General features: G+C 41.4%; 1 protein-coding gene across 3 annotated transcripts; it reads left to right on the top strand.

Moving 5' to 3' along the window:
- Positions 1-41285: 41285 nt before the first annotated feature.
- Positions 41286-103546, top strand: NAF1 (nuclear assembly factor 1 ribonucleoprotein). Of its 3 annotated transcripts, XM_045019965.1 has the most exons (9): positions 41289-41506; positions 41558-41721; positions 46560-46698; positions 56655-56751; positions 75796-75878; positions 81573-81733; positions 92091-92142; positions 97861-97966; positions 102769-103546. In XM_045019965.1, the coding sequence occupies exons 1-9, from the start codon at positions 41420-41422 to the stop codon at positions 103221-103223; spliced, it is 1344 nt and encodes a 447-aa protein (XP_044875900.1). In that variant the 5' UTR covers positions 41289-41419; the 3' UTR covers positions 103224-103546. The 3 variants fall into 3 exon arrangements, with proteins under 3 accessions (XP_044875899.1, XP_044875898.1, XP_044875900.1); XM_045019964.1 differs by having other exon boundaries at positions 41286-41721; positions 56658-56751; XM_045019963.1 differs by having other exon boundaries at positions 41288-41721.
- The last annotated feature ends 40633 nt before the right edge of the window (positions 103547-144179 follow it).

The raw sequence follows: 144179 nt of genomic DNA, 5'->3' as shown, positions 1-144179 counted from the left end.
TGCAGTTCTTGCAGACTGCAGGATATGTGTAGTACATCAGTCAGCAGGGGAAATAATTTTAAAAAACCCCAATTGGCTTTTTTAAACAACGTCTAAATGTTATAACACACCCAGGACTCAAAGCCACAACATGACTTATCCTGAATTTCATCAACAATTCTGCCAGTAAACATGTATTAGCAGTGATCCCCCAGTGATCATAGAAGGCATAAACTAGAGTACTTAACAGTCAATGTGTTGAATTAAGCCCTGTTGGCCAATGTTCCTTGCCTGTACACTGTCCAGCACAAAGTCATGTCAACTCCAAGAATTTTATATTGCAAGGAGCACTACCTTAGAGATTTCCTTAGATTACATCAAGTCAGCCAATCATTCTCCTGGCTGTGCAGCATCACTGGTGAAATGAGGGGCCATCCAATTTTGTAGAATTCATGAGTAAAAACAACAAGATTCCTACCTGAATAGAATTTAAATATTTTAAAAATAAACCCTCCATGTCTTTGAAATTAGACTATGCATTAGTTCCACTTCAATAGATTTTTCTCTAAAAACTATTTATGGTCAGAGGCATTTTACCCTAACAGATAACAGGGGCAGCAGTTGCATTTACCACTGTGTTCAAATTGTCCAGTTAAGCCCTCTTTAATGAGACTCTATCTTTGTGTCACAAGCAGTGTGCTATGAGACCAATTAATTACAAAATAGAGATGGAAAAAAAACCCACCTCACTTTAGCTTTCTGCATTCAGAAAAATCAACACATGATAAAGAAAAGGGGATTGTGACAAGGTGTGATCCTGCCTCTGTCTTCTGCTGTGTCTACACAGACTGTCTGGAGACCTTCAGTTGTTAAATGCCACTGTGTAGTTTATTTACATTGTCTTTCAACCATCTTTACTGATCCATACACAACATTATTTACAGCATTAGTTTCTTCTCATCTCTCTGCCAAGGTGAGGAGAGGAAAGAGATCTCTCCACCCAGAGATCCTTCCTAGTTCTGGCTCTGCTAGGCTGCCGCCAGCCGCCCCCTTCCTTCCTGTGCTTCTACTCCCTGTGTTAATGGACTAATTAGCTCTTTAGTCTTCTCCCAGCCCATTCTAATCCACTAATTAGGCAAAGTCAGGTCCACTCTAGATCAGAGTTCTAGCTATGCTGTTGGTTCCCAACACTCTGTCACAGGGATTTTCAAGGATATCTCCTCAGTCTGGCAGGGCCGGTGCAAGGATGTTTCGCATCCTAGGCAAAATTCCACCTTGTGCCCTCCCCCACCGCACTCCCGCCCTGAGGTGCCCCGTCCCCCCGCGGCAGCTCCCCCCCTCTGCCCTGAGGCGCCCCCCTCGCGGCAGCTCTCCACCCTCCGCCCTGAGGAACCTGGAGCCTGCACCCCTGACTCTCTTCTATGCTCCAACCCTCTGCCCCATCCTTGATCCCCCTCCTGCCCTCTGAAGCGCTCAATCCTAGCCTGGGGCACCCCTGCACCTCAACCCCCTGCCCCAGTCTGAAGCCCCCTCCTACACCCTGAACTCTTCTTTTCTGTCCTCACCCCAGATCACCCCTGCTCCACGCACAAGCATGAGCAACCCAAGCACGCCGTCGCTGCTTCACATCTCTCTCTACCCAGGCTTGCGGCGCCAATCAGCTTAGGCACCGCAAGCCTGGGAGGCGAAAGAAGTGAAGCAGCCACGGTGTGCTCAGGGTGAAGGCGGGGCAGGGGTGAGCTGGGGTGGGGAGTTCCCCTGCATGCCGCCCCCCCCTGACTTGCTGCAGGTGGCCCTCCCCGAGATCCCCTGCCCCAGCTCCATCAGACTAAATGCCGGCAGCGACCGGGGTGGCCAAAGATCTGGCTGCCGCTGTCGCTGCCGAAGAAAATGGTGCCCCCCAAATCCTGGCGCCCTAGGCGACTGCCTAGGTTGCCTAAATGGTTTCACCGGCCCTGCAGTCTGGACAAACACAAATAGTTTGTGAGCTCATCTACAGCTGCACCATGCTTCAGTGAAGACACTACCTACACTGACAGGAGGGGGTCTCCTATTGGTGTAGGTAATCCACTTTCCCAAGATGTGGTAGTTAGGTCAATGGAAAAATTCCTCAGATCTAGCAGTGTCTTCACTGGGGGTTGGGTCAGCTTAACTACATCACTCAGGGATATGGATTTTTCACACCCCTAAGTGACATAGCTGGTTTGACCTAACTTTTTAGTGTAGACCAGATCTGGAATACAACAGTGGGCAGTTCCTTCTATTTTTTAAAGCTAAATGCTTGGCCTAGATATAATGGGTAAGAGAAAGGTAAAGGATATGCATTGATAAAGGGTCAGAGTTAAGGTTATTTGTGGAAACTTAAATCAAGAATTTCACTTTCAAGTGCTTTTTATAGCTACAGCACTCTGACAATATTGTTTTAAATAATATGTATTTAAAACCTTAGCTTTATCTTAGCTTTTTTGCTGAGGATTTTTTCTCTAATAAGTATTTAATAACAATGGTATGTGAAAATATAATATATATTATTGCTTTTTACTTTTCTTGAATCTAATCAGTTCAGTTGATGTCAACCTGTTTCTATAAAGTTGATAAACCTCTTGTTGAACTGGCCCAGCTGGAGGAATATATAAACTCGGCAATCTATGAATTAATGGGAAGAATCATGAACATTTTTGATTCCACCATGGTCAAAATATTGTCACATCTACAGTGATGATTGTCATAATTTGTCCCTTGGAGTAAGGAAAATTTGAGGACTTCTTGCATGGAGTTTGAAAAAGAAGAACCTTAGCCCTAATATAGCTTCTTGGAGCCGACTGCCCCCACCGTTAACTATTTGTTGAAAAGTGACCATTTATTCCTACACCTTCTTTCCCCTGTATATTATCCAGTTTCTACTTTGACACAGATCTTTATCTTATCACTAGTCGGTTTTCCTTAATAGCTTATTCTGAGAGACTGCATCAAAGACTGTTTGAAAATCCAAATACATTATATCAATTAGTTCCCCTTTAGCCATTTTTGTTGACCTTCTCAAACCTTTCTAGTAGATTAGAGAGGCATCGTTTTCCTTTGCAGAGGAGTTGTAGTTTACCCCATCATATCATGTCATCTAAGTGTTTTATAATTCTGTTTTAAATTATTGTTTCCACCAATTTTCATGGGGAAGTGATGGACAATAACAAAAACCTTCACAAAAACCACCACCACCAAAAACCAAAAAAATTCCCAAGATCATGCTTAGCACTTTTTTTTAAAGGAAGGTACAACATTTACAGCCTTCCACTTACTCCAGACTGCATTTGGCACTTAGAATGATTTCTCTACAAATGAAGATTTGTTTTCTCAACATCATATGCCCATTTCTCTAGAGTGTTTCAATAGTGTTACAACTTTACTTTTTACTTTCAATTGAAAATGTATGCTGAGACTGAGGTGACTTTATTGGCATGGACTAAGGTTGAAGAAGGAAATCATATTTAAGGCAAACAATGTGTGCGTGTACAGCCTGTTTTAAATACTAGATAGTCTCACAGGTGGGACGTGCAACAGCTAATTCATTTCCTTTTTCATAATGGCAACTTGATATCAAGTACAAACACAGTTAAGAGTATCTTTCATTGTTCCATGTTCACTACTTCACATGTTTTACTGCTGGATCCAATACATAAATGGCAAGAATATAAATACAGTCATTTTTCTCTTGTGGAATTTTGTTGAGTGTGATCATCTACAGGGCAGAATGCATCTAGATAATCAGGTTTTTCAATACATATTTGAATGGTAATGTGTGATGTACATGTAAGCAGGATGAGATCTACCCTGATATCTGGTGGTACATTATGAGGAGTGGGCAAAGGAATTTTAGGAATGTGCATTTGCATTGGTAAACCCACTCCACTTAGCATAACACACAGCAGCATGGGATGGTTATTTTCACACTGTGGAATCCCCAATTTCTTTTTTTATTGGGGCAGGAAGAAAAAAATGGGGCTGTTACCTTAATTATGTGAATGAGGAACTATGAGACTGCTTTATGACAGAAATGACTCAACCTACATTAAATAGTACTTGCTAGACAAGGGACATGGGTTCCAAAACCCAGTGAAGGGAGAGAGGCTGGGGACTGGTGTGTGTACCTGATGGCATGGGCCCCTTTTGAGGGCCTGGAACACCAATTGCACATCCTCCTCTCTCCACTGTTAAAGAGCAGAGCTAATTTTGAATCCTTTAGGAGTCCACCTGGAGGCTGCTGACCTGAATTCACATTGGGCCAAGGTGGCACTGGGGCTCCTTTACTACAAGAGCTGAAATCACTAAAAGAGCTAAGCTTACTGAGCTGAGATCACTGAGTGGGGAGCCTGAAGATCGATCGCTAAGCAGCTGGCAGAGCGGAGCAGTCTGCAGCACGTTGGCGCAGCCCGTGGAGCAGTGTGGAGTGGTTCGCGTGGACGGCTGATGTGGTTCACGGGTTGGCTGGAGGAGTGGCACAGCTGGTGGAGTGGAGCCATGTCGTGGTGAAGGCTACAGCAGAACTCCACGGAGAAGCGGGGCAGTCGGCCCTGGCCCACGTAAGTTGCCCCTTAACACCCTGTGTGTGCCCCCCCCCATTTCCACCCAGGCTGGGGGGGTAAAACTCTGCAGATAAACTTTTGAACTCTGGGGTGGCACTGACCAGAGACAGAGACTCTTGGGTTGTTGGACTTTGGGGTGATTGGACTTAAGACCCTAAGGGGGAAAGGACAGTGCCAAATGTACTTGGGGGTGGGTTTTTTTGCTTATGGTTTGTGTATAGTCCTGTTTGTGGTGTGTCTCCAACGTGATGCCGCATTGTTTCCCTCCCTTATTAAAAGGATTTTGCTACACTCGGACTCTGTGCTTGCGAGTGGGGAAGTATTGCCTCCTAGAGGCGCCCGGGGGGGTGGTAGGTAATTGTCCCAGGTCACTGGGTGGGGGCTCGAGCCGGTTTTGCATTGTGTTATTGAAACGGAACCCCTGGATACTGAACCCGGCCCTTGCTGCTGCCAACTCAGAGGGGCAGAAGGGTTACATACAAAACAGTGGACGGTACTAGTTAGATATTTTACACACTATGATGCTGCATATATAATAATAACTGATATTGTTTATTATAACTGTATATTTTAAAATAGCATCACAGCCCTAGATGCTATTGAAATGAGTGCCATACACAAATACTTCAAATACAAATTTCCAAGTTATGACTTATTTCAGTCTTTGATGCTTCCATGGTGATGCTTCTGGAGCAGACTTTAAGTGCACTTTCTGTGGGACATTCCCAACACTTCCTTTACACTGCTTTACAGCCTGCTTGGTTCAAGGCTCCTGGCATAATTGGAAACTGATGTTATTTATTGAAGCTGACATCTCTTTCTTAGTCACTTTTTCTCTGCCCTTGGGAAAAAGAGAACAGAGAATAATAATGTAGAAAATTGTTATAAAATCTTCATTACAACTGTGCCAGAAAATAATTTGTAGAGAGCTTGTTGTGGGAGGCAACATTAATGAATATTGCAGTAATCAGTTTAGTTTTGTCCTCTGCTCTTTACCCAACATATTGATTTAAAAAAAAGTTCTTTCTCTATGCAACTTGAGGAAGTACTTGCGAGTGTTAATGTCTCTCTCTGGCAGAATGATAGGCTTCTTGTTACTTTTTAACCTTTGTATTATGACTCTTCAAACTGGGTGAGCTGCCCTTTCCTTTCAGAGTCAACATTATGATGCTTCTACAGGGACTGATAGAGTTTCCTTGGGTTTGTGATTATATTAGTCAAGGATGTCAAACAATATGATGCTTCTGCATTAAACAAAAGAAATGTTGCATTCACTGTAGTTTTCCAAAAACACCCTGTGGGAAAACACTTCTAGTTTTTGAGAGCTTATGCAAGTACATCTGAGTAACATTGTAGCTTGTCAGAGAGACCTATTGGGAAATCTAGCATTTCAAATTGCAGACAAACTTTCATACTGGTACTTGCATACTACATTTAAGAGCTGTGACAATTAAAATTGTTTTTCATCTACCTCCAGAATCCCCCAAAATTATAAATAGTTGTTCAGGGATTTGTGACAGAGTGCTGAGAACCAACAGCTGAATCAGCACTCTGGTCACTGTAAATCCAGTTAGCGCCTGAGAGAGAGCCTGATTGAGGGTAGGAATGGCTAGTTACTATATCAGCCTGAGTTGGGGAGAGCTAAGCAGCTGATTAGTCCCTTAACTGCAAGAGTAGAAAAGGAGCACAGGAAAGGAAAGGAATCTCTTGGCATGGAGTGAGCTCCATTATGATTGTATAACACTATAAATAAGAATTGCTGCACGGGAATGTAAGAGCTTGGTGGCTTATAAAACACAAATCTAATACATGGTGGTGATTACAGACTGGATGTGTCAGAGTCATTTATATGAGAAGACAGGAGTAGAGGAACTGTGCCTTGTCACATGGTTAAATGATGTTCCCTCAAATTTAGAAGAAAAATATTCCAATCTTTTTTGTGAAATGCCTTGAGCTAAACTTATTTTGATCTTAGGTATATAACACTCTCAAAATTCAGTTTAGTAAGAGTTCATATACTATTTGGTAGGAGATAGAATAAAGAAAGACCTGTTCAGAAAAAAATGATGATGGTTAAGCCCTTAGTGGAAGGGAAGGATGGTGTTTTGGTTAGTCCACCAAACTTTCCTGTCTGACAAGCATCACTCTGGCCTTGCTTGGGTTTGGTTGAGACAGCTGCTTTTCATCTATGTATGATCTCCTCTTGGCATTGTAGTATCTGTGCCAGCACTGATTGCATCTGTGAAAATGAGATATACAGCTGAGAGTCATTAGTGTACTGATCACAAAATCTGAGACCAGAGAAACACCAGCACCCAAACTCCATCCCAGAGCCTGCACCCCCAGACCACCTCCCCCACCTAAACTTCCTCCCAGAACCCAACCTCTCACCCCTTCTGCACCCAAACTCCCTCCCAGAGCTTGCATCCTGCACCCCAATTCCCTACCCCAGCCCAGAGTGTGCACCCCAGACCTCCTCCCCCAACTCAAACTCCATCCCAGAGCCTTAGGCAGGTGAGGGGGTGGAGTTTGGGGGAGCAGGTTTCCCAGTCTTCTGGAACTTCCCCATTGCTCCAAGACTTATTGAGAATCCACATTAATGGTCCAATTAAGTTTTGAGTCAGCCTTTTAAAACTCTTGGATGCCAGTCATTTGTACCTGCTGATTTAAAAAATGTCCAACTTTAGTAGCTTCCTCCAGATATCCTCCAGAGATACTAGTGGAATGGAAAGAACATTATCATCAACATTTGATGAAACTATAATATCTATTTTTTCCCAAAATACAAAACAAAAATATTTATTGATACTACTGCTACCTTTTCTGAATGATTATTAGTATTGATAATTCTACCACTTCCCTTTAGTAATGGACCAATTGTCCTTAACTTTTCTTTTATTCCCAGTTCAGGTAGATATTCAGGGACTAACTTTGATCAATCTAGCATGCTAAAAATGGCAGCATGGACAGTGGCTTGGGCCCAGCATGTATCTAGGATCTCAAATCGGATTATCCTCAGGCAACTAGCTTAAGTTGCTGCCCGTGCCGCTGTGGCCACACAATTATTTTTAGCATACTAGCTCAATCTACCTGAACTTGAAATTACACCTGCCAGCTACAGTTTAGACATATCCTTAGAGACTAATCTAAAGTATGTGCTAGGGATGTGATTCCCTTGGTCATGTACACATACCTGGAGTGGTTCTCATTGAGCTGGTGTGAGAATAAATAGCAGTATAGTCATGGTAACACAGGTTGCAGCTGCAATAGTGTCATAGCTGAGCAGTGCTATAAACCCACTTGAAATGGGTGGGTATGTACTCGGCATGGCTCTGCTGTGCCTTCACTGCCACTACCTGTGCTACCAGGGCTACCCTGCTATTTATACTCATACTAGTTCTATGAGAGCTAGTATAAGTATGTGTACATGACCAAGGGAATCACACCCCAAGCTTGTACTGTCGACATAGCCTTAGTCTTTCTGTGCCTGTAAAATGAGGCTAATAGTACTTCTCTTCCTCATAGGGCTGTTTTGAAGATAACTATGCTAATGACTGTGAGGGGCTCTGCTGCTATTCCATAGGGGAATAAATAGATAAGCAAGTCCAAGAATATGGTAGCGCAGAAAAGTCCAATGACAGCAGGCAGGAGAAGTAATTTTTTTAAAAAGTTGGTGATTGCTGGTTTTTCCTGTTGTGTAATAGGAATAATGTACCTAGCAAGTTGAAGGTATAATTAACTCTTTTCCCCCACTCTGAAATGAACCCCGTGGCTTTACCCTCAGCATTTAATTGTTTGAAAAAAAATACTGCCTAATATAACCTGCTGCTATGAATATAATCCCTTAAAGACAACAATTGAAATACATTCTATCTGTTTTAGGCAATTAAAGAGTGTTTCTCTCTGTGGTAATTAGTGTCATTTTCCTCAACAGTAACAGTCTCATGGAGCTTTCTGGTCTTTCATCTCAGCTTAAGCAATGAAAGCTGATTATTTTGTAGATTTGAATGGGGAAATATAGCTGAATACCATCTACCTCTAACATTCCCAAAAATACAGAAGCAGGAAAGGATAAAGGTCTATTTCATCCATTGATTTGCTACCAAAATTTTAACAAAGGGATCAGAAATGTTCCACCTAAGTTGAGGCTACATGCAACATTGCCTAGATAAACTAATACCCCCACACCAAAATCATCAATCCACCCAGCTGTCTCAATCCACCACTGCAACTTCTTGCAGCTCATGGAGGCTTCTCTCTCTGACTCCATGACCTGGCAGCTGTTCCTCAAAGTGTTAGTGGGTGATCTGTAGCCTTTGCTAGTAACAGTGGAGGCAGACATTTCATTTGGAGGCCTCTTGCTATGGCTGGTTGATGAGGAATGGGTCCTCTCTTTTGGCTGGTTGGGAATAGATCCCCTTTGGCTCTTGCAGGGATGAGTCTCCCTTAAGAGCTGGAAGTCTCCCTTTGCTGGTATAGAAGGATGAAATGAGAGAGCAAGTCTCTCCTAGATGGTATGGTTGGTTTGTTGGGAAAATAGATTTATCCTGACTGGTGGAGTGTCTGGAGGGACCAGTTCTCCAGGCTATTTAGCAGTCTATGTTCTCCAAGCTTCATGTTTGATCAAATGTCTGGGGGAGAAGTCAGTTTCACGATTCCCACTCAGTGCAGAAGTAACTTGGCCATGTTTTCTTCCTATACATTGTTGGAGCAACCCGCAGGGGTGCATGTTTCAGAGACTGTGATGTATCCACCTATCATGCTCTTAGTAGTGCTGTTAGGGGACACAGAAGGGGAGTTCCCCTTGCAGTAATTGCATGACAAAGGCAGGCACACACACAGTACAGCAGCTACCTCAATGAATAGCCAGCTCAATGCCAGCTCAAAGAAGGGCTAGAAAATGTAACAAGTCAAACCAGCCTCAGCATTCTGAGGATGGTCTCTCAAACAAGATTCCCAGGCACTCTGATCAGGGTTGGCGTGAGAATTTTTTTGCGGGGGGAGAAGTGTTCTTTTTATTTTAAACATCTCAGATTTAACTTACTCATTTTACATGAGAAGTAGCAAAGAATCCTGTGGCACCTTATAGACTAACAGACGTTTTGCAGCATGAGCTTTCGTGGGTGAATACCCACTTCTTCGGATTGCAAGCAATACCCACGAAAGCTCATGCTGCAAAACGTCTGTTAGTCTATAAGGTGCCACAGGATTCTTTGCTGCTTCTACAGAACCAGACTAACACGGCTACCCCTCTGATACATGAGAAGTGTGTGTGCAGAGGTGGATGGGAGTGGTGTGGATATTTTAGTAACCCGCTTACCAGACATTTGCTGCTGAAATTGAGTCAGGATACTTGTTTCTTTAAATCATAGAGATCGGTTTATATAATTTTATATTTTCAAGGCTATCTTCTCAAGAAAAGGGACTAGACATTTTTTAATGAAAGCTGAGATTCTGCTTCTTGGGGCCAAAGGTCTGTTCTGTTAACTAGGGGTTTGCACAAGCCCCACTCCAACTCATCAGTAATTTCTGTGACTTGTGTAGTGCCATCGGTTTCTTCCTTTCATCTAACCTGACTACAAGATGCTGCACTCCCAGCCATCTGCCTGGACCACTCTCTGAAAGAGTGCCCTGAAATCACTGCCTTGTCTGCCTGGACATATTTATTGATACAGTCCTGTGAGCAGTGTTTACAGTGTTCCTCAAAGTATGACTAGACCTAGTCAAAAACATTGTGTGTTACAATACCTACTGCATTACATGATGGTAGGATATCTTAGTCACTAATTAACAATGTTTCAGTTTCAGTAGGTGAAGAAGACTTACCAAGACTTTCATACAAAATACCTACCACTTTGATATCAGAGAGGTAGCCGTGTTCAGGACCAGACTTCAAAGAGAAACTGCTGAGCTTCATGCATCCAACGAAGTGGGTATTCACCCACGAAAGCTCATGCTCCAATACGTCCATTAGTCTATAAGGTGTCACAGGACTCTTTTCTGCTTTTACCACTTTGATGTAACTCTCAGTAGAATGACATACAAAATAATTATATCACATTTAAATTAACTCTTCTAAAGAGTCCCCAGTAGCATGAAGTGTTAATAATTAAACAAAGGTTCTTTCTTCTTGTGAAGAGAAAGCTGAATCTCAAAGGACTATGCTTTAGATCAATTCAATGAACAAAACTTGGTTTAGACTGTAACTATTTACCCTCCATACTTTGGAGGTGTTTGTAGTTAATAGGTTGAAAACAAGAACTTTGCTTAAACACCTCAAACTGATTTTATTAAGTGTTTTGGAATGAGGACGTGCCTAAGAGAAACTGGGTTTTGTTTTCTTCTTTCAGACTGTACATTTAGGTCTAGTTTGGAAGCCTGAACTACATTTGCCCCCATTATGCATTCTCAAGAGCTTGATAGAGTATATCACTCATGTGAGAGTATCTGTTGGAGGGAGGGTCTCTGATGCAACTGCGTAGAATTAACCTCTATATCGTTAAGGTAGCTACCAGCTTCCATGATGAAGCTGAGTTTTCTCTATCTTTAATTTGGAAAACTGGTTTGGCCCAGATATCTCCAGATTTACTCTACAGACATAGCAAAGCGTCTTGGTGAAGCTGAAAAAAAAATTGTCAATATATAATTAAGCAAAATCATTAACAATTTCTGGGCACAATCATGTTCCCACAAAAAACTCTTATTGATATAAATGGGAAAAGGATCAGGATTATTATTTAAAATGTAGTTACAATCATATTTCAGTCCCCATAATGACTTTCCTTTGATTCCAAACAAAGTAGATCATTGAAATGTGACATCATGCCTAAATCAGAACAGTATTCAATAATTTGAAATGGCCAGGATCAGTTTCAAGTATCTCTTCAAAGTTTTCTACTTGTAACTTTCTTTCATATAGGCCATTAAAAAATTCAGGATCTCAGAGCTCTTCCATAAAGCCTGACAGGATTGCATACGCAAGAGTTTTCCCCACATGCACAGTTTAAGATTGGTTGGTTTTTTTAGTTATTGCAAGGGATGACTGTTTTGTCTTTGTGTAGGAGAAGCCATTTCACTGTGTATAGTCACTGGCTATATCTAGTTTCACAGTCTTGAAGCCTGCATCATAAAGATCTGCAGTTGAGCTCTGTTAGCACTGATTAAAGTGACTCAGTTTGTATACTTCCAGGCACTTGCTTTGTGATGTCTCTAAAGGCATTATCTTCATATATAAGTGCACTCGCTTTTCACTTATGGAGACTTGGGTCCCAATCTTGCAAAGACTTCAGCATGTGTGTTTAAGACTTCGCAGGATTGAGGCCTGGGATTCAGGCAGAAAGCTTTGATAACTTCAACCTCTTCTCTAGTAACTTTTTGTGCATCATAGAAAACCACTACCAAGAGGCCAGCCTCTTTTCATTCAAGTCCCTCCTTCAGATATACTCTCTGTGAAGCCTTATCAGAAATATCCACCAAAGAAAGAAAGAAAATAAACAAACCAGACAATTTCCGCTGCTCTGGGACTGAAACCTCATTTTGTCATCTGGTTTATTTTGTGTCTGACCCTTATGGTCTGTCTAATTTAGAATGTAAATTCCACTTGGTATGTACCATCTGTGTTCCATACCACACAATATGTATTGTGGTACTCAAAAATAGCACAGTTCAGTACAATTGCCAGAAAATGCCCAGGAAATAGCAATAGTGTGGTAGATCTAGAATGAAGTACCTTAGAAGAGCATATAATGCTACAAAGACCCTCATTCTGTAACTGATTACATGCAGACCCCCACTGGGGCTCTGTGTAGGTGCACTGACATACCCACATGCAACTGATTGCAGGATTAGGGCCTTACACAGCATCTGCTCACGCCTTACTATGCTATGTAGGAGTAAGGCATTGTGTTATCAGTCGTTTTTGTTTCATGATCAGTAAATATTTCTCAAGATATCCTCATATACTAGATGTACAACTAGAGCACAACCGACTGTGTTGTCATGGGTTACAATGAAATTATAGCAGTGTTCACTGTCTTACATATAAAATATGTTGTGTTTTATTTATTTTTATATATATATGTGTGTATGTATGAGTATATATCTAGATAGATAGATAGATAGATAGATAGATAGATAGACACACACACACTACTTGAAGGCTTTGTGGTGGCAATTTGCATATCATCCAATGTAAATAGCATACACCTTCCACATGTTCTCTCCATTCCAGTTAGTACAATGACGCTGATTTACACAAATCAGAATCAACAGTCCTTTTGCAAGAAAAATATTGATGCACCTAAGGAAAGCTTTTATATTTTTAAACAAAAGCCATTAAAATATTATTTAAAGAACTTGTTACATATGTATTTATTGGTGTACTGAATTTGTGTGCGTGTGTACAATTGTTACTGTATTAGTTCTATGGTTACTTCTGATCAAAGACATAGATTAGTGGATTCCAAGGCTAGAAGGGAAAAACTGGTGTGAGCTTTTGTATAACACAGGCCACAGAACTTACCCCAAATAATTCCTGTTTGAACTATCCTCCACCCTACAACTCATCTTTCACTGCCCTGAAAACGAAGCCATACCCACTTAACCTGAAGAGCCAGTGGAACAGTGGGAACTGATCCATCCTGTTGTGTATTTGGTTGTCATGGTTTTTGGTTCCTATGGTAACTGAGTTAGATTATTAGGGGATAGCTCAGCCAGCTTCAGCCGGCTGGGTGAGTTCTCTGAGTCTGTAAATAAAATGGTGGTTTTGTTAGCTGTCTGCTGTCTGGCCTCAAGTGATTTCTTCCTAAACCGGCTGCCCCCAAGGATATAACACATCCCACCTGTGCCTCATTAACAACCTCTGGCTGGAGCTTGTTAGAAGATGTGTGGACTGTATAAGAAGCTACAGGGCCACAGGAAACAAGGAGAGGAAATGGTGGTAGAGTGACGCTGTAAGGAGCTAGAAGTCTCCTGCAAGCTGTAGAGTAGAAGATTGCAAGAGAGTTTGAGACTTCAGGGGCCAAGAATCCAGTCAGGTAGGGGTCAGAGTGGCCTGCCAAAAACAGGGAATAACCACAATGAAGTGAGAAGGCTTGGATACTCTCCTGTGAAAAGGGGAGAAGCCCAAGACTGAGTTTGGGACATGAGGGGCAAAAGACTCCAGCTAGATGGGGGTGGCTGTGGCCCAGGAGACAGGAGGATTCTCATCTGGAAAAAGAGGAGAAGCCCTAGAACTGAGTGCTTTTAAATTCTATAAAGTAAATTAAACTTAGAAAGGGGATGTTTTATGGATTATGGACTGGTAGAGTTTATTTAAGGAGCCCACAAGAGGGGAAAGATGAAGTAGTGTGCTGCAGAACCACCGCAGACCATGAGCAGTGCATGGGTGGTGGCTACTTTTGATTCCACCCTAAATACGTGAAAGGGGTATCTGTGGTGATGGAAGTGCTACTAGATAGCTCAGTTCCTATTCCTCTGGCCATAATTTCCTTATTTCTGAGGAAATTCTGAAACGTTCCCATCCACACACAGGATTCTCTTGCAGGGGTCATTATTTAGTCCTAAGTCAAGAAACAATTTTCCTTATAAACCAGGGGTAGGCAACCTATGGCATATGTGCCGAAGGCGGCACGTGAGCTGATTTTCAGTGGCACTCGCACTGCCCGGGTCCTGGCCGCCAGTCCGGGGGGCTTTGCATTTTAATTTAATTTTAAATTAAGTTTCTTAAAAATTTTAAAAACCTTATTTACTTTACATACAACAATAGTTTAGTTATATATTATAGACTTATAGAAAGATCTAAAAACGTTAAACTGTATTACTGGCACGTGAAACCTTAAATCAGAGTGAATAAATGAAGACTCGGCACACCACTTCTGAAAGGTTGCCGACCTCTGTATAAACTAATAATTGAAAACATCTGAACAGAAAATGAAAGAGAGTTACCTACTCAAAATAAAAACAGTCAGTGTTGCTGAAACAAACAAGACCCTCTTCCTTTGTGTGTTCCTGCCCTAGGTGCCCCTGTTTGTGGAGTATGAAACTGGAGGGTGGAAGTAATTTCTCTCCCTACTTAACTTTTCTTTTTGCATAGCTAACACTTGTCTAAAATTCTAAGCCTTCTGAGTAATTTTTTTAATTGGATATTCTTCTTCTTCTGTAAACAGCGTTTGAATTAAGGGTGAGAATTTATTCTTCCATGGTACATTAACCTCATCCATTTTCCACTAATCCACTAGCAATAAAGCACCCTATCAGTATTTGAACTCAGTTATTTCTATACCCAAACTGGCTGTGTTACACAGCAGGGTAGGCAGTCTTTACTCAATTACTGTAAATACTCTTCTGATGTTAAATTTGCCACCAGTAACTAGCTGACCTCATCAGTAATGGTATTGCTCAAATATATTTCCACTGAGTAAGCAACTAGGTGAAGCTGTTAAACAAAAGCAATCACATTCATTTTATTTTAGGGCACTTTAAAATAAAGGTGGGGGGATCCATGTTTCGTATATGGGAAATGTCAAAATATTGTAAAAGCTCCTAAGCACACATTAAAACAATGAAGAGATAAAAAGAAGGGTGAAAATATTGCCTGACTCACTTAAAAAAAATAAACAAGCCGAAAATAGGTGTTAAGATTTGTGATTAACTTGTTTACAGCTAATTTAGAGATTAAATTGTTTCTGCCATTTTAATGTCATCTCATAATTTGGTTCAAAGCTTTTCTGTAAATTGATTTTGGACATCCAGGAAAAAAATATAACAAAAGTAATACTAGCTAATACATTTCTGAGAAACATGAACATCTAAACATTCATCCAGGGAAACAAGACTTCAATATCTTCAAATGCAACACAAGTGTTTTATACAAAATAAGCTGTGCTGTTGTGCCTTCTACACTGTGAAGGAAATGATGATGGTTCTGGCAACAGGCTACACCTTTTTTCATAAATGAAGGCTAGGATCCTTAGGTGGTGTGAATGGTTGATTTATACCAGCTGAAAATCAGGCCCTAAATAAATACCTAGACATTTTAGGGGCACTACCACTGGTGACACTTCACAAGTTCAAAGACACACTTGGAAATTCAAATCCCCACAGGAAATGGCTTCGAGCAACATTGTTGTGCACTATTATATTAAGAGTCTGGAATTCCAGAGACCTTCCAAATATCAAAGATAAATTTACATAATAGGCCAAAGGTGTAACTCAAAAGGGATAATATGTGGTTTATAGTTATAAAGAAATAATGGCATAAATAATGCATTTGGTCATACTGTTCTTATCATGTATCCTCTTTACCCAACTGTAGATATGTAAATATGGCCAATACATGTATTGTATCTGTTCGTGCTTTAAATTCACTGCTCCTGATTCCTGTATTCTTGTTTCTCTCTCCTTTCACTTGCTTTTTAAAAATCATTCTTTTCCCTTTTAGAAAATGACTATCAGTTCAGATGTGTTAACGTCTCTTCCTGTTATTGTAAACTTCAACAAGAAACAATTCTTCCATCAATATGATATTGTCGCTGAAATTGAATGCAATGAGAATTTCCTGGTATATAAATACAAAGGAAATTATATATGCTTCAATATTCTGGAATATACCAGAAAAATAGATTCAATAATTCAAAAATATTGGCTGCAGCAATTTCTTGTCAACACAAAAATAGTACATTATATTTTAACAATATTAAATAGAAAGGTGTTTTTTTTTTAAATTTGTGGAAGATTTGACACTTCTGTCCCATCTATTAAGAGATTAAAAAGATCCCAGTCTGCTTTTCTGGGTCCTTTAGAGAGGCCTATGCATAAATCATCAGCATAAACGTGGTAGTTAAAATCATAAAAGCACTCCAGCATAGTATGTACAAAGATAAGAGAAATAGACTGAATGCAACTCATGCTAGCACAAATGTGGCTCTTCATTGCCCTCTAGGGGTTAGACTGAATATAAAATGTTGTGAGGCCACAACTACCTCTATCTAGAGCAGGGGTTCTCAAACTTCAATGCACCGTGACCCCTTTCTGATAACAAAAATTACTACATGACTCTGGGGGGGAAAGGGGGCACCGAAGCCTGACCCCGCCTAAGCCATGCTGCCCTGGGAGGTGGGGCCAAAGCCCCAATGCCCTGGGCAGAGGGGCCAAAGCTGAAGCCCAAGGGCTTCAGCCCCAGGCAAGGGGCCTTTAACCTGAGCCCCTCCACCCAGGGCTGAAGCCCTCGGGCTTTGGCTTCGGCCCCGGGTGGTGGAATTTGGGCTTCGGCTTTGGCCCCGGGACCCAGCAAGTCTAAGCCAGCCCTGGTGACCCCATTAAAATGTGGTCATGACCCACTTTGGGAACATTTCTGTGGGTATCCAGTGATTCTGGGTTGGCTATCACAGGAGGACACTTTGAATGGACTTGGGGGTGCATCTACTCTTAACCGTCAGGGGTGGTATAGCACCACAAAGAGTGCTTGAGTGTCTGACAGGCTGGGCTGGCTGAATTAGGGAGCTAACACCCAGCTTGCCCAGGCAAGACTCCCTCATGCAGGAAGCAAGTGGCAACAAGGAGACTCTCAGCCATGGGTGCCCTGAGAATCAACACAGAACTGCCCCCCTTTTCCTCCCCACAAAAGACAAGAACAAATCATCCTACCAAAAGAAGACACTCTGCTGCACACACTTCTCCCCCTTGGTAGAGGATGAGAGAACAAACTCATCACTTCAGTTTTGCCAACCTCAATAGATCAAAAATCATGAGACCAGTCCAAACCTAGTGAGACTTTTCTTAAAGTCTCATTTATGTTTTTTGGAACTAAGTGGTTACTATTCCTTTTTTACTAAAAAAGTTCATTTCCCCCATCTCTAAATCATTGCCCTCTAGGCCTCATCCTCACCATTGATAAACATAGACCTGACTATTTTAACAGTATAATAATGAAGGGCCCTTGGGAGAGCAATCCCCGAATGAGAGTGACATCCTTCAGTGTGACTTCAAGCTGTGGTGTCATTATCTCAGGAAAGTGAGGAGATAGAAACTTCCCCTAAAAGAACAAAAGAGTCCCCAGTACAAAAGGTAGGAAAGTCATTTACACAACTGCACAGAATTCCATTTTCACCTATGTCACTTGCATATAGACTCCATCAGTGAAAGACATCACAGCTTTCCATGTCCAACAGGATGTTGAAGTAATGAAAGAAAAGGAAAAAATTCACCTCCTTCTGAGGTTTTTCACTCAGTGCTCAAATTGAGCAATACTTCCAGATAGTAAATATGTTCCTACTTGCAGATCCCCTAGCTGAAGAGGATAAACAATGCCACCTCATTTTTGGAGCATTTAAAGATGTGTTAAGTGTTGTAAGATTGAGGTTTAACCTCTGTACAGTATATACCATACAAATCCTGACAAAGACAAATGCCAGACGATTGCAGAATCCATTAGTAGGCTACAAAAAAATTCATAGCTGATTAACACCCTGAAAAGAAGGGTTTTCATTTACGTGGATAAGACAATCAGTCCGTGCTAGCCTGAATATCTTGGGTGAAGAAGTACTTGATTTCCTCAATTTCCACAAAAAAACCATGAAAATGCCACTGAGAAGATATATGCAGAAAACAAGTGAAATCTGTAGGCATGGTAGTGAGACCCAATGCCCTGCCCTCACAGAGAGAAGGAGTTGAGGTGATACAACTGAACATCCTTCACCAACCTTACAGGGCTAAGTGGTATAGTAAAGATATACACTTTTTTTCTGTTATTTCGGGACTGGATCCACAATGGGACTTTTCATTGTGACACTGACCATCAGAACACTCACCTTGCAGGTGCCTAGAAAAATCTCTGGAACGGTATTGGGATTAACAAAGCCTGAGTTAGGTACCTAGGCTCCTAAGATAATGAAGGGGGAAAGCAGGCATGTAAAAATGTGATCCCCAGAGCATGCACCTGAAAGATTTCTATTCAAATCCTCTCTCCTCATCAGACAGAGGGGGAAATTGAAGTGGGGTTCTTTCACCTCCTGAGTACCCTAATCACTAGGCTAAAGGTTATAAGGGAACTCATCCTCCTCTGGCTGTTTTGGGGGGGAGTTAAGTGGCCTCTGAGCACACCTAACAGATCAGGCCCCACATCTGAGATAGGTGGAGGAGTGCTTATTTTCCCCCAGTTCCTGAATCGTGCTGGGGCTTTAGGCTTCTGGATGCCTAGTCAGAGAATAGTGTACATGCCCAGAGGCAGAAACATAGGTGCCAAGGGAACTTTTCCAGTGAAATACATTGAGTGAGTTCAGGTGCCTACAGGGTTAAGTGGCAGCCAAGCAAGGGTTTTGTGGATTGTAGTGGTTCCTACATCTGGCGTTTAGGCATCTAAGTACCTAGGTGGATCCAGGTCAATGTCACAAGACCCTTGAATGAGTTATGAGACCAAAATCAGAAATGGAATTGGAGAACAAAACAAGAGGAGAGTCTCAGCAATGTCCCCTCATTTTGCACACCCATACAGCACACAAGTTTTTCCTTGAAACTGAGTAATCTAACTGAAGAATTAGTATGGGGCTATACCAAAGAATCATACAAATTTGTGATTGGTTGTTTTATCAAAAGCCTCAGTGATGTTGACAAGATGTACTCAGATTGTGATAAAGCGTTATACCATACTCTCCGGGTGCTTCAATTCTGCTGAACATTTATTGGAGACAGGAAACCATAATTGACTCCTTCCACAGCCCATATCTTATTTAATGAGCCAAGAAATCAAACATGACAGATGTCAAGTAACCAAATTACAGCATCGACCTTTGCAATACAAAGGCTTCCTGTCAAAGTTTAATAGGGCTATTAATCCAAGAAAATTCATCCTTCAGGAAGTGACTGCCTTGACCCCTGGTTCATAAAATATTGTGCAGAGCCCTTGTCCACAGAGACAGCAACTATGGATATCATACACATTGCAGAAGTTGTTAACAGACATCAGTTTGATGAAGAAAGCTTTCAGTCACTATCATAGTTATTGGCTGCTGATTCCAGTCATAAAATGGATTTTTTTCAGTTTCTGATTTTTCAAAATGGGGATGGGGAGAAAGAATGGAAATATCTCTTGGCCTTAGGGAGACAATGATACCTGAAATTTTCTTTGATGCTGAATGGTTATTAGAGCTATATATCCTCAATTAAGAGGAGTCATACTGCTTGAGATCATTATATATAGAGAGAGACATGAACGTTTCATTTTACCTTTTCTGAGATAGCTAGAGAATCATGTGTGGATATCACTTTTACTTATCTGCTGGGTAGTCATGACTGATCTGAAGAGGAACATATCTAGAGAACCATTACACCAGCTGGCAAGCATTTGAAGAAAAGTGTTTCAGCAAAGGAAATATATAATGACCAGAAATTTACTCTGCAAGAAAGTAAGACTGGAGATAGCTGTTCATTACAAAACCAGCAAACTTTCCAAAAGATACAAAAGCATGTGTTGGATTGAGCTATTACTTTCTGGGATACTATACCTGCATTTCTCTGATGGCCCAGATTAGTTTCTGCAAAATACAAACTTACTTACCTGCTTTGAGATCTAGAAATGAAAAAGTGCTATATAAGCTAAATATTATTAAATTGATACATTACGTTTCGAACTCTTATGATTTCAGACAAAGTACTCTGAATACAGACCACAATGGTGTTTTTACAGGCCAATCCAACACCCCCGGAGATCAATGATTGGGACTATACCAACTCTGCACAGCCAAACAGAAACAATGAGTGAAATCCCAATTCCATTGAAATCAATGGAAAAACTCCCATTCACTTCAATAGGGCTAGCATTTCACTTAATAGCTGTATATGTGGAAAGTCCCATTACTGACAGTAAACCTAAGAACACAGGCTTTATGGAAGGGACTGAATCAGTGTTTTGGGAACACTGACTCCTCCCACACCAACCTAGAGCCACTTGCAGGCACCTGAAGCACCTTCTCAGGCAGTCCACAACTATAGGCTAGATATTACAGAGCAGCTCCATACTGGTCTACCAGCATGAAGGTGGCTGCCATGTCCTCTTGCCTAGCCTCTCCATAAATTGGCCCTTTTGTGCAGCAGAACTACAGTGATATCAATAAAGTATAGGCCTGGATGGAACAAACACTTGCATACACCAAGAAACAGTACAAATTTCAATAAGTAGCATTGCCTATTTTCTGTCTTCCTTGAACAGAAATGTCCAAGAAGCACAGTATTTGAAAACATTAAAATACTATATATACATACTGCCGTTCTCCAAAATTGAGATTCAGTGGTGTAAATTCATATAGCTTCTAAATTAATTAATGTGAGTTCAGGAAAACTCAGCATTTTATCTGTGAAGATAAGAAACATTGGTAGTAATTGGTGAAATTATGTTCTCACCATGCTTCACATATGACTTCACCACCTGGATTATTAGTCTGAAGAAATGCCAAATGTTCACTGTTGAATCTACTGACATTTCTGGAATGGAAAACTGAATCTATCCTCTATATTCATTCTTTCCACATTTCTGAGTACTGTGTTAGTGTATTTTAATGCAAAAAAGAAAAGGGTGTCTGAAAAAAAAATCCAGTTCTTACTAACTGTGAGATGTAAATAAAAGATATAGTAGCATAAAATTAAAAATCAGCTAGGAGTACCTCGGTAAGGAATTGTTGCGTTGGCTAAGCAACTGTTTGCAAAACAGCAAAAGGCTTTGGTAATACTGCCAAATTATTTGATCCTAGTCAGCGTCATCAAAGAAATAAAACACACACACACAACTTTGTATTGATTTATTAAAAGTACAAATTGAAAAGTACATTTATTATACCACGTAATACCAGATGATAAAAATAAATTTAATACAGCAGTGATTAAATGAAAGTGGCAATAAAGAGATAAATCAAACAAATTATTTGCCTTTTGTTATTGGTTACCGTGATTATCCTTCAGCAGTCTTTTTGGCATTTGATTTCTATGCTCTGTGCATGAAAGCTACAAAGATTAAGCAGAACATAAATTAAGAAAAAGATAGGTATGCAAATAATATGGTTGCAGATAGAGGTAACAGCGTGAGAAAATATCTGCTTTGTAGTCATATTCCAAATTTTCTCAACCATTTTATCTCCTTTGTTAAACCACCTTTTTTGTTTTATATTTCAGTGGCTATCATACACTGTAAAGACAATTCTATTGCTTGATTATATTTCTATTTTGTATAACATCTGTAGGGACCTGTCCTGCTTCCTTTGATTTTAGTGGCACGGGATCAAGGCATAGAATAATTGAATAATAGTAACACTCAATCTACTACAGTAATAAGGGATATTGGACTAATTTTTCTCTCTCGCAAGAGTAAGTAGAATTTCCAGGATGCTAAATTTTTATTTGAGTCACTTTTCAGACAGAACCACATTTTAATGAAAAAGTATTTAATTTAAATATAACTGTATTAGAAATACAATTTCATCTGAACTATTTTAAAAGACTCTTCTGATAGGCCCATATGTAATTCTTTGGCCTAAGTATCTGGGGCTTTCTTTCTTTTTCTTTTTTGCATGTGATACTAGATGGAATTAAGGTGCTGCATTTTGATCATCTGTTAGTGATCTGAATCAATTTTCCCTCTAACTTTTCATGTAGCTGATCAAGCCTTCATGCCCTCAGGGACATAATTTTACTGAACAACCATGAAAACAAATCACAAAAAATGAATGGGCAAAATTTGTAAATATTACTATTACTTTTCCGAACTAGATTTTTTTTATTAATCAGTTAGGATTTGGCTTTTACTGTGACCACAGGGAATGGTTTCATATGTCAGCGTCCCTATTAAACTAACATTTAAATCACCTACATTGCCTGCTGCTCCAATGTCACTGCTTCTCCCTCATCACATCTCCTCTTAATAGCCACAATCCAGTAATTTACTATTTCTTCCTCCATATACTACCAGTCTCTGACTCATGTCATATTTTGCTGTCACTTCTCTTTGTCTCCCCCGACCCATTTCCCTTTCGCTGATGGTTCATTTTCTCTCCATCTGCTCCAATCAATGCCTCTCCCCTTCTTGTATGTCACTTATGCCTCATTGCCCTGTGGAAGTTCCCCCAGTTCCAACCTGTACTGACAGAATTGATTCTCTGTAAGAGAATGAGATTTCCAGTCTTTCATCCTTTATTCTTCCAGCCCTTGCTAAGAGCTCTTCTAAGCAGTGCTCCCTGTCTACTTGTTATAGAGAAAAGAAGTAACTAATACGTATGAAGGGCTAGAGGTGGTCTATATATACAGTTTGGTAGGACCGAAGGCCGGGAAGTCGGATCAAGGGTACTACTTGCCTACAAAACAAGGTCAGTGCAGGCTGAAGATACAAGGAAGGGGAGTTTCGGACAGTGGCTCTGCTTGTGTACTTGGAGCAGCAGATAGCATCCCAGGCTTCTTGTTCTTCAAGAATTCTTCCAGTGCTAAAGCTCTTCTTCTGCCCCGGAGCTGCAGAAATAATGCAGATATGCATGCTGCCTTCGTGTGTGTGTAAGTAACTATTGTGAGTATACCCTGTTTCCACCCCATAAACGTTTGTGGAAATGAGGCGCTGAAGCTCTCCCAATGAACAAAAATTCCCAAGTGGACTGAAAATGAATGAGCTACTCTGGATTATGTTTCCTTTTAATATATTGAATTACTTCAGTAAGTAAACCAAATTAAGAAAATTATAGGCATCGTTCAGTTTTTCCAGTGACATTAATGAGTTTTAAAGTTCAGGGTATCTTTGTCTTGCCATAAAATAAATGATGCCTTTTTCCTTGATGAAATTAAATTCAACTTGATTACCAAAGGGTTCAGCAGTGGTGGCAAAATCCATTGCCTACACTATATTTTTGTTTTCTATTTGCAGCTTCTGATTCTTTAAAGTGTCTTGCTTTTAAGACACTTCCCCCCTCTCTCCAAAAACAAAAGAAATTAAGTGTTCTGCTGCCACTGGGGATCAGAGGATTTATTATTGTTCTAACTAGAATCTAACCTGTTATGAAGAGCAAATGGCATGCTGTATCCTCAGCCAGTTGTAGATTCTGTAAGTTTGGCAGTTGCATTCTTAGGTACAGAAAACTCCAGTAATCAAACCTGAAGGTCAACTGGGCATGGATCTCTGAGCTTAAGTCTGAAAACAGAAGGGGCACAATCTTCTTGTCAGACATAGATTGGAAAAGGCAGGGTGTTCTTTTGTGACCACGGCTGTTTGGGTTTTCAGAAACATTGCAGAGGACAAGTGAATGTACGTAAAACTCATGAGACCAGGATGAAGTTATAATGGACCCAGATGACAATCAATTTAAAAAAATGTTGCAGTGTGGTCAATTGTCTGATCAATTACAGGTCCCAGCATGACACCTAATGATCATGTTCACATACTACCATACTCCAGTGCATTTAGTGTATGCTAACTATAGCATTTAATCTGATGTGAGAGTGAGATTAGGTGTCTCTTATGTTACAAAGCTAACTGTACTTCTGTCCCCCTCTAGCCTCTCTGTGTGACTCCCTCAGGTGTCAGGCCTCAGCTTTTTACCTATGTTGGGTGTAATTACACAATTATCCCACTCTGAGTGGCCCACTGGGCTAAAGTACCCTGTGTATCAACTGTGCTTACCCAGATGGTCCAACTGGATTTGATACCAACCATTCTTCCCTACGGGAGTATACAGTAGTTAAATAGCCTTCTTAAAACAAAGTATGTTTATTTTAAATGTTTAAGCATTTTAGAGAGAAAAGATCTTAAAACAACAGTTTATATGCATGACTATCTTACCTAATGGCTTATCATGCTCTAATGATAACCTAGGCAGGCCTTGCTTCTTTAGATACCATAATGGGTGCGTGCACCTTAGTCTCATTTCCATGAACAACCCTTCCCCTCTTTTGAGAAAGAGAGACCCTTGTTAAACTGCTGTAGTCCTTTTATTCTGTGTTCCCAGGCAGTGGCCTTTCTGGACAAAATTAGTTTATCAAGTAGGCTGAGGAGGAGGTAAAATTCTTACAGCCCACCAGCTACAGAGATCTGACTCTCTAGCCCAAACTGTGGCAATTAACACTTATAGCTCTAGAGATCACCATTTGATTCCTGATGTGTTGGCCAAGAGGGCAGCAGTCACACTAACAGTCTAGGCATTGTCCCTTAACAGCCCTCAAGTGTTTGTGGAGAAGTGGCTTTTCTCAAACCATTATGTTTTCTTACTGTTGTTTTTCCTTACATCTCCCTATTAAATTAAACCAATATGCTCATACAATAAACACCCAGTTATTAATTGGATCAACATAGTATTCAGAAATTAGTACAGAGCACCTCTGATTCTAGTACACCCTATGTTACTGAGCCAGATCCATCCCAGTGAGTGCAGTAGGATGCAAACTGCAACTCCCTATGCCAGCAAGACACAATAATCTCCAGTGGAAATTTGTTCATAGAGGGCAGAAGGTATTTCCAACCTCAGGGGTTAGATTGGAGAAGCAGTATTAATTTGGGACAAAGCTCCATAGGATCTCACCAGTAAAGGCTGCTGAAGAGGTTCACTAAATCACAGCATCTCCCCAACTGCCTTGTCCAGCTGTCCCAGCCTAACACAGCACAGTTTTGAGCTGTGCTTGAACCCCTTCATGGCCTGGCAGAGGGTAGATTATGGCTGCCTTATGTGGATGCAAAGTTCTTTGAACAACTTTCCAGTGATGAGGTCCTGCATCCTGATTTATATCAGCAGAAGTGAGCATAAACTGGGGAGAATCCAATCAGCTGTAGTGCAGAAAGCTGTGTGATATGGTGCTAAATCAGAAGCAGTCTCTTTTTCACATTGTGAAGAACCTCCTTCATTAGTATTAAAAGATCCTTGCCACTCTCTCAGTGGATCAGTTTTTACCAGTGACAGGTAATTTTGTCAATTTCATCAAAGGTCTCTGAAGCAGTTTTTAATTATTCATAATTTATGCAGAGACGATATGAGAGGTCTTGAGACCTGGAATACAATTTTATATTTTGTATTGCATGATGTAAGTGTGAACAAACAAGAAATGAGCTCAGTGCTATAGGCATTCTGCGATTGAAGAATGCTGTGTTTAGAACAGTGAACTGTGTTTAAAGTAAATGACCTTCCATATTAACAAATCTAATCTCCAAAACTATACTGACAGTTTCTTGTTCAATCTATGCATGTTTTTGTCAGTTGTATTCAATGTTGTCAATGGAAAAGGAATTTGGTTTCTTGTCCCCATTTGGAAGTACAAAAGCGATGCTTGCTTCAAAACTATAAGCAGAATATCACAGGAGAAATGTATTGGAAATCCTAGATCAAAAAAAATCAGTTCACTTTGACAACAGTCCTGCTTGTTTAAACATAACATACTGTTTCACACTCTTGTCCACCTCCACTATAATGATGGCATACATGGTAGGCAGGGTTGCCATGTTGAAGAATACCCAGAAATAATCTTTGTTACAGTCTTGTGCTGAGGATTCCAAAATTGAATCTACCGTAACTGGCAAGGAATGAGGGAGGTAATGCTTTTGTGGTTAAGGTACTGGCCAGGGAATTAGGAAACTTGATTTCTACTACCATTCTTCCAGGGATATCTTGTGTGACCTAGTGTGAGTCATTTAACTTTTCTGAGCCAAAGCTTCCTAATTTGTATGGGGATAATACTCAATTATCTCCTTGGATAAAAGAATTGTATATCCACATAAATGAACTCCTATCCATATCAATGAAATCTGTTTTGTTTCCAGAGTCAATCTCATCTTGGTTTGTCTCTTTTATTTGTCATGGCAGCTCTTTTCAGTGTAAGTTTGCCATTCTGCTCTTAACAATACTGACTTTTTCATATCAGCTAAAGAGGGAGGGTTAGATTTTTCAAATGGCAGCCTCCATTTGTGCATGCACAATTTTCAAAGAGGAAATCCAAGGTTAAATTTGACATTCTGGGTCTCATTTTCAATGGGACAGGACTGACATTTGTGGTTTCATGACTTTGAAGACTTTCACACCTACATGTGCACTTTCTGTGCACAGTCCCCTGTATACACACCCAATGAGATTTGTGTACATCCAGGTGTAAACCTCTATTACTTGTGTAGGCAAGTGATGGAATTTGTCATCTGAAAGTGCAAGGGAGTGTACAAAAACATGCATACTGGAATATGTATATGCAAACCCAGGGTAGAGAACAGGGTGAAACACAGCCCCCCTCCCTTTAAAAATTAGAGCTAGGGAATGTCAGATTTAACCTTCGATTTCCTATTTTGTTGTTTTTTTATGTTCCATATTCTTAATATTAAAAAAGAGGGTTTAAAATATATAAATGATGTACAAGTACAAGACGAGAGGAATGGGCTGGCAAGAATGTATCACATTTGTACAGGGAGGCAGAAAGTTAAGTAGGTAGTTAAGTCTGTAATCTGTGTTCAATTCCCAGCTCTGTCAGAGACTTTGGACCAGTCCAGCCTCTGTTCTGCCTACCTCCATTCTCCTATAACCCTTCTCCTGGCCGGGGCAAACCCACTAACCACAGCCACTTCCCTCTATCTCTCCTATGCTATCTTGTCTGTTGAATGGTCTTTCTGTCATTGTGTGATGGGGTCTGCAGGTGTGTGGCATGTATCTGAGCTAATGAGTGTCATTGGGGTAAATCTACTAATTTCTGTCTATTGAGTTAGACATGCCTGAGGCACGACTAAGGGTATTTCTTCGGTGCAGTTAGCTCAAGTTATCTACATTTGAGTTATCATCTCTTGAGTTAGCCTTGCCCCAGTGAGATCAGTCACATTGCAAACTAACACTTGAGCTGCACAGATTGTTGGGATTAGCAACACATAGCAGCTGCAGTCCCACTATATTATTAGCTCAAGAATCAGCAGCGCACATCAACCTGTGCCCCCAACAGGCTAGCTAGTGCAAGTTTAAAGCATCAATTAATATGAGCTAGAGACTCTTGTGTCTGGATAGGAGTCAGGTTAGGGGCAACACTGCAGTAAAGAAAGGTCTTAAGCAGCAGCACCTACTGAGGACATGGTACCTTCGTTAGGATGTTTGAAAGTGCCAGGTCAGCAGCTAAGCCCTTAAATATGCTCTTGTTCTGGCCCTTTCCTCCCTGCTGTGCACTCAGGACCTCCTGTGGCAACTCTCACCCTTTTTCGAAGACACCACGAGTGGCCAGAAAAAAAACTTCTAGTTACCCAAAATACCAATTTCACATGTGAAGACTCTTGAAATTTCTGGCCAAAATACATGTAGAATTAAGTAAGGAATTAAACCACTTTTGTAGACGCAGTTTACAAGCTTGGCAACTGATAAAACAGTACTTAAATTGGCATGAATAAAAAGACTAGATACAAATCAATAGTGATACAAATCATAACTGGGAAAAGTCTAATAGAACCTAGTAGAAGAGATGATAAATGAACTGTACGTTCTCTGAGAATAGCTGGAGAATTAGTATGCCAGTGAATGGATGTAAAATTGTCATAAAAGAAATTGTCTGTAGGGAGCTCAATCATCAAGAAATTACTGGTTGTGTTTGGAAGGATAAAGAAAACGATGAACATTTCAAAAATAAATGCTAGACGAACTTTTTTTGTTTCTTCCAAATTTGAAAGCAGATGTTTTGAAAAATGTCTTCTGTAGCTAGAAGGTCAAGCTCTCTGTTTATGTTTTCTTTTATCTAGTTATAAGAAAAGGATTTCATATATAGAAACAACAAACAAACGAAGTTTTAGAACAGGTGACAAAATGCTGTACAGTAACTTTTGAACTTGTTTCAGAACAAGACATTTTAACTTTGCAAGCCATAATATTGATATAGCGGGAAAGATGAAATGTTGGAACCAAAAACAATTTATACAAGTAAAAATTGACTTATTAATATCCTGGCAAAACATAAAGACTATGGATGACTGATACAAACATGACTGCAAGAGAAATATTAATTGGAATGCAAAACAATGATGAAATTAAAGTTATCAATAACAATACAGAATGTGTCTTTCATTTTCATTATTGCTTTTTTCTACTTTTTCTCTTCACACACATAATATAGCATATTAATCCCAAGGAAATTTGCAGTCTTGAGGTTTAAGGTGAGATTTTTAACTGGTTCCTAAAGTGTATAAAAAAAAATTAACCCAGCATCATAACAACAATACATTGCAATTTTTATGGTGTCATTTTTAACTTTAAAAGTATTATGGACTCAAGCAGGCAGAACTCCCTCATCAGCTTTTGGCAGGAACTGATAAAGTAAGTGTCAAAAACGGCTTCCTGGAGCTTCAACAGAAGGAATTGCACATGGCAGAGAACAGGCCTGAAATCATTTCTAGTCCTATCTTAACAGATGGTATTGGATCACAGTACCAGGAAGAACGTGCATCAAATGTTAAGACTGTGAAAACTAGTATTGTAATTAATGGCAATGTTTTACTGAATATATGTAACAATTTGAAAATGTTCTCGATGGACATGATGATCTACACTACTGACCTAGAAGACAGCTGTCTTCCCTGCCATCCGAGAAAGGAGATAGAAAGAAGTGAGAGCACCATGAGCAGGACCAGCCATAAGGATTCCTGTTCTCACTCTTGCTCCACCAAAGCAGATTCCACTCACTCTCCTCTGGGCTGGAGGGAAGTGGCAAGAGCTGACAGGGATTTCATGGACAGGAAGAGTCATGAAGGTGCCATGCCCAGAAGTTTCAGCTCCACCTTAGAACACGTTGACTAGACTAGGCAACTTCTGATTAAGAGATTTTTCTTATGGTGTCCCCCACACAGTGTAATTCTGATTGTGCTTACTTTATCTGGCAAGGGAGAGAATGGGTAAGATGAGGCACCCAAATACACTGGAAGAGAGAAGGAAATGGTTCATACTTGGGCTTTCAATTAAACGCAATTAATGCATATGATTAATGCAAAACAAATCAGATTTTAAAAAGTCAAGATTAATCTATTTTAATTGCACTGTTAAACAATAATAGAATACCAATTTTAATTTATTATAAATATTTTTGGATATTTTTCTACATTTTCAAATATATTGATTGCAATTACAACACAGAATACAAAGTGTACAGTGCTTACTTTATATTATTATTTTTATTACAAATATTTGTAATAAAAAATACAAGTCCACTCAGTTCTACTTCTTGTTCAGCCAATTGCTAAGACAAACAGTTTGTTTATATTTATGGGAGATAATACTGTCACTTCTTATTTACAATGTCACTTGAAAGTGAGAATAGGAGTTAGCATGGCACTGTTGTAACCAGTGTTGCAAGATGTTTATGTGCCAGATATGCTAAGAATTTGTGTGCCTCTCCATGCTTCGACTTGTAGGCTCTAAAGTTTTACATTGTTTTGTTTTTGAGTGCAGTTATGTAAAAAAAAATTCGACATTTGTAAGTTGCACTTGCATGATAAAGAGATTGCACTACATTAATTGTATGTGGTAAACTGAAAAATATTATTTCTTTTGTTTATCTTTTTTACAGTGCAAATATTTGTAATTAAAAATAATATAAAGTAAGCACTGTACACTTTGTATTCTGTGTTGTAATTGAAATCAATATATTTTAAAATGTAGAAAAACATCCAAAAACAGTTACAAAAAATTTCAATTGGTATTCTATTATTGTTTAACAGTGTGATTAAAACTGTGATTAATTGTGACTATTCTTTTTAATCTCACAATTAATTATGATTGGTTTTTTAAAAATCCTTTGACAGCCCATTTAAAATATCATGGCACTAGCAACACACATGCCTTCCTACTGTGTATACCTATCCCTTTCTCATACACATTGTTTCTCTTGCTATCCTCGGTTCTGACTTCTGACTCTGCACATATATACTTACATGCATAACTTTACTTACATGAGTAGACCATTAAATACTTACCTACCCATAGAGAGATTATCAGCATTTTCTTTTGATTCTATTCACTGTGAAGTATTTGTGGCTGAGGTCATTTATGTTTCAGGACTCAGCTAGGACTTTTTGGGGAGCCGTATTTAATAATAAATGCAGAAAGCTAAGCACTGCAGATACAAACTTCTGTTGCACTTAACTATAGATAGCACAGCATTCAAACATGACATTACAGACCAGATTTTGAAACCCTTATGCAAAATAGTACTTTACTCATCAAATAGTCCCACTGAATACTATGGAACTGCTTTCAGAGTAAGATGCTACTCACCTTGAGTAAGGCTGGAAGAATCCAGCCTAGCATGAATATGAAACTTGTCCTCCTTGGAGCTATGATAAAGTTAATTCAGCAGAAAATAGTCTAATCTGATTAGACTCTGGCTGCTATGACGAAAGTGTGCAAGCATAGAACTAAGTGTTGGGTCTGAAGAAAGGAAAAGGGACATTAGTGTCCTCATGCTGCCCTGTGCAATATCAGAATGGTAGATCACAATCCTGTCCTTAAAATATAAAAATGAATATCCAGTGTTTGAAATTAAACATGTTGAATAATAGATTGATATACAGCTGATTTTATAAACTCTGTATGGACATCAACAACTCCGATTGTTAATATTAAAATTTAAAACAATAATAAAATAAAATATTTGTTTCTGCCTGTTTCACAAGTTAATGAAAATATCATCTGATGTATTCTTATTGCAAATCAAGGTTCACTAATACTCCCCTAACATAAAAAAATCAGTATGCTCCAAGTAATTAAGGCTTTTGAAAACATATTTTTTCCAGTTGATAAAATGTCTGCTTTCATATTTTCTGCCATTCCCAAAACAAAAGCAAAAATGAACAGTAGAGGAAAAAACTCAGTAAAATAAAAGCAAAAAATTGTTTTTGTAAACATATTTATGCAAAATTTACCTACTCTATCTAAAAGAAACTGAAATTGCATTATCTTTCCATTGCAATAGAGGATGGAGAATAAAATAGGCATGTGAGCTATACTGTCTCAGCTGTTCATATTAAATATTTCTCTTTTTATCCCAGAACATGTTAGTGCTTGCATTGCTGCTTTGCAGATTGTTTCAATTTCTGCCTTTGTTGAATGGACGCTGATGTTTATTATGTATAATGCCTTTCATAACCATTATTCTAAGAGAAGCCCTATGTTCACACTAAATAGTCTTCTGATTTGAAAGATTTTCCAATTTGAGAGAGATTCCATTTACTCAAAATGAAGAATTCTGTGGGAAATGATAATTTTCTCAAAATGGAGGAAACTTGTATAGTACAACAAATGTGATTGCTATAGGATGATCTCAAAATACTAAAATACTTTTACAAAGCATATATAGGGAAGGTACGTGTGACAGGTTGGGACCCTTATGAAGCCACCTGATGTGCTGAGATACCACTGAGCGTACCTGTTTTGCCAGCATGGGCCCCCTTTAACCTGTCTTGCTGAGCCAGGCTATTAAAGCCTCCTCTAACACACACACAGGTAGGGCTACACCCAGCTGCAGATCAGCTCTGGGAAGACTCAGCTTAAAGGACTTGCTTCAGCACTCTGGTGTTCACCTCCCTTGGAATGCAGACCCAGAGGTATATTATGAAATCCACCTCCTCCCTCAATGTGGAGGAAGGTATGCACAACTTCTCGCCTGCTGGCACCACCCCGTTAGAAATTAAAGAAACTGGGTTATATTGTTAACAAAACAAATGTTATTAACTAAAAAAGGCAGATTTTAAGTGGTAAAAGGGGTAGCAAACAGAACAAAGCAGATTACTAAGCAAATGAAACCAAACACGCAAACTAAGCTAGTTTCACTAAAGAAATTGGTTACAAATAGTATTTCTCACCCTAGATATTGTTGCAGGCAGATTACAGAAAGTCTTGAAAGGCTGCTGCACTGGTCTCCCCCTTGAGACCTCAGGTATTTTTACTCACAAGCTAGACGCCCTTCCAGCTTGGGTTCAATCCTTCTCCCCCCAGTTCAGTTTTTGCTTCCAGGTCTTTTTCAGTATCTCTTTGGGTGGAAAGCAGAGGAGAAGCATGATGATGTCACTCCTCTGCCTTATATAGCTTTTGTGTAAGGCAGGAACACTTTGTCTTCAAGTGGAAAACCATTGGCATTCCAAAAGGGGAGGAGGGGTATCCAGCACCAGGTGACTTGGAACCATGTCTCTGCAAGGCTGTGGCAGCCATTGCTCATAGGTTGTCTCCAGTGACCACAGGAAAGCTAAGCTCTTTCACAGTTCATTGTTTCTGCTAATGGCCCATTAGCCCTGTCTGGCTTTTCCACTGTTGTACGTGAAGGGCTGGTTGAGGTTGACACCCAAGTAACACATTTGAAATACAGATACACAGTTAATATTCCTAACTTCAGATACAGAAATGATACAGGCATACAAATTGGATAATCACATTAAGTAAATCATAACCTTTCCAATTATATCTTACATGAGCCATCTTGCATAAAGTACATTTCAGTTATGTCATATTCATATCCTAAGTATATTTTCATAAGGAATATGAACATATACGCATATTTTCATAAGGAATATGGAATGGAATGTCACAGTATGATTCATAAGATGCTTAAAAATCATGTAGTGCTTTGCCCGAACAAGAACTGCATGACAAGAATCAGTGTTTTATTATTATTATGATATTTACATTTAGCAACTTGTTTGCACCTAATTAGCTCCTAGCTTGGAATACTTTCCTGCATTGTCTCTGAATTATGGCTGGGGAATTAAACTTGATGTTCCAGGCTGTTGTCTAGCATGGCTCCTCTTAGGGTAACAACTGGGTGTGGTGCTGCAGGGCTTTGGGGTCCCTTCCATGGATTTACCAAAAACCTGTCACAATGACATTTCAAATCAGTCATTTGACAAATCTGAAGCCACTGATATTATTTATTAAGTTTAATATTGTTTTTATGTCCAGATATTTATATGGCTCATTTAGTCTATTCCCTGCCCTTTGCATGTTGAGCTGCTGTCTTCAGTACTTGAAAGTTATAATGTCACAAAGTTAGCTTTCATACATGAGCCCTCTACTGATCTGAATGTCTTACTGATTTGACTTATGAGGAGAGGCTGAAGGAACTGGGATTGTTTAGTCTGCAGAAGAGAAGAATGAGGGGGGATTTGATAGCTGCTTTCAACTACCTGAAAGGGGGTTCCAAAGAGGATGGATCTAGACTTTTCTCAGTGGTAGAAGATGACAGAACAAGGAGTAATGGTCTCAAGTTGCAGAGGGGGAGGTTTAGGCTGGATATTAGGAAAAACTTTTTCACTAGTAGGGTGGTGAAGAACTGGAATGGGTTACCTAGGGAGGTAGTGGAATCTCCTTCCTTAGAGGTTTTTAAGGTCAGGCTTGACAAAGCCCTGGCTGGGATGATTTAGTTGGTTTTGGTCCTGCTTTGAGCAGGGGGTTGGACTAGATGACCTCCTGAGGTCCCTTCCAACCCTGAGATTCTATGATTCTATGATTATCTGAATCAATTCTATAGTGTTGAGTCAGAGCAGGTCCATCTTGTGCACTGAATAAGGCAGGGATCCTGTGGACAAAATAACATCTGATCATGTAATTAAATATTATATCACAAGCACATACATGAGGGGGTTGAATTAAGGTTGCACACAGAACCTTAATATATTGGCATTTCCAAACTTTTGAGTCCTTGACTTTGCAATCTTAATGTTCTTAACATTTTTTAGCATAAAATGTCCTACGGCTTTTTAAAAAAGCAAACTGAAATAACAGAAATTCCATCATGCGGCATAATACTGATACCTCGATGGGTCATCAGCAGGTATGTAACATTTAGATCCATCTCTGACCGTTGCCACTTGAACCAATGGATAGGACTGATGGGAGTAGTAGGTTGTCAATCTCTGTGGTCCAGCGGCAGTGGGGGATGGGACACTTTGCCAGCAGAGTTCACAGATAATTGCTATCAGCAGAGGAATAATGAAATTTGGAAATCTTAGGTTTCATTACAGGATCTAGAGGCAAGTGTGATCCAGGAGGCACTGTTTCTTCTGCCCCAAGCTTGTCCCCCATGCCCTGTCTCATCTAGCCTGACCTTTTCCCAGTCCTGTCTCTTCTCCACACAGGCTCTTTGCCCCAGTCACATTCTCTTCACCTCACCTAGTCTAAACTTCAGTTCTCCCCAAGTTTTTCATCCAAGTTCCAATCTTCCAGTCTCAGCCCCAAACTTCACCTCCTTGTCTCATTGCCAGGCAGTCTCAGTTCACACGCTCCCAGCTCTTCATTAGATCTCTCTCACCTAACCTAGACTCAAGTCACCTCTTCCACACCCACATTTCCTGTCGTCTCTGGCTCCCAATTCCAATCTCCCTCTCCAGGGTCCTTCCCCAATTTCACTGTCTCCCTTCTCCTTCCTTCCCCACCCCCAGCTCCTTGTCCCATTCTGTTTGCCTCCTCAGTCCCATTCTTCACACCATTTCCCAGTTCCAGTTTCTATCCCTTGCTCCCATTCCATTTCATTTAATCACCCACCCAGTCTCAGTATCCCCTCTCAAGTTCCTTCTCTCACTTCCAGGTTTCCCTGGGTCTTATTCTTGTATCCTCAGCATTAAATCAGGTAGTTATCTCCTCCAGACTGCCTGGGACAAGCAGGGAAGCACTAAGAGCACAGGACAGACAGTCTACCTGGTCTCAGTTCAGGTGCCTGCATAGGTGCTGGAACTAGGGATACTGGGGATGGCTTGAAGTGGTTTCTATCATATACAGGGTTTACAGTTTGGTTCAATGGCTCTCAGAACCCCCACCATAACATTTGTTCCAGCACTCACGGGTGCTTGGGTCCAGATCTGGACAAAGCACAGCCCATGGCAGCACAGAGAATTGTAGGAAAAAAGCCCGCTCAGTTTCAGGTTTGCATATGTCCAGTGCAGATGAAATCTTAGTGGAATTTAGCTGCTACAATGACAGAAGCCTCTACTGAGCATATGCAATTTTTCAAAGGCTTATAACCTGGCCAAATTTTGATGGGTTTTCACAGAGATGGTAAAAGGCACATCCCTGACACAAAGGCCATCTCCCCACCCATACCAAATTTCATTTTCCTATTTCAAAGCATGGGGTTGCTAGAGTTTTTCAAAGAAAAGGTACTAGAATTATTTCACATGGGCAAAGCAATGGATTTTCCCTAGTCTCTTCTCTGGAAACAGCTGACTGGCTGACATTTTCCAAAAAGATTCTGCTTGAGGCTGACATGACAGAAAATTTCAGCCCAAACAGTAAAGTCTAGCAAAGTTATACACAACTGAAAACAGGATTTCATAAAGGGAAGTGTCAGGCAAACATAATTGTCAGTACTACCAGTCCCACTGTAAGAAGGGGATTGTTCTCAGGAAACATAGTGACTACCTTGTATGCTTTATGCTTTCTGTTATATTTTTGAGTTTGGGGTGTATGAAATTGCATTGAAGGATTGCAGCTAGACACTTCTATCAAGCTGATGTCAGTTTGGGTTGAAGCAGAATCCCTGCAATAACTCTTACCTAGAGGCCAGAGATGCTGCTGACTTGTGTTCCAACCTGAACCTCTGAACATTCTCTCTTGCTGGTTTGCCGTAGCCCTGCTATAGTCACTGTTTGCTCTTAGGCGCCAATCCTGCAAAGGCTTGCTTAACTCTTAAATTAAGTATGTGCATAAGTCTTTGCAGGGCTGAGGCCTTAGCAGGATCCTGCCTTTCATCAATCTTCTGTGCTTGTACCTCCCTATTTCTGTCATTCTTTCTTAGTTTCATGTAATCAAAATGAGATGAAACCATATCACTAGTGAGATTTAAAATATATTCTTTTTGGTGACAGTTGACCATTTATTTTTGAGACATTGATTGTGCAACTATGAAGAGCTGTTAACATTTAATATTGTTGTTAATGTGTAATAATTATATTTCACAAGTGCCCAGGGACTCTGATGAGGGTTGAAATGAAGCCTTATTATGATTGATGCAATACAAACAGAGAGGCAGATACAGTTCCTGTTCCAAAGAATTTACAAAATAATATTAAATCTGCAGTAATATTTAACAGTGGCCCTATTCTAGTTAAATTGTACATACAAATTTCAGGTAAATCTACCACAGTAAAATAATGGTGCATTATCCTACAAACATTTACTCAGGGGCTTAACTTTACATGGTGAATTAGCCCTATTGTTTCCCATGGGACTACTCACTTGAGTAAAATTAAGTGCATAAGTGTTTGATAGCTCAGGGCCAAAATTCTGACTTCATCTACAAGAGAATAAACATATACATATAATGGCAAACCCTCCTGCATACGGTGGTAATAGGTCACAGTTTGGCATTGTTAAAGATGGTGCAGTATTGATTAGACTTCAGAGAGTAATCCTTAACGGGGAGTAGCTATACATTTGAAATTAATTTTAATCACAGGAAATGTTTATAGTGCTGTTCTGTCAGCCCCTTACCTGAGCCACAAGAAATACTAACATGAATGGTGAATTCCTCATATCTCCAGCATCACTCAAGATTTGATTTAAAAAGAAATAATCTCCATAATGGCGGGTTTATGCCTACCCAAAACATTAGGAATGGTCCCTATGTTTGTCCTGTCATGTAAGTAAATACATGGCTAATGAAAATAAAACTTACCATTTACTACTTTAAATAAATTATGAAATACAGTAAACACTGAAATTAGGAATCAATTAAGCAAACATCATTTTTAAAATGATAAACTGAAAACTATTATTCATGTTGGTAGAGGAAATTAGAAATGGTAATAACTAATTGAATATAAACATTGACTGTACCTTTGCCCAATAGATTAACAATAGTTGCAGTGTTTTTCTTAATTTCATGTGGCGATAATGACCTATTTTAATATAGGGCCCAATCCTGTAAAGTACTAAACCAGGCCAATAACAAATTACAATCTTTAATAAAATAGCACAAGAGTTTCTTAATTTTCTACCTACATTGTCATCTTGTCCAATACTTCTCCTTTTCAGAGGCTATACCTGGCTCTGTAACCTACTCAAGCTGTTGGGCCTCATAGTTGTGAAAGATGCTCTGTGCTCTGTAAGACTGGGCCCTACCCTTTGGGATAGAAACTGTTTGTTCTGTGTCTATATAGCACCTAGCACAATGGAGTCCAGATCCATGACTGGGGCGCCTAGGTGTATGACAGTAATACAAATTAATAATAAATCCAAAGCATATTCCTACTAATTATAGTGGGCACAGTTTGATGGGATGGTGGAACAGGGGTGGGATGGATGGTGAGGGCTAGCACCTCTGCAATGGAAATATTGCGGGGGCTGATCTATGTTTCTACTCCTGTACATCATTCCCTGTAAACTGCACATACATGTTGGGGGTGAAAGTGAGAGCGGAAGCTGGAGGGGCTGGAGTGGCCACCAGGGCACCTGAGATCAGACTGGGGCACAGGTAGAAACTCTCCTTGCTGAGTCTCAGTAGCTTACCGCACTCCTCCAAAGAGCACCCACCCCACTTCCACTCCTGTCCCTGACTCCACTGCTTCCCATGCAGAGGCCTCTGCCCTCCATTCACAGGCAGCTTCTGCTGCCTCTATGGCTTCAGCCCATAGTTAGGTCCCTGTCTGCAAACTAACTCTACTTCCATGTAAACACTTAGGACAACAAAAATTATTAGGCGTATGGAACGGCTTCCGTATGAGGAGCGATTAATAAAACTGGGACTTTTCAGCTTGGAAAAGAGATGACTAAGTGGAGATATGATAGAGGTCTATAAAATCATGACTGGTGTGGAGAAAGTAAATAAGGAAGTGTTATTTACTCCTTCTCATAACACAAGAACTAGGGGTCACCAAATGAAATTAATAGGCAGCAGGTTTAAAACAAACAAAAGGAAGTATTTTTTTACACTACGCACAGTCAACCTGTGGAACTCCTTGCCAGATGATGTTGTGAAGGTCAAGACTATAACAGGGCTCAAAGAAGAACTAGATAAGTTCAGGGAGGATAGATCCATCAATGGTTATTAGCCAGGATGGGCAGGGATGGTGTCACTAGCCTCTGTTTGCCAGAAGCTGGAAATGGGCGGCAGGGGGATGGATCACTTGATGATTACCTGTTCTGTTCATTCCCTCTGGGGCACCTGGCATTGGTCACTGTCGGAAGATAGGATACTGGGCTAGATGGACCTTTGGTCTGAGCCAGTATGGCCATTCTTATGTTCTAGTCTATAAGGTGCCACAGGATTCTTTGCTGCTCTTATGTTCTTAAATCACAAGTCACATGGCTTCTAAGAGTACATCTACACTTGCAAGTGGACACAGGTACATGTGCGTGCCCTGCTAGAGGGGCACTTCATACTTATTCAATGTGTCCATATATGCCTTTCCAGGCATGGGTATATGCTGTGCATGTACACATACCTGCATCCTTTGCAGCCGGCAACAGTAGAATCATGAATTCTGGGGTGGTATCCCAGAATCCTTTGCATCATAGGAGACACTCTGGGAACAGCCTTGCTGCATGTTGCAGGTACCCTAAGATGTTTTCACACATTTTGGTGACAGCAGCTTCTGCTTATCTCACCCTTCTTCCAAACTACTATGGAGACATGGAGTTGAGGATTTGTTTCTACTACTGCTTGTGAGACAAATGTTCCAGAGGTCCAGTACCGGACGCTGGAAGCATTTCCTCTAGAGAATTTTGAGTCGCTGAAGACAGCTGGCCCAGTAGAAAAATAAAAGTCCAATGGCATCCTATGGAAAAGCTAGCTTGAATGCTGGAATTGGAATCCACGAGTGGACTGTCTCTTTGGGTCCCGGAGACCCAGAATGGTGTGGTGGGACTACATTGTCTAGGAACCTGGGATGCCAACCAGTGGCTGTAGAACATCAGGATGAAGAAGCATACCTTTCTAGAGTTGGGCAAGGAGCTTGCATCAAACCTCCAGTGCCAGAAGTGCGTGGTCATCACTGTTTGGAAGCTTGCAGCACCTAACAGCTACCAGTCAGTTGCAAAACAGTTCAGTGTTGGGAAAGTCAACTGTAGGGACAGTGGCTGTAGAGTTGTACAAGGCTATCATAGAATCATAGGACTGGAATGGACCTCAAGAGGCCATCTAGTCCAGTCCCCTGTACTCATGGCAGCACTAAGTATTATCTAAACCATCCATGCTAGGTGTTTGTCTAATCTGTTCTTAAAAATCTCCAATGATGGAGATTCCACAACCCGCCCAGGCAATTTATTCCAGTGCTTAACCACGCTGACAGCTACGAAATTTTTCCTAATGTCCAACCTAAACCTCCTTTGCTGCAATTTAAGCCCATTGCTTCTTGTCCTATCCTCAGAGGTTAAGAAGAACAATTTTTCTCCCTCCTCCTTGTAATAACCTTTTATGTACTTGAAAACTATTATGTACCCTCTCAAACTACTCTTTTCCAGACTAAACAAACCCAATTTTGTCAATCTTCCCTCATAGGTCATGTTTTCTAGACCTTTAATCATTTTTGTTGCTCTTCTCTGGACTTTCTCCAATTTGTCCCTATCTTTCCTGCCCAGAACTGGACACAATACTCCAGTTGAGGCCTGTTCAGCAGAGTAGAGCAAAAGAATTACTTCTCATATCTTGCTTACAACACTCCTGCTAATTTATCGCAGAACGATGTTTGCTTTTTTTGCAAATACCTTTAGGCATCTGAAACTCATTGGCGATGCCTCCAGGACCAGCTGGATGCCAATTTGACCACGATGTTTGGATTATACCAATGTGCTTATGTTTTGCACGTCTGAAAAGGCAAAGGACAAGACTTGCACAGCAAGTGGTCACAGGACAGAACTAGACAAATTGGAGGATTGGGCCAAAATAAATCTGATAAGGTTCAACAAAGACAAGTGTAGAGTCCTGCACTTAGGACGGAAGAATCCCATGTACTGCTACAGGCTGGGGACTGACTGGCTAAGCAGCAGTTCTGCAGAACAGGACCTGGGGATTACAGTGGATAAGAAGCTAGATATGAGTCAGCAGTGTGCCCTTGTTGCCAAGAAGGCTAATGGCATTTTGGGCTGTACTTGTATGTGTACTTGCAGCTTTGGCTATGGGCTCAAGGACCTTTATACCTTCTTTGGGCAAGGGTCAGGCAGCAAAGGAGAGCAATGCAGCGTGCCCATGGCCCTGGAGGCCTATCACTGCCTGTGAGCTGATCCACACTCCTCAACCCTGTCAACACTGCACTGACTGTGGGGTGGGTACAGGGCCATGGCACAGCGTGGGCACGTACGCACCCACTCCCCTCATGCTGGGTGGGTTGCCCAGACAGCAAGTGTAAAAAATCGGGACAGGGGTGGGGGGTAATAGGAGCCTATATAAGAAAAAGACCCCAATATCGGGACTGTCCCTATAAAATTGGGACATCTGGTTACCCGAGCTGCTGTGCCATGGCTCTGCACCCAGCTGACTGCAGTTTGAGGGGGTCCAGGGTGCGCCTTTCACGCACGTCTCTCTCCGCTCCCAAAGCAAGGGGGAGACTACGTGGGCCCACTTCAAATCCCTCCCTCCACTTGGGCCCGCCTCCTGACTGACAGGCGCCGCTGCCTGCGGCTGCCACAAGCGCCCAGGGGAGTGGGAGGAGGGAGAGGAAGCGCTGGGGCTCCTCGGGGAGCAGCGTCTCACGGACTCGCGGGCTCTATTTTTATTATTATTTTTTGCACATGCGCACACAGAAATCAATAAGGCCGGGCGAATTGGAACGCGAGCCCGCCCGCGGACGGGATGCGCATGCGCGCTGGCGCCGCTGACGCTGCCAGGAGAGTCGTTCCAGCCCCCGGCGCACGTGTAGAGGAAGCCGGAAGGAGTGTGGGGAGGGGGCGGGGCTGAGACGCGTGGCCGTTCGCCGCGCGGTGGAGATGGAGGTGGTCGAGCAGCTGGAGACGCTGAAGTTTGATAACGGGCTGGGGAGTCCCAGCACGGCGGGGCCGCAGCCGGGCCAGGAGGAGCCCGCGGGCGGCGAGGAGCCGGGCCAGGAGGAGCCCGCGGGCGGCGAGGAGCCGGGGCAGGAGGAGCCCGCGGGCGGCGAGGAGCCGGGGCAGGAGGAGCCCGCGGGCGGCGAGGAGCCGGGCCAGGCCTCGGCGCCCGCGGCAGGAGGAGCCCCCGGCGCCCGGGGCCCGCAGGAGGAGCAGCCCGGGGAGGGCAGTGCCGACTCGGACAGGTGCGTAGCCCAGTTTCGCCCCCTCCGCCCCCTGCTCCTCGTCCCTGTGCCGGCCGCCGGTGGCGTTCACAGCGCCGGTCAGTTTCGGGGTTGGCAGGAACAGTCGCGAAACTGAGCGGAGGCTTTGTCAGTTTCACCCTTGTGCGGCTTGGGGAAGCGCTGACCAGCAGAGCCCTGGGCCTGCCGGTCGCCGCCATCAGGAAAATACCATTGCCCCATTCATGTGTATTTCAGTGAGGATGGTTATACTGGCTTTCTCCCCCAGCAGCCCTCTGGATGTGTTCTTGTGCCTTGTCCTCCTCACAGGTGTTGCCTTCCCTATGGAAAGGGAGGAGAACTAAGCATTACTTGCTGAAAATGTGAAAATTCAATCAACGTACAATTCAAAGCAGGTTGTTAACTGTCAAGGTTATTGGTGTCAACTGTCGTTTTAAGCCTAACCCTAATCTCTACTTTTTGTGGGGTGGGTGTGTGGATGGGGAGTCATAATTTTAACAATGGTCCCTCAACCACTGTACTAGTTTCTTTTGCACTAGTATTGGTGGATCATGGTGAACAGATTTGAAAGAGTTGATTTAGGGGACTTCTAACTTACATAGCTATGCTGAAGCTATAGTGAAGGGTAAAAATGTATCTAGTCCAGGCTTGCAGAACTGTTCTTTAGGGTATGAAAAGTAAGTGAGAACAGACTCGCTTTGTAAGTACAGAGGTGAGCAGAAGTGTAGTACAATTGGTGAGAGGAATCTTCCATCTACTTTGTGGCTAAGTCAGATCAGATTCACTTGAATCCTTGTATAGCTTCACTATGAGGAGATAAACATGCTGTCCTGTTGGTTTTGTATGCTAGGGTCCTGAGCATGCTTGAGGAGCTGCAACTTACTAACTACAAGATTCACACTTGGATACAGTCATGAGTAATGTTTCTATCTCTCCATCCCATCCTGGTGTACAAAGACTTGGCCTCAGTTGCTCATGCCTTTGTCACCTCTTGGCTGGACTGCAGCAATGCAATATACCTGGGCATGAAGCCTTTGGTACTCTAGGAAACACTATGTAGAACAAAACACTGCAGTGCATATCCTCAGCATCATAGCAGACCTCATCATAGCTCTCTGCAGTTACTTCCCATGTAATTTTGAGTCAAGGTCTCAGTCCTTATCTTTAGAGCACTGTCCAAGATCTCTAAAACACCACCTAAAAGCCGGAGAAAAAGACTGTGGTCAACAGTTACCTTCTCCTCTTGCATAATGGAACTATCAACAACAAGAGTAAAAGTTCTGTGTCCCTCACAGAAGTGATTCTCAAGGGATGGTCCAAGACACTGGAATGAGCTTCCCCCCAAATGAAGGGCCATCACAGCCCTCATCACTTTCTATTTGAAGTGCAAGGCCCATTTCTTTGACTTGCCTTTTCTAATATAAACACATAAGAACAGGTATAGTCTTAAAAAAGGTATAATTTAAAAAAAAGAAAAATTACCAAAACAAGACATTCCTCAACACATTCTTTTCCCTCTGGGGAGAGGATGAGAGACCAGTGACAGATGTGTAATCATGTTTCTTAATGCAATACTGGAAGATGCTCAGATACAATGGTGTTGAGTGTGATATAAAAACTTACATAGGATTATGTCTGCTAAAGGTTAATGCAGAAGTTGAGGGTCCGTTATTAAAAGAAAAATATCTTAAGTAAGTGGTGGGTCAGGTTTGGCTCAAGAAGTCATCTCTTGACACCAAAAAACTTGACAGCACGTGTGTGTCTTGAATCTATCCTTAGGGGTGAGGTGGGGCAAGGGAGACAGAGAAGGCCCTTGCATTGCAGGTATGGCTTCATCTGGATTCTTCTGACTTCCAAGCTTGTGTCTCTGGTGTCAAGTATTGGGTATGGCATAAAGAGCTTTAGTATCGTTTGGTTATGTTTACATTAATGTGTAGGGTGACCATAGTTCCCTATGCTGAATACAGGACACCTGGTTAAAATTACTCTTATTCAAGCGAGTTCAACGGCAATCAATCATAACTATGCAGTACAAACATTCAAATTAATGTCAAGTTGACTGAGCCCCCTATTAAAAAGAAATACTACATAGCTGAATTATTTTTATTTACCTTCTTATCTTTAAGGCTTTAGGGTTCACCCAGGGAGTGGTCACACTCTCTCTCTCTCTCTCTCTCTCTCTCTCTCCCCCCTTCCCCCTGCCCCCATACAGCTCTCTTAAACAGATGCGGGGGTGGGGGGTGGGCTTGACCGACCTGACCTGACCCTCCCTGCCCAACGCTCTCCACCCTCCATGCCTGGCTGGGCCCCTGGGACAGACCCTCCTCACCTGGTACCTGGCACCACATCTTCCTGAGGCAATCAATATATGTGTGTGTGTGGGTTACATGCTTCTCTCCCCCCCCCCCCCCAATTTCTGCCAGGGTTCCCACCAGAATGTGGCCAGCAGCAGCCTTTTGCACTGGGAGGGAAGGGATGGGAGCTGCTTGCAGCCGCAGGGCAGGTGGAGGCGGGGAAGGGATGATCTGGCCCCTGTCTTTGCAGAGCTCATCTCTTCCGTTCCCACCCATGTGGCTGGAAGCAGCTCCTGTCCCTTCCTGCCTGCACAGTGTTGAAAGGCAGCTAACACCTCCAGGCTGCTGCTGGCCACCGACATAACCCATCCGCCTCCTGTCCCCTGGCTACAGCACAGGCAGGAAGGGGTTAAGCCCTAGGGATGCATTGTGCACCAGGGCCCAAGGAACCTGACTGCAGGGGCTTCAGGAAACCCAGCCAGAGATATGGCTCAGCATGGGAGGGTGCCTATGGGTTGGAGCAGCTCCATGCTATCTGGGGCAGGACCTGGGGAGGGGGACAGGTGAAGAGGGTGCTGTGGAGCCTGCAGGGTCGGGGTGCAAACAGGATGGAAATTGTTTCCCCCCCCCCCCCCCCCCCCCCCCGCACCACTCTAGAGCTTAGCTGAGGTGCAGAGAGTCTACCCTATGCCAGTACTGTGCGGGGCTTGGCTCCTCCTGGCCAGTGCCCCGGCCTAGAGGGTCTTGGGTTTTCCTGGGGTGGCAGCCCAGCCAGACGCAGAGGGGAAGGAAGAAGCCTGCTGGCAAGGCTGTTGGTGAGCTGAGCACTCCGACCAGGGGCTGGTTCTCCGCACACCTCTGGGAGCAGGACGCCGGGGAGGATATGGAGAAGCAGCGGGGCTGGGAGGGGTGTGTGAAGGGGTAAAGAAGGGAGAGGACAGCAAGAGGGGCAGCATGTAAAGGGCCTATGGATGAGCAGCAGAGGTGACATGTAACTGTCAGCCACCTGGAGCCTGCTTCCACTCACCAGCCACCGCAGCTCACAGCACGTAGCCAGTGGGACGAGGCTCTGCTGGCATGCAGCAGGGGCTGTGCTGACGGACCAGCAAGGGGAGCATCTGCCCCTGTGTGCTGCAGCTTTGCCTTGCCACCAGCCTTGCACACCCACACCCATCCTCTGCCACTGGAACCCCTTCTCCCCCACCCCCACATCGCTGGTCAGCGGGCTGCTGGCTGGCGAGCAGGGATCCGGCCAGTTGGAAAAGTTTTGGGGGGAGAAGTATTTTGGACAATTGCTGATTACAGTTGATTGCTCTCCCTAGTAGCAGACCTTGCCATGTTCAGAAATACCTTTCCAACCTGCAGGACAGAGTGCTGTAGTGAATTCAGGGCTATCTTGAAGATGGGTCAGAAACTTTACTACAGAACCTGGGAGCCTGTCTGCTCAGTGGAACAAGAACACAAGAACTTCCATACTAGGTCAGAACAATGGTCCATCTAGCCCAGTATTCTGTTTTCTGACAGTGGCCAATGCCAGGTTCTTCAGGGGAAATGAACAGAAAAGGCAATCATCAGGTGTTCTATCCCCTGTCGTCCACTCCCAGCTTCTGGCAAACAGGCTAGGGACACTCAGAGCATGGTGCTGCATCCCTGGCCAGTAGCCATTGATGGACTTATTCTCCATGAACTTATTTAGTTCTTTTACTGTTATAGTTTTGGCCTTCACAACATCCCCTGGCAACAAGTTCCACAGGTTGACTGTGTTGTGTGAAGTACTTCCTTTTGACTGCTTCTGTGTGCAAGTCAAGGTGTTGCTTCTTACCTATAAAGCCTAATGGTTTAGGACTTGGCTATCTTAAAGACCTCTCGTGCCTTGTGACAGATGAAATTGTTAAATCTCTAAATGCATAATTGCAGGGCAGAAAGAGACCATTTTCAAGGGGTTGTCATTGACTGTGAAACTTGTTCCTTATCTGTAAAGGCTAGGAATTATTTACCTTCAGAGCTTAGTGCAAAATGTATCTTTTAGAGCAAGTATTTGCTTGTCTGGGCTAGACTCCATGTTAATGTTTTTGTTGGTTGTACAGTAATGATGGCTGTGTACTCTGTAGCAGACAGTTTAAACTAATAAGTTTAATTTTGTCATATGCTCAGGTGACATGGCGATGGGGACACAAAACACCTCCACATAAATTTAATTTTTTGTAAGCACAATATCGTTGCATAAAATGAAAGTGTGTGTGTGTGTGTGTGTATTTTGTTTACAATTATTATTTTTATTACAGTGGTGTTCAGGAAGTCTAGTAGAATGGGGCCTCAGTCAGGACTATGTAAACGCTCATAGACCCAGTAAGCTTACAATCTAAGAAAGATGGTGGTTTTGTTCCATTGCTGGTAACTGGTCTAATCTTGTGTTGTGCCCTTATATGAGTTATTCAAGGATAATAGATTAAAGTATAATCCTTGTGTCTTTTATTTTACTGTAGCATAGGAGTTTTCTTACAAAAAGATACAGATGTTTATAACTCCTGGTTTTGTCTTCTGCAGTGATACGGATTCTGATAGTTCATCTTCTGTCTCCTCTTCTTCATGTTCTCTTTCAATTGGATCTGTTGAAAGTGATAGTCAGCAAAATGGAAATAACACATCTTACCATGTTAAACCAAAAGATGAATTGCCTCTTGAAGTAAGTATATTATGAAAGCTTTCCAACATTTTCCAGTTATTGTGTTAAATATATTTAACTTAATATTTTTACAACTTTTGTAAAATCACTTTTTAAAATAAAATGATCAATGGGTTTATGGCTCTCACTTGCTGATTAGTTGATTATTTGAGATTTAGTTGTAAGTGGTGCATAGGATCTGGTCCAACAGGTGAATATAGCTGAACCACTCAGTAATAGCAACCATCATGTAATAAAATGGATCCCCCCCTCTAGGGAGAAAAAACCCAATGAAATCCACCACAGTGGGATTCAACTACAAAAAGGAGATCTACACAAAAACGAGAAGGCTAGTTAACAGAAATTAAAAGAAGTGGTCACTAGTGAAATGCCTGCAAACTGAATGGAAACTTTAAAAAACCATAATGGAGGCTCAAACTATATGTATACCCCAAGTAATTAAAAAAGAAAAACAGTAAGAGGACCAAAAAATGCTACCATGGTGAAATAGAGTAAAAAAAAGTGGTTAGAAATAAAGACATCTTTTAAAAATTGGAAGTGAAATCCTACTGAGGAAAAGAGAAATGAACATAAACTCTGGCAAGTCAGGAGCAGAAGTATAATTAGGCAGGTTAAAAGAGAATTCGAAGAGCAACTAGCAAAAGAAATAAACCAGCAGCATTACTTTTTAAGTGCATAAAAATCAGGAAGCCTGCTGAACATTCAGTAGGGCCACTGGACAATCAAAGTGTTAAATGAACACTCATGAAAGGCAAGGCTGTTGTAGAGAAGCTAAATTAATTCTTTGCATCTGTCTTTGCTGTAGATGATGTGAGGGAGATTACTATACCTGAGCCATTCTCTTTTAGTGACAGATTTAAGGAACTGTCACAGATTGTGGTGTCAGGAGAGGAGGTTTTGGAACAAATTAATAAACCATAACAAGTCACCAGGACCAGATGGTATTCACACAAGGGTTCTGAAGGAACTCATATGAAAATGCAGAACTACTTATTGTAGTAACCTATCACTTAAATCAACCTCTGTACCAGATGACTGGAGGATAGCTAATGTAATGTGGATTTAAAAAGGCTCCAGAGGTGATCCTGGCAATTATAGGCTGGCAAGACTAACTTCAGTACCGGTCAAGTTGCTTGAAACTATAGTAAAAAACCCCAAAATTATCAGAGACATGAATACAATATGTTGGGGAAATGTAAATCAAAGTTATGCCTCACCAATGTATTAGAATTCTTTGAGGGGGTCAACAAACGTGGACAAGGGTGATCCAGTGGACTTAGTGTACTTGGACTTTCAGAAAGCCTTTGACAAGGTCCTTTACCAAAGGTTCTTAAGCAGTGTAAGCAGTCATAGGATAAGAGGGAAGTTCCTCTTGTGGATCAATAACTGGTTAAAATGTAGGAAACAAAGGGTAGGAATAAATGATCAATTTCAGACTGGAGAGAGGTAAATAGTGCAGTCCCCCAAGAATCTGTACTGGGACCTGTGCTATTCAACATACTGATAAGTGGTCTGGAAAAAGGGGTAAATAGTGAGGTGGCAAAGTTTGTGGACCACATCAATTTATTCAAGATAGTTAAGTTCAAAGCTGACTGTGAAGAGTTACAAAGAGATCTCACTAAAGTGGCTGACTAGGCAAGAAAATGGCAGATAAAATTCAGTGTTGACAAGTGCAAAGTAATGTACACTAAAAAAACAATTCCAACTGTACATACAGAAGGATGTGGCTTAAATTAGCTGTTTAGCACTCAAGAAAGATCTTGGAGTCATTGTGGATAGTTCTCTGAAAACATCCACTTAATGTACAAAGTGTGTGTGTGTATATTTTCTGTTCATAGTTGCATTAGGTCCATTAGTAGGCTCTCTAAAGCAATTTGTCACTAATCAGGAAGTATTTGTTAGTGGTTTTCTTCATCCTTTGTGTCATGCAGATTTCCCTGTTTTTTTTTAAAATTAAATCTTTCTTTCAAATGTGAGACTCGTAAAACTTGAATGTATTCTGCCAGTTTCACAAATTATTTTAAAATGTTTGTACAGCTTATCAAACCTTGGAAAAGTAAGTTTTGGCCCTCCCAAATGTCTTGGCTCTTCTTAATCTTTGAATCCTTTGGGAGCTTATGCTGACCCATTCCGCTTTTCACTTCATATTAATGAGAATTGTCTGGTGGGTAACAAAACTTCTTATGGATTTTTATATTTTGTTGTGTGCTTGCAATTACAATTCTGTTCTAAGTACTGCAGATGAAACATCTTAATGTGAATCTAATTGTTCCTTTCTTTGCTCCTGAGTTTCATAAATGGTACAAACTCATTAAATAGTTCTGTAATTATTACTCCCTATTTCAAGATAAGAACTAAATTCTAATTAAGATATTTAAAACTGGCTTCTTTCTGATAACATGAGGATGGGTAATTAGCCATGATCTACTTTATATGAAGTAAGAATAAAAGGATTATAAAATAGTTTAATGCCATTATATAAATTGACGATATGCCCTCATCTATAATGCTATGTGCAGTAATAGTCAACTTATCTCATAAAGAATACTACTGAATTAGAGGGTGTTCAGAAAAGGGCAATGAAAATGATTGAACTTGTCAGGATCCTCTATTTTAGAAAAGAGGCAAATAAGGGACATGATAGAAGTATGTAAAAAAAAATGAAGCATTTAGAGATGGTAGATCAAGAGCTTCTGTTCTCCCGTTCTCAACACAAGAATGAGGGAATGGGCGGTGAAATTGAAAGGTTGCAAATTGAATACTGAAAAAGGGAAATGCTTTTTCACTTGATGCATATTTAGACTGTAGAACTCAGTACTGCAGTGTGTCACTGAGGGCAAGAATTTATACGGTTTGGAGGGATTGGATGGCAATATGAATATTGGATATTCAGAGTTATAATATTTAATGCAAACAAAGTACCTTGGAAGGAATAAATAGCTCATGCTTTAGAGCTTAAGCCAACTTCAAACTATTAAGGAATAGGAGATCTTCATTGGGGCAGATTGTACCATACCTTCCTACTATGTATGGCTTTTGCATCTTCCTTTGAAACAGCTGGTGTTGGCCATTGTCAGAGACGGGGTATTGGGCTAGATAGGTTTGGAATAGGATCTAGTATGGCAGATCCTATAATACTGTGGGTTTTATTGATGTTCTTTTGTGTATTGTGTTGGACTCCCCTAAATTCGTGCCAATTAAATATATATAAATTCTGCACAAACTTAAACACGGAAAAAGCATTTTAAAAGAATTTTTAAGCCTGTTGCCCTGTAACTTGTCCTATTGTTACCAGCTAGCTCATCTTGTGTGTATAGAAGATAGCGTGCTTGCCTAGGGCACACTGATACATATCACGATACTTCAAGGACTGAGGACTAGCTTTAGTGTTCTCTACTTTTGGCGGGTTTTTTTGTGTTTAGGACTTCATGCCATAAAAGCAAGGAAATTGAGTGATTGAGTCAAACAATGACAGGCTCTGTAGCTATAGCAGTGGTCTGTCTGGTTCTGTAATATTCCTGATGTACCTTCTGAGTGTTATTTTGTAAGCTGGTACTTACTTGCCCGTTGTGGTTAAATTTACCATTTACTACACTAATTAGCACTGAAGACCCATGAGCAACTTTGAAACATTAAGGATGTGTTACTCACTATAATATAGTCAACCACAAGCTTGGCAAGGCTGTGAAACCAAATGAGTACCTTTATATGAGAGCAGAGCCGTATTAGTATCTCTATACAAACAGTTTTCATCCCACAAGCATTTTCATTTTAACATGAATTTTATATAATTCAACATTTCAATATAGATGAGCATCCGAGGATTTCACTTTGCAGTTTGAGCCCAGTACGAGAATTCTTGTTCATTTCTTTTGTAGGTCAAGACTTAGTGCTGGTAAGAATTGCACAAAGATGCTTGTAATGACTCCACTATATTTGGAGGATTTTCTTGCCATGCTGTATTAGGAGGAGAACCTCACCAGACATTTAAATTGTTTTATTTAACTAAAACAACAACGTTAAGTATTCTGGATTTTTTTCTTCAACAGCAAACATATAATATTTTAACAAAACAAGCATATGTCCCTCACTTCTCACATTTATCTTCAGGCTTCTTCTCTCTGTCCAGATCTATTCCACCTCCATCCATCTTCTATTTATTAAACTTTTTGAAACTTTGCACTTTTAGAGAGAGGTAAGGGATTGACTCTGTGTACACAAATTTGCTGAGGGACAGTAGGGTTGAGGTCTGTTATTTCTCACTTCTATATATTTATTTTAAAACATTTTTCCTGTTAACAAGCATGTTACCTCTGTGGGGAGACGTCCACAGTTTGAGAACTGTAAAACTAAGCATCTCCGATGGTATCTTCTAGATCAGTGGTCCCCAACGCAGTGCCTGCGGGCACCATGGCACCTGCCGGGGCATTTGTGTGCCCGCTTAATGCCCAGCAGGGGAGAGAAGCCGCAGCTCCGCGACTGCCGGGGACCGAGAACTCCGGGGCTGCATGCTGCGGGCGCCGGTATTCTTGGTCCCCGGCAGGTGCAGGGCTGCAGCTTAAGCCGGAGAGAAGCCGCGGCCCTGCATCTGCTGGGGACAGAGTACTCTGGGGCTTGAAGCTTGCGGGCGCTGGTGTTCTCTGTCCCTGGCATGTGCGGGGCTGCGGCTTCTCTAGGGCTGCAGGCTGCGGGCGCTGGTGTTCTTTGTCCCCGGCAGGCGCGGGGCCGCAGCTTCCCTGATGGGGCCGCAGAACTCCGGGGCTGGTGTTCTCGGTCCCTGGCAGGCGTGGGACCGTGGCTTAAGCCGGAGAGAAGCCGCGGCACTGCGCCTGACGGGGACAGAGAGCTCCGAGGCTGCAGGCTTCATTCTATGTTAAAGTAAGAATAATAAATATATTTGGACCAGCAGTTCAACAATGTTTTACTTTTTTAAAATAAATAAGATGAAAACTGTTTGATATTTATTTTGTAAAAACTCCTTAATTTTTCTTACAGGTAGATAAAAAAGCAAATTCACATGGTAAGGTGAAAGAGTAATTGCTGAATAATTTAATTAATACCTTTTACGTGTAAAATTACCCTTTTTATCTTATGGATTCGTATATTAATTATGATGTTTTTCATATTATTTAATGTACAAATACAAAATAAGCCTTGAAAAATTGTTGGCGCCCACCACACTCTTCTGACAACATGAATGTGCTACTGGCCACAAAAAGGTTGGGGACCACTGTTCTAGACTGAGCACTGAGTCCCATTGGGCAGATAGAAAGATTATTTAGGTTAATCTATACAGAAGCCAGTGGAACCCCATAACATTGGATCCCTATTCCATGAACTATTGGAACTCATTTACAAAACTTTTCTTAAATATTACATGAATATATTGTCTCATACTATAGAATTAGAATTTATAATCCCTATTCCATGATGAGATATCTTTGAGCTATAATGTATCTTAATTAAAACTATCTTTAAATAGGTTTTTCCTCAAAAAGCATTTTATCAAAAAATACAATTTAAATAAAAACTTTTTTTTTTAAAATCATTGATTTTTATCCGCCCTGATTGATACCAGCACCAGCAACCTCCTGCTCAACAGCAGCAGAGAGGAGATAGCTTCAAGTCCCATCGAAAGGGCAGACAAACCACATCTTTGTCTTCTGCATCAGGCCTTAGATTTCAGACTTGATGTGAGGCTCGAGCTGCAAACCAATCTTAATTTGTTGGGGCTCTTTCTCCTTTCTTCTCCTCTTTCCCCCCTTTGGATCCTAGAAATAATACAAAGGAGTTATTTCTGACAGTTTTATACTATCCCTTCCATCCCTGTTCAGAGACTCTTGGAAAGCTAAGAACAGAATTTAGTTTGTTCTTGGAAGTAGGAACTATATAGAATGTTCAAAAGGGATTCTATTCCATCCGCTTTCTGGTTTCCGATGGAGGACTCTGACCCATCTTAGATCTGAGAAAGCTCAGCTCCTTCATCAGAAGCATCCATAATTCCTTCCCTATCCACCCAAAATTGGTTCAGGGTTCTGTTTACAGGGTGTGTACCACATTGTTATGAGGGTTTCACATTGCAAGTATTTTTGCTTCCTTCTGGGAGTAGATCACTAGCAGTACAGGTCCTTCCCTTTGGTTTCTCTACTATTCTCATATACGGTATTTACAAAGGGTCTACCAGTGGTGGCAGCACATCTAAGATGATAGGCTATACATGGTGTGGAGAATAAGGGAGTTGTGTGTAATCTCCTATAAATATATGCACCTCAGTTTACCTGTTTGATATTATCCTGCCTGACTGCAAGGAGTTAAATTGAAGGAGGTTTTTTGTGGGGGAAACAAACAGGAAAATGAAATCATGACACACGAGGCTCATTAGTGGGACATTGCGGGGGGCTATGAAGTGGGGAATGCTCCTGCCTAGCTCCAGTCAGGCTGGCAAGGTTCACTCTTACCAGGCCTGAGCCTAGGATCAAAGAGAATATAGATACCTTAAAGCAGAGGTTTTCAAACTGGGAGGTATGTACACCTGTGGGTGATTCACCAAGGTTATCAGGATGGCATGATGACTTGATAGGCCTGAGCTGAAGGAGGGAGCTTTGAATAGGTGGTCTTGGGTGCTGGGGCTAGGCTTCCTGCCCGTATTGCATCCTCACTGCAGGAGGCTGGTGGGGACTCTGAGCAAGTAATTGAAGATTGTACCCCGGGAGTACTGACTCTCCTGGCAGACAGAGCTCCCTCCTGAGGGTGGCTTCAGGACACCTACTTCCCTTGCTGGACAGTGCCTCTGCTGGAGAGGTGGATGGGATTGTGCTGAAGGGTCAGGATGGGGGCTGCGTCTAGAAGAGAAGCCAGTACTCATGGGGTGCAGCCTTCTGCTCCTCTCCTGACCCCAGCCCTTCAGCACTACCCTGTTTGTTTCCCCTCCGCAGTGGGGAGTGAGACAGATAGGAAGCTGGGTCCTAGCTGCTGAAGCTGCCTGACCACTGCAGGGAGCAAAAGGCCTCCTCAGCTACCATATGGTGAGCACCTGCCCATCTCCAGTAGGCTGTCCCCTGGCACCCATCTCTGGCTCCCTGCAAAAAAATATTTTTTTGGAGGGAAATGGGGAGAGGGGTGCATGAGACATTAATCTCTGAAGGGAAGCTCACCCCCCCCCCCCAAGAAAATAAATAATAAAAGCCTGGAAAACTGCCTTAAAGATATTGACATAGGGAAGAAATGAGTGGATATTCAGAAGCTGTCTGGAGGGAGGCCCTGACAGAGAGACCGAGGCCATGTCTACACTAGCGAGCTTACAGTGTCTCTGCAGTGCTGCTGTAAGATTGCTCCTGTAGCTGCTTTATGTATGAAATGTGGCACAAAAATTGTAGATTTAGGCCCATTTCTGGTTGGGTTGGGGAGGTATGATATCAAAATTGTTTATCTTAGTGTACAAGTCCATCCTAGGAAACTGGATAAAGGAGTCTTCACTAATATCTGGTTTTTAATACTCTGGTGTTTCCTGATTGTGGAGAGCAAAAATAACAAAAATTAAGCTAGTACTTTGAGGTCTGTTGAGTATCTGTGGAATCTACCCAAGAGAATCCAGTATACATTGGATTCAAGGATGAGTGAACTAATGTGTAAATTATCTTAACACCGTAAGAGAAGAGGTCTATATCAAACTTAAAGGAATATAGGAAGAAGTTACACATGGTGTCTTCCTGACACTATCAATGCAATACAATAAAATGGGATGATGAGGATAATTAATAATGAATATTTTAAAGTTTTGTATGCTAATAGTTTTAGAGAAAAGTTTGGAGGGTAGTGGTGATTGCTGTACTGTGATGGGTCTTTCAACTTTTTGTTACACACCATGAAACTTAGGGCATGCTTATGCTGCATTCAGGAGGTGTGATCGCAGACTGTGGCTGGATAGGGTAGCTCTGCCCATAAAGGACCCATGGATACGTAATTCAGTGGCTGCTTCCTGTGCTGCTATAGCTTCATGGTTATTGTTACTCAAGCTAGCTTTGATCTAGCTAGATCAAGACTGTGCTGGGTATGTCTACATATGCTGCAGTCACATCTGTGTACCGCAGTATAGATATAACTTTAGATAGGTACAAAGCAGTACACGTAATATACACACAGGGCCGGCTCTAGGTTTTTTGCTACCCCAAGCAAAAAAAATTTGCCTCCACTCCCCCTTTTTTTGTGTGTGGCTTTTACACATTTTACACATGTAGGCAGCACCGGAAAGTCATTTTCATTTTTGTCCTGGCATTTTAGCCCTATAACCACTGGCACCAACGCGACACAGAAATTGGCATGAATGGCGCCAGTAGGGCGGCACAGTACACATAAGTAATCGTTAACACATTTACACACGTTCCCATTATGAGTGACCATGTCACACGATGTGACACAATATTTTTCACGTCACGCTCCTATCGCACCACTGTACTTGGCCGTAGGTAAGGTGCTAGTCATTGGGGCGCGAGAAGCTGGGATGCACACTGGACCCAGCCCTGCCTGGAGTTTTCCTAGCACTGAGGCAGCACAGCTGGAAGCCCGAGAGGCATGCAATGGAGAGAGCTCCATGGCTGGGCTTTGGCCAAGGAAGAGGCACTGGGCTGGCTGGACGGATGCTGCCCCGATGCTGCCCCTCTCTGCCCGGTCGTTCGCAGGAGGACACCCCAGGCACCAGAGCGCTGTGCGGGGCTGGAGAGGGATGCGGCAGCCTCTGGGGCTCCAGCAGGTAGAAGCTCCCCGGGTGTCCCGGGGACCGGCCTGCCCGGCCTGGCTCTTACCTTGCTGCGGATCTGGCCCGAGGACTCGTCTCTCGCTGCTCCTGCCGCCGGGGGTTGGGGCTGCTGCTGGATCTCAGCCTCATCCTCGCCTCCGCCCTGGCATGAGTTCGGCTCAGCCCGGGCTGCCGCTCCCCTCCCTTCCCCGGGCAGGAGGCAGCGGGGAGGAGGCGGTGGCGGGGACAAACCGAGGAGAAACCTGCAGCTGGCGCTGGAGGAGCGTCCCACCCAGCTGCCATGTTCTGCCGCCACCCCCTGCGCTTTGCGGCAGGGGCAGAGCTGTCCTACCGGCTCCCACCTGAGGCGGGGTGGCCGCTGCCCGCGGGGACACACTCTCCATTGAGCCGGCTTCCCCTGCCCCACTGCACAGCCCCGGTGGCACCCAGTCAGAGCAATGGGTGGTCAGGATCCAGCCCAGGATGCTGCCTCAGGTCGAAGCTGGGGCCCCAGCATTATGCCGCCCCTGGTAATTTGCCGCCTCAAGCACCTGCTTGTTTTGCTGGTGCCTAGAGCCGCCCCTGTATAGATATGTATCTCTGTGCGGGGGGTGGGGGGGAAGGGAACCTAAAAAATACTTTTAAAATGTTCTCGTAGGCTGTTTTATTGTGTGCTGGACAACAGCTCAGACGTCTTCTTACTAAAGGCTTACTAATTTATTGCAGTACTAGTATCCTATATAATTCAATAATTTTTAGGTTTGATACGCTCTTCTCCATGCTTTTATATCAGATATTTAATCTCTGCTGTGCTACATTTAATACCATTTTTGTCTGCTGCTTCAGAAATATTTTCCAGTGTTGTACATGGGTGTGATTATACGTCTGTTAGTCTATAAGGTGCCACAGGACTCTTTGCTGCTTTTACAGATCCAGACTAACACGGCTACCCCTCTGTTAGATGTAATGGATATACATGCAGCAGTGCTGTGGCATGGAAGTATTTAAAAAATCAGTAAAATAACATTCCCCAGATGTAAATTCAACTCTTTAACAACTTTGTTTCTATTCCATTTATTAGAATGAATGTATTACTAGAATTTAGCCATATTTTTTTTCTTGAACTGCAAAAGTGAAATGTTTAAAATCATACTCTGCTAGCCATTGAGGAATGTCTAACCACAAAGTATTATATTTTGAAAATTAATTACTTTTATATTAGCAGGGACCACCTCCTGTTGATGATTTGACAATAATTCTGCCTGAGGATGTTGAGCTGAAGCCCTTTGGGACAGTTTCAAGCATTATTGAGCAGTTGGGTAAGCAAGATATAGTTCTCTTATTTTGTTTAAATGAAAATAAATTTTTATATATGTACATATATATTCATGATAATTGGAACCACTTGGAAAAGAAGCTTCATATTGGTGTACTAGAATTGAAGGATAAGGCAGTCCTCCGTTTCCTTTGACTTCATGCTCTTGCAGAATGTAAGGGAAAAGAAGGTTGGGCATTGAATGCAAACTTCTACTGAACAGATAAAAATTGTATTAAAGCTAATGTTAAAAAAATTATGTAATACACAGGTTGAGAAAAAAGTGTCTATGTCTGGGTATAGTGCTTAGATTATCCACAAATACAGAGTTTGTTTTTAAAAGTCATATGATACATAGAGTACATAATCAGCAATAATCCAAATTTAGGTGAATAAATTTAAGAATAGAGTTTTGATATTAGCATCCAAGTATTCGGGTACATCACTCATGAGAAGTTGTACAGAGATTTGATTGTGGAAAGCAAAATATATCAATGAGTGGAGATCGTTCCTCAGTAATTGAGAATTAGGGTAGAATTACTTGTGCTGAATGCCCCTCTGTGGCTATTGGATGGTTAAGTCACTGTCTGAGTTAGTATGAAAGAGCCATCAAGAGCTGAATAGAATCTGCATATATGAATGGACGAGACCCTGAGTTTCTCATTGTATGTCTACCCAGCAAAAGAAAAGTCCTGCAGGGTGGGAGGATCCCAGAGCCCGCGCTCCAGCCTGAGCCTGGAAGTCTACACAGTAACAAAACAGCAGGTTTTTCTTTGCTGTGTAGACATACCAGTGATTCTCAAACTTCTGTACTGGTGACCCCTTTCACATAGCAAGTCTCTGAGTGCGACCTCCCTTATAAATTAAAAACACTTTTAAATATATTTAACACCATTATTAATGCTGGAGGCAAAGTGGGGCTTGGGGTGGATGCTGACAGCTCGCGACCCCTCACATAATAACCTCATGACCCCCTGAGAGGTCCCAACCCCTAGTTTGAGAACCCCGACATACCGTCAGTGACCGAACGTTAACACTTAATTGGGAAGCCAAAGGAGGTTGACCAAGTGAACAGCACAATTACAGCAATAGACAAAGAAATGAGGTGTCAAGTGGCTGTGTTTTTTGTGAAAGGTTTAAAATGAGAACTTTTTCTCTATGATTTGGAAGAAGTTATTTAAATATCTTAATTACAGAAATATTTGGGATGTCAACATTTAATCTTCCTGTAAACATTTAAAAAACCTTCAGAAAATTTTTTAGTCCCACATGTTATATTTAAATTGTCTTAGGCCTTGTCTGCATTGCCACTTTACAGCGCTGAAACTTTCTCGCTTGGGGATATAAAAAACCACTCCCCTGAGCAATGCAAGTTTCAGCGCTGTAAAGTGGCAGTGTAGACAGTGCACCAGCGCTGGGAGCTACTCCCCTTGTGGGGGCGAGTTTTTTAACAGTGCTGGTAAAGTTCTCCCAGCACTGGTGCTGCAACTACACAGCCACGTTAAAGCGAAGTAGTTGGTACTAAAGACATACCCTTAGAAGGTATATAGGATGATGAAGGAAAGCCTTCAATGTCTTATAGCAATGCAGGCCAGAATGCTTTCTCCTCTCTCCTTCAGTATATGGTAATAGAGAAACCACTTGTTTCTCCCACAGTGCTTGCACTATGCATTTGTTCATCCTTTTCACATTTTTTTCTTATGTTGTTCCTGGCACCTTGACTCAGGTATTGGTTGCAAGTGCCAGCAGCCATAGGATAGAGCAAGGATAGGCAACCTATGGCATGCATGCCGAAGGCGGCACTTGAGCTGATTTTCAGTGGCACTCACACTGCCCGGATCCTGGCCACCAGTCCGGGGGGCTCTGCATTTTAATTTAATTTTAAATGAAGCTTCTTAAACATTTTTAAAACCTTATTTACTTTACATACAACAATAGTTTATATATATATATATTATAGACTTATAGAAAGAGACCTTCTAAAAATGTTAAAAATGTATTAGTGGCACACGAAACCTTAAATTAGGGTACGTCTACACTACAAGACTATTTCGAATCTACTTAAAATCAGTTTCTTTACAGAGAAGCTGAACCTGCCCCTGTTTCTTTACCAAGTTACTGTTGACTAGCATCTGCAGTTACATACCCCACCCACCCCGCTTCCCCAACTTCCAACACACGTATAAAAATAAAATACATGTTCCACTGTAACTTTACAAAGGTTTCTTTATTGATGACTTTGCGTTACAGGGTTGAAACTGGGACACGGACTGTGCTGGGTAGGGTGTGCAGTGATGTAAAGACCGCCTGTAAACTCAAGGAATGACAGGCTCCTGCTCCCAGAGCGGTCTGCAGTGCCGGACTGGATGTTTCAACGGAGCCTGCCATCCCTCCTTTTTGGGACTCTGTGTGCGTGGGCTATGTGGCCTTTTGGCGGGGGAGGACGGATATAGATTCCTCTGCTGCGTGGCTCTGTGGTCCAGGACAGGGACCGTTGCATGAGATCTGTAACCCTCCTCCCCCGCTACAAAGTCACGTACCCCCCCACCCACACAGAACCTGCAAACCACCTCCCATACCGACCGGGGTGCGTACTGACTGCAGTGTGTGTGTGACGTGCTGCTGATCCTGCCCCCATGTCTGTACCCTGGTAAAGGTGATTGTCCTGTCAAATTACCAACCCCCTTCCCCCCCCTTCAAACGCAGTCTCCTCTAAAAGAACATGACGGAAAAAGTAATTAACAGAAAAGTATTTTTTATTATCAACTAGACAGTTAGGGGATGAAACTGGGATGGGGGCTTGGGTGAGGCGGGAAGGAAAGGACTTCTCAAAAATTAGGCTATGAGCTTTTCGGTACTTGAGCACTCTGCTGGGGTGCAGTGACAGTTTACATGGCCTCTGGCGCCCCTCCTTCTGGTTATTTTGGGTGAGGGGGGTATGGGACTTTGTGGCGGGGGAGGGCGGTTGCAGATACACTGCAGGGGGGCTCTGTCCTCCTGCCTGAGGTCCTGCAGAACATGCACAAGGTGCAGGAGCATGTCCGTTTGCTCCCTCATTAGTCCAAGCAGCGTTTGAGTCGACTGCTTGTCTTCCTCACGCCACCTCTCCTCCCGTTCGCTGTGTGAGCGCTGGTACAGAGAGAGGGTCTCCCTCCACTGGCTCTGCTGGTCCGCCTCGTCTTGGGAGCACCCCATAACTTCAGCGAACATCTCGTCCCCTGTCTTTTTCTTTCGCCGCCTAATCTTTGCCAGCCTCTGTGAGGGGGTTGCTGTGGCAGGTCTGGAGACAAGCTGTGTGATGGGAAAAGGGAGTGAATTCCTTGCAAAGATAAATTTTGGCGAACAATGAACACAGTGTAGTCTGTCTCTGTGAATTCTGGGTTGAGATCCCAGTGCCTGATGGGGCAAACACCATTTTCGCGGCTACAGCAGACAATCATTTCAAGCCCGTTTTCCCTGGATTGCCCTGGCAGATGCCACAGCGTGGAAACCATGGAGCCTATTTTGCCTTTTGTGCCTGTCACCATATGTGTACTAGATGCCGCTGACAGAGGCGGTCCAGCAGCGCTACACAGCAGCATGCTTTTGCTTTTGCATGATAGCAGAGATGGTTACCAGCCATACTGTACCATCTACCATACCATAAATTGGTAATAAGATGGGCATGGTTACCAGTTTTGCACTGCACCATTTGCTGCTGTCATAAGTGCCCCTGGCTGCTCTTAGCCAGGGGCGCAAAAGCCAAAATTGGGAATGACTCCCTGAGTCAATCCCTCCTTTTTGGTATGTAAAAATAGAATCAGTCCTGCCTAGAATATGGGCAAGTGTACTAGAGAACCACTGTATCAGAGAACCAGAGAGCACAGCTTCTCTGTGTCAGATCCTGCATAGATTATGAGCTGAATGCTATTCACAATAAGACACAGTGCCTTGTTAGTGAGAAATGAGTGGAAGGCAGCCTCCAGTTGCTATGATAGTCCAGATAGGACATTCAGGAGTGTGGAGGAGAGGAGCCCAGCATCCTGCTGCTAGTCCAGGGGCAATTGAATCTTTTCTTTACACATGAAGGGTGGGGGCTGATGAAGCTCAGCCCCCTGTTGCTATGATGAGGACGGTTACCAGCCATACTGCACCATCTACCAGGAAAAATTAGGGCCAGGCGCCCTTGGTCGACCTCACAGATGCTAGTACGCATGGTTACCAGTCCTTTTGCACTGCCCCATGTGCCAATAGGCTGATGATGACGATGGGTATCAGTCTTCTTGTACCATCAGCCATCCATAGCGTGGGGGGAGTGAGGATGTCGGTGTTCAGTGCTGCACCATCGCATCTATCTTCAGCATTCAGTAAAGATACGGTGACACCTAATTAGATGCAGGAGTCTCCGAGCAAGATCAGAATAAAAGTTTACATGGTTAAAGCACTTACCGAGTGATCCTTCCCCTGATTCAGGGTCTGGGTTAACGGCCTGGGAGGGTTGGTAGGGGATCTAACCAGCGTTGTAAGCGCTGTCGCCTGCCTCGTCCTCCACAAACCCTTCCTCATCTTCCCCATCCGCGAACATCGCCGAGGAACTGGCCGTTGACACTGTCCCATCGTCAGAGTCCATGGTCGCTGGTGGGGCAGTGGTGGCAGGCTCCGTAGCGTCCGTTTGCCGCTTTGATTTTTTGGTAGCCTTGTCTGGGGTCCTTGATTTTCACGCGGCGCTGCGTTGCATCCCGGCTGTATCCTCTGTCTCTCATGGCTTTGGAGACCTTCTCGTAGGTCTTTGCATTCCGTTATTTGGAGCGCAGCTCCGAAAGCACAAATTCCTCGCCCCACACACCGATCAGATCCAAGAGTTCCCGGTCAGTCTATGCTGCGTCCCTCTTTCTATTCAGAGATTACATGAACTCCTCTGCTGGAGAGCTCTGCATCGCTGTTTCCTGTGTGGCTGGTCAGAGCATCCAAGCTCGGACTGCTGTCCAGAGCGTCAACAGAGTGGTGCAGTGTGGGATAGCTCCCGGAGCTAGTAAGTTCGATTTGCATCCACACCTAGCCTAATTCGACATACCCATGTCGAATTTAGCGCTACTCCCCTCGTCGGGGTGGAGTACCGAATTCGAACTAAAGAGCCCTCTAGGTCGAATTAAACGGCTTCCTAGTGTGGACGGTTGAGCGGTTAATTCGAATTAACGCTGCTAAATTCGATTTAAAGTCCTAGTGTAGACCAGGCCTTAGAGTGAATAAATGAAGACTCGACACACCACTTCTGAAAGGTTGCCGATCCCTGGGATAGAGCATGACTAAAATGCGGAAGTGTTTCATGTTTGCGCTGGTTGCAGGGTGAGCCCAGGTGGGATTGTGAAGTATAGTGGACAAAAGCATAGATACAGGCAGTATATATTAAAGGGATATTTCAGGTCCACCTAGATCCCAAATGTAGATCTTGTGAAATCGTACTTCTGTAGCACATGACATTAAAAGAAATGTTTCTATGAAATCTTGTTTAAAAAACTAACTTAAAGCTTATTTGTGGGAGCACATTATTCCTTTAAAAATATTTCAGACCTAATTGTTTCACAAGCCTATCACCTTTGAGAACCAGGAATTGAAACTCATTTTAAACAAGCCTGAAATTGACTAGTAGTTTCTTTTTGTTCGAGTGAAATCCAAAAAATAAATTAGATCACTTAAAATGTATTTGAATCTAAATTTTTGTTGGTAATATAGGGAAGGAAACCTGCTGTTTTTTCTTTTTAAATGAATTTGAACCTGACAACCTCTTCTGTCACAGTTTAAATTTGGTTCCAAATAGAAGTTACTGGGAGAAAGGAAGGAGCTGTTCACGCAGTCCCCTTGCATTTTCTAGCTGTTCAAAGGAGTCAGAATGAATCTTGGGAGAAAGTTGAGTTCAGTTGTCCTCACTTGGAAGGATAGTAACCGTGATACAGATCCTCTGGAAGTAAAAGGAATAAAGTAGGGCCTAATCTCTTTTCTTCAGTCACTTATTTCCTGAGGGTCACTTATTTAGTTGTGTACATGAAATTTTAAGAGACTGAGGTTATGTCTACACTTTTTTGTCGGTATGATTTATGTCAGAAGTGTGAAAAAACACACCCCTGAGTGACAGGTTACACTGACAGACGTGCCGGTGTGGACAGCACTATGTCAGTGCAAGACACTCTCCTGCCAATGTAGCTGTGGCCGTCGCTCGTTGGGGGTGGTTTAATTATGTGGATGGGAGTGCTCTCTCCTGTTGGCATAGAGTGGCTACATGGGAGATCTTACAGTGGTGAAGCTGCATTGGTACAGCTGTGCCACTGTAAGCTCTCTAATGTAGATGTGGCCTGACTTTACAGGCTTGAAAAATATGGCCTAAGTTTTATAGTCCTTATGACTTCAAAAGAACCTTCCAAATGTAAACCAGTGCAGGGATGGGTGGTGTATTCCTGAGGCCCTGTCTACACTGGCAAGTTTCTGCACAGTAAATCAGTTTTCTGCGCTGTAACTCCCGCACATTACACACCACCATGCCACTTAATGTGCAGAAACTGCGCAGTTGTAGCACTTTAAAAAAAACAAAACACCCCAACGAGAGGGGTACAGCTTTCTGCGCTGGGGCTGCAGCACTGTGGTGCCAGTGTAGACACCATGGTCAATTACAGTGCTGTGATTGGCCTCCGGGAGTTGTCCCACAATGCCTGTTCTCGCCTCTCTGGTCATCAGTTTGAACTCTACTGCCCTGCCCTCAGGTGACCAATCGTCAGCCCCACCCTGTAAATTCCTTTGGAATTTTGAAAGTTCCCTTCCTGTTTGCTCAGTGATGCATGTAGTGGTCTCAGCACGTTTCCAGGTAGCCATGCCTGCTCCATGCACCAGGCAATCCCCCTCTTGGAGCAATGCCAAGCTGCTGGACCTCATCAACATTTGGGGAAAGGGAGCTGTCCAGTCCCAGCTGTGCTCCAGCTGTAGGAATTATGATACCTATGGAAAGATTTCACAGTGTATGATGGAAAGGGGCCATGACCGGGACACATTGCAATGCAGGATCAAAGTGAAGGAGCTGTGGAACGCCTACCACAAGGCGTGGGAGGCAAACCACTGCTCCGGTAATGCACCCACAAGCTGCCAGTTCTACAAAGAGCTGGACACAATACTTGGTGGCGACCTCACCTCCGCTGCGAAGACCACTGTGGATACTTCGGTGGCTCACATGCCAGTTGAGAGTGGACTGAGCCAGGAGGAGGAAATCTTGGACGAGGAGGGGGAGGGAGACCCAGAGGCAGAGGATGACTCAGAGGTGGATGCAGCCAGGAGATGTTAGCTACCCTGGAGGAGGTTAGCTAACTGTCGGATGTTGGCGAAGCGGAAACAGAAGAGGAGGCCCTTGGTAAGTGGATTTGATTTTGGGAATTGCTGAAGCAAGTTGTTGGGGGCAGGAGGGTTGCAGAAAGCAGGCTTGTCTCCCACCACATGCCTAGTCTGAGTGACGGAACAGGCTGCTGATTGATTCCCTCACTTCATGGGAATCTCCCTCAGAGATCTCCAGGAAACACTCGAGATACTGGGCAACCCGCTGGTTCTTTGGCAGAGCTGCTCTATTTCTTGCCCCATTAGCGGTAACTTTCCCGTATCACTGTGCCATCACGGGGAGGAGGACAGGGGGGGATACCATTGCTGCACACAGGTGAGCCACATAGGGGCCAGGGCGGAAGCCGCAGGCTTGGAGAAGACCCTCCCTTGATTCCCTGCTCACCCTCAGCAGCGAGATATTGTCCATAAGGATCACATCCTGTGGAAAGTGTGGGGACAGGAATGATTATCAGCCCCCCCCCATAGTCCTGCTCTCCCCAAGAGCCATGTGCCCAGTGTACAGCAGGGTCGGGGAAGAGTGATTTACCCTGGCCCTGCAGCTACTCACCATTTTGGGGGTCTTGTGGCTCATGGGTGCTTGCCTGGCGTCAGCCAGTTAGTGACAGGTGTGTGAGTGAAGACTGTGTTTTAAATCACTGAATCAATGTTCTCTGTTGCAAACAATATTGCTTCTGTAAAACGTTGTGTTTAAACTTCACAGAGATGACCTGGGGAGCCCAGCCTCCATCTTTGTTACCAACTGCTGAATGGCTGTGCAGGATTAGAAAGCGGTCAAGAAGAACTAAGGAGGAGTTTCTGCGTGAGGTTATGATGCACTCCACTGCCGAGAAACAGGAATTGAAGGAGTGGCAGGATAGCGAGAAGAGGGACTGAAAGGAGAACGCAGCATGCCAGAATGAATCTACGTAGCGGCTCTTAAAGGTTATGGAGTGCCAAGCAGACATGCTCCAGGCAATACTAGCTCTTCAAACCAAGCAGCTCCGTGTGTGCCCTCCCTTCCCTACAGCTGCTGTCGCAAAACTCTTTCCCATGCCCACCCCCTGACACTGCCAATACACTGTTATCAACCTCCTGGCTCCAGTCTGTACCTGCTGCATTCCACTCCTCCCCCCTCACAGTCCAGCACTGAGGACTCCGACTACCCACTGCACTCAACGCCTGCCCTCTGCAGTTTGGCCCTGCTGTAGTACAGTACCTGCTGCATTGTACTCCAAAGGAGAAGGATATGACCAGGACAAACCAGGATATGATCCCTAGACATACACACACCTGTAGCCATCCCGGGACCCCTCCTCCTCTTGGGACCTTCCCTTCCCCCATCCCCATCCCTACTGATGTGTGGGTTTTTTTATTGTTTGTTTGAGTCTCTCCTCTGGTTGTATTTTAATAAAAGAATTGTGTTGGTTTGAAAGCAATCTTTATTCTATTAATTGAAAGCAAAAAGAGCCCTGCAAAGCAACAGAATTGTGTTAAACCCACATATTTCATTGTCTGCACCAATCGCCTTCTAGCATTACAAGCATAGCAACAAATATTAGTGGCTTTCAGCTTCCAATTGCTACCTCAAGGCATCCCTTATCCTTGAGGCCCCATGCTGTGCCCCTCTAGTAGTCCTGTTCTCTGGCTGTTCAGGGCTCTGTTGACCAGCACGCGGCTTGCTCTCACTAACATGTTACGAATGGTAGTGGAGTTACTCCTTAAACTACAAAATCAAGAGGAGTGCGACATTGATCTTGCCATGCTTAGTAGCTACAACATGAGATTGCTTGTGGCATTCACAGAGGTGGTGACCACAGTGGAACACCACTTTTGGGCTTGTGAGACAAGCGCTGAGTGGTTGGGTCACATCGTGATGCACGTCTGGGATGACGAGCAGTGGCTGCAGAACTTTTGGATGAGGAAAGCCATGTTCATGGCACTATGTGATGAGCTTGTCCCATGCCCTGAGTCTGCAGACTACCTTATTTAATAGTTGCGAGGTGTGAACTGGCCCAGTAATTTCAATTGATTGTCAGTTCTGAAACATTATAATGGCAATGTGAGTCAACTGTTTCAATTATCACTTTAGCCATTAGCATTTCACATAATTTAGGCAAGGTATCATGGTATAAAGAATTGGAATCAGGAGTCCTAGGTTCTCATCTCTGCTACTGACCTGCTGTGAGGCATGGGCAGGTCACTAACTCTCTGTACCTCTGTTTTTGTTTCCCTTTAATTCTCTGGGAATGGGCTTTCTCCCTGTGGCCTTATCTTCAGTTGGTTTGTTTATCCCACAATCTCAAACTGTCCTCTTTCCTTCTGGATACTAAAGTCTACATTTTCTCTTCCACACTAGCAAAACCTTCAACTTCATATTGTCTACAATGTAACAATGCATCATAAATACAAAAATCTGTAGTGCACTGGAAAGTAAAATATAGTCAGATTTAAAGGGATTAGAGTAACCCTTTCAGTGTGCAAGGCCCCAAGGGACCATACTTTTTTCATGCAACCCCCTGATTCGGAGTCTGAACTTTTAGGCTGCAGCACACTCTGCTTCTTACTGTAGCTTTCAACAGCAAGCTCAACTGAAATGAGACTCCTGAGAGAGGCTGTACCTTCTGAAAGCAATGCAACCAGCAAAGTATGTGCAGTTGAAGCAGGCAGCCTTTTCAAAACAAGATGGCATTTATTAGTCAACTGGAATAGAACATGTGGCAGACATTAGGTGAGCAAGTCTAAGGTTAAAACAAAGTCTAAGTCAGAGTCCATATTGGTAGGACTAATGGTCCCAAGATTCCATTCGCTTCTGAGATCTATGTTGTCTCCCAGTATTTGTCTCTGGATATGTGTACGTTGCAATGGAAGCCCATGCTTGAGCCTGGGCTCCAGCCTGACTCTTCTTGCATCTGCACTGCAGTTGTGCTAACCTAGGGTTTGGATCCAGGGTCACAGGACCATGCAGGGCCGAATGGTCTTCACTCTAGACAAGCCAGGATACAGGGTCCGAGCCCTATTGCTTTGCAGTGTATACGCAGCCCTGCTTGACTGAGGTCCCGGGAATTAGTCAGAGTTAGCCAGTATTTCACAATTCCATGAGATAACTGCCTTCGTCCCCTCTGTCCCACTCTATTGAAAACAAGAAGCCACCCCCAGTTTGCAAACGGCAGCAGCTCACGTTCAGCATTACCCATTTTTTTCTGATCATCAGTCTAAGTACACTGTTAGAGAGCCTTCTGGGTTTGCAATGGAGAGCGAACAGATCAAACCTTTTGCAAAGCAAGCTGCTTCATGGTCATGAGAGCACAACCAGATTTTGGTGAATCTCTGGCATGAGGCCAGTAAAATTGTGGACTTCAGCAAAGGCATCAAGTCTGACTATGCGTACCAGGAGATAGCTTAAACTGACAGCTCTGCAGATTTTTTGGACAAGTGATCAGTGCAGGTTGCTTATTAAGAGGCTGAAGAGTGAGTAGTGGAAGACCAGGGACAAGAACCGAACCTCAGGCAACTCAACAACAACATGCCCATTTTATGATGTCTTTCCAGTTTTGGATACTGCACCCAGCACAGAGCTAATTCTGCTTCATGACAACCTGGTCAGCAGGGGTATCCCCTGCTGGCCACTGAATGCAGCATGGGAACTGATGGGAACCAGCAGCAGGCTCTCAGTGAGCAGCTTGAATTGACTCTCTCTTAATGGAAAAAAGTCCCAGAGCAGGCTGTGGATCAGGATCAACAGCAAATTCTCCGACCATACTTGGAAGAACTGTTTTCTTTCCACCTTTTCCCACCCCTGACAAGGAACAGCCCACTGACAAACCTGCAGAGAACCTGGTGGAGACAGAAGCTACCCCAGAGGCCAGTAAGTGTGACTCAAATGTAAAGTTTATTATTACATTAGTGGGAGAGATTTCTGCTGTAAGAAGCAATCTTACCGGCGTTCAGTTACTAATCTGTAACAGCACCTAGATGTCTTCTGTCTTCCCCCCCCCCAAAGGAGTTCAGAATGGTGACTTGGAATTTCAAATGTTCATAGACAGCTGAAAAGGTTATTTTAACTATGTCACAGATGTCTGCTAGGGCCATTCTTGTTTTCCTTTTGCCACTCTTTAATCACTTCTCCTGGGTCTATTGAGCCACTTGTAAACAGTGAACTGTGTGTGTGTGTTTGGGAAACAGTATTCTATTTCCAAATCTAGTCCATTCAGTTAAAGGTAATCCATGCAGTCTGCAGGTCACAAAATCATGTCTCCAAAGTGTGAGTGTAGTGTTGTTTCTTTCCCCCCCAGAACTGTCGGATATGGGGTGGAGAAAAACTGCAGATTTCAGCGTGTTTGCATGCAGCACTTAGCTCAATAACAGTGCAAGCTGTTAACACAGCATCGTGTTAATTCCCTCATAGATTCTGACTCAATCCTGGCCGCTAATAGCTGCAAACTTTTCCTGAAGCAGGAACTCCAGATAGTTACCTACATTGTGGGGAAAGGCATATTTTCCAGCCCCCCCCCCTCTACAGCTGACCAATCCACTCCACTCACAGATGTGCTGTTCAGTCACTATTTGTTTGGATACATGAGCTGTATACATCCACCAGCTTGGAATAACATCTCCCTCTGCCAATAGAGCACCACAAAAACAGTTGTCTTCCAAAATATGAAAGGCCTGAAATGTCAGAAAAAGCCTTTTCCGGCAAAGGCACTATGCCCCTTTCTGCCCCCTGAATATGGCACTTAGTTATAATTTTTTTTTTGAAACAGAAAAAGATTATAGTTTTAAACTGACCACTGTTTCTGCACTTCACACTGCAATTAACAAGGCTATGTCCGGAGATAGTATGAGGACTGAAGTATACCCCTCACAATATGTGTTGGTTCACTTTAGAAATGTTATTTGTCCTTCAGATTCCACAATCATTAGTTCTGTGCTCCTCCACAGAGCTAGTTTAGCCAGTAACCCTCTTGTTTCTTTGTCCTATTTCAGGACCCTCAAGCTATGTTGCCTACTGTTCTTCGGGAACTCGATCCCTGGCCCAATGTATCTTCATGGACGATTCCGAAAGGAAGCGTTTCCACGATGATGTTATGGTTGGTGCTCTTGAGAGGGTAGACCAGCAGGTCCAGTACCAGAAGAAAAGGGATGAAAGACTGGAACAAAGGCATGCTGACAGGAGGCAGGAAAGACTAAGGCTCGCTGCCCAAGTGGAAGACCGGGTTTCAGCAACGGAGCAGGCACTTGCAAAACTGTTCTTGGAACAGGAATGGCACCTAAGGGAAGAGGACAGAGCTCAACAGAAAGAACTGTTTCAGCAACTCCTGTCCATAATGACTGCAAGAGCACCAGCTCCTGCTGCCTCCCCCACGCCATGGTATGATCACCCTGCAACATACCTGCAGTAGCTTGGATATCTCCATGTTGGGGCAGTTTGTGCATTCAGGAGTCATGAGGTGTGGGGCAGGACAGCTACACGCCAGGCAGCCTTCCTTCTTCAACCCCTTTCCAGTGGAAACCTCCACCCGCTGCCTCTGCTACCAAGAGAGGGAAAAATATGTAAAGAACGGAAAGGAGAATGTGGGGCCAGGGGACATGTAGAAATAGATTGTGTTGGGCATTAACTATTTCCTGCCCTTTTTTGTGTGTGTGGTTTTATAATGGCAGCTGGCCTGCCCAAGACTGAGTGTTTTAATATTTTAAGATATGTTTACAAATAAAGCATGTTATGTTTTCAAGAAAGTTTATTGCTATCACTGCATTACATGTTGCAATCATGATTTGAATTAATACAGCTAAAAACATGTTCAGGAGCAATTAAGCATTAGTGAGGAAGCAGTTTTTAGCTAGGTACAGCGATTTGTATTTCAATAAATATGGTCTGTACAGCCATTCTGCTACCCCCTCCCCCTCACCAAATTCATTATTTGTGTCATTGACTTGTATTGCATGGTAATCAAGCCCACTCCCCTCCAAGCACATTTTATACAGGTACTATTCCCCCTCTTCCATGGGGACATTAAAGTCCATAATGTGAGAACACAAAGCACCCCTGACTTCTGCTGCCCAGGTGCAACCAGTTCCTGCAATGGTAGCTGAGGGTTATGTTCCAGTGTACCCTTGCTCTCATAGGTCTTTCAGGGGGAAATGGCTCACCTCTGGCTTCACAAAGGTTGTGAAGAGCACAGCAAGTGACAATAATGTAGACAGCTTTGATGACACTGGCATCCAAATGGATTTGTGGACACCTCCAATGTGATTTTAATTTGCCAAAAGCACATTCAATAGCCATTCTAAAGCTGCTAATTAAACCTTTTTGCCAGGGCCTCTGAAACAAGGGTACAGTTTGGCATTGTGAACTTTTTCTGGATAGCCCATGTTGACATTCATAAAAACGCCTTTATGGTCCACTAGTGCCTGTATAACAATGGAGTAGTACCTTTTGTGTGGTCCTTGAGAAGGGAAAACTATGGGCACTTGAGTCCCCTCAATAACCCTGGCATAGTTAGGAAACCCCATTCCGTCAAAATCAGTAATTTTCTGAGGAATATCTTTAATGCCTGTCTCCTTGGGGTAAACCAGACACCTGATTGCCTCAGAAACCTCCGCCATCACCTTACCCACCGTTAACTTTCCAAACTGGTTGGCAGTGGACCTATAGCGGTTGGGTAATTGGCTTCCAGACAGGAATAGCAGCCCACTTTTGGGTGCATTACCGGAGCAGTGGTTTGCCTCCCACGCCTTGTGGTAGGCGTTCCACAGCTCCTTCACTTTGACCCTGAACTGCAGTGTTTCCCCATCATGGCCCCTTTCTGTCATGCATTGTGAAATCTGTCCATAGGTGGTATAATTCCTACAGCTGGAACACAGCTGGGACTGGACAGCCTCCTCTCCCCAGCAGCTTGACATTGCCCCAAGCAGGGGATCACCTGGAAAGATGCGCTGAGATCACTACAAGCATCACCAAGCAGACAGGAAAGGGACTTTCAAAAATTTCCAAGGAATTTAAGGGGAGGGGCTTACAGTTGGTCACCTGAGGGCAGGGCAGTAGAGTTCAAACCGATGACCAGAGAGGCGAGAACAGGCATTGTGGGACACCTCCCGGAGGCCAATCTCAGCACTGTTATCGACCAGGGTGTCTACACTGGCACCGCAGCACTGTACCCCTGGTGCAGAAAGCTGTACCCCTCTTGGGGTGGGTTTTTTACAGCGCTGTAACTGTGCAGTTTCTGCGCACTAAGTGGCTTGGCAGTGTGTACACCTCTGGAGTTACGCTGCAGAAAGCTGCTTTACTGCGTAGAAACTTGCCAGTGTAGACAAGGCCTAAGTGATCGAGACTACACTAATGGTGATGAGACAATGAGAATGTCTAAGTGAGCATTATGCTGCCTCGAGGGGACAATTTACCTTTCAGTCTGGATTTAGTATTCCTTAATGTGTGCCCAAGAAGCCCATTGAGTTTCTGTGGGCCAGCAACTATCAACGCTAATTTCTGCTAGAATAAAGGAACAGACTTTAAATTCTTCTGTGCAGTAAAGCAGCAAAAATAAACAAAACCCTTGAATACAGTCAACTTTTTTTTAAAAGGAATAAACTTACATTTCCTCAAAGATGAAAATACATTTAAAAATGTAATTAAAAGAATCCAGTAGACTTATTTCCTGTCTACCAAACTATGTGCTCAAAACAGCAGATTTTTTTGTGTATGTGTTTAAAGGAATAGGTATGTTAGAACAATGACTTTGAAGCAGTTTTTATAATGTATTAATATTTGAGATAGCTTGTCCTGTCTGCATGGTCCTTCCCCTAGAGGGGCTAGTGTCCCACCATCCTAAATAACTCTTTCAAGGAAATGCTATAAGTCCAGTTCCAGGGAACTTTTTTCCTCATTTATTCTAGTTCTTATACTGTTGTCTTAATTTTAGCTTTTAGACTATCTGCTACCAATTCTTAGAAACAAATAATCCCAGATGCCTTTTGAGGTGGTTCTATCAGAATCATAAATGTTCTAGAACAGATTGCCATAATCAGTGTTTAAAAAAAAAAAAAAAAAGCTACTGCTCAGTGCCTGTTCAATTATACCACTCTAGTAAGCTCCCATCAATTATGGAGTATTATAGCTCTCTGTCAGGAATCTAATCACTTTACAATTAGCTTTAGCAGCAACACTGTGTGGAAGCCATAAAGCTTCCATATTTATAGCGACAATGTAATGTCAAGTTATAACCTCCATGCCATAGTGTTTTGGCACATCTGAGCTTCCCTTCTGACAAGTGTAGTTCTTTGCTGGAAGGGAGGATTACCCCAATGCAGGATATTGGGATGACCTTTTTAAAAGGCTTAAAAAAAGATGGTAGCATTATTTAAAAAAAAATGTACTGGTAGCTGAGATGTACTGACTCAGTAGAAACAAAATACAGATGTATCCACAGTTCGGTCTTCAAAGGATAACTTAATTTTTGATTATAAGCATTAACACAAACACCAGAGAGAGAATTTGGCCTAGACCTACATCCATTTCTGCAGAGCACTACTTTCCTACAGGCAGCCTCCCCTCTTTTTTTCCCATGCAGTAAGTTTCTAGCACTCAACTGCTGCACACCTTATCTTCTGCAAATGCTCCAGCAACCTTCCTCTTCCCTGGGGACAAGGCAGTGCCTTTCACATGTGTTCATACTGAGTCATTTAACTGTTTTTTCAATCTTATAACAAGGAGTGACTATCCTGAAGCCCATGGCACTTGTACATAATTTAAAACATACAAAGTTAATAATTCTTCAGGTAGATGCAGCCGTGTGTTCCACTTTGATGTGGGTGTGCTCAGTGGACTGAAGCTGGAGAACTTTGCCTAGCAGTACCTGTAGGAAGCAGTTCTCAAGCCACATGGAGACTAACATCGTATTTTAACAGCTATGTTCAAATTTTATAACTTATAATTAGGGCCCTACCAAATTCACAGTCCATTTTGGTCAATTTCACAGTCATGGGATTTTAAAAATAATTAATTTCGTGATTTCAGCTATCTAAATCTGGAATTTCACTGTGTTGTAATTGTAGAGAACCTGACTGAAAAAAGAGTTGTGGGGTGGTCGCAAAGTTATTATAGTGGGGTTTGCGGTATTGGTACCCTTAGTTCTGCAGTTCTGCTGGCAGTGGCACTGTCTTCAGAGTTGGGCAGCTGGAGAGCAGTGGCTGCTGGCTGAGAGCCCAGCTCTGAAGGCAGAGCCGCCGCCAGTAGCAGGGCAGAAGTAAGGGTGGCATGGTATGGTATTGCCAAACTTACTTCTGTGCTGCTGCCTGCGGAGCTGGGCCTTCAGTCAACAGCCGCCACTCTCTGGCAGCCCAGCTCTGAAGGCAGCAGCGCAGAAGTAAGGGTGGCTTGGTATTGCCACCCTTACTTCTGTGCTGCTGCTGGCGGGGCGCTGCCTTCAGAGTGGGGTACCTGGCAGCGCAGAAGTAAGTGTGGCAATAGCGTGACCCCCGTGCAACTCCCTTTCAGGTCAGGACTCCCAATTTGGGCAACACTAGTCTCCCCCCATGAAATCTTTATAGTATAGAGTAAAAGCACACAAAAGTCCAGATTTCATGGTCCGTGAATTTGGTAGGGCCCTACTTATAATATATATTATAAACTATAGTGGCAGCTGGTGGTGACACCTATACTTAGATTGAAGAGCACTTAATTATAAAAGATTCTTGTGACTCTCTTTTAGAGAAGCTGTTAACACAGAGGTGGGCGAACTACGGCCTGCGGGCCACATCCGGCCCGCGGGACCATCCTGCCCACCCCCTGAGCTCCCAGCCAGGGAGGTTAGCCCTTAGCCTCTCCCCTGTTGTCCCCCCTCCCCCACAGGCTCAGCTCACTGGGCCCCCAGCGCACTGGGCCCCCAGCGCTCTGGCCCACTGCTCCTACCGGGCAGCGTGGTGGTGTGGCTGGCTCCGGCATGGTAAGGGGGCGGCGAGTGGGGGTTTTCAGGGGGTAGTCAGGGGACAGGGAGGATGGGGCAGACATTCAGGGGGGTGGATAGGCATGGGAGTCCAGGAGGGCCAGTCAGGGACAGGGGGTGGGGGAGGTTGGATGGGTCAGGGTTTCTGGGGGAGGCAGTCGGGACCGGGAGCAGGGGGTGATTGGATAGGCATGGGAGTTACAGGGGGGCTGTCAGGGGGTGGGGGTGTGGATGGGGTTGGGGTTGGGGCAGTCAGGGGACAGGGAGAATGGGGGTTGGATGGGGGTGGGGTTCCGGGGGTGGTGGTTAGGGGCAGTCTGGGGACAAGGAGCGGGGGGGGGGATTGGATGGGTCTGGGATTCTGTGGGGCAGTCTGGGGACAAAGTGGGAGGGGGAAGATGGGGGCGGGGCAGACTGTTTGGGGAGGCACAGCCTTCCCTACCCAGCCCTCCATATACTTTTGCAACCCCAATGTGGCCCTCGGGGCAAAAAGTTTGCCCACCTCTGTGTTAACACATCTGCTGCCAGGTGATACAGTTGGTCCTGTCATTCAAACTGAGTATAATACGTTTGAGGAAGGTTTTTAAAATTGTAAATAATGGTTTTAAAATAGTTATAAATATCTTGATAATACATACAGTAGCCATTCTTTGACATTAGCAGTGCAGGTGTGCTCAAGTATTTTCACTTCAGCTAAGCTTCAAAGGCCCAGTATCTTTGAAGCAAGAACAAACTAACAACTTTTGCTGTGTTCATGGAACTGGTATGTCTTGTTTCTTTTAAACTCTGTATGACAATTTGGGCTGGGGGACGATGGTGGAGGTTGAGTGCAATGCAATTGTTGTGCATTTAATCTGGAATATTTGCTCATTCTGATATGGGATTTATCACTGTAGTTAGCCAAACTGTTTTCTTTAAAACAAACAAACTAAAAATTACCCAAAACAAACTCGTCTCCACCCACCCAACAAACCAACACACTTTAGCATGTTTCAGAGACCATAGTCCAGGACATAACTTCAGTCTTCAGAATGATTGCATCCAAAAGTAAAGCTAAACCAGCAAACCACTTTCTCCACAAACTTGACAGGGTCAAATTATACTTAGTGATAACTAGTGACTTGCTACTTTTTCATATGATCCCACTGCCTTCATCTGAAAGACAAGAAGCTTTCAGGGGATCCACATTATGTTTTGGGCCAGAAGGCAAGTTTTGCCTACCTATGATGCCTCCTAGTATGTGAAACTGTTCTCTTTCCCCCTTCTTCAGTTCCTTCTTCTATTTCTATCTGAATTAATTTCTTCTCACTCTCCTCCCTCCCCTATGAAGGTCAAATATAAATATTGGTCCTGTACATAACTTTTCCTACCTACCTAGAATCTCCGTCAATGTGTTATTCTTGCAGTATTGCAAGAGAGGTTTTATATAACCTTGGAGTTATTGTGCTTTCTTGGGTTTCTTGGCTGTCTATTAAAATGCTGATACTGCAAACAAAAATGTATTTTGATATATTATATGTGTAAAGGTAAAACTTTATTTGAAAAATAGTTTAGTGTGTGTGTGTGTGTGTGTGTATGTGTGTGTGTGTGTGTGTATATATATATATATATATCATGACAAATGTGCATGGGTGTCTCATCCACAAATTTTATTACTTAATGCTGTTTCATAATTAAACATGCTTTTTATTATTTGCAATTACTGCTTCTTGTTAAAATAATTTGGTAAATACATGTTTAAAGGTTAATATGTTTTAAATCTTCTTGTATTTTAGTAATAATTGAGTCTCTGAAAGGCCTACCTCCAGTAAATGAGGAAAGCATCATTTTTAAAGGAGATCGGCATGCAGCAGGAAAGGTGTGTGAAACACAAAAGCTATTATATTGTATTGCAGTTTGTTCTGTAAAATAATGTTTGCTAGGTTACTTTGATACACTCTAAACTAAAGAGTGCTATCTATTTTTGCATGTTTTTAACACCTAACCTGTGTATCTTGTATTTAACAGACGGTATATGTAATACTAGAATAATTAACCATACTTCTAATACTTTCAAGGAAAAAAGTCTTAGTTTTTTATAAAACTGAGTTTTCAATAAGACACTTCAGAGGTATACTTGTAAATGAAAATATTTCTTAAAGGGACACAAACTTCAAATCATGCATATATGAATATTTTACCTTCTCTTACAAGTTACATTCAACATAACTGTAAATGAAACATCACAGTTTTTTTATTTTATTTTGTGCATTTGACAGCATTTCTCTATTGCAGGGTTTCTCAAACTAGGGTCTGTGAGGGTACTCCAGGGGGTCAATGAATCATGTCTGGGGCCACCAGCCCCGCTGATCAACTCTTCCCCCTCCCTCCCAGCGCCTCCTGCATGCTGTGGAACATCTGTTCAGTGGCGTGCAGGAGGCGCTGGGAGGAGCGGGGACAGGGTGTGTTGGGGGGAGGGGGCGGAAAGGGGGGGGAGGGGTCTTGGGGGAAGGCATGGTGTAGGGACGGGGCCTGGGGCTGAGTGGGGGCCTTGGGGGTCTACAAAAGATTTTAAATAAAAATTGGGGTACTCAGGTTGCTAAAGTTTGAGAACTGCTGCTCTATTGTCATTTTCACTGTAGTCCATTTTCCCCTCTTGTTTATGGGGGAATTGGACAGCAATGGGGGAGAAGCACTTTCCCCTTCTTCCCCCCCCCGCCCCCCCCCAAAAAAGAAAAAGTTTGAAAATTGCAAACATTGATTTTTTTATTGTGGGGTTGCACCAGTGAAACTCTCTCCCATTTTATTTTAAACTGACTAGATTTCAAGATTTTTGTCCTCTAAAGAATTACAGGACAAGACAAGAGTTTCTGCTGTGGTTTGATTTCAGTTATTTAAAAATGATCTACAAGTTAGCTCTTTTGGCAGTAAATGGGCATTGTGCAGGGAACTAGGAAAAGTTTGGAGAGAGTAGGATCTACTCCTAAACTGTAGGAAAGGTATGGGGTGTTTTTAGATCTCTGCTGCTGTTTTAACCTTGGGCTAATGTTATGTTATTCAGGTATGATCAGATATATTATCTGAGAAAATTGGCTAATAAACATCAGTTGCTTATGAAGGGTGATTTACAGGGCTTTCTCCCTGGAAAATTTCAAAATTCTGATGCAAACAATGAAGGTGGGTGTTTGGGATTTTTTTTTTCTTAATTTTTTTTATAATGTAAAGAGTTAGGCTGCTTCTGGCTCCTGCTATAAGAGTCTGTATAAATTAAGACTGAATGAACATTTCCTATTTAAAAATAAAATAGTGAAACCTCTTTATCAACACTTAGTATTGACATTTAACTACTAGCAAGCTTACTGTATGATTTTAGGAATGTGAGTCTTTGTGTAGTCAGGAACTATCTGCAGCTCTCTTCAGAGTAGGTATCCCAACATTGGTCAACAGCTTTTCAGAAGGCAAGTTCCTGGTCATAGGAAAGAAAATGTGACAGAAGGGTCAGTAGGGTTTTGTTTCCACCAGTCTGAGTCAGCTGCCTGTGGAATAATGGACTGACACATGCAAAGGAGGAGGAGTTTTTCTGTGATTTCTTAAATAGAAAACAGACCTATACTTGGTGCAGGGGTGTGTGTGGCGGGGCGGGGAGAGGTTTCAGGGTACCAGTTCCAGGTGCTTGATTCTAAGGGTCTGCTTTGGCTTTAGACTTTAGAACTGCCTGACAGCTACTGTAAAATTTATACCAATGATGTAGGGGCTTTGGATGTCACATGATTAGCAGAGCTACAGCTTTTCAGTGGGATGGGGAAAAGAGATTGTGCTTAGAACTGGGTGGGAAATGGTTTTCCCATGAGATTTCAGAAACTTTTCTACTCTGCAACAGGACAAAATCAATACCTTTCAAAATGTTTAATAAAAAATGAGAGGTCTCTTCTCCGCCCTCCCCTAGTCCCATGTGAGTGCCATAATCACTATAGTCAGCCTGTCTGTCTGGCCCATTGAATATAGAATTATTTATACAACATGGGATAAATTGTGGACTTGAATCTGGGCCTCTCAGATCACAGGTGAGTGTCCTAACAACCAGGCTATTGGCTTTTCTGGGGTGGGATTTTCTCTGTGGTTTAAACCAGAAAATCCTAGAGTTGAGAAAAATTCCCAACAAAAGTTTCCTTAAAACAGATATGTTTCATTTTCTGATGGAAAAACTGATGTTGAAAACAATTCTTGACCAGCTGTTGTAATAGTGCCTTCCAGCTTAGCGTGTATGCTATGCGCTCTCCTTTTCTGGCTAGCATGTATAGGGCTCTGGTACCTTCTTGCTTCTCTCCAAACCTTTGCAGAAACTTATCACTATTAGGGGCACTAGTTCTTCAGAGTTCTTCTGTTTGGTAAGTCAAAGGATTTCTGTCATGCCTGACCCCTGGCATGGTTCTTGTAATATCACTTCCTTACTATATATTTGTTTCTAGACACATGTGGCCAGGTGTTTCTCCACTAAATTTCAGTATTATCCACCTGCTTATCAAGACTTCATTCAGACTTCAGTTTTTCCTGAGAACTCAGTGAAAACTTAGAAGCCATCTAATTGCAGAACAAATTTAAGTGGGGTTTTTAGATTAAATTGTGCTTTTCCCTATATTTGATATCTACTTGAAAAGAAAATGATATAATTTTTTTTACACAGGGAGAAATGGTTCTTGAAAAATACTTTCTTTAAAAATTGCTACCTTCCGATTGAATAGTAACAATTTGTGGCTGTATCTGATAGAAGTCAGAAATGAAAAACCCAAGAGTCTGTAAAACAAGTTTCCATTTTGCTTTTATACTTTAAGTATTAAAATGTTTCTGTACATTGTATACTGTCTGTACAGTGAAGGCTTTCTCTGGGTTGAACAAGCAACAAAGTGTAAAGGAAGGAGATTTTTACAGCCTGTTACTTCTCATCAAGATAGTGGATGTCCACAGTCTAAAGCTGATTATCTTAATTTAACTGCAGATTTTGAAAAATCAGTTGACCCATTATGAGAAGTATTTCAGATTACATACAGGCTGTTTGAATTATATTAAAAAAATGGATTACTTATCTAAATTATATATTTTAGATCAGTAAAATGATAAATTAGATTAAAAAGGAATATGAGCATGATACTTGGATTATTACAAGTCACTTAGTGCTGTAAAGCTGTGTGGTAACTTGCAAATGTGGGCAATTACACAATACATAGTGAACCTTTAGGGATACATTCCCTGGTCCAAAGAGTTTCCAATCTAAAGACAAATTGCACAAAAACAGCAGTACAAGTGAGGGATTCAGTGTGGATGTTAAAAAGGGAGGAAGGGTTCCTTGAAGAAGTGAATTTTAGGCAGGGGTAGGAAGTTTTTGGTAGAAAAAGACAGGGAGACTGTTCCCAAGTATAGGCCCCACCAAATTCACAGCCATGAAAAACGTGTCACAGACTGTGAAATCTGGTATTTTGTATACTTTTACCCTATACTATAGAAGTACCCTATACTATATGGTAAAAGTATACAAAAGTACACAACGCTGCCTTCAGAGCTGGGCAATCAACCAGCAGCTGCTGCTCTCTGGCTGCCCAACTCTGAAGACAGCACAGAAATAAGGGTGACAATACCATGACCCCCTTACAATAGCCTTGCAACCCCTTTTTGGGTTGGGACTCCCAGTTTAAGAAATGCAGTCTTAAAGGCTTTATTTGTTTATATTTTGCTGTTTTTAAATACATATTCATGTTTTATTACAACACCATGAAATTTAAGATTTAAATATTTGAAACTGTGAAGTTCAAGATTTTTAAAGTGCTATGACTGAAATTTATGAAAATGGACCATGAATTTGGTAGGGACCTGGGTATAGAAGACTGTGTGGTAAGGCAATTTCCTGTCCTTTCCTAGGGAGACCTTATTGAATTAAGTTTCAGTATCTTTGGGGTACTTTGTATTAAATGAATGGTTTATATCAGTGGTTCTCAACCAGGGGTCCATGGCCCACGGTGGTGCCCCAAGCAGGTTTCAGGGGGGTCCGCCAAGCATGGCCGGCATTAGACTTGCTGTGGCCCAGAGCAGAAAGCTGAAGCCCCACCGCATGAGGCTGAAGCCTGGGATTCCAAGCCTTGCCACCCAGGGCTGAAGCCAAAGCCTAAGCCACTTAGCTTCACAGACCCACCCTTGGTGTGGGGCCCTGGGCAATTGCCCTGCTTGCTACCCCCTAATGCTGGCCCTGCCTTTTATATGCAGAAAACAGTTGCTGGGGGCCTTGGAGTTTTTATAGCATGTTGGGGAGGCCTCAGACAGAAAAAGTTTGAGAACCCCTGGTTTATATGTTATTGTGAACCAGGATTGTGTGTAACATTTTGAGGGGGGAGATGTGAGAGCTGGGGATCAAAGGACTATACTGAACAATGTGCTAGACAAGAATGGGCTTTTGGAACAGAAAGTGTTAAGTGGTTTTCCTGCGGAATGTCTGGGGGGTTGGGGGTGAATGCAAATTCCCTACCTCTGATTATGCAAAAAACTCCATACTTTAGAATCTATGCCATGAGGAGTGTGTCATTGTTTGCTGATCGCCTGTTACATGAGATCAAGATAAAGTAAAGAGCAGTATAAAGGAAAGACAGAACTACTTGTGGTGATTGTGGTTCTGAATCTAAGATACATGTGAACTGGTAACACATGGGGAAAGCTAGTTGTGGGTTTTGAAGGACTGATACCTACAGAGATTGGAGTTGGGGTGATCTCTGGTAAGCTTTTTAGCATGCTTATAGGTTCTTTTAGTGTATTCTCTGTAATGCTTTCACCTTAAGAATAAATGTGCTTTCTTAGAAAACTGTGTTTTAACTTGCAACTGTGGACAATTACACTGTTCATAACCTCTGGAAGAAAGCAAAGTGCAGATGCTGGCCCTTTGGGCAGTCCAGCTTGCTAGAAATATCACAGTGTAGGGAGGGAACTTTACAGCCTGTGGGGGAAAAAAAGACCCATTTAGGAAGGATAGAGATGTGGATCTCTGTCCAAGAAAGGTGACTGAGGATCCAGTAATGTAGAGTGGTTGCTCTTGGTAGAGCATGGAGGGGAAATGTAAGTGCCTTGCCCTGAACTTTGACAAGCAACATCACTAAAGAGAGAGACCAAAGAGTAATAAAGGAAAGCAAAGAGGTAACAAGGCAAAAGGACAGGGAGGAGCAGAGGGAGTCAAAGCGGTAGAAGAGGATAATGAGAGATGGGTGGAGGCAAGACTATGTTGGCAAGGATGAGGAGTTCGGATTTGGTGAGAGACTGCTACTGGTGCGGTGGTGACAAGGTTAGATATGGAAAGAAAAAAATTATTTTTTAGCAGTGATATTTGCAGAAGACAGACATAACTCTGTCAAACAACTCAAAAAAAATCTGATCACAAAATCTCAACATACAAAAATTAATTATTTGATGTGATTATTTTAATGTTTAGTTAATGTTGTCTTGATAATAACCAATAATGTTTACATTTAAAATTTCACAGTTGTCTTTCTCTTTGGAAGTTTTCTTCAGGTAAATTGTGATTTTTTTTTCCTTTCAGATATATGAGATATTTGGTCCTGTTTTGCATCCCTTCTATGTGTTACTATTTAACAGCCCTGAGCATATTGAAGCAAAAGGTATTAATATCCAAGATACCGTGTATTTTGCGCCATCAGTAGAGGACTTCACCCAGTATATATTCACAGAGAAACTAAAACAGTGAGTATCTAACTTATTAAAATATTAGTATAATATATATTGTAATGTAGCTAAACAAAGCACAGTATCTTAAACTGGCCAGGATGGGGGGAGGGAGGTAAAAATTTGGTACTACCAACTTTGACAAAGATAATCTAATTTTCTCTGCATGTACTTTTCTTTAAAAACAACTACAAAAAACACCCCAACAAAACTCTTTCAGAAATTCACAGCCAGGCTGTAATGACAAAGTTATACATATACACCTCTACCCCCATATAATGCCACCCGATATAACACGAATTTGGATATAACATGGTAAAGCAGCGCTCTGGGGAGGAGGGGCTGCGCGCTCCAGTGGATCAAATCAAGTTTGATATAACGCGGTTTCACCTATAACGTGTTAAGATTTTTTGGCTCCTGAGGACAGTGTTATATCGAGGTAGAGGTATAGTAGTGTAGAAAGATAATTATTAGAGGAACATATGTAATCTTCAAGCTTCTAAGTGTTTGAGCAATTACTGAAACTTAAATTATTGTTAAAACAACCTAAAATACATAACCAGACTTTCAGTCTTCCCATGTCACTATTTTATCTGAAATAGTTTAATTTTATTGTAATTGGCACAATTTCTGCAACCCCCGCCACCCCTTTTCTTTGTAATGTATTTCATTTTCTTTCTTCCACAAATGAAAGTTTTCTTCTGTCCTAAGAGACTCTACCACCATTATAAAAATCCCTCTGACACTGATTTTTTTTATTCCAAATGTGATGTTATAGTATAAAATTTATTGTCGAGCATTATGACAAAATAGCACTTCTGCAACTGTAGTTAATATTACACAACTCAGATTGCATCTATGTGCTGCAAGTGGAGGGGAGGATGGTCATGTAGAGTAGCAGTACATTGTCTGATGTAGCCCATAGTTATCTGCAAGGCTATAGGACTGGCTTTGCATTCTTTTCATCCTGCATCAGCAGATCTCTCAGTGTATCTGGGTATGCTGAGACTTATGATTGTGACCTGAGAATCAGAGCTCCAAGTACAGCTAGCTTTGGTCTCTTATACGTTGAGCTCCTCTGCAGCCAGCATTGATGATTGACAGCAATTATAAGGCTCCAGGTCTTGCTCCTGACTAGATAATTGTAGCTTTTCAAAAAGGAACACCTTGAAGATCAGGATCATAAGGGAAGCTATGATCTCTTTTGAAAATGTAGCCTATGTTCAGCCCATATTGAACAAAGTAAAGTTTCAGTGTTTTATGCATAAACTTCACTTTGTTTTGTTAACTAGTACACCAGAGGAAAGTAGATGTTCAGTTAATAATGTAATGCTTTTAATGAATTATAATCACCTGCTAAAAGGGAAAATACAATTGTCTGAAACATGAAGTCCGATCTAAAGAGTATAATTTTAAGATTTATTGTCACATCAAAAGGCTGACTTATCAGAAATATTATGGACTTATAAATCTTAAGAATAAATGCCAAAGTTCAAAAATGAAAGAATTATTACCCCTTCTTGCAGAAGGCTATTTAGTATCTCTATTCATGTGAACTGTGTTGTGGTATGCTGAGGAAGAAAAGCCTGGCTCAGAAGTAGGATGACAAGTTTGTCATTGTTTCCCTGTCTGGCTTATAGCAAGGTTTGAGTATTATGGGCAATCATTATGGTTGCTAAGTGTCATGTAATGACCTACCAGAGCTACAGGTTCCCTTTGATACTTTGCTCCGGTATTTCTGACAGACATTTGTTTTCTTACAGAAATTCTGGGGGTGGAGGGTGAGGAAGAGAGATGTTTTTGTTCCTCTGACATCAAATGCAAGAGTTACATTCCATCATTAAAGCAATTTGGCAGTCTTCTGCTGCTCAGGAATAATCAGTTGTGTGCACACACAACAAAAAGCAGGTTTCCCCTCCTAAGTGTTTGTATTTCATCATTGTTGGTTCTGAGCGCCTCACAATTATTAATAGATTTTATCCTCCCAATTCCTGTGTGAGGCAGGGAAGTGCCATCAATGGTTTTACAGACGGGGAATTGAGACACATGGTACCTACAGTGACTTGCCCAAGCTCACATGGATAGTCTGTTGCTGGAGAAGGAATTGAACCAACATCTCATGAGTTCCAGTGCAATGCCATAATCTGCGAACCATATTGTAGGCACTTGATCAGAGTATGAAATGTGTGCTGCTATGAGAATATTAACTCCCCTTTATTCTTACTGCATGTTGTATCTGCTTAATATGTGTATCTCAGCAGAAATGTACTTAGCAATAACTGTCTGTTATCTTCTTCTTCTCTTTATTGTCTTCCTTCTCTCTTGGGGAATGCTCGTTAGGTGATGTCAAAGTTAGACTTAAAAGAATTGTCATTGTGGACTTGTAGTAAAACACTGGGAGGTGATTTGGGCCGACAACTGTGTCTGACTTCTAACCAGTTGGAATTGTAGATTCTTGCAGCCTGGCTTCCTTGTTGGTGGAGCCATGATACTTAATGCTACGATGAGGGAAGAACAGTGCAAGTAGAATTGTTAGTAATTTTCCCCTTGATAGCCATTATGCAGCTGCTATTAGATACTTTCAAGGTAGTATACATATGCACTTCAGTTATTTCTATTTACAAGTTTTATGTAACAAAATTGTGGTCAGAAAAGCTTATTGTTTTACTTTTGGACAGATTGCTACACCAGATGTTTAGTATTATGGTAGCTGAAACAATTTTTCTGAAACTGTCATTTTCAGTTAAAACCCAGTTGCTATCTTGAATATAATTGACATTTGGGCTTAATGATTAGCATGGGCTCATTAGTGCTGCCTTTGACAGCCTCAGGAACCTTTGAGAAAGCTGACAGATGCTTGGATTTGTCTGAATAAGTTTCAAATTAAATCTTCAAAAATTCCAGTTTATTTACTAATTTTCAAGACAAACCCCAGAGAAGCATTCACTGATAAGAGCCGTGTAGAACTATCCATTGTTGCTTTTTAGGACCTCTCTTCTGTTTGTTCTTGGGACCAAAATTTCACCAGTCTCTTCAGCAGTACCCAACAATAATAGTATTTTTCCAAACTTATTTTGTTTTTTATTCCTATAGAATCTGGATGCATTCAGTTAATACACAAGAAAATAAATTTGGGCTCAGCTCTTCCCTTTTTCTGGACAGACCCATGGGAGGAAACCTCATAGGGATCCCTCATGTAGCTCCCATATATATTATTTCAGGGTTGGGGGTAGGAGCTGGAAAAGGCTTCAGAGCCTCTCCTTAAAACTGTTGGATCTCCAGTAGGCTGGGCTAGTCCAACAGAGACACTGGCTCTAGGCCTCCAGTGGGAAATCCCACTCCCCAGCCTAATGGCCTCCATTAGCTGCACTGCCAGAGACTTCCTCTGGCAACAACTGTCTCTAGGAACACTGAGGAGGATACAGAGAAGATGTATTATCTTTTATCCAATTTCTGTGGAGTTGGAGAAGAATGATGTGCATTTCTTCCACCTCTTCCCAGCCCAGATCCCAGTTATAGAGAGGAGATGCTATCACAGAGGAGCCTTGTGGGAGATCTGTCCACAGAGGATCTCACTCCATGTATGCATTGAAAGGGAATATTATGGTCCATAGAAGAACTCAGTTGCCACTGATGCATTAAATAGATTGATACTTTCTAATAAATACTAAAAGTGGGTTTTAATATCTGAAATAAGTAGGTTCCTCATTCGGAAGTGATAAGAACTATCAATATTAGTACATATTTTTTGTGTATCTTATCAATCAACTTGAGTACCTTGGTGCTCTTCCTCAATCTGTCCATCATAGATATACTTACTGTGAGGATCATAATAGGCTTTGTGGCAATCATAGATGTAGTAATTCTCTAGAACACATTTTGTTTGGTGAGTTTTTTGTTCCAGGCTTAATTTCGTGACTCATGCCCTAAACAATTTAAGTTAGATATATCAACCAAATGTAGATTAAAAAGTAAATAAAATAAAACACCCTTTTACTTTTTACCATGTTCCAAAATATAACTTTTTATACTTATTACAAGATGACACTTGTTTCCCTCACTCTCATCTACTTTTTCCCTTAAAAAAAAGTTACCAGGTTTTTCGTGGTTTTATGTGCTTTGAGTATAGATTCTGTTAGTTTCAAGTTAACTGCACCTTTGACCCCCTCTGTGATCTGCTGAAGCTATACTTTCTTAGATCTCAGGCCTTGAGCAGTAACCTCTCTCTGGGCAGAGGCATGCACCCCTCCTTCTCTAAACTGGAGTTCAAGGCTTATAGGCCTCCTGCACTTCAATGTGATTATTCCAGCAGGCCTGACCAGAGTCCAGCACCTGCACTTTGCGTTCTCTAAGGGTTATGAATAGCATAGGCAAGTAGTTATAAGTAACAAAACAGCTCTTTCAAAGTAGAGTACATTTATTTTGGGATAAAAGCCTTACAGAGAATATATATAAAACAATAAAATGGTCTAAACACTACATTAAACTTACCAGCATCTCCCCATAAATCCTGTGGAGACCTTGGCAGGTTCCAGTCCTTTCAACCCTTTTTCAGTGTTTGGCCCCTACTTGGGCAAAAGTCTTGTCAATTTGTTGAATCAAAATAAAGGATCCTCTTCTGTCAGTTCAAGCTGGCTCTTTATACCCCTAAAAGCCTTTGTACCGAAGTCTTCTGAAACAATTGGTAAAATTAGGTAAAATTAGTCATTGTCCCTTCTCCCAAGGGAAACTTCAGTCACTTGTGCATAATTAGTTTTGGTATTTTACAGTAATCACCCCCTAACGATTCCAGATTCCACAGTGATCCGGGAGCACAAGTATATTTAACACTTTAACACTTTCTGATACAAAGATCTATGAATATTCCATGGGTCCATATCATCTGGCCCATCTCAGGGTAATAGTCTTTGAAGTTTTCATGCTGTCAAGGGCTGGCACCCACCATACAGATAACATTCATAATGTTAAATGTAAACACAAAGATATGCCTTTGTCAATCATATCTGTCACAGATGCTATAAGAAAATGCAGACTTTTAGGCAGTGTCTTGCTGGAGGGCAACCTGCTGTTTCCCTGAACCATTGGGTAGTATAGTTGATGTATTTTAATCTACATATTTGAAAACTGGAAAAAAATTCTCATAATTTGTTCGTATAGTGCTGCAAACGTATGGAAGCCCCACTAGTGGCTCCATAGTTGTGGTTGAGTTTTTTACTCTTAAAGAATTTTATGTATGAAGAATTCAGTGTATCCTCTCCAAAATTATAGCACTTAGTCTTTGGGTACAGAATACACTTTCTGACAATTGACAAATAAATCCAAGTTAAAGTTTACTTTAAAAATGGGTCCACTAAGAAACTTAGCACCCTGTGTTAGACAACTGTTGTGTCCTGAGAGATCTTAATAAAGGAACTGTTCAAACTCTTCAGGCTTCCCATATAGTTATAACTTACAGTTCATTGGCTACCTTTAAAGAAGTTTTACAGGATTAAAAGTCATTTTTTTCCTTTATTCTTCATAACAGAAAGTTTCTCCTTCAGCAGGCCCTGATAAATTGTGTTATTACAGAAAACTATTAAACATCACCCTCTTTCAAAATGATTGACATCATATAGCTCACAAGAACAGTGAAGTTAGAGTCGCCATTAGAAAAAAGTCCTTTATGAAAATGGCCACTGTCTCCTATTGTTCCCAAAGGGAATGAAGCCTAGATGCTTGAGGAAAGATTGTGACTCCTGACACATTCCACCTTCCCTCAGGTATCTTGGCTTTTCCATGAGGAAAAAAATTGCAAGTCAAATGTTTTTGGAAACAAATATCTTCTAATTTGAGGCTACAAACACTATTGTGTATGAATCTTAATTGTATGGTTACTGCATAAGATGAGGTTAAGGTGCCTTAATTGTGTATTTTCACATCTTACTGTGTTTGGATATCTCTTAAATGGAACCTTAATGTTGAATTTCTTGGGTTTGTAATGCTTGTTGTTGAGACAATTACATCTATTTTACCATTCGTTTACCCATGTACTTTACCTTAAGGAGTTCAATATTTTATCTGGGAATATAATAAGATTACACAATTTGGCTTTTTAAAGACGTTGAAGGGTGACCACATTTGCTATGAGAAGTTATAATGACAGATGCAATTTCAAATGAGTTCCTAACAAAGCAAGTACTAGCGATTCAATACACAAAATGAAATTTGGTTAAAATTAGATTTTTAGATGGTAGGAATCAAGCTTACCTAGTGTTCTGAATCCCTAACGTGAACTGGTAGTACACTTCTGGTGAAACAATTCATGAAATTTGGATTCTTGAGCCAGTTTTGTTTTGATCTTAAATCTTAAATACCGTATATACTCAATCATAAGCCAGTTCATTTATAAGCCAACACCCCCCCCCCCCAGATGAATAAGTAAAAATGGAAAATTTTTATGACCCATTCATAAGCCGACCCTATAATTCAGGGGCAGCAAACTTTGGCTCCCGGGCCATGAGGATAAGCCGCTGGCGGGCTAAGATGGTTTGTTTACCTCGAGCGTCCGCAGGCACAGAGGTAAACCTAAGTAAACAAAGTGTCCCGGCACGCCAGCTGCTTACCCTGGTGGGCTGGGACAGCAACTGGTGGGGAATTTTTTTTGGGGGGGAGGGGGAGAAGCTGGGGGTCAGGGGAGTAACCCCTGTGACCACCCCCCACATGACCCAACCCCTAGCCCGGGACCCCCACACTCTCCCCATCCGATCCCATCCCTTCCCACCTTATCTGGGGAGGACCAGGGGAGGATGTCTCTGGCCTGGCTGGAGCTGCTCTGGCAGGCTGGGCAGCGCAGCCACAGCATGTTCCAGCGGGTTGGGCCAGGCAGCATGGCCGCAGCGTGCTCCGGCAGGCGGGGCGGCGCGGCCACAGCCCACTCTAGGTGGCGGGGCCGAGTGCCACGGCTGCAGCTTGCCAGCCCCGGAGCTGCAGCTGCTTCAGAGGCTGGGGGGAGAGCAGCATGGCAAGAAGCGGAGAGACTCTGGCCCCAACTCTTCCCTTCTGGCTGTGCTGCCTCTCCTTGCTCCCTCTGTTGTGGGGAGGGGCTGTGTCCCACCTCTCCCTCTCTATACCCGTTCATCAGGCGATCCCCTTCTCTGGTGCTTCCCTTTTTTACTAAAAAAAAATCGGCTTATGAACGAGTATATACAGTAGTCATTTTCATTATCTGCTCCATCTTGATAGAAGACATCTCCCTCTTTAATGTTAGTTTTTGTAGAGTTTAAGGCCAGAGGGAACCATTAGATCCTCTAGTCTGACCTCTTGCATATCACTGGCCATTAAATTTAATCCAGGTACACCGATATCTTTTGCATCTGTTTCTTCCTTATTAAGAGTTTGAATTCATCCTCTCAGTTAAAACTCAGTTTTAAAACTAGCTTTTATTTACTTCTTAGATAATAAATAATACTTAACACTTACATAGTGGTTTACATTTACAAAGTGCTATAAAAATATAAACTAGTTTATCTTTCACAATATCTCTGTGAAGTAGATAATTAAGCATTCTTATCCACAGTTTATAGATAGAGACACTGAGATAGAGTGGTTCAGTGATTTCACCAGGCAATACAGTGAGGCAGTGGCAGAGCTGGGTTCAGCACTCTAAGGTATTTGATTAGGTGAAATCCACTGAGTAATGTTGCATTAGGCATTTACTAGTCTATCTTAATTCTCCTGTGGGAATTTCAGTTTTAAGATTGCTTGCAGCCACTAATACAGCTTTAACTGTATCCATATGCTTTGATTCCAGGCTAGGTTAGGCTATACTAAATGTGAGGGGAGGCAGAGGCAAGCCAAGACAAAAGGGATAATTTTAAATGTTTAGAAGTTTAAAAGGAAAAACCCAAAACCGTAGCTGGAAAGTAAATAATACAGGATATTACCAACTATTTATAATAATGAACTGTAAGTTAACAACACATTAACTTTTGTGAGCTTGTGCACACTTCCTTGCTTTGTACAGTTAACACCAAATGCATCATTAACAATTACTCTCAGTAGTATATTGTGTCACTTCAGAGAGGAATCAACTTTTCCTCCTCTTCATTGTAAGTCCAGCTCCACTCTTGCTGTCCTATCTTTTGCTACTCTTCAGCTTGTAGTGCTTGTTAAATTTGTTGTTCCTGTGGTTGTATTTCTTTTCACTGAGTTTATCCACAGGCGTAGGCTTCTTCACTTTAGTGTCCCCTTACTTCTCCATTATGTGCGTTTGAACTGTATACTTTCAACAGATGTTCAGACAAGTCATTCTCTGTTCATTTACTTTAGATCATTGGTAGGCAACCTGCGATGCATCAGGGTAATCTGCTGGCGGGCTGCGAGACAGTTTGTTTATATTGACCAGGCACGGCTGCTTGCAGCTCCCAGTGACCGCAGTTCACCGTTTCCGGCCACTGGGAGCTGCAGGAAGCGGTACAGTCTATTTTTTGGAAAAGAACCTGAAATGTGTATCCCAGGAAATATTCTTAAGAACATTTAGAAGAAGGAGGGAATTCCTGCAACTCTGTATTTGCACTCAAAATGTATAGATTCTGCAGTATATGCATTCCTATGGTAACAGAATTATCAGTCTTTGAAGACAAGACCAAGGACTCAGTAAGAGATAAACAAACAAGTGGCCACTATGGCCCTCATTACATATAATAATAATCACCACGCTGTACCCTACTTTAACTTCCTCCTCCCACGTATCCTTGCTTTCCACAGAGCGCAGAGACTGCTCATTCTGTGTGCCACCTGTGGGCCAAACGCACCAAGAATGGCAGGAAAGGTTAGGACGAGATGGGACATAATGGTATATTGGAGAGTTTGAAGGGGTGTATCTGTAAGCATGCTCAGTGCAGACTGGAGGATTCTACCTTTCTGAGATAGCATTCCTCCCATAGCACAGTTTGAGGCAATGTAACTGACCCATCTCAATTTGGTGCTGTGACTTAAAGGGATAATAGAACTGTAATACTGCTTTCTAGAAATCTCTATTGTACTTTGCACAAGCCATGGCTTACCACTGAAATAGAACATTAGCATAAACAAATATCTTAGCAAATATCTTGGTATTTCAGATCAAAGCATTTTTTTTAAATTATTTGTAAGCAATGTGGAGAAAGATATTTTCACCATTTAAAAAAGGCTTGCATAAACTTTCTCTCCAATATCATGATTTAAGTTTACCATATAGTATTTTTTTCACAAATGGATGGTAGTACAATTTAATTTTTCATACCTGCTAATTTGCAGAAGACTGACTAGTGGAAATTCAGGGACAATCGTCAAGTTGACCATTTTTGCATTTGCTTTTTATGTTGATATCTTTGGGTTTTTTTACAGACTTTTGAGTGAAATTTAACTCAGGACTGGTAATTGTTCGTCTTCTGTGTTAAGCAAGAAGTGTTTACTTTTGTTTCCTTAAGCCATCTTTCTATTGTGCCAATAAGTAAACTGCAGAGAAAACCTGCTAAAACAGTTGAATGAATTCTCCAGCTGGTGGTGGATGTGGGTGTGAGGGGTTTCTAATAATAGAAAGGGGAATGAGACGAAAGTGATAGCAAGAGGTAGTGTATGATCATTGTGGTTTGAGGAAAAAGGGGAGTGTATATGTAACCCCCATACTTTCTGGGTGTGGTGCTCTGTCCCATCTAGTGGCACCAAGTCCACTGAGAGAGAGAGAGAGAGAGATTAATGAGTCTGTTCTACAGCCTTAGCTAACAAGCCAGTTGGCTTTTACCTCATGCAGTAGAGGCTCATGCACTAAGCTCTCAGGTTCCATCCTGCCTGCTGACGACCGGGGTCTGTTGGCATTACACAATGGTAAGCACAAACCAGAAGTGGCAATACGGAGGAGGATGAGTTGGTTGGACACAGGGCCATAAGTAAGAAGAACCTCCTTTTAACATTAGCTATTCCTCCAAACTATGCTGTGCCATTGTCAAAACAGACCCTTAGGAAGGAGAATGGCCATACAACAGGTACCCCAGTTTACTGTAACAATTTGGCTTTAAAAAATATTTGAAAAAGTACTCAGCCAAAGCTTAATATTAGCTATATGAAGCCTTCACTTTTCACTCAAAGTAGGAGCATTGTAGAAATGGTGTGTAGTAACTGCATGATCTACCGAGCTGTGAAATATATTTCTAACTAGTTAGAAACTGTTTTAAAGACGAGCTTAAAATTCACTTACATTTTATTCAAGGTGCCACAGCTGCCTATCTGTTATCTTAGTGTTGTTTTTTGTAAAGTAATTACTTTACATAAAGTCACAGAATTAGGAATCTCTTGTTAACCAGTTAATTAGATTGCTATTAAAAGCTTCTCAATATCTTTGTGTCTAATCTTTTAGGGAGAAAGGATCTGATGCATCATGGCAGCATGACCAAGAGCCACCACCTGAGGTAAGTTTTAGTGGATCACCTGGTGTCTACTTTGAATTTGCCTTTAGTGCCTATGGAGAAGATATCTCATCCAGTGTTCATGGTGCTACTCCCCATGTCTTTACCAATCATGGTAATACAGCTTGGATCACTCCTGCTTTTTGTCTAGAGCCAAGAAAGCAGACAAATTATATCAGATATCTTTGGAGCAGATTTTATATTTCCATACACACCCTGCATCTAATTCACTGATAGTGGCTGCTGCTAGTAGCAGGTTGAAGTATGGACAGGCACATTCCACCTCTGCTGATAGAGAGGGAAAAAAAATTAATTCTCTAGGAAGAAAAATGTTCTTTTCTTCCTCTCTTGGTATTAGGGTGGCAAACTACCTGTTATCAATTCCAAAGATGGCACTGAGCGTGCAGGATTTGCTTGATGACAAAAGGAAACTGGCAAATGCAATCCTAACAGAGATTCAGATTCTGGCAAAGCACAGTCTCTGGACTTCATTTGACACCTTGAACTCTTTTGCTAGAGCATTGACGTCTACTGCTACTCTGAGGAGACATGCTTAGCTTTGTTCCTCTTCTTTGTCTCGGTGCTAGAATTAAAATGGAAGATCACCCCTTGGAAGGGGTTAGTGTTCTCAGTGAAAAGATGGATGAGTTGCTGAAGAAGACAAGATTGATGACCTGCTCTTTGGGCTTGATTTCTTCTATTAGGAATAGACCTTTTACTCCTCCTTTCTGTTATCAGACAGCATTATCTGCAGTCATCTTTGGGTTGTTTCTCATCATATCAAAGACATCAACAGCACGAGCAGGGTATGTCATTTTAGAGCCAGCATAAAAAGTGTTGTATTTTTTTATTTATTTTTTAAATCGAGGTCTAAACATAAGCAGTCTGCTACCTCTCCATCATCTTTGTTGCACACCAACCCTGAGATTTGATGCGAGTATCAAGTGACCAGAACTAATCAGCAAGGACCCTTCACTTCCTCAGTTTGGAGATAGGCTAGTCCATTTTATCAGCAAATGAAGGCTTATTATATTGGAGGAATAGGTCCTAGAAATTATAGAAACCACTATGCCATTCAGTTTGAAAACCTTTCAGTTTCCCCTGCCCTTCCCTTTTCACTGAACTGTCTCATGAGGTTATTCTACTTTGAGAAGTGCAGAAGTTACTTCTCATAAGGGCTGTAATGAAGGTATCCAAACACCTGAGGGATCAGGAGTTTTATTCAGGTTACTTTCTGGTACAGAAGAAGTGGAGTGGTTCATTTAATTTTAAATCTAAGAAACCTGTACAATTATATTCGGAAATTTCGGTTCTATACATTAACTCTTGCCTCCACTTGCCTCCACTTTCAGTCATAGATTGGTCTGTGACTCTTGATTTAAAGAACATATTTTCATAAATATCATAGAATCATAGAAGATTAGGGTTGGAAGAGACCTCAGGACGTCATCTAGTCCAATCCCCTGCTCAAAGCAGGACCAACCCCAATGAAATCATCCCAGGCAGGGCTTTGTCAAGCTGGGCCTTAAAAACCTCAAATTCCACCACCTCCCTAGGTAACCCATTCCAGTGGTTCACCACCCTCCTAGTGAAATAGTGTTTCCTAATATCCAATCTAGACCTCCCCCACTGCAACTTGAGACCATTGCTTCTGTCATCTGCCACCACTTAGAACAGCCTAGCTCCATCCTCTTTGGAACCCCCCTTCAGGTAGTTGAAGGCTTCTATCAAATCCCCCCTCACTCTTCTGCAGACTAAACAACCCCAGTTCCCTCAGCCTCTCCTCGTAAGTCATGTGCCCCAGCCCCCTAATCATTTTTGTTGCCCTCCACTGGACTCTCTCCAATTTGTCCACATCCTTTCTGTAGTGGGGGACCCAAAACTGGATGCAGTACTCCAGATGTGGCCTCACCAGTGCTGAATAGAGGGGAATAATCACGTCTTACGATCTGCTGGCAGTGCTCCTACTAATTCAGCCCAATATGCCGTTAGCCTTCTTGGCAACAAGGGCACACTGTTGATTCATATCCAGCTTTTCATCCACTGTAATCCCCAGGTCCTTTTCTGCAGAACTGCTGCTTAGCCAGTCGGTCCCCAATCTGTAGCAGTGCATGGGATTCTTCCATCCTAAACGCAGGACTCTGCACTTGTCCTTGTTGAACTTCATCAGATTTCTTTTGGCCCAATCCTCCAATTTGTCTAGGTCACTCTGGACCCTATCTTGCTGAGGGTGCCGTCCATCCCATCATCCAGATCATTAATGAAGATGTTGAACAAAACCAGCCCCACGACCGACCCCTAGGGCACTCCACTTGATCCTGGCTGCCAATTAGACATCAAGCCGTTGATCACTGCCCATTGAGCCCAATGACCTAGCCAGCTTTCTATCCACCTTATAATCCATTCATCCAATCCATACTGTTTTAACTTGCTGGCAAGAATACTGTGGGAGACCATATCAAAGCTTTGTTAAAGTCAAGGTACATCATGTGCACTTCTTTCCCCATATCCACAGAGCCAGTTTGACAATCATTTGACAATGATTGAAAGTACCTTCATTTTGTGGCAGCAGAACACTATTTCCATGACAAGGTGCTGCCATTTGGCCTGCCCACAGCACCAAGAGTTTTTACTAATTGCCTCTCCGTGGTTGCAGGTCAATTGAGAATGCAGAGTATTTCTGATTACTCTTATTTGGATGATTGGCTATTAAAGGCTGACATTTGCATGGATCTATTAAGCCTCTTTGCTTTTACAACCACCCTTTCCTCAGACATGGGACAACTTCTGAATGTCAAAAGAATCAAATCTCTGTCTAACTCAGAATTTTATTCATAGGTTCTATATTTGACTCAGTAACCTGGAAAGCCTTTCTACCGGAGGACAGAATTTTTAAAAGATATTGCAATATATTTTAAACATTCAGATATGCAAGTTCGCAGATAACACTAAGGCCTTGGCTACACTGGCGCTTTACAGTGCTGCAACTTTCTCGCTCAGGGGTGTGAAAACACCCCCCTGAGCGCAGCAAGTTACAGCGCTGTAAAGCACCAGTGTAAACAGTGCCCCAGCGCTGGGAGCGTGGCTCCCAGCACTGTAAGCTAATCCCCTCGGGGATGTGGAGTACCTGCAGCGCTGGGAGAGCTCTCTCCCTGCACTGGTGCCGCAACCACACTCACACTTCAAAGCGCTGCCACGGAAGCACTCCCGCGGAAGCGCTTTGGAGTTTCGAATGTAGCCAAGCCCTAAGATACTAATCTTTTCTCTGGGTTTCATGGCAGCTACTACTTACATGTCTCAGAACGAGGCCAGTATAGCATTGGATATCCTGAGTATACAAACAAATCTGGACAATCTTCAAATGTTGTTCATTGTGCCTTGAGACATTCTGGACACATTGATGTGGTAGTCAGCAAACATTTTCAGAGGTGTCCAGTTCAGTCGCCTGTTGTTGGTGATCGTAACTTCATATGTGTCAACAGATGTTTGGTGAGGTGAAGGGTGCATCTGAACCAACTTAAAGTTTGAGGTCACTGGACTTTTCAAGAGAGAGGCTTGCACATTGTGTTGGACTTGAGCCATTTGTCTGGCCCTCAGATCATTCCTCCCTCACTTGGAAGGTTTCTGCAAGTAGTTCTGCTATGTGTTATGCCAACAAATGTGGGTGCTCACCCTGCTAAGCTATGTGCAGAGGTGATCAGGTTATGGGACTGGTGCATTCTTTGTGACATTTATCCAGTGGTCTTGCATTTAGCAGGACAGAACACAATTACAGATTATCTCGATAGAGACAGTTCTCAAATGTACAAATGGTCACTGAAGGATCAGTTGATTCAGAGCATACTTTCCAGTTGGGTTCAGCAAGACATGGACCTGTTCACTATGAGCTTCAACAAAAAGTTTCGCCCTTTCTGTTCAAGTGCAGACAGGAACAGTCAATCCATATCAGATGCTTTCATTCTACACTAAGGAAAGGGGTCATCTGTATGCTCTAACCCCCCTCCCCCCCCCCCCACCCCCTTGATTCAGAAGGCAGTGAGAAAGATAAGTCAGGATAGGGTAGAGATGCTTCTGGTTGCTCTGACTTGGTGGTATCCGCAGTGGTTTATGGATCCCCTTCAGCTGTTCAATGGGGCCTTTGTACGTCTTCCTCTGTCTCAGCAAGTGGGCAGGATTCTTCATCCAGACCAGCAGTGCTTTCACCTGATGGCCTGGGTGATCAGACTCTGGCTCTTGAGCAGACATGTTCCTCATTGGTTTAGGATATACTGCTTAATTCTACAGAGGTGTCTATTAGAATGTGTTACCATTTGAAATGGACCAGATTTGTGGCTTGGATGAAGGGAAAGTCTGATTCTCCTGTCTCAGCTACCATACCTTTTAGAACATTTAATGCACCTTAAAAACTAAGGGGTTATCCCATTCAGCTGCCAACTGAACTTTCAAATAGATCTCTGCTTACCATTTTTTTAGTAGATGGTAGATGGCTGCTTGTGCATAATATGGTTAAGAAGTTTATGAAGGGGCAATGCATTATGCATTCACCCTCTGAGAAATCTTGTCCCTCCTTAGGATCTTAATTTGGTTTTAGTTACACTCGAGAAGCCACCTTTTGAATCCTTGGATGAGTGTTCCTTATTATTTGTCAGTTAAAATGGAATTCATTATTGTCATAACAGCAGCCAAAAGGGTGAGTGAATTAAATGTCTTGATGGCTGATCCCCCTTTTATGTCCTTTCACAAATATAAGGTGGTTCTTAGGAATGATCCCAGGTTTTTGCCAAAAGTGGCTTCTGATTTTCACATCAGACAATTAATTTGATGGTATTTTTTTTCCAAAGCTGCACATTAATAAGGGTGATCTGTTTTACATACTTTGGAAATAAGAGCTCTTGCATATTTAGATAGAACTAAAAGCTTTTGACAATCATCTAGATTATTCATGTTTTATGCTAAGAATCACATGAGTTATACAGTTATTCCCAGACTATTTCTAGATGGATTAAAATGTATTGTTGAATGTTACATATTAGCAGAAATTCCTGTGCCTGCGACAGTACCATCTCATTCCACTAGAGCTGTGGTAGCTTCTATTCTTCACCTTAAGCAAGTGTGTGTTACTGAAATTTGCAGGGCTGCAACCAGGAGTTCTGTACACACTTTTGCTAAGTATTATACTCCCGATTTGGCCTCAAGGTTTGAAGCTAGATTCTACTTATGCTTACACTGTTAAATGTTATCAGACAAACTCTTAAAATTCACAATACACTTCTATCAGGCCTAAATATGCCTTTACTGCCAATATACTGTAGAGGGTTTTTCTGGCCAGTTCAAATTTTGGAATGATGAATTATTAGCTGTGTGATAACTGGCTTACCCTGTTACTCATTAACTTCTAATGAGTAAAAATACATTGTAGGCAGCATCCAGTAGCTATTAACAATATTACATCTATGTTTTTACACATATATAGTTAGTTATTACATCCAAAAAACTAAGTTAAGCATTCAGAAGTTAGGAAATGATAGAATTAAAGTTGCCTGTGAAACCTTAATTTTAATCCCTTGTGCATATATATTATGATACAGTCTGTAATTACTTGATCAAACTATTTTCCAAAGGACCTCTGTAAGGTATTCTAAAAGTTAAAATGTTGAACTTTAAATATATAACAACTTTTTGATAATTTTTCTAAATAATATCTTTTTCTACTTTTCTAAGGCCTTAGATTTCAGTGATGATGAAACGGAGAGGCAGAGAAAACAAAAGAAAAAGAAAGCTCCGAATCAAGAAAGAAAGAAACCTAAATCAGAAGTGAATGAATCAAGTGAGTAAATACCATAGAGAAAATAAATGGTTTAACCTCAATCCCTCAGACCAAGTCTGAAAAGCATAGTGATAGAGATTTCTTTAAATTTCATACTGGTTTAATATTGGAGCTTTGGTACATTTCATCATGAAATCTTTCATTTTTTTAAAAAGTTGTAATTAAAAACACATGAGGACACATCCCTTAAACTTGCACTATTTGATACAGATAAACACACTAATAAGTTTTTGAGGAGATTGTTTTGCTAAATTATCACTTTTTTCTATGTAAATATACATAACTAATTAAGTATCAGCAGTACATATAATGAATATTCTAAATTGTCAATTTACCTACTATCCAAAAATGAAAAAAGTAAGAAACATGGTTAGGAATGGAATTCAGTTCTTTACTCCATAGCTGACAGTAGCTGAGAACACATTGGGGGCAGCTGTCATGAACTCTCACAAAAGGAGTAATGACTCATTAGCGGCCCTCTCTAGAGAACATTTATCAAAACTGACAGACTGCATGGGAGCTGCATCACAGCCACCTTGGCTAGAAGGACATAGTTGCCTCAGTGCAGAGCCATTGAGTAGAGAGAGAAGACCCTACCCACTAAATGAAAACGTTTAATCTTGATGAAGCACTCAGTTCATCATTTACAGTAACCCCTCACTTAATGTTGTCCTGGTTAACGTTGTTTTGTTATTCGGTTGCTGACCTGTTAGAGAACATACTCCTTTGAAGTCCTGCAGTGTTCCCTTATTACGTTGTATGGCCCCTCCCGTTCTGCCCGCCTGGCGCTGCTGCCGGATAGTGGGGTGGGGGTGCGGGGGGCTTGCTCTGTTCTGCCCACCCATTTCAGCTGGGGAGTGGGCAAGTCCCCACCCCACTGCCCGGCAGGAGCACTGGGCAGGCAGACCGGGGCAAGCCCCCGTGCCCCGACCCCGCTCCCCAGCAGCAGTGCCGGGCGGGCACAATGGGGTAAGCCCCCATACCTCCACCCCGCTCCCCGGCAGGAGCCCCAGGTGGATGGAACAGGGCAAGCCCTGCAACCCGACCCCACTCCCTGGCTGGAATGCCCGGCGAGTGGAGCAGGGCAAGCCCCCATACCCCGATCCCGCTAGGCCACTGCCTCGACTAAGCTTCACAATCAGTGCAGTATTAAGTTGTTAGTATAAAATTATTTAAAACTTATCCTGAGTGTATATATATATATAATGTCTTTTATCTGGCAAAAAAAAATTCTCTGGAACCTAACCCCTCCCCCTCCATTTACATTAACCCAGTAAGTGTACATAGTCTGACAAGGATTCTGGTGTAACTGAAATTTAAATAATCTCATTTCTTTACTGGAAAAGTGGAGGATCTGTTATATGTTGATGTATCTGCACAAATGTCACAAACGCACCAAAGTTTATTAGAATAGTCTAACCCTTAAACCATTGGCAAGAGTTGTTCTTGATGCATTATTCTAGTGGTGGCCTGGAATTTGCAAGAGTTCACCATTGTTTTTCTCTTTTGGTTTTGAGTCTGAAAGCCAAATACAAACATAACTCACTAAACTGGACCAAAGAATTGCTATCAGATGAGCTTAAATATTTACAGATTAAATGAGAATTTTATTGTGAACTAAAAATATTAGTTTGCTTAAGTATTACATTGTCTGGAAGATTATATATATACTTAATATTAAATTTGCATGTGTGTGCAAACACTACATAACCGTGTACACGTTTAGATTGAATAAATGGGCCCAAAGAGTCAAAGCTGTTAACATAACTCAGTTAGTGTTCAACAGTAAATATTTTAAACCAGGTTCAGTGTTTAGTAGACAGAGACCTCAACCTGCTTAGTGCCATGGTGAATGCCATTAAAAATCCTACTAACCTTTTATTAAAGATACAGAAACGAAGGAAAATCAGTTAAAGCAATTAAAATGTAAAGTACTAAGTAAGGCTTTCATTTTAACAACATCCCCTGTTCCCTTCTCCTGAGCTGAAGAGAATTTTTAGAAGGACAAAAACCCTTGTTTGACAATCTTTTAGATGATATCCAAGACAGTAATAGCTGTCCTTTTTGGGAAAAAGAGAGGTAATGAGTTGTGATAGGCTGGGGCTGTTATTGCTGCTGCTGTTAAAGTCTGATCTTGTTTCCTAAGAAGATATAAGACAAAAACACAGAAGGGGAGAGAAGAAAAACAAAGAGGGAAAATGCAGCTTCTGTCCCTGATGTTGACTTTCACTTGCAACCTCACTTCTGGAAATACACAGTCTTATCAGCCACACCAAGCCTTGGCAACAGCATTGGGCTGTTCAGGGCATTGCTGTAAGGTGCTTCTTTCTGGTCATGGGCTTATAGCAGTGTTACAAAATATGCAGTCTTGGTTTTTATTAGACAGAAGGCAAAAGGAGAGGGATAGGGAAGGGAAGAAGTAAGGTGGGGAAAGAAAAGGATACATAGAAGCGTTAAGTAGTTGGCAAAGTCTAACATCCCCGAAAGTATTCAGGATTCAACTGGAGCTGGTGATGTCATCTAGCGCGCTCTCCCTCTGTCTCAGTTTGTCTTTCAAGTTCAGGATAAGAAGTTCTGGGATCCCAGGAGATCTTTGGAATGGCAGCCATGATGGGAAGCTTGTTTCAGTCGTCATTGGCAATCAGCTGCTGCTTTTGCTAATTTTTTTTTTAAAGTCTTGTTTTTAAGAACCCCGAAAGGGAGGTTTGGATGGAATAGTCCATTCTTTCAATATTTTTGTTCACCAGTTGTTAGGCCTAGTTTCCGAAACACCAATTTTGGCCTGTTGATTTTCAGTTCCACACTTTTCTTGTTTACCAAGCATGATTTTAACATAGTCTTTGAGTTATATCACTAGGTCTTTTTATTGGGACTAATTGAGTTTTTCTATTTTGCTTCCGCACCTTTTCACATCAACATTTGTTGTTATAAATTGTGACCTCTTATGAACTCACTCACTTTTTTTTTTACAGTTGAGCTCATAATTAACCTGTAGTCTCAGTTATTACAACAGTAGGAATGTCAATAAAAATGCAAATTCCCTAGATGACTAATGCTGAATCTTGTGAATATTTTATGACCAAAAACATCCTGATAATTTTCCTTTTGGTGGAATAATAAGATCAGTTTTTTTAAATGTACATGCTTTTAAAATGATCTTCCACAGTGAGTCAAAATACCGTTTAATTAAGGGCTCCATGGCATTTTTTGTTATCATAAAAATCGAAATCCTGATTAAGCCTCATATGTGCTTACTCTGATAAACTAAATAATTAGAGTTAATATAGAGGATATCCTTTGACACTACCTTGCATGAGACATGTAAAATTTAAATGGTAAAATCAAGATTTGTCATACTGCTGTTGATAAATTGTATAGTCAATTGCTTGACCGCACTTTGGTTTGGTATGAAATGTATTCAAGAGGCCAAATGACCATTTTCAGTCAGGTTCATTGCTAAAGAATATTAGTTTCAGAGAAGCTGTCTTGTGCAGGTGTTGTTAAATTCAACATGCACACAAGGTGTGCTCCCAAAGTTACACATTTTAACTAGGAGTGTTTATCATCCTATAAATGATATTGCAAGTTACAAAACTTTTTACATATCACTAAAATCCACCAGTTTGTCACAGTTCTTTATCTTGTTGTTCTGTTCCATCCTTATTCTTATTTTGGATACTAGTATTTTAGATACTGGTTCATGAAGGTACCTCTTCAGCTTGTACCATGTCAGAACATTAATGTATTTTCCCTTTGGTACTTTTCTTGTGTTCTAATGCCAAAGATGAGTTTAGCTTTGTAAAGTGATACTTAGCGTAAGTGAACAGGCTTATAAAAAGATATAGGTCAAAACAGGCCCTGTAACTGCTAGGAAAATATATATATATATATATATAAAATAAAATAATGTTATATTGATACTGTATGCTTAATGCATATTAATATATGTGGAATCAATGGTTCACGTTGATAATGTGATATAATTATAATTAGCCTTGCATATATTGGTCGACTCTATGCATAAATACTGTGTCTTGGCTTCTTATCTTACCAAAATGTGGTGGTTTTTTAACAGCTACAGGCAAATTATTGGGTTTATTGGATTTACCCAGTAAACAGTTGGTGGTTTATTAGGTAATCCAGTACCAGTAATCTTAGCAGTGTTCAGTGGAGTTAAAATCTGAAAACTCCTGCACAGAATCAGAACACAAATTTTACATCTTCAGCTTTATATTTTTTCTATTCAAAACAAACTCTTAAATTTTATTGTAAAGTAAACTTTAGCGTGTGCTATTCATAATTTGAGAATCCCTATGGTAAATAAACCAATGAGCATGCTGAGGGGGGGGTTGTTTCTTCTTTTTACTACTAATTTTCAATCCTTCAAATCCTACAAGAAAAACCCACTAAATATCACTGTTGTTTCAGCATTGTTCCAAAAACAAAACAAAACAAACAAAAAACCTAATGGAGTTTATTTAACATTTTGTTTACAAATGGTAATTTATTGACCACACTAATCACACAGATGTTTAAAAGATACCTTACAGTTCATATGTTTTATTTTTTCATCATTTTTAAAACACAAATAGGTCAGCTGATAAGCATAATCTAGTCCTGGTTTTGAGTTTGTTTAAATGTGGGTGGCATACTTTTATGTTTAATTTAGATTTTAAAGAGGAAGAGAAGACCACCTGTTTTGTCAGACTTTTAGACTAAACTGTTTTAAATATAGTCCAAGTTCTAAAATTTGAATATTAATACTAAAAAAAAAAAAAGTAATTCTGTGGCTATTTTTTAAGGTGAGAATAATGAAGTTCAACATCAGCCTATGCAAAAGCCTACTTCAAATTATTCAAGAGGATATCGTGGCAGAGAATTTAACCCTGGCTTCTCAAGGGACAGGTTTCCTCATCCATCTGTTAATCCAAGCGTCTCAAGACCACAACTAAGAGCTCCGCACTTGTACTCTTCAGATCACAGGCTACATCAAGAATCTGCAATGTTTCCACAGCCTCATAGACCAAAAAATCCCATGATGCTGCAGTATCCTTTTCCTCCTCCAGGATATGGACCTGTTGGTAATGAGATGCATCACTTTCCACCCCCAAATCCAAACATGATGTGGACAGGGCCCAACATGTACTCTAACATTTATAGTCCACCATTCCCATTCCCCCCACCCCCTCCCCCACCCCCGCCCCCACCACCTGCTTCTCCAAATGGTCATCCATCTCAGTTTGGACCTCACAGTTAGATGAGAATTTTCATGACTGAGTGTACAATGAGTGGCAGATCTTGGAAAACTATGGCTTTCCCACCCACAAACCCCAAAATGTTTTGTGATTGCTATTTACATTTTATATGAGGGAGCTTAAATTATGTAGAAGAACAAAATAAATCCAGAGTTCTAATGCTAAATAGATACAGCCTTATGCAGCAATATCAGACGTACAAAGACTGGTGTTTCTTTTGATAAGCCCATCTTTAAAAAACTGAAATATATTGAATAATGATTTAACTTTGATATGTAGTAAGTTTGAAGCATTCCAGGAATTAATAAACACTATTTTTACATTGTAACTGTCTAGATGTGTTTTTGTAGCAACTTTTAAACTAGCATTTAGATAAAGTATCTATCTGATAGAGGTGCGAGAGGAAATATTTGCTTTTGAGATGAAAATAAGGCTGTGTTGACATAAATACCATGATGACTGGTCCAGAAAAATATTTTAGGAAAAAAACAAATATTGTAGTTTGTATCTTACCTGAAAATGTTGCTTCTGTACAACTTGTTGAAAAATATTACATAATTCAGTCTACTTTCATCACATTCTAAAGACCAGTAGAAAGACCACCTTTCTAAGAGGGTACTGTGACAGATACTGCAACTACATGTAGTATCTCGAGGGACCATATTGTATTAAGTTCACGAATGCTTTATGAATCACTGTGGGCCAGGGATTGTATGTAGCTCCACTGCGCGAGTGTTACTACAGCTCCTCCAGGAAATAAAAAACAGTAGGGAGGTGATTAAGGCAAATCACTCAGGCTGCAACCACTTCCAGAGAATTATCAGCCCCTGTGTATGCTGGTTCAGACTTTTTTTTTTCCAGAGAGCAAAAAGGGTTTTTGGTATAAAACCAATGAGTTTATAATGACAATGGGCCCTCTTTCTGATCTAGCAAATGGACAGGACTTTTATGCAAATGGGACCCCAACTCTTGTGGAAGGGTTGGAGAGACTTACTTACTAGGGACCCATAAGACAGGTGGCTTCTGATAAGCTTTTAGCATCTGTAGCAGAATTTTTATTGTTTTTTATATGTTTTCTCTGTAAAGCCGTTATCCTGAGACTAAATGTACTTTGCTTTGTGAAAGCTGGTTGGTAACTTGTAGCCCCTGGAGAAAAGTTAACCACAGGTGATAGACCACAGTCAGACTTGCTAGAGAAATCAGTGAGGTGCAAAGGGACTGCAAGCCAAAATCCCTGGGCTGGAGGGAGAGATGTGGGTCTCTGCCCAAGAGCCTGAAATCTTAAGTGGATATACTACAGGAAGATCAGGGTCGGGAGGGGGCAAGGGTTCAGTTAACACTGAAACTTAACAGGTTAATCACTGCTAAAACAAGGTGTTTTATATTCTGTTTCTGAACTGATTTGCAAGTGAACTGTTTTGTAAATATATATTGAGCCAAATTTTTCTCCTCATGTCTGAAGTAACTGTAAATCTTGAGTAACTTGCTGAATGAGCCACTCTGGTTAATCAGGTAACTAGCTATTCTGGGGATAGAATTGGACTCACTAGGTTACCTGCAGTATGAAATTAATATAAAAAAGAATTGTATGAGAACAAAACTATACTTTAGGAATTTAAAATAACCTTTACTTAGGTATATTAGGAAGTAAATCTGTTAAGCTAGAAACTTCAGGGAACCATATTTTAAGGAAACAGGGCCTGCATCAGAGGCAGTCTCAGGGCAACCTAATGCGTGCATCTGGCCTGTAGTGGGCTGCCTAACTGGCTACACTGCGTGATTGATTGGAAGGGTCAGCAGATAAGCTTTTTAGCCCAGCAGTAGTTTAGCTGCTGCTCAAAGCAATCACGAACAGCTGTGATAGCTCTTGCTCCTGCCTTGTTCTCTTATTGAATTAGATTTAATACTTTTGGAGTCCATTGTATTTAAATGCAATTGTGTATGAGTTATTGTGGAATTGCATGTAACTTCTATAAGAGATCGACTAATTCAATCACTGGAAGATTTTAGGAACTTCAAAGGGCCTTTTGGAACAATACATGTAAAGTGACTTTACTAGGATTTCCTGGGTGGTGTAAGGAGAATGCAAATGATCCACTTTGAATCCACCCTTTTGAAGCTATGCCCCAGTGAGGAAAATCCATTGTTTACTAATTGATCTGGAGTTTCCAGGAGCACGTGAAGACCTCTGAAGGATGGAATAAATATGTTCTGAAAGTGCTTGTTCTGAGCGGAAGGAGGAAAATACAAGTGCTGTTGCCCTGAGCTGTGACAAATTGATTAACTTATTCCCACAAATAAGGAAATCCATGTGACAGTTTACCCCCCAGTCTGGGGTGCCACCTGATGTACTGGGGTACCTCCTTGCCCGCCTGTTCCACCAGCCTGGGCTCCCTTACACTGTCCTGCTGAGCCAGGCCCTCAAGCCTCCTCCAGCACACACACATAGGGGCACACCCAGCTGCAGAAAGATAGACACTAAAATCAGCTCTGCATGGGAAGACGCAGCTAGGGAATTGCCCAGAACTCAAGTGTACTCCCTCTCTGGAGTGTATTATCTTGCACTGCACAGAAAACTCTACAGTGTTAGCTCATTAAATTCACTTTCTCCCTCAATGTGGAGGAAGATATGCACAGCTTTTTGCTCCCAGTGATGAATTCCACAAACTGGTTTAGAGAAAACAAAACCAAGTTTATTAACTACAAAAGATAGATTTTAAGTGATTATAAGAGATAGCAAACTGATCAAAGCAGATTATGGAACAAATAAAATAAACACACAATCTAAGCTTAATACATTAAAGAAACTTGTTACAAGTAGTAATTTCTCCCCCTAAATGTTTTCAGCATTTCTTTCACAGGCCAGACACCTTTTCCAGCTTGGGCTCAGTTCTTCTCCCCCATTTTGTCTTTGTTTCATCCTGGGTGGGGATTCAGTGAAGAATGAACCCCGATTAACTCACTTCTCTGTCTTAAATAGGATTTACCTATGGTGGGAATCTTTTGTTTCCCAATTTGATCCCCACTCCCTATTAGTGGAAAAATACTAGTATTCCAACATGGAGTCCAGTACCAGGTGACATGATCACATGACCCTGCAATGTCAAAGCAGTCATGAGTCAAAGGTTATTTGCAGCATCCCAGGAAGCTTCTCAGGAAGGTGGAAGATTAGCATCTTCAAAGTCCTATTCTCCCTAATGGCCCATCCAGGATGATTGCATTTTGTCTAGTGTGCGCTCCCCAGGTGTAAACCCACTTGTAATTGTTATATAGTAAATATTCCTAAGTTCAGATACAGAAATGATACATGTATACAAATAGAATAACAATAATCAGTAAATCATAACCTTTCCAACAATACCTCACATGACCCATCTTGCATAAAATGCATCTTAGTTATGCGATATTCATATCATAACAATATCTCTATGAAGAATGTGGGGCGTAGTGTCACAACCCACTCCTGTATTGGATTTGAACGTAGTTCTTAACTGCCTCATGAACTCTCCATTTGATCCACTAGCTAATTGCTCTATGCTACAGCATTTTTTGGTAGCCATAATGTCCACAGAGTTGGAGAACTGGGGGCATGAACGGCAGACACATTCTTACAGTTTTCTTTTAGAAAACTCACGTCCACATCTTACATTTTTAACCCAAAATATCCTCTAATTTCCACATCAATTATGTTGTATATCTTCTTGTGTTTTTTCCAAAGATTCAACACTCTAGGCTGGAATCTACCCTCCATACTCTGGATGCTAGAAGGGAGTTAGCCTTCTATTTGAACAGAACCATACGGCTTAGAGTGCCTCTGAGACTGTTTGTTTCATTTGCAGAGAGATTAAAAGCTTACAATTTCCACCTAAAGGCTTTCAAAATGGATTTCTGGCTGTATCCTTACTTGTTAAGAGGCTACTAATGTTAAGCGTCCTTTAAGAATGCGACAGCTTATTTCACTAGATCCCAATCCACCTCCATGGCATGGGTGAAAGATATGCCAGTGACTGAAATTTGCAAAGCTGGGCATCTTTTCATGCTTTCTCAAACACTATGCCCATGTACAGCCTCTAGGCCAGATCATCAGTCTTGCATCTGGTTCCAAAGCTCGCTCCTACAGCTACTGCTTGGGAGCCACTTGAAGTGGCACTCATAGGGACACAACTTGAGGAAGGAGAGGTTACTTGCCTTGTTCTTCCAGATGTGTCTTCCTATGAGTGCTCCACTACTTGCCCTCTACTTCAGTCTCTCATCTGTGTCATTTCACAGTGCAGAAGGAACCAAGGATAGTTCATCCAAGCAACTGTATATATCCTAGGTACCACACACAAGGAGGTGTAGAGCTTGAGTGTAGGCCAAATGGGCACTGCTACTGAAAATCTCTGATTAAAGGTATGTTGTGCACCCACAGGAGCACACACCATGAAGAACTCCAGTTACTTCAGAAGGTGAGTAACTGTTCCTTCTCAGCCTTTTGGTCTCCCCATTTTCTTCCCTTTCTCCTGCTCCACAAAGAAAACAAAATCTGTACCTGAAAGGCAAATACCTTCTTACAACTCTGCTAAATAGCCCCTGGCTTGCTGATCTGGACAAATTGGTTGTAGGAGGGACTCTTCTTCAGCCCCAGGTTTCCATTCTTCTCTCTTCAGAAACAATACTTCCTCTAGCATTTTGTTGTTGTTCCAGTTACTAATGAACTTACACTGCACAGTAACCGGTAAGATCATCAAGTGTTTGGAGGCCCTTCCAAAATATTTAGGCACTACGGAATGAGTAGGTATATAGACGTCTTGAATGTCTTTGGTTTTGGAAGTTAAACTAACCTTGGGGAGTATGCTTTTAAACATTTTCAAGTTTGTTAATTAATATTCATGATTACTGTAAAAAGACATTGCACTGACTGAACTACAGAACATGACAGAATTAGAGCTACATGTTTTATCTTCTGTCACTAATGTGCCAGAAGATTTCAACAAATAGGTTTTTAAATTATAGCATGTCAAAATATTGCTAGTTTATTTTTTGCGGGGTGAGGTGGGTTAATTCTGTATCTGGTTATAGATCTAGACTTTCAAGCAAAAATAAGTTTGTGGCATTGGTTTGTTACCCCAAATCTCTGTGTAGAATAATAAGGAGGTGACATATACAACAGGTTTGACTCCTACCAGCAGCTATCAACTGGGAAAATTAGAAATCTGTGTGCCTCTCACCCATGTTGCATTGAAATAAAGGATAGAAAGGATAGAAACAGAAAAGATTTATTAAGGGATAGATGCAACTGGGGGAAGATTCACTATGGGGAACACTACAAATACAACTATCCATGAATAGATTCCAGTAAGGGGGGCATAAAGCCCAGGCCCTTAAACTCTCCCTTGGCTAAACTAATAAATGCCCCAAAATAATTACTCTCTTCTAATTGTAGATGGAGGACACCAGCAACGGATGGTCCATCTTAGGATCCCTGGAACATCGGAGGATCTGGCTCTCTCACTGCCAAAGCAGGAGATCAACAGATCTGAGCTGATGGCAAGTATTCACTGGATCCTTTGGTGGATTACAGGAATCAGGTAAGTATCATAGTCCTTGACAGATATTAGTAGCCAAAGTCTTGATCCAATGCTGCGCAAAGAACCTGGACATGGCTGCCTTGATGGTGGACAGCCCCTGCGTCACCACTGACAGTCCCTTTATATGCTCTCTGTGGTGTGCCTTTCTGAGGCACACACTGATAGGCCCTGCCCCCAACCAGTTCCAGACAGTTCTCAGTCCCTCAAGTTCTGCCTGGAAACAGAGTTTTGGTGGGAAAATGCCATGAAGAAGGCACCAAGATGGAGTTCAAACCCTCCCTAACATATGCGCCATCTTGAATTTTTAATCTCCATTTTGAATTGAAGCAACATTCCTAACAATATAATCATGTACCAAAACCACCTTACAGGTTCATCTTTGTTTCATAATGGTTTTGGTTATACCTTTCTTAAGACATTGTGTCACCTTTAATGACACCTACTGGAGGAGCAGAACTTACCAATTTTTCATATCTGGGATGCTGAATTCATTTGTGAAAGGACAGTGCCGTGACCAATGGCAAATTAGATGCTTAAGATCTACTTATTTTTCCTTTCCTCCTCTCTTCTGTGAGCAGTTGGTAGAAATTGAACATTTGTAGCTGCTCCTAGTAGCTGGTTCCTTTCTGCAGATTTTCCCCTCAAGACTGCATATGACAGAGGAAGGGAAGGCAACACCTGGGTCCTAGTTTCCCCAGAATGTGCAGGGGAGTTCCTTTGCACAGTTCTAGGTTTTGGGATACTGGGGAAGTGGCGACACCAGTGGGTCCCATAGTGCAGCCGTACATGCTTTGGGTGCTTGTACTGGTTGGAGTCTCTGGCTGATTCATGTCTCCTGATTTCTTGAACAACAGTTACTACCTTAGAACTGTCTTTGTACTGTGCAGGCATGCAGGAGTACACAAAAAGGTACTTATGTTCCTGCAATCACATTTTTTGTTAAACCAAGATGCCAACTATAAATGAATTGCAGCCAGACTCTCCTTTCAAAGCAAATGGCAAGTAGATGAAATGCACATTAACACCAGTGATTTCCAGGAGGGGCAGAATTAGAGTAACTATGGTCCCTGGACAGAAGAAGAGGCAAGAAGTTTTTAATTACCTCAGTGCTGTCCACCATATAATCTGTGAGCACACAATGGCACTTGTAAAGTAGTTCCTAAGGTTAGTGGAAAGCTTAAAGAATGCGGAGACACCTCAAAAACATACAAATAAAGCTGATAACATACAATAATTAAAGGAACAGACTGCCTGTACAAAATCTAACTCTAATTAATTCATACTGTCCATGAAACTCAGCCTCTGCCTGCCAGTACTAACTTGGATGAAGGTTAGCATTTCTGATAGTATTAAAGGTCTAGAAAACATGACCTATGAGGGAAGATTGAAAAAATTGGGTTTGTTTAGTCTGGAGAAGAGAAGATTGAGAGGGGACATAAGAGTTTTCAAATACATAAAGGGTTTTTACAAGGAGGAGGGAGAGAAAAATTTCTCCTTAACCTCTGAGGATAGGACAAGAAGCAATGGGCTTAAATTTCAGCAAGGGCAGTTTAAGTTGGACATTAGGAAAAACTTTCTGTCAGGGTGGCTAAGCACTGGAATAAATTTGCCTACGGATGTTGTGAAATCTCCATCACATTTTTAAGAGCAGTTTGGACAAACACCTGTCGGGGGTGGTCTAGATAATACTTAGTCCTGTCTTGAGTGCAGGGGACTGGACTAGATGACCTCGAGGTCCCTTCCAGGCCTATGATTCTAGTGTGTTTGCTGTGCTCACATAGTTCACTGTGCTTGTGCATTCTGTCCCTTTCCCTGCCCTCTCTATTTAGCTCTATGTCTACACTACAGCTTATGCTGGCATAAGTTGTCATTCAGGAGTGTCAATAAACCACCATGACATAAGTGTCGGAGAAAAACTCAGTTCTCGCTTTTTCGTTTGGGTGCAGCAAAATCAAATACTTTATTATTTCTCCAGTAATTACAATGGAGGGAGAGAGTGCCATAGGACACAGGGTCGCCCCAGTCCTGGACAGGTCTCTCAACTGGTAAACAATTACAGCAAGCCTTTATACTTTTGTTACAGACAATAGCTAACAATAATACAGACAATAAAGAGCAACACTACATTTTGTTTATACATAAGCCTTTCTGCTATCTTATTTGTCTCACCCCTAGAAGACACCAGCCTGCATATTTGGTTATCTATTGCAAGGTCGTAATAACTTTTCACACAGTTCGTTCTCTGCCTCACACTATCTTCGCTTCTACAAATCTCACGTTATTAGGGTCACAGCTAGCCTAACTCTTGCTAACTGACTGACATGCATTAAAATTCCCTTCAAATCCTTGTTAATTCTTTCCCTGCTTCCACATAAGTTACACCGGCATAAGCACTTATGAGCACAGCGCTATGTCAGTGGAAGAGCTTCTCCCATCGGCATAGAGTGTCTTCAACACATGTGCTGCAGCAGCGTAGCTGTATCGGTACAACTGTGCTGCTGCAGGGCTATATATATAGACGTGGCCTAGGTTGTAAGCTCTTTGGGGCAGGAACTAACATAATAGGATCCCATTCTTTGTTGGTCCACTAGGCATTGCCCTAATAAACATGATTAATAATAACTTAAGACAATCAGAAATATAGTGCCTCATTTCCTGTGTCTTTTTCAGGAAGGTTCATAAGCTTTCTGTCATCTTCAGTACTAGGTTGCAGAAAAAGGGTTTTAGATGCTAACACCACCAAACTTTTATTTGTTGTAAATAGGAGCTACCACTGTGCAGTTATCCTAGGACATGGCTTGATCAGCACTGCTACACCAAAAGAAGAGAGACGTGGTGAAATGCATTGTTATGTATAAAGCCATTGGAAAAAACATAATGTGTCATAAAAAGAACATAAAACCGTGGAATAAATCTTTTAGAAAGTTAAGAGGCAGATGTTCAGAGAAAGATGAAGTGTTTCACATCTTTGAAAATAATCTTAAAAAATGCTTTTTTTATGTTTATACATGTGAAAAATGAGCATCGGATTAGAAGGAAAAAACAGATTTGTGCAGTAGCTCAGATGGAACAACTCTTCAATGTGAAGGCAATAGTTTTCTAAAATATCCAAAACGTTCCTTTTTTAGGTGATGAAGTAGTATTTACAATATGCCTCCAGGTCCATTCTTCACACAGTTTTGAAAGGCTACTTCTGAGTAGAGCAGAGTGAATAATGGATTTTTCAGTTTTCTGGCAATACCAAAATAATAATAATAATAAATAATTCAGGTTGAATCAAAAACAATGTTCCCCAGCAAATCAAAGTCAGAAAAATCTTCAGTTGGGTTGAAATCAAACATTGCATTTTGTCCTGACAAAAAAGATTTGTTTCCAAGGCAGACATTTTTACAAAAGCAAAGGACTAGATTCATAAAATGTTGTGGAGGAAGAGGAGACCCTCCGTTATAACCAGTTGCCTAGTGGTTAGGCTACTTTCCTGGGATGTAGGGAAATCCAGCTTCAGTTTCCCCCCTCTGCCTGATCTGGTGAAGGGATACAAACTTGGGGCTTTCATATTACATGACACTGTTCTTGCCACTAGAATATAGGATGTTCTGGTGTGGGGGATCCCTCTCAATCTCTCCTGATGAAACAGTTCCACTGTACCTAAATAACCTAGTAGTTATTGGAGCAGGATTTGAACTTTGGTCTCCCACATCCTTAAAGAAAAATCATGTCCTGACTTTTCAGAGATGTAAACTGCACACACAAGCACCTCTGAAAATTAGTCCATTTATTTCTTTGTTCCTAGTGAAGGTCCATTCAACCATTTTTACTGGAATACAGTACCCGGTCTAGTCATTTTATACTTGAGATGGGAATCCTACAGTCACAGGCTTATGCAGTGTTAAACTTTTTAGACTGTCATTTCCACATTTATCACCAAGCTGTTGGAACAGATTTACAATAAAACCTCTCAATAGTACTCTTTCACTCAGTGAGACATAATAATTAGAGCAGGTTGGGAATTTTTAACCCAAACTTTGTTTTTTGGTTGGAAAACGCTGCTTCATCAGACTAAAGATATTTTGGCAGCAATGTGTCAGTTTTCATAAAACTTTTGTCAAAAAAGTTTCTCAGGTCCAGGATCGAATTTCAAGAGACTGATCTGTCCCAGACTAGTCAATACCCCTTTGGTTGGGACGTCAGAGACCCATGCACAAGTCTGCTTTATTTGGCAAAACTGAGACAGTATTTTCACTGAGCTATTGGCTATTCTGTGGTGGGGATACATCTCTTTTTTTAATGAAAAATGATGAAAAGTACCTTTGTTTTGCATCAGAAGGAAATCAGTCTTTGAAAGCTTGAAACTTTTCACAAAACAGAATTCTTGTTTTCTTGCTAGCCCTAATAAAAATGTTGCAAGAAAAACTAGCCAGTTGAACAATCTGTTAAGGGAGGTGGTGGAATTGCCACCAATGGAGAGATGCAACGAACATCTAACAACCCAGCTAACATATTGGTAAGGATAATAATCAGTATTTTCATAAATATGGAGAGTATCCACTCTGACAGGTTGGATCACAGAAACCTCCTTGGGCTTGCCAACTCATATGCCAAGACTACTACTGCCCCTGATTTCCCTGCTAACTTGGGACTCCAGCACCCTGTCTTGTTGAGCCAGCATGCCAGTCTGCTCAAGCACAGACCAAGGGTCTGAACCACGTGCCCCAAAGCTGTAGACTTAACTGATAGCAACTTAAGAAGTGTTCCTGTCTTTAGCACTCAGATGCCCAACTCCCAATGGGGTCCAAACCCCAAATAAACCCATTTTACCCTATATAAAGCTTATGCAGGGTAAACTCATAAATTGTTCGCCCTCTATAACACTGATAGAGAGAGATGCACAGCTGTTTGGGTTAATTAATAAGTAAAAAGTGATTTTATTAAATACAGAAAGTAGGAGTTAAGTGGTTCCAAGTAGTAACAGACAGAACAATGTGGATTACCAAGCAAAATAAAATGGAACACGCAAGTCTATGTCTAAGAAAACTGAATACAGATAAAAACCTCACCCAGTAAGCTTCCTTTTACAGACTAGTCCCCTGCTAGTCTGGGTCCAGCAATCACTCACACCCCCTGTAGTTACTGTCCTTTGTTCCAGTTTCTTTCAGGTATCCTTGGGGGTGGAGTGGCTATCCCTTGAGCAAGCTGAAGACAAAATGGAGGGGTCTCCCATGGGCTTAAATAGAGCTTCTCTTGTGGGTGGAGACCCCCTCCTCTTTCCTATGCAATGTCTAGCTTCAAGATGGCGTTTTGGAGTCACATGGGCAAGTCTCATGTCCAGTTTTTACATGCAGCAGCCATTGCTTACCTGCTACCTTGAATGTCCTCATGTAGACTTCTTATGTGGATTGGAGCCTTGCAGGATCCATTGTCCCTTAAGTGCTTCTTGAGTGGGCACTTAATTTACACTTTCCTTTCTCAAGAAGCAGACCAAATGCTTTACAAAGGCTACTTGAAAATCAAGCCAGTACACAGCCAATATTCATAACTTCGAATACAAAAATGATACATGCATACAAATAGGATTAATAGATTCAGTAGATCATAACCTTTACAGAGATATGTTACGTGGCATATGTAGCATAAAACATATTCTAGTTATGTCATATATACATTCACAAGCATATTTCTATAAAGCCTTATGGGGGGCACTGTCACATTCACATCCAGAGCTGATTTTGGTTGTTTCTAACAGGAGGCCAAGCAGTACTTTATTTCATTAGAATCCCACACCCAGCAGCTGGATTCGCTATTTGTGTCCTGTAATATTATTACCCAGCATTCTTTTGGTCTACAGACAACCACTCCAGTGTGCTGGCCACTAAGGAGCTTTCCTCTTCAGCTGAATGGTATGGGAGACATGCATAATGCCTGAGTGATTAAATATACTCCTTTGATAAATGGGGGGGAGAGCTCCCTTTTATGGACACCCAGCCAGCCAGTTAGATATAAAGTCCCTCTTGGTGGCTGTTCCCTGCTTGTTTTACCTGTAAAGGGTTAAAAAGTCTCCCAGGATAGGTAAAAGAAAAGGAGTCAATGTGACGGCTAGAACTTTTTAAAGTTGAAAACAAGACTCCCCTTTGTTTGTGTGGTGGTGTTCTCCGGAGAGTGGAGACACAGAGCAGCAATGCTGTAAGCAGCTTTGAAACCAAGTATGAAAAAGCATTCATTCATACCTCAAACCTACTTATCTGAAACCCCAGATCTGTAAGTAAATAAGGGAATGTTTAGAAAGACGCTATTAGGATTATTTCTTTTATTTCGTACTGACTCGTGGACTCCTCTGTGCTAATCCTAGATGCTTTTGCTTTGCTTGTAACCTTTAAGCTGAACTTCAAGAAAGCTATCTTACTGCTTAATTTTTGTAATTGTTTTTTTAAAAGATCTATCAAAAAGCCTAAGTTCCAGATGTATTTTCTTTCTTTTTGGGTTTAATAAAATTTACCTTTTTTAAGAACAGGATTGGATTTTTGTGTCCCTAAGAGGTTTGTGCATATGTTGTTTAATTAGCTGGTGGCAACAGCTGATTTCCTTTGTTTTCTTTCTCAGCTTTTCCCTGAAGGGGGGCTGAAAGGGCTTGAGGGTACCCCATAGGAAGGAATTCACAAGTGCGCCTTCCTGGGTACTCAAAGGGGTTTTTGCACTTGAGTGGTGGCAGCATCTACCCATCCAAAGTCAGAGAGAAGCTGTGACCTTGGGAGTTTAATACCAACCTGGAGTGGCCAGTATTAATTGTTAAAATCCTTGTGGGCCACCACCTTCTGCACTCGAAGTGCCAGAGTGGGGAATCAGCTTTGACAACTCATCCAAGGCATTACGAGTTTTGCCATATATTTAATTGTGGGTGTAACTAACTATTTTAGTGAGCAAATAACTAAAATTCCTACCCATGGTAGTTACAGTTACTGTGGTATTTTAACTGTTTTTATATATATGTAGTTAAAATAGTTAAATAAAACTACCTTAAATGTGCAGGGCACATAAGAAAAAAGTTTATCAAAAACTAGCTGTTTTAGTAAACAAAGGAAGTATTATCTGTAGCTAGTGAATTGAACTCATTATTTCTGGTCACCATGTCCTTCAGCACTTTAGAACTAGTAGATATCATCCTCTCACACCTCATTTTTATTCATAGATTGAAAGAGGAAAAGAATCTTCCTTGCTTTTCAACTCTGTTGGTTACTTAACTTTGAATGAATTAGTCATTGAACTGAACTAGTTGAATACACTAAAATGAAGAAATATTTTATTGGCACCTGTCAAAAATTGGTTTAGCACTTCAAAAAATTCTGGTGCCAAGGGCTTTGGCAGTGACATTTACCAGTTCTGTCTAAAATTTTGGCACAAGCTTAATATTATTTTAATTCATAGCTTACAAAGGCAGATGGGACAATTGTGATCATCTAGTCTGGCCTTCTGTGTAACACAAGAAATAGACCTGCCCCAAAACCATTATTTTTGAACTATAGCGTATCTTTTTTTTAAAAAATCCAATCTCGATTTCCCATTTTTTCTAAGATTGAAAATTAACGTTAATGATCTAGGGAGCTCCCTAACCAGCTCTTTAGAAACTTTTGACTGCAAGTTATCCAGACCTGATTATTTAAAATTGTCTAATTTAGTGGCTGCTGTTTAACATCCTCCTGAGATGCTAGTAGAATGGAAATCATACCATCATCATATGATGATATTACATCATCTGGCTTTTCCCCCAAAACAGAAAAGAAATATTTCTTGAATACTTCTGCTTTTTCTGCATTATTATTGATATATCTACCACTTCCATTTAAAAAAAACAGGAGTACTTGTGGCACCTTAAAGACTAACAAATTTATTGTAGCATGAGCTTTCGTGAGCTAAAGCTCACTTCTTCGGATGCATAGAATGGAACACACAGATTCTATGCATCCGAAGAAGTGAGCTTTAGCTCACGAAAGCTCATGCTACAATAAATTTGTTAGTCTTTAAGGTGCCACAAGTACTCCTGTTTTTTTTGCGGATACAGACTAACACGGCTGCTACTCTGAAACACTTCCATTTAGTAAAGGAGTAATACTGTTGTTAGGATTCTTTTTGTTCTTAATATACATAAAACTCTTTGTCCCTAATACTGCCGGCCAGAGAGTTCTCTTTGTGTCCCTTTGGTTCCTTTATCAATTTTCTACAATTCCTAGCTTCAGATTTGTATTCATTACTATGGACTTCTTCTTCCTTCCATTTGTGCTTGCTCTCTCTCTCTCTCACTCTTTCTCTTTCTCCATATATTGCTGCCTTCACTTCTCCTCTCAGCCATATCATTTTTTTTTGAACTATTACAGACATCTTCCTTGATTGTGGCTCTTTAGGCACCTGGTAAAATGCTCATAAATAATTCCCAATTATTATTCAATTTTTTTTCTGTTTAAATTCTTCCTCCTCCTGACTTGGCTCATAATTGTTTTCAGCTTCTTGAAATTGGCTCTTTTAAGGCACCAAATATACATATTATTGGTTTGGACTTCATTCAATTTGCACATTACTAAAGTGATCATGTCAAGACCACTTGTACCTAAGCTACCATTAATTTTTAATTCTGTGATCAGTTCCTCTATATCTGTCAAAATAAGGTCTAGAATAGAGTTTTCCCATGTTGAATGCAACACTTTTGGGTTAGGAAATTAAATCTTTTTGACTAGATTATAGTAAGTATGGCAACCTAAGTTAAGGCCTAAACTTTCAAAAGCAATTAATTTTAAAAAGTAAAATGTACTTAATTTAAAATAAATACTTTAAAAAAACAAACAAACAAACAAAAAAACTTCATCCACCCTGATCATGTTTTATAAATTCTTCTAAGTCTGTATCTCCAAAATGTCTTCTACAAAATACCTCACAGGCCACATATACAGACTTTGAAAAAAGTAAATTCCATTTCTAAGATCGTAGTGGGGAAAGTTTGCTTGAAATGGAAATGAGGTATGAACCTTAAATAGATTAATAGTTTCATAGAGTTTAAGCCAGAAGGAACCATAGACTGATCTCCTGATTATTACAGGCCATTAAATCTCATCCAGTTATCCTTGTATAAAGCTCAATAACTTGATTAAAACTTATCTTCTGAAAAGGCTTGATCTGAAGACGTCAAAAGATGGAAAAATCTACGCCTTCCCTTGATAGTTTGTTTAAATGTTTTCTCTTTGTGTTAAAAAAAAAATTAAAAAGTGCCTAATTTTTCATTTGCATATGTCTGACTTCAGTCTCCAGCCATTGATTATTTTTATATATTCTTCCTCTAGATTAAAGGTCCCTTTAGTACCCAGTATTTTCTCTCTGTGTAGATGCTTACACACTGTAATCAAGTCACATCTCAATCTTAATTTTGATAAACTAAACACGTTGAGTTCTTTAAGTCTTTCACTGTAAGGCCTTGTCTCTAGCCCTTGAATAATTTGTATGGCTCTTTTTTTCACCTTCTCCAATTTTCAACATTCTTTTTAAAATACAGACAGCAGAACTAGATGCAGTGTTTCAATATCAGTCAATATGCAGGCAAGAATCAGTCTAGATTCCTCTAGATTAAGGGTCCCTTTAGTACCCAGTATTTTCTCAGTCTAGACTGATTCTTGCCTGCATATTTATACCTGCCTCTGGAAATTTCAACCACATGCGTCTGACGAAGTGGGTATTCACCCATGAAAGCTTATGCTCCAATACTTCTGTTAGTCTATAAGGTGCCACAGGACTCTTTGTTGATATTTAGTACTCTAAATGCTCTTTATTAATCATGATATAGGTCTCACTCACTCCACATTCATACCCCAAGCACACTGCACCAGAGTCTGAAGATCAGAACGAGGTCCCGATGGCCAGTTGAGATTCAGTCTGATCGCAAGGTATGGAGATGGTGTTGCACACCTTTTCATAAACAGGGCCCTGGATCGATGGATGACTCCACATTTCAGATATGTCAGGCAACCATTTATGGACCAGTCTGTCATCAGCTCTCTGTCTCTGTTCACTGGATTTTTCACCCACAACTCCAAGAAAACAGTCCCGGGCAGCCTGCCATAATCCGAGGCATTCCTTTTCCCCCCAATTTTTGTCCACAGCTGTAACGGATACATTATCATAACACAGCCAGTGTTATTTCCTTATCTGCTGATTCTTCTTATTTCCCATTGACACAACAAAGTTGTTTTACATGAACAGTTCTTGAATGCTCAAAACCTTAAATCCTCACTTCAATTGCCAGCAAGCAACTCATGTACTCATGTCAAGCATATTCCGTTCACACTAGGCCTCAATGACCTGTAGTGTGTTACAATGTATACTGCTACATGTCCCAGTATACTCACTTCTCCACTGTTTATACAATCAAGGATTGCATTAACCTGTTTTTGCCACAGTATTTTAGTAAGAGCTCATGTTGAATTGCTTGTCCACTGTGACCCCTAAATCTTTTTTTCAGATTCACTGCTTTCCAGGATACAATTTCCCATTCTGTAAATATGGCCTACATTCCTTTGTTTCTACTTGTAAACTTTGCCTTTGGTTGTATTAAAACACATTTTGTTTGAATGGGCCCAGTTTACCAAGTCATCCAGATCTCTCTCTGTCTGCTGTGTCATCTGCAAGTTTTATCTCCAGTGATTGTATAATTATTTCCAGCCCACTGATGAAAATGTTGAATAGAATCAGTTCTGCTGCTGATCCCTTCAGAACCTCCATAGAACCACCCCCATTCAATGATTCTCCTTTCACAACTACTATTTGAGATCTGTCAGTCACTTCTTAATCCATTTAACGTTTGCTTTATTGATATTACATGGTGCTAACTTTTAATCAGAATGTCGTGTGGTACTGAATCAAATGCCTTACAGAAGTCTAAGTATATTACCCCTATCCTGTTACCTTTATCAACCAAACTTGTTTCATCAAAGAATGAAATCAAGTTTGTTTGAGAAGCCCTATTTTCCATAAAACCACGTTGATTGGCATTATTTATGTTCCTATCCTTTAATTCTTTATAAATTGAGTCAGTACCAATAATAAAATTATTATTTTGCCTAGGATTGATGGCAGGCTAACTGGCCTATAGTTACCTCAGTCATCCCATTTGCCTTTTTTGAATATTGGCACAAAATTATCACTCTTCCAGTCATCTGCAATTCAAACTAGAGAGGCTGCTGTTTCTACATTATAGAAGATGGGAATAGCCTAGTCTGAATTACTGAATTAAGCCTAGTTCTAATAGCTTAAATAAACATAACTTTTAATTTGCTATTATTGTGAAGTTTCATAAGCCTCATGATATGGATAAATGAAATCTTCATACTGTGTTAAAAGTTGGGCTTGCTGTGGAAGCTGATGACTAATTCTATTTTCATTCTATTTACTTGTTCATTCACTGATTTAAAGGCTTGTTCTTCTATTACTTGTTTGAGAACTAAGGCTAATTGAAGTCTCAGTTGCTGTCATTTTCTTCCATGGGGATAAAACATTTTGTGTAGTACAACTTTACTTTTGAAAATAATTTAAAGAATAGTAAGAGAGCACCAAAAAAAGTAAATAAGATAAAATACAAGTTAAAAAATGTGACTTTGAGAATTACTCTTAATATCTATAATTTAGCTCCTCATGGAGATTTTTTTTCCTCAAGAGGAACCTTTTGGATCAAGCTGTGCACTCATTCTAATAGAAATGCTGGTGTCACACAGCTGGAAATAATAAGTCTGGCAGTTTTTTTAAGTATAGCTATAATTACTGATTTACAGGTTCTCTCCCAGCTCCGTGTGTTCATCAAGGATGTTGTTTGTTGTTGTCTGTTAACTTTAATACTTAACACTACCTGACTTAAGTAATAAAGAAACTACATCTCTGCAAAGAGCAGTTACTAAAGGTGTTTGCTGTTGCACTCAGTGGAAAATGTTGTATGGACATACTGCAAGACACTAAAACTTCAGGTGATGATCTCTCATAGTAAATATACATTTCAGACAGCAGAATTAATGTTTTCTACTATGCCAGAGTTATTTGAAGTTTCTGGAGGTTTATGCTCATCTACATATCAATGCAGCATAGTTTTGGCTTGATGAACGTGGAGCCTTTGGCAACCATGAAAGGCTATTTGTGATTTTATTGTTAATATAAAATGGTTCCAGTTTTTTATTTTGAATATGTGTACATAGATGTAGAACTGTGCATTAGCACTTTCTGTGCAATTGCGGGTGTGTAAAACAGGTGACAATTCATCAGAGTGGCTGAAGATTCACATTAACACAAAACCAGTGGCTCCGCTATCCCACATGGGTGGTGATGGGGCACTGCACAGCAGAGCCTCCCCCTGCCTCTGAGTTGGGGAGGTGGAATTAATCTTCCCAATTATTTCATACTCCATTTACATAGAATGCAAATAGTCAGGCTGCTATGCAAACGGAGTGAATATCTACCCTTAATGAACAACAGATAATTTGTTCCACTAGATGCTGAATCCTAAATCTAGCAATGAGGTTTTGCTGGCTGAAGGAGCATAGCTGAAAAAGCTCAAACATTAAGTATCCACATTTGCTTATAGCAAGTCTCTGCAAAGGCTGTTTGGTTTGCGTTCTCTGAATGGGGCATATGTAGTCAGCCAATGGGTCTCATTACAAAGCTAAAACAAATCTAGGAACTTCTCAGAGTTTAAAAATAAAATGCCAATTAAACACAGACTAGGTTCCTTGGAGATTTCTGTGTGCAAGACTGATTCAGGAGATGTATACTTTCTCTAAAAAGGAGAAAAATGTCAGGAGCATATAATGGTTGGGAAGAAGATTATCTGTTGAAACTATGTGTGAACTGGGTAGAATTTCATCTCTCTCTTGTGAGGAATTATGTGGAGATGCATTTGGAATTGGAAACTATGAAGTGGGAAAGAGGAAATTGACCAATTTTATTTTAACAGCAATAAAAACAGTATACCTGTGTAAGAAACTTAGAGGCAAAAAGACATGAACTGGAATGCCTGGCCCTAGTTGAAGATATTGACAATTTGTTTTTGTTTTTTTTAAACAGCAGAATGAAAAATCAATCAAAGGAATATTGTATTATCTAAATGTAAACTATACTAGAAGGACAAAGTAGGTCAAAGATGTGTGGGAAGTAGAGAGTCGAGAGGACCATATGGTAGAATTTGAAGGGGTACAAGTCCCAAGTCAGAAAGACACAAATATATTAGTAGGGTTATTCTATTGGCCACCAGATCAGGCAAATGATAAGGCTACAGGTCTAATGAAATTGGATTAACTGGTTATTTCACCTACTGTTAAACTGCCCAGATGTTGGGATAAACTTTAAAGAAATTGTACTTGGATCAGTTAGCAGTAAAATACAAAAGAGAAGCACCTGCTCTTTAATTAGCTTTCTCATTAAAAAGACAAACAAAAAGCAAAAAAGAAAAAAAAAAGTTTCTGTAAAGGAAACTTGTCCAATATTTTATGAAAACTTGTGGAAGCAAATACTTGCGCAGGCTAACATTCTCAGAAAGCAAAAGGGACAATGGATACCAGCAATGTGAATTTTTGTTTCTATTTAAATGGGTTTTACTAATATATTTTTTAGTGTGCACCTAGCTCTGCTTTTGACCTTAAAATTGCATGCATGTACAGATTGAATAATTTCATTTTTCCTTTTCATACTGTGGTATAGAGAAACCTACTGTACCTAGGATCAATGCTTCCCTGCATAAATGTAGCTGCTGTGGTGAAGAGGGGTGTGGTATGTTATTGACCAACAGACCAGTTCCTTTATTAGGAAGAAAATTCTGTATGGAAATAAGTTAACAAAATGTCCTACTACTCTCTTGCTGCAGCCTGCAACTGCACTGTGCGCCTTTGTTTCTATTGCCCAGCATACAGCATCTCATTGGAAAACCAGGCAACTGCAGCGAGACAGGATCAGTGGCATCTCTATGCTTCCTGGAGGACTTACTCTATTGCACAAGTGGTTCCTTTTATATGGGGCATGAAATAGTGTTAGCAACTCCTGTGACATTTTTACAAGTGATGGGATTTCAGCTGAGGCTGGGGTCCCTCTGGCTTTGCCAGGACAAGCTCCAGCCCTCTAGCAAATCTGAGCCCTGCGTTGGTGCAGGGGGCCCCCTTCTGCTTGGCCGTCTGCTCCACTTGCCCATCTCCTGGGCCAGAGCAGCCAATCAGAGCTGTTATAGGTTGAATTCTCTCCCCTGCCCCTCCGCAATCCAACACCATTCTCAAAGGAGGATGGAGGTAATAGCCCAGGAGCTTAGGGCAGCTCTTTTCCCTCCTCCCCACAGCCCTCCGTGAGCAACGGGGAGAGAACGGTGCATCTGCCTCTGCTTCTCCTCCATCTCCCTTGCAACAGCTGGCCTGGGAAGAGGCAGAGGGGAGGCTGGAGGGTTGAACTGATGTGGGAATGGGGGGCAAGGATTGATTTTGAGGATGAGACAGAATTAATTGCAGAGGCATGGGCAGAGGTCTGAGTTAGCGCTCCTGCAGCATGGGCCAGCTAATCCCTCTCTCTCAACACCCCCCCCCCCCGAGTGGGAGTTCACAAATCAAGAGACAGTACAAAAACACTGCGTAGCTTTTTTTTAGGGAAAAAAAATCAAACAGACTCATGACTTTAATTTTTGATCTCATGAGGTTGGTAATACTGAAAAGAAGCTCTGACTCCAGAGCGACCTGTCGGGCTCCTCTTGCTCAGTTAGTTCATTATTTTCATATTTCCTGACCACCTGAATGATGACTTTCATTTGGAGAAGCCAGATGTAAAAACCATTCAGAACTTGGTTCATGATGATAAGCTTTGGACTAAAAATCTAGGGATAATGTAAATGGTAGTGTCTGTTACCTAGATACTGTTGTGGCAGAAGAGCAGGGTTTTAGCAGAAAAAGGACATAGGAACGTCTATAAAAAGTTTAAGTTAAGGAGCCATTCCTGTTTCCTTTTCTTGATCAAAATCTCACGCTTCTACCTGAAAGTCATACTTGGCTGTTTGTATTCCATAGGGTATGATCCATTGCCAGGTTCTGAAAAATGTGGTCATTGTGAATCAGTACTTAACAAACAAAATGTGTGGCTTTGTCTTAAACTGAATTATCTGACAGCACCTGCTACATAATGGAGGTGGATCTTACAGTTGGCACGTCTTACTGAAGTACTGGGCACTTGTAATGCTGACAAATCAGCCTGCATCAGCCAGAGCAACCATGGAAATTCATAGATTTTCCTCTATGGAAAATAAGGAAATTACTGCTCAAGGAATTACTGAAATATCAAGCCCTACAGCTAGCTGTATTTAGAAGATACCTTACTAGGCTGCCAGTGTGAGCAGTGTCATATTCCTAGATCCACCCAGCCAATGCCATATAGATAAATAAAAGGAAGTTTTGGTATTTGTATTAAGTTGAAAAGGACCCAGATCGACCTCAGGTTGTGATTTTACACACACAACCACCCCTACCTCCCATTTAATGTGCTTTCAATAGAGAAATGAGCAAGATAAATATGATGATTTGAGTCCTTTCATTAGTACTTTATATGAGCTATTGAGGTGTATGACATATGGGACCACCTCTGATAAAGCAAATAAAACACTAGTGGCAGTAGAAGTAATAGGGTCTTTTATCACTAGTTGTCTCAGCACAGCTCACTCAGCATTCAGCTTTTGCATTACCAGTTAAACCTGAACAGGAATCCTTTTTTTTCCCCCTCATTTCTTTCTTTTCCCTTCTAATTTTGCTAATTTGATCAACTATGCAGACGCACAAGGCAGACAGACATGCATCAAACTAGTAGTAAAACAACCCTGCAGTTTGTCTCAAAGCTTTACTGTTCCAACCAGTGCAGTATTTACAACCACCACCAGTTTCACATTGGCTCATCTGGTCATCTTTACTGAACATTCACCCAAGTAAACTGGCACATAGCAGAGCCTCACAATAATAGCATATAGGGGCCAAGAATAAAGCCTTTTATCCATTCCCTGGAACTTTAGGATTTTGGATGAAAATTATCCAGAGCAGCTGCAATGTATTGTGCTCTCATGAGCCAAAGAAATCTGTCACCCCACATCGGGAGAATAGTTATAGTGAGACCGGTGTCTCATGATAGTTCTATAACATCAGAAAGTGAGAGGGTTGGAGACTGATTTTGTTCCTGGTGAACGGGCCCCCTCACACTTCCTTCCCCTGTAGGCCTTCCCTCATGCTGCTGAAAGAGAGGGAGGGTGAAGAGGAATCCTTACTTCTTTCCCAGCAATCTCCAGGTGAAAGATGGAGAGAACCCTCTATTCAGGGAGCTTCACAGCTAAGTGGTGAAGAGCTGGGATGCCATACTGCACATACACAATATTGCTAGGAATGGAGAGGACACATTCCCTACCTTGGGGGCCTAACCTCCAGGCATGGGGAAAGGATTAGAGATTTCCTGGTGAAACCAACCTTGGAGGGAGAAAGAGGGTTAATTCCCCCCACTCCCAAGCCATGGCACCCAATACCACTTAATAGGCCTAATCTCTTTCCCATCAGTGTCCCTGTTGCCTTTACCCATTGCTCCCCAAAGTGTTACGCTGTGATGGCCAGTTTCCTGCAACTCTCGCCCCCCTCCCCCACCCTGCCGACTCCATCTTCACTTTGTGTGGGACTGGCATTGGTTGCAAGAGGAAAGCTTCTGCCCTTTTCTCCCACCCAGCACAAATGGACCACAATCTCCTACCAGTAATATATTATGAAGTTAGTCATTTGGTGGGGAGGGAGGGAAGATGTGCTCTGAGATCAGGGTGGCACTAAGAACCCAGTTTTCCCCAACATGAATAATTTCACTTCCGGTCCAACTAGTTTCTCTTTTCAATATAATTCTCTCTCTTTCTGAAATTGTTCTGGCAGCCCAGGTCTCCACCATGCCAGCGCAGAGCAGTGCTATGGTGCTTTTAGAGTTTGAGACAGTAAGTAAAAAACAATTACTATAATCTGGCAGGAAATCTTTACTTCTTTCCTGGGCATGTTATTTAGGGTTTCCTGCCTTTATGAGTATTTGACTGTTTAGTATTTGTTGCAGTTGCTCCAGTATGATGAAAGAAGAAAGTCCTCTGGAAGATATGTAGCCAATAGAAGTCCCACGATGTTATGAAGCTTAGAGAAATCCTTATTTTAAAGAATTTGGGTGTGACTGAAAGTGAGAGCACTCAGACCATTAATCTGCTGCTATCAGAAGAGCCTTTTAGACAAACAACAAATAGCCTCCTACTCCTCCCATTGAAGGGGCGAGGGAAGGTTTTGCGCACACTTGTTTCAAACTCTGGTCTTTACAACAAAATAATTGTCTATAAAGTTGAAACTAGCTTAGGCAGAGTGCTTAATATGCTGGAAGTTAAAAATGGTTGTTACAGGCCAGAAGAGTGACTATCCTTGTAGCAAAGTAATTATGGTTTATTTTTCCCATTTGCACAAGATAGGGTCGGCGAACCCTGTATATTTTAAATGGCATTGAAGATTCTATTTAAACTTTAATTCAGGCAGAATAAATTTAGTTGCTAAAGTTGTCTAAAATACTGAACTCTGGACTGTGAGTTGAGTTGAATTGAATTCAAAATTCAATTGGTTAGAATTGCTAAATTGCTAAGTACAACTTGCTAAATATCATACAGGAGAAGGAGAGCAAATGCTATGTCTTGTTAGAGACAGGTTTTCCTTCCCCCCGTTCCTCCTCCCCGTCCCCCGCTTTTGTGGCTTTTGGACTTAATTTGCTGGTTAACTGAGGAGAAGAGAGGTACCTTTATCTGAATAGCTAAACAAAGAAATTAATTCAATAAGTGAGGAGAGGACAAATGTACTGTATATCTGTTCAGGACGCATCTGGAATTTGTACAGGAAAATTATCCACTTAAGGATTGTACACAGACCTGTACAATAGGAATGACAACACATTTTGCATGATCTTATGTGCATGTAAAGCTAGTGGATTCAAAATTAAGCTTTTGAAGGTTAGTGTTCTTAGGCAACTTCTGGCCTTGTAAATCTTGTTTTATTTCCTGGTTCAAAATGCTAGTTACCTTCTGCCATCAGAAGACTTCCTTCTGTCTCAGACACTGGAAATCTTGAGATAGCTACTCTTTTACAAGATTTCTGTTCCTGTATTGCATGCAGTCTTGCCATTCTGGGGATAGGATACTCAGGCAGAATGGAGGAAGGACAAAGGAGACAAAAAGAGTAGGATATTTTAAAATCAGAACAAATATTAGAGACTATATATGAGGGGAACAGTGACAGGAGATAAAATTTCTTTGCAAAACAGAGAGATATGTTAAATGCTACATATAAGAAAGTAACTTTTTGCAAAAAAACAAAACAAAAAACCACCACCAAAGCAAAGCGGTTATATCTGATGTTGAATACTATAAAATGGTGATGTTATATATTGCAATTGATGCCAAAAAAGACAGAACTTCACCACTTCTCTAACAACCTGGGAGGAGCAAAAGATGGATAATGTTCTGAAATCAATATCTTTCAATTTCTGCCTTGTTTTAATATGACCAGGCTAACTCATAATTCTGATCTGAGCTTTCCTTGTCTTTTATTTTTACTCTTTCATCTTGAGAAAGCTATGATGTACGGAAGAGAGATGCGGTTTCAGCATAGGACCAGCAGCTAGAAACCTGATTCTAATACTTTCACTAATACTAACTGTTTCTGTGACCTGAGAAAAGTAACTTAGGCTGAGATTTCTAAAGCAGTCTAAGGAAGTTAGATGCACATCTTCCTGGAAGGCTAATGGAAGACAAGTCAGTCTAGGGGAATTTAGATATCTTCTATTAGCCTTCCTGGAAGACTTGCATCTAAATCTGCTTTGAGGGATAATATGATTTACCTACAATGCCTGTGAGAAATGTTGTAAAGATTAAATGTATGTAAATCATTTTGAAAATAAAAAAGCAATGCAAGTGCTGAATATTATTTTCTTTAATATTGCTGCAAATGAGAATACAGGACTTATTTGCATCTGGAACATTCTTTCAGTGTTTAGTTAAGTATTTTCTTTTTGAAAATCTATTGCCCATTGGCGATTCTATTTACCTTTAGATGGTGCACAGTATTGTTATATGTACTGGTGCAGGTTTCTGACTGCTGGGTCTCACAGCCCAATGTTTTAATCACAAGGCCATTGTTTACCTTTCTAAAACCCCAGCCTCATTCACTATATAACCCTACCTCATTTCTTTACATCCTGTAGGGAAAAAAGTATGAAATCATATAGTTATAGACTATCTTAATGTACACAAGGGAAGAATCAAGGTTACGTGGCAATCTTAATCCGGGCATTTCCTAATGTTTGAATTTCATATATTACAATACACACAAATCAGGTAAAAGTGAAAGTAAGTTTGTTAGTGTTGAACATTCCCCTGTCTTTTGTGCCGGTTTAGGTATTGCTCTGTACATGCCTACTGGATTGGGCCCCACACTCAAGATAGGTGAAGGAATGCCTAGTTGGGAAGCCCTCTGGATCTTTGGCATTAAATGGCAAGCTGCTGAGGGCTGTTATGAGTTAAGTGGCTGTGCACATCCCCAGAGGCTGAAATTTGGGCACCTGAGGGATGTTACCAGTGGAAATTTAGGTATCTATTGACTTTAGGCACCTACAGGCTTAGGTGGCATTGAGCAGGGGTTTGTGAATGCCAGTATCACCTAAAATGATGAGCAGTTAGGCATCTAAGTCCCACTTGTGAATGTAACTCTGTCTCTTTATTGTATTAAACCCTGGTCCTGCCAACAAGATCTTTACTCATGCAAATAATTTAAAGTCCCTTTAGAGTCAATGGATCTAAGTACATGCATAAGTTACATGCATTTGTATCTGTTTGCTGGACCTGGGGCCCTCCTCATTGAGAATCAGTTTGCATACCTATAAGAAAGAGGAATTAAAGACCCAAAGGGATGTGTAAGGTGGAGAGAACTCAATTGGTGCATAATCTTCACCTTTAGCTATGATGCTTGCAATCTAGGTAGATGAAAAGCATTGTCTTTTTTCTATGCCAGACTTCTAAGCACATCTCACTTTTATCCCTCTGCCTCTTCCCTGTGAAGTTAAAATAAATAAATAGGGTGGGTATCTATAAGTAATTAATCACTTATCCAAATAAACTATAATATTTTGTCTCAAACCATATATGGTTAGGTACAGAGCATAAAAAAGTAATAATTTCTTAACAATTGACTCTGAAACAGACATAATGAAATAAAAAGGGAGATGTGTGGGTGGCAGAGGAGGAAGGGAACCAGTGAGGTTGATCTTTTAAGCCTTACCTAGTTTATAATTTTCAGAAGCAACCTAATGAGGGCAATGCCATCTTGCCATCCAGGGTGAGACAAAAAAATGTTTTAATTGTGTGTGTTGGGCTGGGGGCTGGAAGGTGATATCAACTGGTGAGTAATCTCCATTCTGGGTAAACAGTAATCTTATGTCTCAGAATGAATGTATGCATGATTTTAATAAATAGAATAATAAATGCTTTTTAGTTATTAATTCTGAACCAAGAATAGAATAATAAAGCAGACAACTAAGATTCATTGTTTTATATTAGGCAATCTCCTCTTTCCAGTCTTATCTTCAACAGTAGCCTAGTAAAGATCACTGTTTCTTCTTTCAAGTGTGGGGGAATGGTTATTCCCTCATTATTTTATTACTGACCTTGAACACTACTCTTTGTTCTCTTCTCCCATCTATTTTTATTTTTTCTGTGTAGGTTTTCGCATTTCACCTATCACTTTTATTCTCCCTTTCTTTTTCGGTCCTTAATTCAACCAAATTGCTGGGTGAATATACTTACTGGCTAATTTTGTTAACATTTTGTTCTTCTCAGTTAGCCAGCTCAGTTATTTCAGTTCTGCACCGGGGATCTGTGTCCCTGAGACATTTAAGAGGTTTCAGATTAATAGTAACAGTATCTAGAAGAGTTACAATACCCTGTCAGTTCCCGGAGCTCAGCAGAAGTCTTTGTTATAAAGAATCAGCTGTAGTAATAAAGCAAACCATGAAACAGGACAACCAGGTAAATAGCCAGAGACACTAATAGTTAGCTAAGGTAGTCTATTAATCTACAGGTCCTTCAGGTAAGTTTCTACCTTTTAGCCATTAAGGGAAAACTGTAATGCTGGTCATCTTTTTCCTCTCAGAAAACAGTCAGCTAGAAATTAAAATACAACGGGTAAAGACTTCTAGTTAATTCCTTAGCTGTTCAGAACTTGGAGCCTTGTCCTATAGATTTTATATAGACCTTTAATATGACTTTTGCAGGGCATAAGATACCCTACTACAATTTTTGTATCTTCTTGGCCTTCCCTCCAAAAAGAAGTTCCTAAGGGACTTGGTGCCAGATACAGAATGTGCACATTGATTTGTAAATTAAGGTTATCGGTGGGTTGTAATGAGTCTCACAGAAAGAAAAAAATCTGCCTACGTTCTATGGGTTTACCTTTTATCATATTCTGGAAAGACAAACAGGCAGAACTTAGAGTGCCCAGATTGATTTTCCAGGTCTTCAATGTTATTCTGTAAATAATTTATTATTTTGTTCTGTGTGAAATTAGCATTCTGGGTTTCTAGTCATATATTTCAAATGAAGAGCTCTGTTCCTTTGCATTTTGAGAAGTTCATCTCTGCAAAGTGACTCTGGTTTCAATTTCAATTGTGTCTGTAGACAGCTTCTTAGAAAGGTGTGGATTTTATCATAGTAATAGTGTTGCTGCCATTCCACATGTTGCTTAGAAGTATGCCTGCAGACATAATAGAAATTAAAACCAGAGTACAATCTGCCAGATTTCCTAGGTAGACTTTAGATAACTTTGTTTTTCTGGGTATTCTCTGTATCTCTGGTTAGCTAGCCTACACTGTGGCCATTCCTCCAGGGTTACTAGCTAATTTGATTTTGGCTACTGCTCTAAGCACCGGTTTAAATGGCAATGGAGCCACGTAAGGAGTTTAAATTCAAGACACATTCATCTTCTGTCAGTATTACTGGAAGGTGTCATTCCCTGCCCCCATCCATATATTTTAAATAGCTCATCTAAATAGATAAACCCAACTCAATGAAAAAAGGGTGAGATCTCCACATTTATCCTGTCAGGTATCTCTCATACAAACTGTTTCCCATCATTCTTTATATTATAATACAATAAGTGTATGGTACAAAATGACAAAAGTCAATTTTGTAAATGTACACTAGAGAATAAGTGGCATGTTCCACTGCAAGTAATGCACAAAGTGACATAGACAGCTCAGGAAAAAAGGGAGATGGAAAGATATAGGAAGCCTGCTCCAGAGGGCAAGTATTACAGAGAAAAAGGCTGTTGCACAAACAGGGGCAGCTCCAGGCCCCAGCACGCCAAGCGCGTGCTTGGGGCGGCAAGCCGCGGGGGGCGCTGGGGCGGCAAAATCCCTAGAGTCGCCCCTGTGCACAAACAATAGAATGGTGGTAGACAGAGGAAACAGACAAATGTATGGATCTGGGCTGAGAGTAAAGACAAGACAGCAGTACATGGCAAACACTCACTCTGCTTCCCCCAGGCCTGCCCCGGTCTCTGTCTTCCTTTTCACTCTGACATTCCACCCAGACCATAGGTGCCCTCTCCCCATTGGGGAGCTCCTAGAAGGGGAAGGGCTGGGTCTGTATCCCCCCTCATTCCCTGGGTCCCCTATGGTGACAGCTCCTGTTCCCTGCCCTCTTTCCCCACATAGGTCTCCTGTTCCTCTCTCTCATCCCTGGCTCACTAGCGCCTCTAACCACTGATTCCTGACCTCTCTGTCTTCCAGCTCTCTTGATCACTGATCCCTCAGCTCATCCGGTCTCCAATTCCTCTCACATGGTTCCCCAGATCCCTGACCCCCTTTCCCATCTCTTTCCCCTGCCCATCACTTGATGAGTGGTTGGTACAAGAGGCAGCAGGCATGAGCTGATTGCTGCTGAGCAGCTGGACTGGGCACCAGGTGTGCCTCTGTTTCCTTCTGGGATGAATGGGTTCTAGAGAAGAGTGCCAGAGCCTGGGCTCCACCAGTGAAGTGCCAAGGCTGAGCAATGGGACCTACTATCCCCCGATGAAGCGGTGGTGCCAGGTCCCCTGATTGCTCTGGCAGTCTCCCCTCTCTCAGCAGTCTATCCATAGCTACACCTTGGCTTCCCCCCACCAGAGGGCAGCAGAACCTTCTGCTGCTGCTCTCCCCTACAGCTCCTGTCCCTACTGCTGGCCGTGCAGGGAGAAGTAGGGGGCACAAGTCATAGTGCTCCAGTGCCTTTGAATAAGTCAGAATTGGGGTAGCCCCTAAAAGTAGACCTCCTGTCTAAGCCCTAGAGCGATTCACAAAACAGGGCACATCAGTGGGCCTGATTTGGTACACATGCTCAGAGGCCTGCCTCTGGACTTGGTTCCATTCAAATCTGGTTGGAGGAGGAAGAGGTGGGAGTGGTGCCCAATTTATAGCCTAGTGGTTAGAGCACTTTCCTGGGCTGTGGATGATACATGTTCATTTCCCCCCTCTTCCAGAGGCGGAGGGGTTTGAACTGGGGCTTCCAATTTTTTAGGAGAGTTCTCTAAACACTGAGGTATGAGATATTCTGTAGCACTCCCTCAGTCTTTCCCATTGAAGCTGTTCCACTGTAAATAATTAAATGGACATTGGGCCAGAGAGCAAGACAGGGAATGACTCTGTAATCCAGTGGTTGTCTCTCACCTGGGAGATGGGAGACCCTGGGCCCACTCTCCTTACTCCGATCAGTCTTTCATTATTTATCCACAGTGGAACAGCTTCAACAGGCACCACGTCAGAATATTCCATAGCTCAGTCCACTGGGATAAAAGATATACGGTGGGTACCCTCCAACCATTCATGGATGGGTAGGCACTTCCATGCAGTCTTGATGCCTATCTCTACAAGAGGGGTGGGGCTTAGCATACACCTCTCCAGTTGACCTCTTTCATTGGCTAGTTTAGGTGGCTTCCCACCTAGCATGCTAGTTTTTGTGGATCACATTCTTAGGGGGTCTATCTTTCCCAATTCTTTGTATGGAGAGCCTAGGTGCCTAACTCTGCTTTGTGCAATACAATGTTGTTCCTGTGATTTTTCTAGCAACCTAAAAGTTAGATGCTGTGATGCTCAGCTTTGAAACATCTAAATCCCTTTGTGGATCCCACCTGTAGTCTCTGCCCAAAGAGCATAAATGCTAATTAGAGAGCAAAGCATGGTGCAAAACGTTCTCCAGAATAAATAGTAAAGCCTACCCTATTATCTCACAAGTGGGGCAGAGCTTCTGGTATTATACACAGTAGTATTGTATGGGAGACCATGAAAATGCCTGGATGTCACATGTGAAACTGCTTCTGATGAGTGCAATCTTTCCAGATTATTAACACATGTCAAACTGTCAACAACAATCAAGAAATGATAAGATGATTAATTCTCAGCCTTATTGCTACTGTTCCAGGAGGATTAATTTAATATTTATAGCACATCTTTGGATTCTTAGACTCATTCTGCTGGAATATATTACTGCATTTTACTCCATTAGTGTTGTGATTATAAAAGATGACAGTTTTTCACTCCAGAAGGAATCTTGTCTTCCTCTATATGCAATTACAGTGCATAATGATTCAGAACACACTTGGCAGGTATTTTCAAGCAGAGACCAAAGGCACTTCAAGCAAAATCAGCACTTAATATTACATAAGCAGATATTCAGAACGTTCAGCTTTAAAAGTGGGGTCTTTTTGTCCAACAAAATGAAGAAAATCCACATTTTGCTAAATTCAGTTGGCCACTTAGGGCACTGTCCTGCTTCCATTGACATCTATAAGAATTTTTCCATAAAACTCAGTGGGAGTAGGATCAAACAGTCTGTAATAAATAAGAATTGTTTATGCTTAAGAAGACCGTGATTACGTGTATTATTTTTAAAGTCTCTAAATATTGTTTTCAGATTCTCCTTCCCTCACCTTTCATCCTCCCACTTGTGTCAAAAAACTGTTGGTCAAAACAAAAATTAAAGATCAGATACGATCACAAGAAAGTCAAAGTTCTCCTTCTGCAGCATTTACAAAAAGCCTGAGAATTATATACAGGCTTTCCAACATGGTCTCAAAGCAGTTATTTACATCTCTATTAGAAAGACCAAATATGCCTATTAGATACAGACAAAGCTGCCCACACCCAGCCTCCCTTCCCAATACTGTACATTCAAAGTGCATTTCTTACTCTTATTGTTAATGTCACTTTGACACCTATGAAATTTTTACAAAAATACGTAGATACCGAACAAAGTATAAATGAAAAAAATTTCAACAGATGAATATTTGCATTGTTTTCTAGCTATGCGAGTTTGTTAAATTTAAACAAGGATTATATTTTGCCTGAATGAAAGGCCTAAAACTGCCTGAAGCATCCTATTTGCCTATACTTTGAATTTTTATACACATCCCTTTTTCTGTATATAGTTCATATTGTGTTTTAGCTGAGGAAGGCCCTGATCCAAAGCCCATTGAAGTCCATTTACTTTAATGAGCTTTGGATAAAGCTCAGCATTTTTCACTTTTTTTGATGTTAGGATTTTTCCCCATGTTTCAGACTCAGTGGTGTGTCTAATTTCAAACCCTCCAAAGATGAGAGTTTGCCAGTCTCTTGACACCCCCCACCCCACAGCATTTAATAAATTCTGCCATTTAAATGCTCAATACAGGAACTTGTGTACAGTATCAGAATTTAGTATCCCTAAGCCCTTTACTGGCCCTCTCTGACTTCTGTGTTTCAAAAGTCACCAGAAACCTGCCAGAGCAGCAACCTGTGTGTGTGTAGTTAGTTAGTAAACACAGATATTTGGACTCCAGTGTGCCTGTGTTCCTTCATTTTATGTTTGTTGTGTAAAGAACAAAAGAAACAGTAATGGATTCTAAGGGACAGCTCCTCAACTGCTGTAAATTGTCATTGTGTCATTGACTTCACCAGCACAATGGCAATTTCCTTCAGCTGAGGTTCTGCCTGCTTATTTCCAGCCACAGTAGATTGCTGTACAAATGTCTACTCTCTTCTTAGTGATGCTGCATGATTGTAAATATGGAAAGGTAGGAAAAAATTCAATAGTTCAAACTTTGTCTGGAAACAGAGAGGATAATAAAATATGGTAATAGACAAGGTGTTAATACAGTGGCTCTCAAACTTTTTTACTGGCAACCCCTTTCACATAGCAAGCCTCTGAATGCGACCCCCCCCCTTATAAATTTAAAACATTTTTTATATATTTAACACCATTATAAATGCTGGAGGCAAAGTGGGCTTTGCGATGTAGGTTGACAGCTCGCAACCCCCAGTTTGAGAACCCCTGTGTTAATAGAATGAGAATAAAATGCTAAATCCAGTAAAAACACATTTTTACTGTTCACATGTAATTACAGTTTTGAGGAGGTACTGTATACAACTAGTCCATTACTGTAAATCAGAATGGACAGATCTTGTTTTAACTGCTGTTGTGCTGTGAAGGTGTGGTAGTGGGTTGTTTTATTTTATTTTTTTAATGTTACACAAAGAAAGAAAAGGAAACCGTGTTAGTAAATATTATAAGTTTTATGATGGTAGTCATAAAAAACTTAATGGAGGCAAAAATCTGGGAAGTTTACAGACAGAACAAAAACAAAACACAAACTTGCCTACTTGATACATGCCTTTCATTTTATTTTGACTTAGGTTCCAAGCTCTAAAAGTCATAGGAGTCATTATGATTTATTCAGAAGCAACACACAGGTTCATCAAGAGATTAAAATAAAAAATCCCTTGCTTCACTTCAGTGCTTCATCCATTACCTGCAAAGAAAACCTCATCTTTCTTGTTAGGAAAAACACAAAACAACCACATAATGGATTTCTCCAGGACGTAAGAGTTATATGATACTTGATTAGTAAAGGCTGGAGGTTAATGGAGGTAGATATTGTGATTTCTTACCCCCACCATTATTATTATAATGCCTATGAAGCATGATAATTGAATGAGTCACTGAGTTTAATATGGGATAGGTATAATTTCAAGAAGAATCTGGTAATTGCAAAAGGAGAAAGGAGAATTGCAGATGTGAATATGTTGACATTTACATCTAGTACCTTGTACCTAGTGATGTTTCAGACAGCCTCAATTATGGGTTAATAGGTAATGCTGCATCATAAATGCCTTATATACAGGAGACTGGAGCGCAAAAGATGTTGATTGACTTCACATAGTGTATACAGTATTGTTGTAGCCATGTCTGTCCCAGGATATCAGAGCGACAGTGTGGGTGAGGTAATATCTTTTACTGGACCAACAACTTTGTGCTTGCACAGAACTCTTCCTCAGGTCTGGGAAATGTACTCAGCGTGTCACAGCTAAATACAAGGTCCACATAATAGTTTAGAATATGTGCTGACTATTTATGCTAAGGGACCATTCAAGGAGAACTGGCCCATTAACGTCCTTGTGCTCATAGGACAAAATGGGGGGTTAGTTTGTAATAAGCTATACATTCAGTGTCTTTATCAAGACCATGATTTTTAGTGTCTAGCGAAGTTATGAATGTAATGTAACTATCACATAGTGGAGATCATTCAAGGGGAGCTAGGCATCTTGGATTATTCTGAGATTTTTAGGGAATACTTCAGTCACGCGCCGAGGCTTCTCATTGAACCACCACACAGATAGTTTGAGGCCAGAAGGGACCATGTAACAGACTTCACTCACTGCTGAGGTGCCCTCTTGTAGCGGGGTCTGGGGATCAGCTTTTGTCCAGCCTAACGCTCCCTTCCATCACTTGCTCATCCTGCAGGGTCTCTCACCAGGACTCAGGTTGCTCTCTCTTTGTGACTCAGCTCTCTGGCAAGTCACTGCGTAATTTCTCTATTCTGGACAGTTGGCACAGAAAGATGTCAATACTCCAGATGCTGCTTTCACCAGTCCTGCACCACTTCCTAGTGGCTGCTAGGAGAATTTGGGCCCACCTTCTACATTGGGTTCCAGCCATGGGATCCTATAACCGGCAGCCCAGGTCTGCACAGTCCTACTCCTTAGTGTTGTTTTCCTGGGCTACTTCCTACACAGAATTTCTCAGGCTCTTTCCTGCAACTTCTCTGGGTTGACCCTTCTTTCAGAGCTAGGATCCCTGGGCTTATTCTCCCCCCAGGGTTTCTCCTCACCACCTCTGCATGGCCAGAAAGTGACGGGAGATTCTCTCTCTTCTTTTGCTCTCAACTTCCTGGCTTTATACTAACCAACGTGCACCTGTCCAGCTGGGCTTCATGGTACAGCCAGGTACCATAACTGGCCTCTTAGGCCCACATGAACTCCTTCCGGGCCTATCTGTGTACACACCTCACAGACCATTAGATAATTGTGTTTGTCCCCTTGTATAACAGATTAGGTTAGTTCTCACGCTGTCGCTTGGACAGCATAGAGGCCGTCAGTGCACGATGTGCCTCCATGATGTTCTGTCCCGAGCCAAATCTGGCATAGTATGGGGTAGGATGCCTGTGAGGTACAGGTATCTGTTGACACCTTCTAGCCATCAAGGTTTAGGTTTTTTGGGGGGCCCTTTCTTACATGCTTTCATTGGGTCAAAGCCTAAGATGATTCTCACAGGGAAGTTCGTAGACATTCAGAGCAGATGACCATACCATCTTAAAGAGTGGTGGGCAACTATTTCTAAGAACAGGACTTGTTTAGTTAGAAAATTGAGATTTCATTCTACTTGAATTCATACCATTTGATATTTTTCATCATTTGGTGATGCTTTGTCTGAATGGTGTCCAATTTCTCAATCCTGAGAGTGAGGGGCAATGTTTCAGTTACATAGGTCAGAATACAGACCATCAAAGAAATATATAGCCTCACCTTTGTCTTTCTACTTATCAGCTATTCTTCTGTGGCTGCAGATTCTCTTAAATATCCTTTGGAGAACAGAGTCAGTCCTGATGGGGGAAAAAAGGCATTATTTTGCCATGTTGGAAATGAAAGGCAGCAAATGAGACTCTTGTAACTCTTGTGGAATTGCTCTTCTATCCATCCCGGGAAAAGTTTTTGGTTCTGTCTTGTTGGCCCAAGCAGCTGATATCTAAAGGAGCAAGAGAAAACAACAACAGGCTGCCTTCACTTGTGGCTGTTCCATGACAGAAACATCTTTACATTGTACCAAGAAGGTATGAGAATTCAATTGCTCACATTGCATTTGTGTATATCAAAGCCACATTTGTTTCTATTGACAGGAAATCACTATGCTGACCTTGAAACTCACAGGCCTTCCTGACAAGCTCTGTGGAATGTTCTGTCTCCTATATGCTGACTCGTCAAGTTATGTCCTTTGAAATAGGGAAAGAACCACCATCTTCTCAATTAGGTTAGGCACTTGACAAGGATGCCTTGCTGCCCCAGAACTCTTCAAGGCCTTCATAGATTATGTGCTTGACCAGACACTAAGTAAATACATTTTAGGCATATGCCTTGATAAGAACCTCACCAATGTTGATTTTTCTGATGACATAGCACTAATTGTCAAATCAAAGGACAAGCTAGTTGTGGCACTTAAAGCCCTGAAAATTAATTGGGGTAAAAATCAAAATTCTTCCAGTCAGTGAACATTCTGCAGGCTCTAGCATCTTAATGGGTGACCACCCAGTCAGGATTGTTGGTGACTTTACCTCAGCCCTGTTGTCAATAACATAGTTGGCACAGAGAGAGAACTTGAAGGCTGCACTGCAAAAAGCATCATCAGTAATGGGACATCTCCTCAAGACTGTCTTTTGCAAGCTGAACACTTTAGATAGACTAAAGCATATAATTCCTTGGGAGACTAAACTACTGTGTCCCACAGGCAAAGAACAGGAGAGATCGAGGTGCCACCAATGCCTGAGGCCCATGCAGTGGCAGGGAATTGATTAGGTGACAGATGATCCTAGCAAAAGATTCATGCCCCAGGCTACAGAGGAAGGCATGAAACCCCCTACGTCCTTGCCAGTCTGATCTGGAGAAAATTCCTTCCATCCTCACTCATTTTTGTGTCCCTGTTAATAACTACATTTTGATACCTGTCAGTGAGCCAGTTTTGTGCCCTGTCTATGCCATATAATGCAAATTTTTAATCAAAATGTCATGCAGTACTAAATCAAATGACTTGGACAATCCAAGTATGCTGTATCACCATAGTTGCCTTTTTCTTATCAAGAAGAAACACATTTGTTTGACAAGACCTACCTGCCATGAGACCATGCTGACTGGCAGTAATTATATATTTATCCTTCAGTTCTTTGTTGATGGTCTTGAATTAACTGTTCCATTATTTTACATTAGATTGATGTCATGCATTCTGATTTATTGTTCCCTGTGACATCCCTTTTAACCCTTTTCTAAATATTAGAACTACATTGACAGTCCTCCAATCCTTTGGAATTATCCCAGTTTTCCAAAATATCTTAAATTGACATTTGTAGTTTGTAGAACTCAGCTAGCTCCTTTAAGACTCTTCAATGTCAGTTATCTGGGCCATACTGATTTGAAAATGTTTAATTTTAGCAGATGCTACCTCAGTACTCTTTTGATACAGATGATAAACTTTCTATTCCATTCCTAACCTCATATGAAATAGAAATTGAAATGCTTCATTTCAAATGCAGAATAGAATTATCTATTGAACAGTTTTGCCTTTTCTACATCACTATTGACTGTTTTGCCATCTGCATCTAGCAATGGCCATATACATGATCTAGTATTTTTTTTAAAGTGCCTTTGTCTTTAGCCATGTTGACTATTGGGATTTCATTGATTCCTTTAGCTTCCCTTATCAGTCACCTACATTTTAGAACTTGTAATTTATATTCATTGTTTTTTGTGTGCCCTTTTTTCTATCCTTTGTATTTTGACTTCCATCCTTTATATATCCACTTCCATATCTCCTTTTAACCAAGATGTCTTTTTGCCATCAGTGGTGAGAATTGTAATCAATGTTTGCTTAAACTTGTGGGATTAAAATTAAACATACTAGGGAAGAATTTTCTTTTTTCACAATTATTAGGTGAATTTAATTCTAAAAGCTGCTGCACTGATAGCTCCGGAGATTGTCATCTTTCTATTCCTGATCCATGTACAGTTCATACACTGAAAGCTTCTCTCTAATAAACACTCATGACTTGGAGAGCCACCTTTATGGCTAAGGATTAATTCAATCTCCAGGTCCATTCCATATCTGGTGTCTACTGAGACTGACAGCAAAGTTGTGATGATGGTTTTTGTAATGTAGATATTAATACAATTTTAACTGAATTAAAATGCCATTTCACATTGAAAGTTATCAATTAATAGTAATTTACTGTTCAATTAAAATGTGCTCAATTAAAATCAGTGACATAGAAGTGGTAGGGCTGTGATCAGAAAATATGGGGTTAAATCCTGGCCCATTGAAGTCAGTGGAAGTTTTGCCATTGACTCCTATATTCCTTTTCTATGTTTACTATTCCAAAACTGTAGCTTTTTCATTTCATAGCCTTAAAAAAGTCATTTATATTTTGTCTTCATTCCATGCTATTTTCTGACTGTTTATAATTGACATTAATGTAAAGTTTTCTGATTCCAGGATCTGAGTGTAACAGCTTTTAGTGTTGCCAAGCAACAGGTAGTTTAAGATCATATTCCTCAATCATTGACATATAAAACTACCTCTTTTCAAGCAGCAAAGAATCCTGTGGCACCTTATAGACTAACAGACGTTTTGCAGCATGAGCTTTCGTGGGTGAATACCCACTTCGTCGGATGCAACAGTTAACCTCTTTTCAGTTAATAGTCTGAGTATTGAGCACACATTCTGTACTTGTCCTGCTTCACTGTACATTAGACTATTTCAACAGATATTTGGATAATGATCCCTTGGATTCAATAATATGAAGAAAATGTAATATCACCTCTTGCATTTCACAAATCCTTATAATTTATGGTTTAGAAAGATGAGTACAGTGCCACTCTTGCATCCGACGAAGTGGGCATTCACCCACGAAAGCTCATGCTGCAAAATGTCTGTTAGTCTATAAGGTGCCACAGGATTCTTTGCTGCTTTTACAGAACCAGACTAACACGGCTACCTCTCTGATACCTTCTATTAAAGAATTATTCTTAAAATGCTCCCATTGATATGGTTGTACAAGATAGTTCTAGTTTTCACCAGCACAGGTACAATACAACAGTCCCTGCCCTGTTGTGTCTTTGTATCTCAAGTCTGATTTGGAGAGCTACCTCAAGGATTTATAGTCTTCATGTTCATTCAGTCCTTGGAGGCTGAGGCTGGAAACAAAGGTGTCAGTTGTGTTGGTGCTGGGAATTTGCTGTGTGTCAAACTTTTCTGGAATTTATTTTAATTTTTATTTTTTTTAAATCTATTCTTTTACGGTCTCATCATTTTCTATGCCTCCTGTCTCTCCCTATTAATAATGCAAAACAAACATGTTTGTGTTTTTTCTTGGCTCAAACCTTTGCAGAAGAAAATGAAACAAACCTTTTAAGTGTGATTCTAAATTTGTAAATCATAGAAATCAGTTTTAAGTGAAGTTTAGTGACTACGGTCTTCAACTTTTTCCACGTGACCCTGCAAACTCCCTCCCTGGTTCTCAGTGAGCACTAGTTTAATTTCAATTACTAGCAATGCAGACAATGGCTTATTAACTTTAATTTCTTACTTCCTGTAACAGGGGGCTTGCCCTTAAGGGCTGGAGACCAGTCATCACTGATTACTGAAGAAGGCACATCTGGGAGGAATCAGGTGATTTTCCTTTTCTCAAAAAAAAAAAAAAAAAAAAAAAAAAAAAGGGCAGCAGGAACCTGCAAAAGAGGAATGCTCAAGGACCTGAGACTGATAGGAGTGAGCAGGATCAAGCGAGTGTCGGGTAGGGCCTGGGAGTAGCCCTCCAAATCAGGGAATGCATGGGAAAAGGGAGAGAACCCTTTGTTTTGTGTGGATTTTTGGTTGGACTTTTTCCTAGGATTTTGAGTTTTGTTTGGAGGTTATTTATATTAATAAACCAAATCCTCAAGGAGGCTATTTTTGACCTTGTGATAAATAAAGCTTTCTTTGACGGACACCAAGCCAGTCAGTTAGCTGTAAAATGGTACAGCTGTTCTTTACTTGCTTTACCTGTAAAGGATTAAAAAGTCCCCCAGGTAAAGAAAAGAAAATAGTGGGCACCTGACCAAAAGAGCCAATGGGAAGGCTAGAGCTTTTTAAAATGGGGAAAGAAGCTTTCCCTTGGTCTGTCGTTCTTTGGGCTGCAGGGACACGGAATGCAGCTGCAATGCTATAAGCAGAAATGCTGTGTAAGATTTGAACCAAGTATGAAAAAGTATCTTCCATACCTAGAAGAAATAATTTGGATAGGGAATGTTTAATTAGATGCTACCAGGTTTATTTTTTATTTTGGCTTGTGGATCTCCTCTATGCTAACCCATGATGCTTTTGTTTGCTTGTAACCTTTAAGCTGAACCCCCCCAAAAAGCTAGTTTGGGTGTTTAATTTTTGGAATTTCTCTTTTAAAATCTAGAAAATGCCTAATTTCCAGATGTATTTTCTTTGTTTTAATACAATTTAATTAACAAGGATTTGGATTTTTGGTGTCCTAAGAGGTTTGTGCATGTTGTTTGATTAGCTGGTAACCACAGCTAATTTCCATTGTTTTCTATCTGAGCTCTTCCTCAGAAGGGGGGTGAAAGGGCTTGAGGGTACCCCACAGGGAGGAATTCCCAAGTGTTCCTTCCTGGGTTGAAAGGGGGATTCTTGTGTTTGGGTGGTGGCAGCATTTACCAAGCCAAGGTCAGAGAAGCTGTAACCTTGGGAGTGTAATACAAGCCTGGAGTAGACAGTATTAATTTTTAAAATCCTTGCGGGCCTCCAGCTTCTGCACTCGAAGTGCCAGAGTGGGGATTCAGCCTTGACAGACCTCAAAAAGCCTGGATAAAATTTTACTTGAACAATTCACAAGAGTGCACTTGGGAGGTGGCTGGCCCTGTCATGCTTCCCTGTTCTAATGTGATATTTTTTGTTGCCCTTAACAAAAAAAAAACCCAGTGTAATAAAATGTTACTTAAGCACACAGACGTTAAGGCCAGAAGGGATTATCTTGATAATCTAGTCTGACCTCCTGTCACAGAACCTCACCCACCCACCCTTTTAATAGACCAGAGGTTGTCAAACTTCATCGAACTGCGACCTCCTTCTGACAACGAAAATTACTACATGATCCAAGGAAGGGGGACTGCAGCTTGAGCTCGCCCAAACCCCGCTGCCCCAGGTGGGAGGGGGAAAAGCCAAAGCCCCAGGGCTTCAGACTCAGGTGGGAGGCCTGTAATCTGACCCCACCACCCAGGACTGAAACCCTCAGGCTTCGGCTTTGGCTCTGGGTGGTGGAGCTCAGGTTTCAGCTGTGGCCCCAGGCCGTAGGTCTTGGGCTTCAGATTTGGCCCCAGCAAGTCCAAGCCAGCCCTGGTGACAGGTTGCATTAAAAGTTTGAGAACGGCTTTAATAGACTCATAACTTCTGGTTGAGTACTGAAGTCCTCAAATCATGATTTAAAGACTTCAATTACAGAGACTCCACCTTGGTTGAACATGAATCTTTTACCCCTTTTTTGACCACTCCAGAAAAGACTAAATTTGCCACTTTTGCTTTATGTGCTCCATGAAGCTCCATAAAGGGACCATATTCAGAGTTGTGGCAGAGGATGGATATAATGGTGGCTTTTGTACATTCAGGTCTGCTGAGGGATGTGCAAAGAAGAGACATTCTTGGTCCTCTATTTAATTTATCTGCAGGATGGGTAACATTCTAGCACCTTTTCTTTCATTTACATGATTGACTGGTTGAAAATAGAATTTGGCTGAAGGTAGTCAAATACAGGTACTGTTTACTGATCTGCTTGTTGTACCGATCTAAAGAAAAGATGGCTAGTTTTCTGCAGTGCACAATTTTTGGAACTTCACTTTGCTGGATATTTTCAGCATCAGGCTCATGGTTAGGAATCGTAATTTTAGATTACTTTATTGGCCTGATTAATAATAAGTATAAGATTATCTCTAAATATGCAGGTGTTGTAAAGTGTTATACCGGGGTTGGCAACCTCTGGCACGCGGCTCGCGGCCGGGCCAGTTTGTTTGCCTGCCGCATCAGCAGGTTCGGCTGATTGCAGCCCCCACTGGCCATGGTTCACCGCTCCAGGCCAATGGGGGCTGCGGGAAGCGGCGCGGGCCAAGGATATGCTGGCCGTGGCTTCCCGCCACCCCCATTGGCCTGGAACAGCGAACTGCGGCCAG

Source organism: Mauremys mutica, chromosome 5, assembly GCF_020497125.1.
Source record: "Mauremys mutica isolate MM-2020 ecotype Southern chromosome 5, ASM2049712v1, whole genome shotgun sequence".
NCBI lineage: Eukaryota > Metazoa > Chordata > Testudines > Geoemydidae > Mauremys > Mauremys mutica.
Note: the sequence above shows the minus strand (reverse complement) of the source record. Positions and strands in the feature narration are given on the sequence as shown.

Bases quoted from the DNA above. Each gene is read 5' to 3' on its own strand.
- NAF1 (XM_045019963.1), top strand. From the start codon at position 41,420: ATGGAGGTGGTCGAGCAGCTGGAGACGCTGAAGTTTGATAACGGGCTG. The intron at 41,722-46,559 runs GTGCGTAGCCCA...TGTCTTCTGCAG, and splicing joins GGCAGTGCCGACTCGGACAG to TGATACGGATTCTGATAGTT. The intron at 92,143-97,860 runs GTAAGTTTTAGT...TACTTTTCTAAG, and splicing joins ACCAAGAGCCACCACCTGAG to GCCTTAGATTTCAGTGATGA.